We start from the raw sequence: 135,306 nt of genomic DNA on the forward strand, positions 1-135,306 counted from the left end.
TACGGCCCGATGATGCCACCGACCCATAATCCTCACCAAACAGTGACTTTTTTGGGATGCATCGGTAGCTCTTGCAATGCTTGTGGCTGGTCTTCATTCCAGATGTGGCAATTCACCAAATGTATCTTTTAAGGTTTTACACATAAACCCTTCCGCAAAATTTTCCACATAATGGAGTAAAAGAGGCCCATTTTCTGCGAACGGCGGCAAATCGACATTTCACGGTCATCACGAACACTGGCGGATTCAGCCGCAATATTTTCTTCGGTCCTCATTCTACGTGTGCATGTTGGTGGTTTAATGTCCAATAATGTGAATTGGGTTCGAAATTTAGTCACAAGCTTCCAAATAGCTCCCTCATTGGGCCGACGAAAGTGCCCATAAATTGGAAGAAGTGCATGATGCACTTTCTTCACCGAGCATGAATTTTGATAATAAAATTCAATAATTTGCAAGCGTTGTTCATTCGTAAGTCGATGCCTGGTTGAATCATAGACCAAACTGAACAAGTTTGACACCAGACACGATTCACGCGTGATCTGTCAAAAACAGTGTTGCCAAAAAGATACCAGCACAAAAATCACTCATAATATGTATCTGTTCTGAGTGGATTGTTAGTGTGGATTGTTTGAAAAAGATGTGAAACAGATAATATTTGTCTTCTAGACAATAGTATCTGATTATTAATTGAATACATATTTCAATGATTCCCCTCTTACAAGATATTAGTTTACGAACTGTAGTGAGTTATGAACAATCAATAAGAAATTGTATAATGCAAGATGACCTCGAGATTACCCTAGGACGTGATAAAGGGAAGAAAATATAGGACATACTGTATGAAAAAGTAATGATTTTGACCTGGATATTTCCGAATTAGATCTTTTTCTGAAATTTCCAAACCAGAAACTGAAAAACGTTACAAAGTATTGAGGAAGTTAATTGAGTTTATGCAAGTGTAGAAAAGATCCAAATATACATTGACAGCTTAGTACCGTATATTCATTCACATATCTGGAGAGAACTGTATTTCGAATAGCTCCGTAGAAATGGATCATACTTGGCTACCCGTCGTTAAGATAACTATGGATACTGGTGAAATAGCAACAGACTGATATCGGAAAACACCTTGTACTACATCGAAAGTTTCACGAGGCAATCAACAACATTGACATAATTTTAATTTTAAAACTCCTTTGATATCTGTCGAAGAAGTTGGAAAATAAAAATAATCAGCAAAGGAATAACTGCGTAGATACTTGAATGCTGTCCATTTCTGAAGACTGAGGCAGATTTTGGCCTCCGAAACGTTAAGATAAGTATTGTATGAATTCGTAGCTATTTTTATGATAGGGCAATATTATTGAATAAATAAAACATTTTTCTTTGTGAAAAATACCTTGAATTTACGCAGTTACTTATCGGGGCAAACTGAAAAGTTTACCCTTTCTACACTTGTATAAAGTTCTTCATTAAAATAATTATATTTTTCAGATTATGTAAGGTGAAAATATCCAAAGAAGGTCGATAAATTTTTTTCCACAAAAAATGACTTATCGTTCAATATGAAGATTATTCAAAATGAATAATATAGATCTGAAATACAAATCAATACATTTTCAAATTGTTTAATATAAATATTTCAAATACGGAAGATTTTGTACATGATTACTTGAATATTTTAGAAAGCATGGACTTCGTATCAACAATAAATAAATATACGAGGATATGTGGTGAATCCTAAACATGTATAGACCATATATTCATTAAATCAAACCTATCTGATAATAACATTTTGGCAGGTGTCATACAAACAGGATTGACTCACTGATCATTTGAACATAATGATATGAGAAACACAAAATGGTGCTGAATAAAAACAAATTGATATCATTTCTTTCTACATAATTTTGGGAAAATATATCCACTCCAAGTATTAATGCCGAACAGGCTGCTGAAAATTTTGTGGACACGATGCTATCAATGATTTCAAAAGCTACCAAAAAAAGTCAGAATGAAGAAAACGAACAAAAACAACAGATTTGCATCACCAAAGGATTAGTGAAATCGGTAAATGAAAAAAATAATTTGTCTAAGAATATGGGACTAAATCCTACAGAAAAAAAACATCACAAAATTAAAAAGTTTTAGGAACAAACTAAACGAACTCCTGAAAAAGGCTAAAAAAACTACTATCAACATAAAATAAATAAAAATAAAATGCAAACTCAAAATCTTTCAAATGAAATTACCGCTGGTAATAAAAAAAATGACATTCTACAGATCAAAAGTAAAGACGGATACATCACAAGTGATAAAAAAGATATGGCCAACACTTGCCATTCCCACACTAATGTGGGTGAACAATTAGCGGAGAAAATTATTACAAATGGAAAATATTTCTCTAAATATAAACAAAAAGAAAAAAATTTTGGAAAACTCTTTTTTTCTGGAACAAACATGTATAAAGGAAGTGAAAGAGGTGATTAGTAGTATTAAAAATAACAATGCTCCCGGATACGACAATATCAGAGTAGAGACATTGAGTTGCTCAAGTTTGAAAAAAATGATAAATCTTCATTGGAATCGATAGAACGATCAATATAATTAATGTTTGAAGATAATTTTATACAAATGTTGTCCGCGGCTTCGCTTTAGAAGGCCCATGCGCAAGTTCCAATTTTGGCACACTCTCTCTAACATATCGACCGGTATTTCACGTATAAATGCTTCAATATTGGTTTCCAGAGCGTCAGTCATTGCTGGTTTATCCCTGTAGACATGAGCCTTAACATGACCCCATAAGAAATAATTCAAAGGCGTTAAATCACACGATCTAGGCGGCCAATTGACGGGCCCCAAACATGAGATAAATTCTCTTAATTGGGCCATTGTTTCGCGTGCCGTGTGGCATGTGGCATCGTCTTGTTGAAATCACATGTCAGACATGTCCAATTCTTCCATTTTGGGCAACAAAAATTTTCAATCATCACACGGTAGCGCTCGCCATCCACAGTAACGTTCCGGCCTTGTCGTCTTAAAAGAAGTACGGCCCGATGATGCCACCGACCCATAATCCTCACCAAACAGTGACTTTTTTGGGATGCATCGGTAGCTCTTGCAATGCTTGTGGCTGGTCTTCATTCCAGATGTGGCAATTTTGCTTGTTAACGTATCCATTCAACTAGAAATGAGCCACGGTGCTGAACACAGTTTTTCGATAAAAATACGGATCTTCCTCCAACTTTTCCAGCGCCCATTCACCAAATGTTAGACGTTGTGGGAGGTCGTGTGGCTTCAATTCTTGCACCAACTGTATCTTTTAAGGTTTTACACATAAACCCTTCCGCAAAATTTTCCACATAATAGAGTAACAGAGGCCCATTTTCTGCGAACGGCGGCAAATCGACATTTCACGGTCATCACGAACACTGGCGGATACAGCCGCAATATTTTCTTCGGTCCTCACTCTACGTGTGCATGTTGGTGGTTTAATGTCCAATAATGTGAATTGGGTTCGAAATTTAGTCACAAGCTTCCAAATAGCTCCCTCATTGGGCCGACGAAAGTGCCCATAAATTGGAAGAAGTACATGATGCACTTTCTTCACCGAGCATGAATTTTGATAATAAAATTCAATAATTTGCAAGCGTTGTTCATTCGTAAGTCGATGCCTGGTTGAATCATTGACCAAACTGAACAAGTTTGACACCAGACACGATTCACGCGTGATCTGTCAAAAACAGTGTTGCCAAAAAGATACCAGCACAAAAATCACTCATAATATGTATCTGTTCTGAGTGGATTGTTAGTGTGGATTGTTTGAAAAAGATGTGAAACAGATAATATTTGTCTTCTAGACAATAGTATCTGATTATTAATTGAATACATATTTCAATGATTCCCCTCTTACAAGATATTAGTTTACGAACTGTAGTGAGTTATGAACAATCAATAAGAAATTGTATAATGCAAGATGACCTCGAGATTACCCTAGGACGTGATAAAGGGAAGAAAATATAGGACATACTGTATGAAAAAGTAATGATTTTGACCTGGATATTTCCGAATTAGATCTTTTTCTGAAATTTCCAAACCAGAAACTGAAAAACGTTACAAAGTATTGAGGAAGTTAATTGAGTTTATGCAAGTGTAGAAAAGATCCAAATATACATTGACAGCTTAGTACCGTATATTCATTCACATATCTGGAGAGAACTGTATTTCGAATAGCTCCGTAGAAATGGATCATACTTGGCTACCCGTCGTTAAGATAACTATGGATACTGGTGAAATAGCAACAGACTGATATCGGAAAACACCTTGTACTACATCGAAAGTTTCACGAGGCAATCAACAACATTGACATAATTTTAATTTTAAAACTCCTTTGATATCTGTCGAAGAAGTTGGAAAATAAAAATAATCAGCAAAGGAATAACTGCGTAGATACTTGAATGCTGTCCATTTCTGAAGACTGAGGCAGATTTTGGCCTCCGAAACGTTAAGATAAGTATTGTATGAATTCGTAGCTATTTTTATGATAGGGCAATATTATTGAATAAATAAAACATTTTTCTTTGTGAAAAATACCTTGAATTTACGCAGTTACTTATCGGGGCAAACTGAAAAGTTTACCCTTTCTACACTTGTATAAAGTTCTTCATTACAATGTTTATATTTTTCAGATTATGTAAGGTGAAAATATCCAAAGAAGGTCGATAAATTTTTTTCCACAAAAAATGACTTATCGTTCAATATGAAGATTATTTAAAATGAATAATATAGATCTGAAATACAAATCAATACATTTTCAAATTGTTTTATATAAATATTTTAAATACGGAAGATTTTGTACATACTTGAATATTTCAGAAAGCATGGACTTCGTATCAACAATAAATGAATATACGAGGATATGTGGTGAATCGTAAACATGTATAGACCATATATTCATTAAATCAAACCTATCTGATAATAACATTTTGGCAGATGTCATACAAACAGGATTGACTCACTGATCATTTTTCCGTAGCCACTCATGTCAATTTACAAGAAAAAAAATTTGAACATAATGATTATGAGAAACACAAAACGGTGCTGAATAAAAACAAATTGATATCATTTTTTTCTACATAATCTTGGGAAAATATATTCACTCCAAATATTGATGCCGAACAGGCTGCTGAAAATTTTGTGGACACGATGCTATCAATGATTTCAAAAGCTACCAAAAAAAGTCAGAATGAAGAAAACGAACAAAAACAACAGATTTGCATCACCAAAGGATTAGTGAAATCGGTAAATGAAAAAAATAATTTGTCTAAGAATATGGGACTAAATCCTACAGAAAAAAAACATCACAAAATTAAAAAGTTTTAGGAACAAACTAAACGAACTCCTGAAAACTGCTAAAAAACTACTATCAACATAAAATAAATAAAAATAAAATGCAAACTCAAAATCTTTCAAATGAAATTACCGCTGGTAATAAAAAAAATGACATTCTACAGATCAAAAGTAAAGACGGATACATCACAAGTGATAAAAAAGATATGGCCAACACTTGCCATTCCCACACTAATGTGGGTGAACAATTAGCGGAGAAAACTATAACAAATGAAAAATATTTCTCTAAATATAAACAAAAAGAAAAAATTTTGGAAAACTCTTTTTTTCTGGAACAAACACGTATAAAGGAAGTGAAAGAGGTGATTAGTAGTATTAAAAATAACAATGCTCCTGGATACGACAATATCAGATTAGAGACATTGAAAGATATTTCAGCTCCCTTGGCTTGTGTCATCAATAGGTTGTTCAGAGAAGGTAAATGTCCAACAGTGTTTAATAAAGCTATCATTAGACCACTGTTCAAAAAAGGAGATAAGATGGAAGTTAATTTTAGACCGGTATCATTGACCACAAACCTTGCCAAAATATTCGAAAAACTTTTGAAAAATAGAATAATGAAATACTTAACTAAATATAGGGTATTATCAGATAAATAATTCTGGTTTCGGGACAATAGATCTACAAATAATGCGATATCTGAAACCATCACTACCTATGTACCTATCAAATAGGTAGAATGTGTGAAAACCATACAAGTATACCAACCTAAATGAATTTTTTTTATAATATATGTTTATATAAAACCAATTTTCAGCTATATAAAAATTAATTTCACAATATTGCCTATCCAAATGAACGAAATCTCGACTTTCAGGAAGGACAAAAACCAAGATAAATACATCTCAGTTCCATACCACCAATATACGAGGAACTTTGGAAAGATTTTCAAGGAACTAGGTATGAAGGTTTTTAAAACAAGTCATACACTACAGAGCCTTTTGGGAAGTCCAAAAGTCAAAGTCGAGAATTCGGAAAAGTCTGGAATTTACGAAGTTGAATGTAGGGACTGCGATGCAAAATATTATGGACAGACAAAAAGATCTATTAAAGTAAGATATAAGGAACACATAGCACACTAAAAATATGGAAGACCTCAAAAATCAGCAGTCGCCCATCATATTTTGCAACAAAACCATTCCATAGACTTCAGTTCATTAAGATTAATTAGACAAGTTAACAACAACAGGCAACTAGATGCCTATGAGAGTGTAGAAATAAGTAAACACAATAATATTATGAATAACGATGACGGACATATACCAAAGAGCATACTATATAGCTTGTTAAAATAAAATAAAATAATGTTGTTGGGTTTACTGATTACTACATAAGGACACATTGCAAAAATAAATTTGGATAGGCAATATTGTGAAATTGATTTTTATATAGCTGAAAATTGTTTTATATAAACATATATTGTAAAATAATAGATAAGGCAAAATTGTAAAATTAATTTAGGTTGGTATACCAGTATGGTTGGTACGCCTGGATGGTTTACCTGTATGGGTTACCTTTATAGCATAAATAGGGTTAGCTCGCACTAGTTTTAATCTTCCTCTTTGAAGATGATCACTTGGTGATCGAAACACGTGTCGAGGTGTTAAAAATAACGATTTGGTGTTGGGAAAAAACTCCAGTAATATTTACGTTTTTGTTTAATCTGCAACTGCATCTTATTATTAAGACTAACTTGACTCATGAAATAATCATCAAATATATCATAATTGTAGAGTACTGCTGAATGATATAAGCCGGTTTATGTTCAAATTTGAGATTTTTCAAGCCCGATCTATGATTGTCGGTACATAAACATTGTTAGTCATGATCACGTGAGTAAACGACTGATATGCATTGATATTGACTAAAGACTGTTAGTATATATCATTGATGTATATAAAGTGATAACTTTCATTCTTTTTTTTTCAAATCCGTTCCCCTTTTTTCTATTTTCTCTCAACCACTATACAAAGCAATGCTTTATGTGGCTAACTCTTTATTTATTTGTAATATTGACATTGGTTACTGTAGATTACTGCTAAGATTTCTGCCTTAGTGCGGCAAGCCGGTATGATTTTAAGATATGAGAGTAGACAGGGCATCATTCCACCAAGGACTCCAATAATTAGAACAACCATTTTGATAGAGTGGTCTGGATAGTCTCCGGAGTTCGAAGAGAAAATCTCGATGTTTCAACCGTTTTCCCTCCTCTTTCCGGACGATATTCGTCTCGTCAGGAGCTGAAAATTCCATGACAAATATTGTCTTGCTCTGATGGTCGAAAGGACTACATCAGGCTCATTAGCTTGTATGAGCCTGAGGGTGGGGAACAAATAGTTCCAATAAATTCGGCACTTCTCATTCCCCACAACGGATTCAATACCCCCCGGAGCGTAGGGCAACACCGGTATCTCGTCAATACCGTAAGAGGGCCGTAGATGGTAATATAGCACTCTTAGAGCCGCGTTATGTCGATGGATATAGGCCGAGACCGCATATGCTGGACATGCTGATAGCAAGTGCATTAGGGTCTCGGGCGCCTCGCGGCAGGCCCTGCACCTTGTGTCAGGAACCTATAAACCCATTATAAACATTATTATTATTATATTACAATTACTTTTTGTAATACTAATCGATGCGATTCTCGAATATATCCTTGCATAGTGAGATTCCAGAAAGTATGTACAAAAATACATTGAAGGGTTAGTACCAAAATGGTAAATTATTCAGAGGGCAAGAAATGTGGCCATTACTTGTGAGAATGAAGTTTGTGAGAGTCGAAGGTATAAGTCGTATTCATGATCATTTTTTGCGAATAGATTACTTTTTCTATGACTTCTAAAGATTCATTTCTGAAGGATGTCTCGAATCAGAGTAACACCATTGAATTTCATCACTAGAAATATTCAATTTCAAAAATCTGTTCGAGGTGTTACTTGACCTGAGATTAAACTCGCACAGAGTTCTAACCATTAACCCAAGAAGCTACCCACTCGTTAGTATAAAATAACGCTATTTGAGTTCCTAATCGCTTTAATGTTGTTAAGTGACGAATTTTTGACAATTATAAAATTTTTCGACACATCACAAATTTCTAGTGGGGATACTCGTTTTCACTTTCCGAGTCCATGTTTTTATTCTTGTATTCCGTTAGAAACTATATCTTCAAAAACGAACTGTCAGTTCATTATTCATTTTGATATTTGAGAGGAATGCTTAGTTTGAAATTCTTAAGGCTCATTTGCGATAAAAAATTCATTGAAAGGCAACTGTGAAGTTATGAATTTGCTCATCTGTGATTGGCTTCAAGGTAGTGACTTATGGGTCTTTTTGGCTACTTTCTGAACAAGAAGTTGAAAAATAATTGATTTTTTCTCAATAATCATAGAAAAATAATTTTTGTGACTGATGTTGATGTGATAAATTGTATATTAAGGGTAAGTGTTCTACAAATCATTGTATTTGTAGTTGTTGTACATGAACATGAAATGGGTACTATAATTTTAAAATGTTTCTAATATAGAAACTACAAAGACAATCATCTTACGTTTATCATAAATGTGAATACAATTATTGAGTAGCTCAAAAATATTATACCGGGAGAAAAGTATGAATATTAATATGGGCAGTTTATTTGATATATGATTCAAATCACTGTTGATAAAGCTACACAAAGAAAGCTCCACAAATAAAGTTTGTGGAGATCAAATCGTGAGGTGTAGTTTATGAAATCACTATGGATCTTCATCAAGTAACGGCCGAATCAATCAGAAAAAAAAAGATATATGATGGAATTGGCCTATACTTGATGAAAATCCATAAATAACGTATTCAAAAAACACTTTATTGTGAGATTATCACTAAACAGTTTTACAAAAACGCAACACTTGTTTTGTCATACAATGGCTTTTACTGTAAAGACACGTACGAATAGGGGATTATAGGGAAGAGAGAAATAACACACTAAAAGGATAGAATAAAGAAAATGGAAAAACATAAACCCCTCATGTGACAATAAGAATGATCTTGAAGAATTGTATTTGAGGAAACTTGAGAACATGTGGAATGAACGATGCATATGAAAAATGAAACTTTCTATGTTTTTTACCACTTTTATTTGGTACCAATGTTACTGCAGTTTCGTCCAATAAGAACATTTTCAAACAATTAAATTAAACTTTTGTTGAAAATGTCCTTATAGGAGGAAACTGCAGTAATATTAGTTACAAATAAAAGTGCTGAGAAAGAATAGAAAGTTTTATTTCTTATTTTTCATGATAATCTCCTACCATGTAGTAACAGCTATATACATCCAGCAATTTACTGAATGATAAACATTTTTCTGAGTCGATAAATTTGAATATTTTCCCAATGACAAAACCGTAATGTATCAGTTGGGTAAACCAGAGGCATATCAAAGAGGTAAGAATATTGCTGGAGTTTTTTCCCAACAACAAACCGTTATTTTAACACTTCGACACATGTTTCGATCACCAAGTGATTATCTTCAAGAGGACGATCTTCCTTTGGTGTAGTAATATTCATTACTATACCAAAGGTTCCAAACAGTACATCACAAGTATATAAAAGAGTTGATAAAAAATTCCATATCATACAACGTACATACTTTTCGGAATTAATAGCGTTTGTATTTACCGAACAAGACCGGTAGTCTTGAATTTCCAGGAGTAGAAATGTTGAGATAAACGAACAAAACTATTTTCTTGGAGAAGTTATATCAAAAAGTGAAATGAATTCTCGCGCTGAAGTAATAGACAAACGAGTAGAAAGAAAAGGATTAAGGGTTTCTACTGAAATCATGAATGGCGATTTTGTAGTCATGATTGGAGAAATTATGCAGGAAAGACTCGATGTTCGGAATAGTTCAAAATAAAGTATAAAATATTAAAATAAATAATTTATCAAATTGAAAATCACAACAATGTATTTATAAAGATTCAGTTGTTTATATTCAAATTCTTACATCTCACCTACTTTCATTAGACTTATCTTCAAAAGATTGCTCGATATGCCTCAAAATTCATTATTTTGTTACATGAACAGCGGAACACCTGTTGTTTAATAAGATTTTTGTAATAATTCACTTATTAATTTCAGACAACTACAAACAGTTTGGCCAAACTTCTGGTATAAAAGATACCAAAAATAGTAAAAAAACTCAATGATGTTATTAGTACATATTTGTCAGAAACATAGTTTGGGTATTGGGTATTTTAAACTTCCACAATCTGAAATCAGAGTGCTCTTTCTACGTTCGTGTATAAAGTTTCCCATTATAATTTTTGTGTAAGGTGAAAATGCCCAAAGAATGTCGATGAAAAACATTGATTTCCTTCACAAAAAATTACTTTTGTTCAATATTGGTTGAGAATATTACGTTCTGTTCATCAGTAGTAATCATGCATAATGGATTTATTCAAATGATTATTATATTGCTATTGATATTTATTGTATGCCTTTGAAGTGTGCTGATGTTACGTCTTTGTATAGAATTTTTTTCTCAGAGACTATAAAAACTAATGAAATTTTTCTTTGTTCTAGGATCCATTGAACTAATCTCCAAACATCCCACGATGGATCAAACTCTACCATCCTTGCAGCAGGTAATGCCTTGCCGAAATATTCAAATCGAACAACTTTATAATCTGTTTGCATACAAAGACGAACCCTACGTAGAAGCGGTCTTCGTTTACGGCGGACCGAGCACGGGAAAATCAATGGCGGTTACATCACTGCTGGAAAAGCTCGAAATAAAGTACGCCGTCGTGAACTTGATAGAATGCTACTCGTCGAAAATCTTATTCGAGTCCATTCTCAACAAGCTATCCGCTCACAAAATGGACCCTAACAATCCACATCCCTATGCACGATGTGACAACATGATGGACTTTATATCACAATTGCAGAAATGCTCCAGGGAGAATAGCCTCGAACGATCCGTACTTGTACTGGACAAAGCAGAAGAACTCAGGAATATGGAATTCAACTTATTAGCGGGATTTTTGAGACTCAGAGAACTGTGTGGTATTTCCGTCAGCGTAGTTTTCATATCGGAGATTGTTTTCGAAAAATATTATGCGAAAAGCAACATTGTCGAACCTTTGAAAATTTATTTTCCACAGTATAAAAAGAATGAATTATTAGAAATCCTCTCTATGGACATTGAAAACGCTAGAGAAATGATTGCTCGTTACTCAAACGAGTTCTTAGACTTCGATTTGAGTTTCTACCAGAATTACTTGAACGCTTTCTTGTCGGTATTCTACCGCGCTTGTCGGGACTTATCGGAACTTCGACACATGTCCAGAGTTAACTTTGTGAAATATTGTCAACCTATCATTAATAAAGAGTACACCATTAACGATAATATGGCCTTGTGGAGGAACATTTCTGGCGTGCTGAAAGCTTCGTTGGAAGTTTTGTACTTAAGAGTAGATCCAACAACTGACATCGAGGACTCTCCGAAAACTTCATTACCCAAAGATAACGCCGCACAGACTTTGGAACTTCCTTTTTACGCAAAATATCTTTTGATAGCAGCCTATTTAGCTAGTTACAATTCCGCCAAAGATGATAAGAGGCTTTTCATGAAGTATCATGGAAAGAAGACTAAAAAGATGAAGGATATTAAGTTGAAAAGTAAAGTGAGTGAGCGGTTGAATACTCAGCTTGGACCGAAACCTTTCACATTCGATAGATTGCTAGCAATTTTCTACTCAATTTTGGATGAAAATGTTGGCTTCAATAACAACTTATTAGTACAAGTTTCCAGCTTAGTTGAATTGAGGCTTTTGTCTTGTGTCTCCGATTCTTGTTTTCTGGACGGTCAAAAATACAAGTGTAATGTGAACTTCGATTTCATACAGAATATATCGAAAATGGTGGGATTTCAAATCAGAAAATATTTGAGTGACTTCAGTCATATTTGAATAGAAATTTCGATTTTGTAAAGGGTTAATAAAATTATTTTCATATAAAATATTATTGAATGAAACTCAATTGATACCGAAAAGCGTCATAGACAGTATGAAAGTTTTATCAAATGATCTCTATCAAATGATTTAGGATCGGACCAAAAGTTATCAAGTAACACGATTATATCAACATGTCATTAAATCGACTCGTAGACATGAGTGGTTGGACTCAATTTTCCGATGTGCCATATCCCAATACCGATAAATATCCTAATGTGTTACTGATCAGAAAACAACATAGAAATCTGTTCTGATCATTTGTATATCTGTTATATTGAAAAATGATTAATATTAATGAGAGTTTTGCAACCACGAAGTGTATAAATACAGGGCTATTCAAATTCGTTTCTGTACATGGGGATCTCTTGAACGAAAGAGGTAGAGTGTCGAATATAGCTCTTTTGGTTTTGGAGATATACAAGAAAAACCAAAAAATCTCAAATTATTTTTTTGCCTATATCTTCTTTGTTCGCAGACATATTGACAATCTGTCCACATATTGCTATTAGCACTTGATGTGGGCTCTCAGAATATATCCATGAATCTTTTATACAGGGTGTCATCTGACTTGGACCACCCCTATCTTTGAATTTTTAAATACGGATCTGTATTTTTTGTTGTAGTTTTTGGATCGTAGACGTTTACTTCATACTGAGAAATTAAATTCAATTTTATATTTCGGGATGTTTCGATAATATTCGAATATAATTGTGTGGATTATTTCCTTTTAAATTACGGCCCTGGATATTGGTTGACTGAGTTGAATAAAAACATAATAGCAACTTCTACGTCTCCCTATGTATCGTAGAGTTTTTTTCATTTTTAGGTACCTATTCATATTTTTTCCATTTCTCTGAGCGTTTTCTACAATGAACTTCGAATAAGAAAACCTTTTATGATTATTTGAAACATATCTACATAAAAAATATATTATATGTGTTTTAATAAGCAGAAAAAGAAATGATAGCAATAATAACATCCGAAACGAACACTATAATTATAATGAAAATTAAAATGAAGTAATTTATATAGGTACCCAAAAAATTATTGGCGCAATAAATGTTCGAATTGGAGTCCTTCCATTTCGAGACATTTTTAAACTCGGTTTTTCATATTATTTATTGCCCTTAATACACTTATTTGTTGCATTGTTGCGAAATCATTCAAAATCATCAATCTCGAGTTTTCCATTTCTGGGCTTTTGTAGCATTGAATCTGGTTACTTTCAGCCCAATTCGAAATCACTTCTATATCCTGGTTAAGATATGCAACCTCTTGCTGCCGGTGAAGATGTGCCGTAGCCGATGTCCTGGAATCCAAATGCCAAAAGTGTGCTGTCGTCAGGAAAGCAATATATTGGATTCTTGGCTTTTTTTCAATAAGTCGTTGATATACAATAAAAAAAAGGTTGGAGACAATATGGATCCCTGTGAAACACCAGCGTTGATGGTGAAAGTATTCGAGAGATATCCATCGACGGTCACCTGCAGAAAACGTTCTTTCAGGAAGCTGAAGAGCCATACCTAGAAATGATCCGACAAGACATAGCATCGAAGTTTGGCCAGCAAACCCTCATGCCACATACGGTCAAAGGTCTTAGAAATATGAAGCGTAACAGTTTTCAGTTTTAGACATCGTAATGTATGAAATAAGTAATGAGCGAAGCAAGTACATACTTGAAGTAGCTGTTGAAATAACTAAGCGAATATGAACATCGTCGTCTGGGTCAGATGTCGTCACACTCCGGATGAAAATATTCTTGCAGGTGTAACTTAACTGCCCATTTTGTCTTCAGGTAGACAGTTACTCACCTATTTTCTGATACCCGTACGAAGACGTATCAGATCGCTAGTGAAAAATAAAAATGAAACTAAACATCAAACATGTTTGTGTAAGTATTCTTAGAAAAAAAAAATGTTTGGGACGAAAAACGTGGATACCCCTCTCCCGTGGAGGCCCCGGGGTAGTGGCCCCGCTTGCCCTTTTTAAATCCGGCCCTGTTTACCACAAGTTATATTACCCTTTGAACAACGTAATACTGATTTAATAATGTGCGATATTTGGCGTATAGATTTCTTTTTCTACTCCCTCCGTTTTAAACTAATCATTACGCGTTTGACAGCAGGTAGGTAGTGGCTCATTTAGAATACCTACACGTGTATTCTGAATTAATAACGGCCACTTCCTCAAGAAATTTAAAAAAATGATGAAATATGTAAAATTGTGGTTGGTAATGAATCTAGTTATATCCGTGAATTAACAACCACTTGTTTGAATTATAAGCTGTGATTCCATATCTCGTAAAAATTCAAAATGACTGATGATGATCAAGAAATTTGTGCTACCCCACCAAATATTATCGAGCAAGCAATAATTTGCTACTAGCAAAATCAAGACGAAAATACGAATATAATTTCGAAAATTTTATTAATTGGAGAGAGAAGAAAAACACAACTTTGTTAGCAAGAGTTAGCAAAAACTTTGAAACCATCGTTATTATGGGTAATTTACTCAATGCTGAGAAGTTTCGTGAATATCAACAAAAATGTGGATATCAGCAAATATTCCAAATTATGTGTCTCTTCAAAAAACGCATATCTGACGGTTATGAACCGAAGAAATCGTCGATGCTCACCAGTGAACAAATTAATCAATTCATTGAGGAAGCTCCAGAAGATAAATATTTGATTTCGAAGGTAACACAACTCCGCTTTTTCCTTCTATTAATTTTTTATGAAATTTTTGCAAAAATTTTTGAATTACTAAGACAATATAAAGGGTAAAACTGTCACCAGTCAACTGCCAATCATATTTCATTTGCCAAACGCCTCTAGAGCAAAGCCTACTTCCGTTAATTCTATGAACTATAACAGCCAAGAAAAATTATTTGAAAATATTTTACAGACCAAAAGAATACCTTTTGTATTTGACATTATTATATTATTTAAAACACATCAAATGCACTCATCAATAGTATTGAAAACATTTGTATTCCCACTGTTTCAAATTCTCAACAAAACGAAATAATACCGTCTTCCTCCCACATCGAAGGCGGAATATCATTAAATAGTTGTAATAACGTAACTATAAATGTACATAATTATAACAAAAATGAACCCTAATAATGTAATTTGTAGGAAATATTTTCACCAATTTTTAAATCATTCAATTGTGTTCTGACTGACTGACTGGATGAGTTTATTATCCAAAGCCATAATCCCAAACAAACATATTTTACCATTTCTTTCTACGGTCAGTCGTAGAAGTACACACCTCGAGGATAAGGCCAATTAGGACCACGTAATGTACTATTTTGTTTAAAGTCTATTTTCAACAGTAGCCTTGAAAGTCAGTTAATATAAATCATTGTCAATCAAGTTCAATAAAAGAAAGTGAATCACTTTTAACAGTGATATTTGTTTGTGTTGGTTAAAACGGAAATTTGTGCAAATATCTATTTGCTCTGTATGTCTCAGGAGTCTGTAACTTCACAACAATGCCAAGTCCTGAGTAGTGCATGTACAGCAATTCTGTACTTGTTCGCTCATGCTTGTGTTTCAGTTACGAGACACTGCACACCCTTGGGCAAACAGAACGTTCATTGTAATAATATAATACAGTTGTTACACGATACTATGCCGAACAGGTTGAACTATCGAAATATCTGGCCAACATTAGCTCGTATGTATATGGGTCAATTATCCACCTGATGGAATCAAGAACTTGGATACTTATACTTGGATACGATATACCTAATCTGAAGTAAGATACACCATGCATTGTGAATTATATCTTTCTGTTTAGATGTGAATATTGGTTCACATATATATGAATACTAGAGTATTTATTGAGAGGGCATTGAAAATTTATCTCAAGACGAAATAAATTCGGAGATGTTTTGATTATTTCCGGAACACTGTCTTCATTCACTCATTGAAGTGTATTATCAGGAGATCCATGAATTATGAAATGGTGTTTTTCATTACGTAAACCTACCCATCACCTATATTGGAATAAACAGTAATATGGTGAGAGAATCACCATATTAGTGCATTTTCAAAGTAGTACTTTAATTTTGCTTACTTGACTGATGCAACTAATTTTCCTTCATTTTCAGTATTTACTGCATAGCACTGTACTTCTTATATCTGAATTGGGCTTGCCCGTGTATATACATAAATAAATAAAACCTAAATGGAGTGTACAGCATACAATGCAACAAATTCTATATCGGCCAAACCACGAAAAAACTGATACAAAGGTACGACGAGAACAAAAAAGCAAACATAAACCCAATAACATATAAATCAAACCTCGCAACACACGCCATACATAACAAACATAACTTTCTCCCATCATAAAACATCCATAAATTCAAATGCCATAAGTCACTTATCGAAAAACAAATACAAATCAAAACACAAAAAGACCTAACATTCAATATACTACACAATACAATACACACTACTAGAAACAATGAAACTAGAGAAGATGATAGTACATCCTGCTATCGAAAGCGCTCGCATATTATAAATAGAAGTTATTAAAGCTTCAAATCCTTTTTGTAAACAAGTGTTAATATTAAAATATTGGAATATATGTATGTATGTTACAATTAGATCAAGATGATTCGATAGGAGCAGATTGAAAAAAAAATCTGGGTGATAGATTTCCCCTAACAAAGTGAAAAAATAGTGATGATTCTATAATTCACAAGTGAAGTAAGTCTTCTTCATATTATCCGTTTTCAAACTCTTTGACACATTCAAAAATACTATATGCAGAATGGCCCATCGTCAGTCTTTTATTTTCCCATATTGATCATGTTCACTTATCTACCTTCCCATTAATATGCTGCTTGTCCATCCCATTTTTCTCGACGCCTGCTATCGTAGAATACTAGACAGGGCTAATTGTCGTTTGGACACGTCACATTGTGAACAGCGTCTTTTTTCAAACAATTTGAAAAAAATCGAAGTTATACAATAAGATCAACTTCTCACCTAATGAATCGATTCTCTAACGTTTCTGTAGAAAATGCACCTTAGGCTAGCCGAAAACTACTATTGGAGGCGAAGGTCCTACAACCATAGTAAAAAATGTGATGGCCGATACTTGATGAAAAGCCAAAACGTATTCGAGAGACACTTTATTGTGAGATGTTCACTACGCAGTTTACTAAACTGAAACCCGTATTTCGCTTCGAAGAAGCTTTTGTATAGCGAAACACGTGTTGCGGTTTTGTAAACTGTGTAGTGAAAATCTCACAAAAAAGTGTTTCTTGAATAAACTATGGTAAAGTTACCGATGGGAAGAAACATGAAATCGGCAGTGTTGGGTTTAAAACTGCTTGTATATTAGCTGAGAGACAAATTTCACTCACGAGATGAAGTGCTGCCAATGTAATTGACATAATCATTGATCATTAAAAAATGTGACCATAGAGTCATGGAACTGAAATCCCTCAAAAGTGTGAATTTGCAGCAGAAGCTAAACACATAATTGTCATTTCGGTTAGAAGATAACATTTGGGATAGAAAGTTTTTGGCCTTCTACTTCTCCATCTTGATACCAAACTTGTAAAATTTCACTTACATGAAACACTGTCATCCTCACCGCTAGAAATCCGATGTTTCGTCGTAAGACACTTGCCTTATCACCTCTTCAGTAGGAAATACGTACAACATCATTCATTCGCTCATTTGATTAAATCGCAGCTATAGGGATTTTGTTTTAATTGAAAGGGTATATTTTTAGGGGAGATGAATTTTTGGGAAAGAAAATTTTTGGCCTTCCACTTTTCCATCTTGATACAAAAATGTGGGAATCTTCCAAAGAAAGAAAGCAAGGAATCAATTTCAAAAATTAACTCTATACAAAGATGTCTACCTATATCATGCATAGAAGTAACTGGAAGAAAAAGCCCTCCCGAAACAGCTATTTTCATATAATCACGAAATAAAAATACTTTCGAAACAAATATTTTCATATGAATGCTGAATTATATGAAAAACACTTTTCTCTATTCCGTTTGTATCCAAACATTCGTATGGAATCAGATAAAATATCATTCACAGGATTCCTACACAATATAATTGATGAAAGAACTGACATTTTACTCACATGGGACATTGTCATCCTAACTGCTAGACATCCGATGTTTCGCCGTAAGACACTTGTCTCATCGGCTCTTTAGTAGCAAATTCCTAAAAATATACCCTTTCAATCTAAATAAGATAAAAGTGTTTACTAGGAGGCTTTTGTGTAATTTATTAACTTCTTGAGTACTTTATTCGCGTATTATCACGATAATATCACAATAAAAAACCAAAAAATGATGCTAGACCAAGTGACCATCTTCAAGAGGAAGATCTTTCTCTTGAAGATGATCACTTGTTGATTGAGGGGAAGATCTTCCTCTTGAAGATAATCACTTGGTGATCGAGAGGAAGATCTTCCTCGTGAAGATGATCACTTGGTGATCGAAACATGTGTCGAGGTGTTGAAATAACGGTTTGGGAAAAACTCCAGTAATATTCATTACTACACCAAAGATTCCATACAGTGTATCACAAGTATCTGAATACACTCCATGACATTCCAGAACATTCTGAAATGTTGTGGAACATCCGGGAGTAATTTGAAATGTTCAAAAATATTCTGGAAATATCTCAGAACTGTCTTGAATGCTATGGAATGTTTCAGAATATTGTAGAGAATTCGATGCCTTTTTTGTATGATTGTGGCTACCCAGTGATAGGGGTACATAAAGCACGACCATCGAAGCTCAGTTTTAAATTCAAACAACACAATCTAGGTACAACTGTTAGTAACTAATAAAAATGATATTTGATGGAATTCACTCAAACGAAAGTATACGAACCCAGAATTCAAAAACAAAATATTTTAAATCCAACACCGTAGGTCTTATATAGGTGCCAGGCTGAACTATTGAACCAAGTGAAGGCGATGGAACCGCCATACATAGGATCAATAGAAAACTCAATCTTTGAATATCTAAAATAAGCGAGGCTTATGCTCATTTTTAGGAATACACATTCGTAGTTCAGCCTTGTATTATTGATGAACCTATGGCGGGTCGCTGTGGATTACGAATGTTTTAAATTTGAGTTGTGGTTACATCTAGTTGCCTGCAGTGAAATACAGAACACGATTCTAGTTTGGCTGTAAATGTCGCAACTTGGCTTTGCAACGAACCGCCTTTGGGAGCCACGTTTATCTTTGATATTCGTGAATTGATACTTCTGTCAATCCCATATTATGGTGCCTCCATTAAGGAAAATGTCGTCTTTACTAACTTACGCTTGTCTTTTGGGTTTCAATTTGGCGATAATTCCTGAGATATTAAGTATCTCCTGAGATATTTGAATTGTATGGTGTAAAAAATAATTGTAACGTGTATGAATTGCTCAAGGTAACTATCTTATTTATTTGATATATGTAGTAAATAGTTATGTTGTCTCAAAAGAATTAAGCCGCGAATTCTTATGAGTAATTATCCTCATATTTCAATCAGTTCATACAATACATTGATAAATTTTACACATAAACCATTTTGAATCGCGCTGTTCATTGATGAACACCGTAAAAAATCCATTTGATAGTTTTTGAATTTATCGAGTTCGAATAGTCAGACACAGCAGGGGACTTTAATTTTTTATAATATGTATCGATTTCTTGTTCAAAATCCTGCGGAAAATAGAGTAGTGAAATGAATTCATTATATGCCTCTGTTTTGAGTAGGATTACTCAAAAAACCGAGACTGGGATATGTCGGCCATTCAATTGAAGAGTTTTCTGCTACAAAAATAATCAATTTGTATGGAAATTACATTAAAATTGTAGAATCAATCGTCATCAATTAATGGTGTATCATTTTAAGGCTAACTGAGCTGAGCTTTCATTAATATCACTATAAAAATTGGTTTGGTGAAAGTAAACTGAATCAACAGCAAAATTACAATATTCTTACCTTACATCAGTACTGGATAAATTAGGGAAAGTCAAACGATTTGAGAAATCTCATTTACTAATCATATATACTTTAACACAATACTGATGGCTTCTGTATTCGTTAGTTCACAGCTTCGACGCCAGATTGGAGAAGTATCAGGTGAGTATGAACCAATATAGTCACTCATGTCTTCTAAAGGTGAGTTTATACTTAAAATGCAAAAGATGAGGACGAAACAAGCCATCAAAACCAATTTTCTCTAGATTTCATTTTTCTCAGCTGTAAATTTGTCAGTCTAACGAAATTATCCAGATGTTTCGTTCGCGTTTTACTAAATCCAATTGAAAACCACTATAAAAGGGATAAAAAGTATCATAGCAAATATTGCAAGAAATATTTCATCATATTGGTATATTTGTTTACATCTAAAATCAAGTTAATGTTAATCATATTGTCAAAGTGAATAATCGATGATGTTTCAAAACACATCAGGATGAGAAATGAACGTGTGCAGAACCTCGTGCACTGATGATATATTACTGGAATTGAAGCCTGTGTAACAAAGCAAAACGAATGATGTAAGAGTGATAAATAGCACGAATTAACAGTTCAGCAAAGCTTCCTGATAAATATTTTCAATATATGTTGTTGCTCGAAATTGAATTTGGTTTATACAGTTAAGTTAAATGTACTTTCTCTGCGGTGGATAAGAAAATTATTATGTTGCGAAAAATGTATAAATGAGAAAGAATATTGTGTAGAAAAATTGAATCATTAACCCGCGTTCAATCAGAGATTTCGTTATACTTCGCATGAAGATCATTGCAGAGTTGATAACAAAATCAAAACAAAAGGATCAATAATTAGGCAAACAAATCAAAATATCGAAAGTGCACATGACATTTATTGAGAAAAACACGTCACTGAATATTAGATCTAGATCAATAAATATAATTCTGAAGCAATATTTTCAAGAAACCCAACATCTATGTGAGCAATGAAATGCGGAGAGACTTGCTCGAATGAGTACATCTCCTTTGAAGTTTCTACAAATGGAACAAAGTGGGCTGGAGTTTCTTACAAGTTTATTTGAAGATGAGAGCAGTTGTCGGGTATCTGTTAGATACTTACACAAAACTTTCGAGAAATACGACCACACAGTGTTCGAACTTCGAAGTGTCTTTTGAACAATTCAGAATGTACCACTATTTAATACCTTTGATCTATTCGTATAAAACCAAATTAGATAATATATTCTCAGTTGACTTTTCTTCAGAAGTCATGATACGCAACTGAACATAGTTCATGATTTATATTCAAATAATTTTCCATATTCTATTCAATATTTTGTTAAATATTTATGAAAATGCTAATGTTACCTTATAACATATTACCATGCTATGTTCCAAATTTTTTATGTGAGAATCAGTGGAACACAAAAATTGATAATTTAGCTTTGTGTGTCGTGGAAAAATATACATCAAATGCAGTTTTGTAGGACTGACACTTCATATTTTCTGCTAATTTTGTTAAATTCATCTCTAAATATTGGCGGCTTCGATATAAAGTTTCACACATAAATGTTATTTAGCTTAGAATGAATATCTGATTTTTCTCGTCTGCATTAAAGGAAATCGAATGTCAGAAACCAAAAAGTATTCGTTTCATAACGCTCTTTTTTCTTTCCGTTTCATAATTTATACATTTATACAATGAGGAAGATGAAGTCTGTTTTTCCAGATAGCTGGTAAGGAAAATAAACTAATCCCGAGAAATGATATTTTCACATCGTGTACAAAAAACTGAAAGCCATACCCCATGAAAATCCATGTGATTAACATGAGATTTGGAAAAGTAAAAGGAGATAATTCATACAAATATCCTCTCTCGAAATGAGATCTTGTCTTTAAATACTTATACGACAATATGAATGTTACATATATCATCACGTTAGCTCTACCAGTGAAAATGCAGACTGTACATGAAATACCTAATAGACGGAAATTTAGTGACAGAAGTACATATGATTCAAATCTAATTCATATCGCAATATATTGTTCATTTCAAGCGGATGAAAGAATAGTCTAATTGCATAAAAATGGAAGAAACTGAAATTCAGTAAAAAAAGATTTGTTTTGGGTATTTACTCATTTCTCCAAGATTTGGGCCTGAAAGTGGATAAATTAAAACGCTAATTCCCAGATTTATTTTCCAGAGCGAATCTTGAAATGTACCTTGGAGATTACTTCCTGAAAGAGAATGCTTTTAATCCAATTGAATTTATTTGCATCTGTTGGGATGAAATTGAAAGTTAGTAAGGAAACAGTGGAAAATTTGTAACGATTTTATAGAAACTCAGTTATGTGATAGATTTTCCCGCTATTTCATTGTGAAAATTTCACCCAAGCCACGAAATGTTCGGGTTTGTAAACTGTTGAGTGAACATTTTGCATTGAAGTATTTTTCGGGTAATGACCCGAAGATGATCGTGGATATCAACAAGCGAAACGTCGTAAAGAAACTTGGTTTGAAAAATTTTTTTTTAATTTTTAAATTTATTTTAAAATTTCTACTTATTTTTATTCTTTTTATTTCTTTTTACTCTGTAGTCATTTTCAGTTTGTATCTTGATTATTTTATTTTTTTTATTGTGTTTTCATTCCTTAATATAATTGATATTTTAGCTTTTCATTCTAATTTCATTTGTTTTTTTATCGATTTCGAATCATGGTATAATCATATTAGACCAGCGTTTCCCAAACTATTTTGCCTGGGGACCCATCTTCATTGTTGATATTAAATAATATCAAGTATAATTATTTTACTAATAATATTTTTATTATTATTATCGTGAAAATTCACTATTGAGAAAGACCCCGCTAAAAGAAAACGGTAAAGATGATATAATTGAAGATAAAATACAGTACGAAAAAAGACTTTCAATTCAGAATCTTAAAATTAAACAAATACAAAAAATGAGACATGTAATTGATGTGACTTGTGGAGCTGGTGCTTACGATTTACAAAAAATTATATATCAGCTCTTTTAAGGCCATGTTCGAAATAACTGTATACTCTCTCCTAGCCTTTATCCAAAATGGGAAAATCAACTCAAAAGTATTAAGTGTTTTTAATATATTTCCGCGACCCACCCTAATTGCTCTCGCGACCATCTGGTGGGTCGCGACCCATAGTTTGGAAGCCACTGTATTAGATAAGTCCGAACTATTTAAAATTCTTCGTTATTCTTCTGTGATGAATTATGATTTTGAAATGAGTTTTATTAATGTTTGCAGTGGAATATGTCAAATTTTAAATTCAAATTAATAAATTATTTATTGTTTGTAAGGGTAGTAAAGAATACATTCCTCTTGATTTGAAAATTGATTGAAAATGCAAGACAAACACATTTCAGAACCAATACTTTGACAGAACGGTTTTATTGAAATGAAGCTATTTGGAGAAATAAACGTAATTGAAACGAATAAATCACTGTCTTCGAATATAATGTTATCATAATATATCCGTCTTTTGCTCAATATGATTTTTTAAAGTGTGTTTTATGCTGCTTAGTCGGCCTACATGGAAATTCCCTTCACTTTCCCATCCCAGGCTACTGTCCCGATTTTGACTTCCTATCATTTAACCCATGTTAGGAATCACACGTTAAAAGAGAAGATCTCGTTAGTCCCTAGCTCGCACAAGTTTCGACTTTCAAGAGTTGTCGTTCGTAGAAGGGCGACAGCTGGTTAACGGAAAAGCAAATTTTAACAGATTCACAGTAGAATAAATCATAGTCTGCTATGGACGTTTCACAATTTCAGATAGACGTTTCAACTAAATCACATCTTAGATGATGATCGATCATAATATTTAGGAATCACACGTTAAAAGGTAAGACCTCGTTAATCCTTAGCTCGCACAAGTTTCGACTTCTGAGGGTTGTCGTTCGTAGGGGTGCGACAGCTGGTTAACGGAAAAACAGATTTTAAACAGATTTTTTTAAACAGATTTCACTTTTTTCCCTAACGTGATTACGTTAGGGAAAAAGTGTTTATTTCAGAGCGTATTCAAATGACATTTCAAAACTTAGAAAATTCGATCAGTTCCTTAGATATTTGCAAAGAACCAAAATTTGTCATTTTGGTTTAAATTTTTTCTGATAATATTTGGGGAGATATAAAAAATTAAAACAATTGCCACTATTCAAGCTGTACAAGAAAGAGTTTACAAATTGCCAATGCGACGTTTCGTATCCGAGAAACCATGACCAGTTTTACTTCCTTATATGAAACGGAAAAATATCATCCAGGTCTGCAAAAAAACTTTTCAAAAAATTGTTTTGATTTCGTTAACTGATCTTTATGTAGTTTTTAGCGCTGATTTCGGAAATGAAATTTGTTTTTATCTATCATGTAAAGTTTGCCTACAAAATAAGGATAAAATAATTGAAAAAGTACAAAAAAACGAGGAATTGTGGATTCATTTTTATTATTTTAACATGAATTAAAGGCAAAAAAACAATGCTACATAGCTAAACTAAGCATAACAGTGATACACAAGTGTTTGCAAAATGATTATAAGTCTTTGTAAAAACGTTTTCTTTTTCCGTTAAAGCTTCTTTTGGTACTTTTTCGGCTGTGTTGTTGTGAATTTTCCCTTTTTAACATCCAACAGTAGTCTGCCATCATGTTAACATTCCACCGACCTTGGTATCTGCATTCCATTTCTTTTATATCTTGATGGAACCGTTCTCCTTGTTCCTCACTTAGAGCCCCTAGATTTTCGGGAAAGTAGTCCAGATGTTAGTGAAGGAAATGAACTGTGACATTCATGTTGCAGCCCAACATTTTGTAGTTTTGTATCAATTCAGCAACCAAAGTTTTGTAGTTTGGGTCTTTTATGTTTCCAAGAAAGCATGTTATAACAAGTTTGAATGAATTTCAGGCATTTTTTCTTTCATTTCCATTTTAGTGACAAAGCTTTCATCTTTTAAAAGTTTTTCATGTCAGGCCCAATGAAGTCTCCATCTCTCACTTCAGCATCGGATAGACCAGGAAACTTTTCAGAAAGATACTTGAAACAATCTCCTTCCTTGTCTAATGCTTTCACAAACTGTTTCATTATCCCCAATTTGATATGGAGTGGTGGAAGTAATATTTTTTTAGGATCCACTAAACTTTGTTTCTCACATTTTTGACTCCAGGAATAAGACCCTTTCTTATTGGCCACACCTGCTTGACATAGTGTTGTTTCCTTTCACGGCTATCCCATTCACATATGAAACATGGAAACTTAGTGTAACCACTTTGTTGACCTAGTAACATTGTCTCCACAAATGGTCCACTTATGATCAGAGAAGGTGAGCTTATTAAGAACAAATTCAAGATTTTCGTAGCATTCATTCAAATGGAATGAGTGTCCAACAGGCACAGAAGCATATTGGTTCCCATTGTGAAGAAGTACAGCTTTCAAACTTCTTTTTGATGAATCGATGAAAAGTCTCCATTTCTCTGGTTTATACGTTGTGTTGAATATTACCATGACGCCCAGTACATTGTTGCAGAAAACTAGGTTACCCTCTTGTGTAAAAAAAGGGACAAATTTCCTTTCTCTAAATCGGTACCATGAAAATGAAACACCGGCGGCTAACGTATGTCTTTCTTTAAGTCTAGGCCCTAAAACTTCTGCTGAGTCCTTTGGGAGGCCCAGATCTCGTACTAAATCGTTGAAGTCTGATTGATAGAAAAGTTAAGGGGCATTGGTAACTGGATCGTAGCTGTCATCACTGTCCCTGCTACTATGTGTTTTTGCGTCTAAATCGTCTAAAATGTTGTCCAAGGTATACGGAGGTGAAGGAATAGGCAAGTTAGGTCCATGAGAAACAGAGCGAACAGCTGGATGTATGTTGGTGGGGTATGAAATATCCTTTCTGTTTTTTTATATTGAAACCTTGCACTGAACAAGAACAAAAATAACAGTCATCACTGTGATTTCTAGGCTCTCTCCAAACCATGGATACTCCAAAACGAAATGATTTTTTCTTACCTTGAAACCATTGTATAAGTTCTTCAACACACGCTGAACACACTATATGGGGAGCCCAAGATTTATCTTGGTCCCCTAATTTAATACCAAAATATGCAAAATACACATTCTGAACAAAATTAGAAATATTCCTTTGTTGCTTCTTGATGGTATAAGACCCACAAGTATAACAGAAACTATTAGGAGAGTTAAAAAATCCTCTAGTAGTTTCTTCTCAAAACTGTGGCACAAAACTGTTTGATGTGTACACCACAGTGGTTAGCTCCACACTGATCGAGTCACTGCCTGCAACTGTCACGCCCGGTGCCCAGCAGACAGTAGGTTTAGGGAGGGGGCAGACAGACTGACACATACATGCCTTGTTCCAGTAGGAACTGGATTTTCCCAGTTTAGGTTCGTTTTGTTATTGAAATAAATAGAAACAGCTAAAAACTTAGGAGTGATGCTTGACATTGATCTTAGATTCACTAGTCATGTTGAAAATTTAATATAATAATTATATAATTCAGATAAAAAAAAAAAAACAAAGTACAAAGAGTACAAAATTCTTGTTGCCACCTAATTTATGGACTTCGTAAGTATGATTCAATTTCTGAATCCTTCAAAAAATCCCTCTATCTCAATATAAAAAACCGTATGATTCATCATTTGGGTTGTTTTGATCATAAATTGATTACCCTTCCCCATTCTTCCCGTTTAATAAAAAATTAATTCTGCGTGAAAATATTCACTTAAGAAACATTAGACATTAAAACAAATCAACTATGCCACAATACCACACTGCACAGTTTCATTGCCCGAGCAATTGAAAAGATTCAATATCAGAAAATTCAAATACAAATATAAAAGTCAGTACAAATATAATATAGTCAGTAATGTCAATTTTTGCTCATTGGTCATAATAATAAACAACAGATCAATTAAATTTAATTATTCATCAACTCTCTATATATGTAATCACAAATTATTATTTTTATTTACGTTTCTCAATTCGTGATACCATCATTGATGATTGTCTTATTTTTGTATGTTCGCGTGCATTTTGGAGTGGTACTTGTTGGTTGAGTTTGAGTAGCTTTGAGCTAGACTTCGCCAAGGAGTACCAGAATCTCCTGTAACCTGTTTTCATTTTCAAATGTTTCTTTGTATTGTTTTTTTTTATTATCAAAAATTTATTTTTTTTTCACCGTAGTGTGCGCTGGTCAGGCCCTATCCCCCGAAGCCCCGATACATTCGGGAGGGCGCGCCAGCATAATCAACCAATGACCACTCCCCACACCGTGGGGTAAGTGATCATTGGGTATTATTATAATTATTATTATTATTAAAACCGTATTTTATCTTAGATATACAATCACATTGTGTAGTAACTTGTTCATCATAAAAGCTCCATAATTCAGGTGAAAATTGTGACTTATCTATAGGTGATAGAATTTTTTTACTATTTTTTCCGTAATCTACACACAAAATACTGTTAAAATCACTAGTTAAATATCCTACAATTTTTTCATCGCAGACATGTGTTATGATTTAACCTTTTTGATGACTTCACTAATGTGACTTATAAATGTGAAAGTCACTCACTTAACACTCTATGTTTCTCCGTACTGGTAAGTCCTAGGAAGCTAGAATTTGGTAGATGCTTCTTAGGTCTAAGACGTGCACTAAGAAATCATTATCAAATATTACAATTGGAGTACCCTCCATGGGGGTGAAAGGGGCGCGTGTACATATGAAAATTACCTTTCGTTTGTTTTGTATGTAGGTTTGTTTCATATTGTAGATGTGTAATAAGAATACATTTTTAAATATTCCAACCCGCCAACCGCGGGGGAAAAAGCACGTTCAATAAATAAAGTTATCTTTTCATCACTGTTTCTCCGTACCGGTATATGTTCGGAGGCGGAAATTTTATATATAGGTTCGTTTTATGTTGAAGGTGTGCATTAAAAGAGGATTTTCAAATATTCCAATCGGGGCGTCCCTCTGGGAATAAAAGGGACGCGTTTACATAAAAAAATTACTTTTTTGAACACTGTTTCTCTGTACGGCTATATTTTCGCCAGTCGCGGGGAAAATGGCGCGTTCATAAAATAAAGTTACCTTTTCATCACTGTTCCGCCGTACCGGTATATTTTAGGACGCTGAAAGTTTGTTAGTAGGTTCGTTTTACATTCTAGATGCGTGATTAGAAAGGATTTTCAAGTAATCCAACTAGGGGCGCCAACCGCGGGGGAAATAGCGCGCCCGTCAAACAAAAATGATCTTTTCATCACTTTTCTTTCATGCCCTTGATTTTCCGGTGGGTGAATTTATATTTGGTATCTCCATTGCACTTTAGCGAAGCCGGGGCGGGTCGCTAGTCACATATAATCGGAGTTTTTCAAATTTCACATTTTTGCAGACATTGACGTCAAATGCCGTCATCTGTCTATTTTCTATTAGGACACGGTGAAATCATGAAATACAGAGTAAAGCAATTCATATAATTTGAAACCATTCGTTACTGATAGTATCCCTGACAAATTCAGTGTTGGGCAGATAAATTATTGTAGGTCTTTCCGTTCTTTCCAGATACATGCATAATCGGGGCCCTTGAGAAATTTGCAGTATATCATCACCTCTGGCTCATCCCACGCTTAGGACTGTTCACTATTATGCTCTTATTTTACAGACCTTTCAAAATACAATCTAGAAAAGGTATTTTTTCGCGACTATTCTTTAGCCTTAAGAATAATCAAGTTTACCACCTCAAGCACCAATTAGAATTTTTCCTGTTTTACACTTCCCAGTGTATTTTTCAAATAAAATTCTTTATCAGATTCATATGTCAAACAGTTTCTGAAATACAACTTTCCTAAAGTTGAAGATTTTCAAATATTTCAGGAATATTCAGCACTCTGACACTAGGGAGGAAAACGTCTTTCAATTTTAAATCAACGACACGAAAGTTTATGGATATGAAAATGTCCTGGACTACAATAAAAATAAAAAAATAGAGTTTCAGTATGGATAGACTTATTTATACTGACAGATCAAATAATAACTGCAAATTTACATTTCATTGGTTTGTATACTTCTACTTGAATTGAAGGGGTTATATTTTTAGGAGTGATTAATTTTTGGGAAAGAAAGTTTTTGGCTTTCTACTACTACTTCTACTTATTCTTTCATAAGTCCCATTTATCAAAACGAACTCAACGTATTAAAATATGATATTAAATATCGAATAGCACCGTGGTTCACCAGTCGATACTTCAAATCCTGTGCTGCATTATTTGAAATCGATGTGCAAAAATTTAAAGCTTCGAATGAAATGTGTACAATCGGATAGCTGCAAAAACTTGATCCAATGGTGGATTCCAAATCATGTCCCAAAACACATGTTACAAGAAACAAGGCATCGTTATATATGTTCAAATTATGTTTTTCCGTTAACTAACTGTCGCAACCCTACGAACGACCACCCTCAGAAGTAATAACTTGAGCGAGCTAAGGACTAAAAAGATCTTATTAACGTATGATTCCTAACAGGGGTTGGACGATAGCAAGTGAAAATTGATCATTTATCCTGAATATCAGCATATGATGTTTGTGAGTTCGGAAAAAAAAAATGTTGAGCTATACTCTTGATATTTTGGCATTATCATCATGCTAGGAAAAAAATCCGCATGAACTGTAGAAGGCAGGATGGTTGAGTTTGAATAACAGAACAAATGACACGCTGTCACTTCCTTTTATAGAATATTCACATAGGAAAGTCAAAATAAAACAGATGTGCATAACTTGAATATTCATAAAAATAGATCGATAATCCTGCACACAATCGAGAAATTTATAAAAGGTCATTCATCTATCACATATCTTTTCTTAAGTTTTCTCAATCAATTGGCACTTTTGAAAAGTATACCAAAAATATGTGTGTCTTATGCAATGAAATCTCAATAATTTTCTCAAGAATATTTCATTATTGTACTCAAGTTCATATTTGTCCCCAGTATTGTTACGTTAAGCGCGAATATTGAATCTGTATACTTGGTTACTTTAGGAGAAAAATTACCTGCAGTATCAGTATCTTAACAGCGAAGAACTGTAATTATTTCCATATTCACTTGGTTCTTTTCTTAAATTCTCTTCACAATGGCTCGTGAAAAAAATTTCAGATTTTATTTCAGGATTTACTCATAAAGCGTAATTTCATGTGGCTTTTACCAGAGATTCTCCATACAAGCAAATAATTTTAACTATTCTAATCTGCAGGTTTAAGGTGAAATAGTATATTGTTAAAACATGATACAAAACAGCGATATGAGTATACGTGAGTATTTTGTCACAGTTTTGAACTTTTCATTCAGAATGAGTAATAAAAATTTCAGAATGATTCACTTATCAAAATTTTATAAGGTTTCCTTACTCTTTTTTTGATCGAGAGCAAAAAAGCGTTATATGTGTCCTGTTGAAACGACTAGCTCTTGATTTGCGAAGGCAAGGGCGCAGGTCGGTTCTTGGCCTTTTATAAAAGTTCAATTATAAGTGCTGAAAAGCGTTACCAAATTGAAAGCTCTTATTGGGACAGCATTTACAGAAGTTTCCATAAATACTGTACCCCTTTTTTCACGCTTGTCTCTGTAGACCTACTTTGTTACACTGGGATAGAGGAGACACTTCCAGAATACCAATAAAACAAGGAATACGGTTTACTTCAGAGTTTTAATAGGGTTTTGCATCCCCAACTTTGAAACGATTAGATTAACAAAACAAACTTTTAATTAATGATGAAGGTATGGTCACTGAATGAAGGCATCAGAGTGTCAATGTTGAAAAAATTCTACTCTTTCCAATGATAGCCTTGATAGGAATACTAACTTAGGATTTAATGCACTACTATACCTTGAAATTCTGATGGAAATCCTATTTCCAGAAACCATCGGAGAACCTCAAGGTTGTTGATTTACAATTCTCCAAATAGACTCCTCTGATTCTTGAGATCCGGGATCTCGGCAGTTTCCAACAGTAGCTATCTCAAACCTTTTTTATTTGCAGTTAGACACGTTTAAGACGATCTCCTTGTTTCCAATTTATTTCTGTTTTTACGCTATTAGTGGTTTTGGTGCTTTTTAAGATTGTATGTCTTTTACGATTTTTATATTTTTTATGCTATGTTTATGCTATTTTATGATTTACGATCTACGATTCATCAATTTTGCCTAGCAATACTATTATCAAAAAAACCTGTAATAAAAAATCCTAATGATTCTTTGGTTCGTTACAAGTTACAACCAACATATTCAGAATATGATTTCATGCAATTCTCTATTGAATTCATATTCGTAAATATCTCAAAAGTTGGAATATATTTTAATGAATTATTTCCACAAATTTCATTTGAATCACCACTAATGTTATCTATACCAAGCCAGGCACAGAAAAGACCCTTTCAAAACTTCATTCCTCGTATATAGAATCGGTATCGGTTCAAACAATTCTCTCACCTGTTCAAATAGACATATAAACAGAGCACACCGATTCTATGAATGATATAAGTAAAAGTAGATATCTCTCTCTCTGTACCCTACTTCTGACTTACTCTACAACTACACTATGAAAATAAAGTCTATGACTGACCAGAACTAGTTGACATCTATATGTATACCTAACCATATATAATATGAATGTTATATTAAGTTTATATTTGAAACCTAAATATAACATGAATGAAAATAAAAAAATAAACAATAGGGAATAGATGTCAGCATCGGTGAATCACCAGGACGAATAGACCTCTAAAGAAGGCAGCCACTCGTGCTGGCGAAACGTTAGGATACAGTTCCAAACCACGACGGCATTCAAACCCGAACGAAGATCGTAGCACTCAGCTGTTACTGTAGACTGCTCAGAAGAATCCCAGATCAGTGAAAATATAAAATAGAAATTGAAAGGGTTATATTTTTAGGAGTGATTCATTTTTTGAAAAGCCAGTTACAAATAGAATAAAGTTACTTCTTTTGTAATTATTTGCTCCCTTCCTTTCTTTGAAAGAGTACCATATTTTTTGTATCAAGATGGAGTAGTAGAAAGTCAAAAACTTTCTTTCCCATAAAATAGAAATTTGAATAATTGGTAAAGTTCAAATCGACAAAAATGCTTTCTTTGTGTTCAGATTGTGTTGCGTACAATATAAAATAAGAAGTAGAAAAATGGAATGTTAAAACTCATTACAAAACAATTATATGTTTCATGTATATCTTCACAAGAAATTGAAGATTTCTTCATGATATTCAAATTGTAATTGCAACTTCTATAATCTTACTGATTCAGCTTGAAATATCTTGTGTTTTATAAAACCCAATCATGAAAAACAATTCATTTCCATTTCAATTTAAACTACTGTCCGCATCACTATCGCATCTCTGCGTCGACCAAAACCTCGGTTTTCGTTATTCCAGAAAACATCACATACACTGTAATTTTACGAACAAAACTATCAATAGAATCATTAATTAAAACGCCTCTATGGCCATTGTAAGTGTCCGATTATGGACCTGCAAAAATAGAAGGCAAGAAGTTTGGAGCAGGCGCAGTTGCAAGTATCGATTTGCAACCCTCAGCTTGCAGACTGCTGGCAAAGCAGCCGTTTGTGACCTCGGATCGCCGCAGTTGAGATTTGAGTCGCTCTCGGGGTTGTTCTCGTGTGTTCGAAATTGCACTGCCACGAATCACGTTGTCGTAAAATCATCGCTATTTTTTCTTCGTTCCCGTCAATGTCGATCACCGTACTTAGAAACCTAATGTGAATGAATTCTGGACCTGGTGACTCTTCACTTTAAAATCAGGTTTCGCAGGCATGGAATATTGCATTAATTAGCCAGAGACTGGATTGCTTGTTCTGAGCGATGTTGAAAACTACCTTTCTATTTCTCTAGGTATATATATTTTTTTTATTCATATGCAGACAAACGAATTCAAAATAACATATGGGCTTCCAAACCCTCACCTATATTTTTATATTGAGGAAAATCATTGGCGAAATTAAGATTGAATGTAGCTATGCAAGTCCATTTTACGTTTTGGATCATTGTAATTTGACTTATAAGGAAGTTTCTATTTTCGTACTTTCAATACATCGAAATATCTACTGAGAGTTTTGTTTGTTTTTTATAGTGATTTCGAAAACGTACGTCAACGCTTTCAGATAAATTGCTTCCCACTATCTTTTCAAAAGGGTCAAATGGGTAACTAACTAACTAATTGTTTAATACTCGAAATTAGTAAAGATAATATTGAAGGTGGGTACAATACGTACAATAAGAAATAATGTATTAAATCGTACAGAAAGGGCTATTGAAAACGTATATCGCAAGGTAAAGAACTTTATGTAACCATTCAAAAATAAGTTTTATCGTGAGGGGGATGAGTGTTTCCCAGATTTCGAAAAAACTTTCGACTTTCTATCCGCTGCTTTTTTGCTTCGGAAACTTCGTTTACTAGTCTATAAGAAATGAGCATCAAAATACCAAACATATATTTTTTGATAAATTCGACCGTATCAATCAAATGAATACTGAGAAATATCCTGCAACTTCCATACAATAATTCAGGTTACTAATCTCTAACCATTTTTGTTTAACATGGAGCAAGTCGATCAATTAGTCAGATGGAGTACGATACAATTCGTTTTTCATATATTGTAAAAAATCTTTGACCTACATAGTAACCTCGAAACCTGACGTTTGAATGATTAGATAATTAGGCAACATATGTTGAATCAGTCTCACTTCACTTCACTCAAAGTTCTTGGCCTTTGCTTCCAGATAGACGCATTTAGCCAGCTCGATTCGGGGGGGCGCAGCTGTCTTGCACGCAGCAATGCTGCCACCCATTTTTTGTCAAAATTTTTTATTATATAAAAAAACACTTAATATTTTTGGTTGACTTCAAGACTTTTTACACATAAATAACACATTTATTTGGTAAAATCCTGTCTCCACGTGGACATCCGGTCCACCCCGGCCTCCAACCGGCGTGAATGGGGACAGGAGTTATGTACATCCACTATAACACTCCCACGTGGACATCCGGTCCACCCCGGCCTCTAACCGGCGTGAATGGGAGTGCTGTTTCTCTTCAACACTTATAGGCTGTTCACAAAAATATTTAATTTAATGATGGCACGTTCTATGACGGCAGACATTCACAACACAAACTGAGTTTCGTCCCCAACAATGGCGTCCGCGTGCCTTCTTTGTGGACGGTCGCTGTCAACACGTCCATCCACCACCACATCTGGAACGAAACTTAATCAGTCTCTATTATAATAGTGAAGCCTAATCCGGACATATTCAATTTTCACGAAAAAAAAATATATTTTCTAAAAATAATAACCCAACTGAGTTTTGTGTATACTGCCTATGTAACCCCAGGCTTGCTCTCGCAAAAAACCGCATATATCATAAAAAATTACCATTTTCCGTTGACGTTTACTCATAATTCAAGATAAGTGATGGATGTAACTTGCGAGCTTGCACATTATAAATATTTGCTGGGCACTTGTATGACTAAAACCTGTCTCTTGTACTGATATATTAATTTTTTATGGATAAAACCTAAGCACTACAGGAAGATCTTTAAGGTGCTCTTAGAGCACCTTTAGAGACAAATCCCCATTCTTTCTTCGATATTCCAGACTATCAAGGTTGCGAGTGATGTTCGCGTCTCCAATCAGGCGGATGTTTTTTTTAGTGGAATCCAGCAGCTTCAGGGTATGCGTAGATGCGGAGCTTCTCACACGAGAACAATACTCCAAAGAAGGTCTGATCTGAGTTTTATAAAGGATCAAAATTTGCTGAGGTGTGTACAGTTTTCTGGTTCGAAACAATGTTCCAAGGTTTTGAGAAGCAGCCTATGCAATTCTAGCGACATGATTGTGCCAAGACATATTGATGTCCATTTTAACCTCCAACAAACTTATCGAAGCAGAAAGAGGAATTGTCTGTCCTGACATCATTACGTCCGGTTCGGAGACATTTATCTTTTTGGAGGAAACCGATGCCTGGGTTTTTGTAACATTGAATTGAACCTGGTTAGTTTCCTCCAATTGAAATCACCTTTAGATCCTCATTAAGATATGCAAACTCCTGCTGCCGGTGAAGTGTGCTGTTGTCAGCAAGGCAATATACCGGATTATCCGTTTTTTTCAATAAGTTGTTGATATACAATGAAAATATGATATAATATTCTTCTTCTTTTTTGGGTATGTTGCCACTAGCGCTTTAAAGCAAACCATACGATTGAAAGGACAACAAAAACAATAAGTCAGATTTAATTGATACTCAATACATATGCATACTTTGGAATATATTCGACTGCGTATATTTCAAATACATCATAAAATTTTTAAATTCGGTTTTATGGATATGAGAAAACCCTATCATAGTGAATATAGGATACTGAAATCTTTCATATGAGCTAACACATGCAATCTCGTTTCATATAAAAATTTCTGAGTGGTTGAATAGCGAGATATAAAGTTATGATTCACAAAAGTAATTTTGAAAAGCTGAATATGCACTGAAATTCGATTTGTTTTAGTTTTAAAATCAATTAGACACTTCTTCACACATTGAACTATCTTAACTTATTGAGGTCATTCGAATACTGATTAATTTGGAAACTGAGAACATTACGGAATCACTGAAAGTAGATTTTTTCTATATTCACATCATACAGAATATTCCTTGGAGTAACCTAAAATCCGTAGCAAATTTCTTATTCGAGCAAGTAGTGGCTGATATCAATTACGAGAATAAAATCATTTTATCTTCTTGTCAAATGATTCCAACCAATTCGAGGAAATCGGATGAACTGTTTCAGTCAAGAAAGCGAGTTTCCTAAGTAAATTACATTTGGAGATGATACTTCATCTTCTTGAGTTAGAAAATTTTGATTTATTAGATTTGGAACGTTCTACATTCATCCTGAAGAACGAAATTAAATTATGTAATTTCATGACATTCATGAAATATTTGAAATTTATTCAAGTACCAGGAAATAATATCTAGGGAAACATTCAAAATGTGTTCAAAATGGGTTTTCCGTTACCAAACTAATGGGATCCACCCAACGTTTTCATACCAGTTGATAGCAGTAAAACGAAGCATTCACGCTAAGCAAGCAGCTACTGTCTGATATCACCAGATATACCTGGAGTTAACAATTAAAAAAAAATTATTTTCTCAGTCGAGCTTAACAGCGTTTGAAATATTAAGTAACTTCGGACAAATTTTTATGTTCTTTCACGATACATATCAAACAGGTTGGCAAACGAATCCTTTTTGCTGTAAGAACATTATGATAGCCCCCGCATATTCCACAGTTCCACTTCCGTCAAATTTTCGAAAGCTGTATTTTTTGTAATAAAGAATCCACCATTATAGCTGTAGTGATTTTGGACATTCGCTAAATACCATGTTTAAAGGTTTGTTCACTAGTACTCGAACTACTACTACACGACGAAATTTTCGAAACAGATAACAATTTTAATTTAGAGAAATTGTAATTCATTCATAAAACTTCTACATAATGTTAATAATATTGATGAAAATCATAAAAAAAACTAAATGCAATGGAGTTCATCCTAAATTTTACGCGCTTCCTAAAATACATAAAGGAGTCTTATATCGCTGTTTGAGAAATAACGATTCGAGTGCGCTTGGAATGATATGAGAACAATAATAATTGGGTATACAGTGTATCAAAATACATCAATCAAATGGTATACAGGGTGTGTGCAGCGTTGAAGAAAAAAACATGGCTACCTGCGTTAAAGAAAGAAACCTGGCTGTCATCGAGATAAACAAGGTGTGTGCAGCGTTAAAAAAACATGGCTGCCAACATTGAAGAAAAATACATGGCTGCCATGGAGGAATACAGGGTGTGTTTGCAAGTAAAGTTGTTATGTAGGTATATAGGGCGTGCAGCGTTAAAGAAAACTAACATGCCTGCCTGCGTTGAAGAAAAAACATGGCTACCATCGCGATATACAAAGTGTGTATGTAGCTTTGGCATGGAGGTATAAAGGGTGTGGAGCGTTGAAGAAAAAAAATGGCTGCTAACTATAGAAATAAGGGTACGACAATAATGACAAATGAAGAATCGGTTAGAGAAACATGGCGGCGTACATTGAGCGAAATATTGAGGGTGCGTCAAAATACATCATTTAAAAAAATCATGGCATAAATGTGTACAAGGTGATACAGGGTGTACAGCGTTAAAGAAAAAAACATCGCGGCTGCTTGTCGAAAAATCATAAGGTATACAGGGTGTTGTTTCAAAACACACACGCGCAATCTATGATTTTTGTGAGTAACTAGTTTATTCTACACAAACATTGTGTACGTAACTTTTGTAATATGTATTTGTATATTTCTTCAGTGTAAATAAACGTTATTATATTATAATAATAATAGTAATAATGAGTTTATTTACCATAATGATCACAACAAAAATATTATAAAATAGCAGGGTAAACAAACAAAGGCATCACAAAAGAAAAATTTTCGAAAAAATGTTTCTTGTGCGTGATATCGCCTAGTACAAAGTAATAACATGAATAAATATACAATACATAGATAAATACACGAATATCGTAAAAACATGAATAAATACACAATACATGAATAAATACACAATACATAAATAAATCCACAATATATAGATAAATAAATGAATAAATAAGTTGACAATATATATATATATATATACATATATATATATATATATATATATATATATATATATATATATATATATATATATATATATATATATATATAAATATATATATATATACATATGATAATGAACAAAATAATATAATATATAATCAACCGGGAGTTGATCATGATGATTTTGATACAGAAAGTAGGAGGCATGATTTAGGTAAATTCAGACCGACTGTATTATTCATCTAACAATTCACTCATCACATTTCTCGGGTTGCTATTAATAAAGTATTTCAGTCGTTTTTTGAACATATTATTATTATAAATGCTATACATGGCGTGCCGCGTTGAAGATTTCTTCCATAAGTAATCTGACAGAAGCTTAAGCAAGTTTTTTGACAGACATTCAAACAATAGTATAAAAATATACCCCCCTCAGTAGCAGACGAAATGGTTGGTATTTCAGATTCCATTGAACCACGGCCTACTATTTTCTTTAATCGTGACTCCGGCCGCGAAAGTCACTCACTTAACACTCATTGCACGCCAAAAGGGTGAGGGAGCCAGGCTCCAACCTATTTGAAATCAAGACGAGCAATCGGTTCAACACACATTCATCCCCGTGTCTCCGTATTGGTAAGTCATAGGAAGCTTGAATTTGGCATGTAGATGATTCTTGGGACTTAGCTGCTCTAACTGGGGCGTCCGCCGTGGGGGTAAAAAAGTCGCGTTCACATATGAAAGTTGCATTTTCTTCGTAACGCTTCATTTTTGAGGGATGAACTTTGTATGTAGGTTAGTTTTATGTTGTACATGTGTAATGAGAAAGGAGTTTTAAATATTCCATCTGGGGCGCCAGCCGCGGAGGAAAAGACGCTACAATTTCGTAGGCTGAAATTCTGTATTCAGGTTCGTTTTATGATGTAGAAGTGAGATGGGACGGGATTTTTTAATTAATTTATATTTAGTATCAGCATTGCAGGGCGAGTCGCTAGTGTTCTTATATTGCCTTGAGTGTTTTACTGTATTGAGTTTTCTCCAAAAAGAAAAATGTCTCAGAACCGGATATAGTGATATCAGGAGAGACAATTCCTGCAATTCTGCTTCGATAAGATTGTTGGGGGTTGAATTGGAAACTGGACACCAATATGTCTTGGCACAATTATGTCACTGGAATTGCAAAGGCGGCTTCTCAAAAGCTTGAAACACTGTTCCTAAACATACCCTGAAGCTGTTGGATTCTAGAAAAGAGTCATCCGCCTGATTGGAGCTTTGAACATCACTTGCAACATTGATAGTCTGGAACATCGAAGAAAGGTTACAGATTTGTCTCTCTTTTGTAGATACTTTCACGGGAGGTGTTCAAGTGACTTGGCACAGTTGATTTCACTAAGAATAGTACGCTTCGGAAATAGGCAACGGACTGTGGACTCAGTACACCTCAAACTTTACTGCTTAAGAACTTTTCATTTGGAAAACTGTGTGTATGTGGGAATAAACTCCCTGATAACGTATTTTCCAAATGAATTCAATCTCCAGCGATTCAAATCCAACGTAAATCACAACTATCGCACAGGCACCGCTTTTAGAGCACCTTAAGGATGTTATTGTAGTGGTTGTGTTCTGTCCTCAAAAAAAATGTTTAACAGTTCATGTTTCAAATTCACCACCGAATTTGAGAATGGTTGACATAGCGTCCGTTTTTTGGACACTAGAGTTTGTCATATAGTTGAAAATGCCATTTAATAGATTGTCACAGATTGGTTATGGTAGATTTATGAATTTCTATGCCTACCGTAAGTTTGTATGTAGGTTCGTTTTATGTTGTGGATGTGCAATGTGAATAGATTTTCAAAAAAGGAGCGTTCACTGTTACTCGGTACCGCTATATTTTCGGAGACTGAAATTTTGAATGTAGATTTGTTTTATGTTAGGCGGATCGCTAATATGTTTATAATACGAAATTATGAGCGCAATTACTGAAAAAATGTTCATGCAATAATATTCTGTGCACTTTTATTGTCAAGTTGTTCATTTATTTTAATTTTTCAAACCATTATTGAAAACAGTTTGTAAATAGTAACTTTGAAACATTTTTGTTCAAACAAAACTGAAATATGTTTAGTATAAATGATCTGTTGAAACATATTCTAGTCAGCCATGAATTATTATCATATTATGAAACTTGTTTATAATACTAAATTATGAGCGCAATTAATGACAAGCACGTACTGGCAATAATCCTCGTATTCTCTGAACTTTTACTTTTGAGAGTCGTAATGCGACAATACTGAATTTTTGATTTATATCTAATATTGATTACAGCTGTCTTTCCGTTGTGGAAAGTTTCCCAAGTAAAACTAATTACCTCGGCTATCGTTCAACCAAGACACACAAACCGAAAAGGAATTCATTGAGCTTGTAAAACATCACAAATAATTAAGCAAGTTGGATGAGTTCTCTTTGTCAGACTGCGACAAATTTTAGCATGCTGGTATTTGATACGAATGACCATTTTTGAAATGAAAAGATTCCTTTCATTTAAAAAGTGCTATCCATGAAAAATAATTTTGATGTGCGTTCAAATATCTTATGAGTATGAGAACTAGTGATAGCATTGAATACAATATCGGTAATGGTTTGAAACAAAGTATGCCACAGAAAATGAGTGCAAAGTAAGTTGAAGTGCGAAAAGGACTAAGTGAACTTGGAAAAATAGTAGTCACGTTAGATATTGAAATGATGAAATTTGAAAATATTCAGAGTATTATATTATAACACTGATGATATGATTAATCGAAACATTTACCTTCACCAAAGGTCCTACATAATAAAATTTGGCAAATGTTTGCCTGAAAACAATTACTTCCCTAGCTACTAGCTAATACCACGATAGACAATGGATTTCATCCAAAAATTTGCTCGTGTAGAAAATTCTTGCAGATGCTTTTTGTTTATGCGGCAGCAGGACAGACTTACAGTATTACTCCTCATTAGTATAGTACATATCGACTTGTTGCACTGGATTGCAAGATGGAAAATAAATTTGTCTTATTTTTTTAGCTTGCACAAACCTAGAGACTTCTAAGGTTGCTCCCATGAGATTCATTGATTGGCGATCAAACAAATGTTTACTGCTACCATTATTATTTCAATCCAATTATACAGGGTGGGGCACCCTATACGAAACGGTCGCTGTAAATCAAACCATTAATTTTTTCGGGAATTTCTTCATTTCATTTTATGTATATTGATTAGGGCTGCAGAAAAAAATTTGTTGAAGTCCACAGGGTAGCTTAAAAAAAGTGTGACATCCAAGTTGTGTTTTTTTTAATGGAAAGCTTTGTATTTCGTTACACTTTTGAGAAGGTCAGGAAAATAATATGATTTCATATGAGGTATAATGCAACTCACCTTCCAACAGTTCCCCTAACTACTTTTGTTATTCAACAGTCATTTCTAATTCTATAAGAATGACAATAACTATATTCTATATATATATATATATATATATATATATATATATATAAATTAAAAATTAAACAATTTGTGGACACAACACTCAAAAAAGGGGGGCAAACCGCGGACACGTGTTTCTGGCTATTGGCCTCATCAGCGCGGTGCAGCCAAGTGGTCATGTTAGATGTAGCCTGGGAATTCTAGTCTTCTAACTGGAACCACAAATGTGCGGTTGGCTCCTGTTGTTGACTCCGTGCGTTTGTGTTATTTCTTGATTTCGGCAAACAAGTGTTTCCCATCTTTACACTTGGCTGCACCGCGCTGGCCATTAGCCAGAAACACGTGTCCGCGGTTTGCCCCCCTTTTTTGAGTGTTGTGTCCACAAATTGTTTAATTTTTGTTTATATCATGCACACTCGATAAAATCTCTATTTATATATATATATATATATATATATATATATATATATATTTATATATATATATATATATTTATATATATATATATATATATATATATATATATATATATATATATATATATATATATATATATATATTAAAAGGTCAAATTTAGTTGAGTGGTTATTATATAACTATAGATTATTTTTGAGTTGGGTATTTCAGTCAATATCTGCGGGCTATGGAAACACTATTTTTTGTTATTCAAGCTTCCGGAAATATTTTTTTTCCTTTATCAAGAATATCTACAAAATAAAGATCATGCAAGTATTATACAGTAATGGATATGTTACAAAAGACTCACCAAAGTTAGTATAAAATATAAAAAAAGGCATATAAATCCAAACTTCACGTAGTATCAGGTATGAAATTTCCGAAACAGATAATCCTCCTTCTTCTAATGAGAATAATCAAATTATATATAATTATTCTATAAGACATATTCCAAATTTAACCCTTAAATTACCCAATATATTTCGTGACATAAAAAGTATTAGAATTTCTACCAATATTTATAAAACAATTTCAACCCTATATTCTAGAATCAAAACCCCTTTCAGCAACAAAGAAAAATCTAATGTTATATATAGTATTCCATGTTCTTCTTGTAATTCATTTATATTGGTGAGACTAGTCGTAATCTATCTGGAAAAATCACTTCACATAAAAGTGACTGCAGACTCAACAAACGTTCCTGAGGACTAGCTGAACATGTTATCTCTTCAGATCATGTTATGGATTATCAAAATGCTAAAATTTTAACAGTTGAAAATAATAAATTCAAAAGGCTTTTTCTAGAAATGGTTCACATAAGTGAACATAATAATAATTTGAACAAAAAATCTGAAATACAAAATTTAAGTCAAATTTACAACATGGAAAACAGTTGCTCATTGATATTTAGTGTCAATCTGACAATATTGTTGAAAGATCTTGTTGTATTAACCCCCAGATCAGTTTTTATTGCATTTGTTGTTTCTAGTATTGTTGTTCTTTGAATCACCGTTGTTCCTGTTGTTTCTGCCGTGTTTTTGTTCACATTGTGTTTATTGTTCCTGTATTTGTGTTGGATATTGTTCCTGTGTTCCAGTTGTTTTCTGTTCGTGAGTTTCTGTTCATATTTCAATATTTCTATAGTTCCCATTTTAACTGATATCAGCTCCTTTTGATTGACAAAGTTCAACATGGCACGTCTGTCACTTCAAGCAAAAATTGAAATTGTTTTAATTGTTGGTGAAGGGGTGAGGTCTTATCGTGAAGCGGCTGCTGAATTTAATAGAAGACACCCACTAGAGGTAGCTGTACACCCTGGAACTGTACATAAAATATATAATCTATTCGTGAGCACCGGCCAAGTAACAAAGGACAGAAAAATTGTAAAAAATCATATTGATGATGATACGATATTGGCGGCTCATCAAGTTGATCCTAGAATTAGTTTGAGAAACTTATTGCTTCAACTCAATATGAGCCGCAGTAAAATATGGAGGTGTTTAAAGAGGCATAAAATGCATGCGTTCAAACCCAAATTTTTACATACTTTGCACGAAGGAGATGAAATCCGCCGTATGGAGTATTGTTTATGGATACAGGGAAATTATATTAATGACAGGAATTTTTTAAAGTCGAGTTTCTCTTAAACAATTTCGTTCATGTTTTGATGTCAAAACCAAAAAAACATCTACTTCAATTATTACGGAAGATACGGGGGTGTTTCCATGAGAAGTGAAACAAATTCGGATTTTTCAGGATTGAATTTTTTTCAGGAAAAAAGTGTAATCGTAGTGATGTTTTACCGTAAAAATGGGGTGTTCCATCGCGAGTGGCGGACAGTGTATATCACTTTGGCCAAACCCATTCAGGTGGTAGGTGCGTTTTGAGCATTCCCATCAGTCTTTAGAGTTTCATCGTTCCACCTCGAATATTACAGAAGATACGGGGGTGTTTCCATAAGAAGTGAGACAAATTCGGATTTTTAAGGACTGAAATTTTTTCAGGAAAAAAGTATAATCATGGTAAGTTGGTAGTCCTGATCACGAATCTGAAAGAATTTTGAGCCTATTTTGCCCCCTAATATGTTTTACCGTAAAAATTGGGTGTTCCATCACGAGTGGCGGACAGTGTATATCACTTTGGCCAACCCCATACCGGTGGTAGGTGCATTTTGAGCATTTCCATCAGTCCAGAGAGTTTCATCGTTCTACCTCGAATATTACGTACGGAAGATACTGGGGTGTTTCCATGAGAAGTGATACAAATATGTATATATATATATATATATATATATACAAAATCTAGAAAGGTTAATGCAGTCAAGCTGCTGGAAAATAATTCCATGAAAATCAAAAAATAAATAGATAAGTACTCTTTGATCATTCCAATATTGATTTCAATTTGAGAGCCACCAGTAGACAGCTGTTTCAGCCTATTGGGCAAGTACTTTCTTGGTTTTTTCTCATTTTGTCTTCAATCGAGGACCGCCTGTCCGGTACTGACGATGCCCGATAGGCTGAAACAGCTGTCTACCGGTGGCTCTCAAATTGAAATCAATATGGGAATGATCAAAGAGTACTTATCTATTTATATATACACTGTGTCCGTGAAGTATGGAGCAAATTCATTTTTACCTAAACAGGTCATTTTAAGAAATAATCCTGAAACACGTCGATTTTTGATGTTAATTTACCGTATTTTAAAATAATAATCCACTATACAGGGTGAATTACATTCGAGTAATGACGTCACCGTCATTTTTTTTAAATGGAACACCCCCATTTTGTCTCAATTTTCGGATTTCTCTAGCTGAGCTGATTCCAAAAATGTATCACATGTTGAATCCAATTAGTACAGGGTGGACAAAAATACAGTAGTTGTGTGTGTGCTAATAAAGTAACGCGTAACATTCTTTATTAGGTAAATTAACAATATTATCAAAAATACTTATTGTCTAGCGGACAGAATATGCTGGAATACATGACTTTATATTATATGTTCGAACTGCAGCCCTTGCTGTGTTTGACAGTAACCCAAACGGTGTACAAATTCTTATTGAGCCTTTTGTATGTTTTCTTGCGTAATATTGTTTATTTCTGTTCGAATTTTCACTTGTACATCTTCAATATTTGCTGGTTTCGTTTTATAAATAACATTCTTCAGATGGCCCCACAGAAAATAATCCAAAGGATTTAAATCTGGTGACCTCGCTGGCCATTCAGTGGGTCCACGTCTACCAATCCACCTGTTCGGAAAAATTTCATCTACGTACCTTTTAACATCTACAGCATAATGTGGAGGTGCACCATCCTGTTGAAACCATAAACTTTCATCAAAACCTCCAGGATTACGTCTGCTGGGAAATAAATTACGTATAGTAGCTACGAGATACCCCCTTAAAAACTCAAGGTACTTTGCCCCGTTTAAATTACCTTCGATAAAGTAGGGTCCAATGATTCGATTTCGTACAATTCTAGCCCATACATTTACCTTTTGAGGGTATTGTGTATGATGCTCACTCATCCAGTGGGGGTTTTCTTCTGCCCAGTATCTACAATTCTGACGGTTAACTTCACCATTCAACGTGAAAGTGGACTCATCAGAAAAAATAATGTTTTGTATCAAGAGAGGGTCTCGGTGAGGGTCTTCGCAAAATTGGAGTCGTCTATCGAGATCATCTTCGTTTAATTCTTGCACAAGTTTGATTTTATAAGGATGCCATTTTTCAAGCTTCAATAGTTTGTGTACCGTTGTTTTGCCAACACCAATTTCGCGACTAACTTTACGAACAGAAGTGTGCGCATCTTCTTCAAAACTCAGTAAAACATCTAATGCTGTATCAGCATTTGCAGGGGAACGACCTGATTTGCGTACATTTGCAACTGTACCCGTTTCTCGAAATTTCGTTTTCAGCTTACTGACTGTTGAACGCCTCATAGGTCTTTCTGGATATTTATCATTAAACAAATTGCACACTTCCATCTGAGTTCGCGATCTGTCTCCATACCCAATCATCATAAGTATTTCAATTTTTTGTTTTACTCTTAACTCCATTTCTACTTCCAATTAAATCTAAGCAATCATTCGAATATTCACGAATACCAAAAATATTGTGCTACTAAACTGTCACTGAACATCAATAAATTACTAAACAAATAATGATATTTCATAAAAAACTAGACGACTATGTTTTCTATAAATGTAGATAAGAAATAATTTCTTTCATATTCTGTCTGCTAGACCACAAGTACCATTTTAAAATACGGTAAATTAACATCAAAAATCGACGTGTTTCAGGATTATTTCTTAAAATGACCTGTTTAGCTAAAAATGAATTTGTTCCATATTTTACGGACACAGTGTATATATATATATATATATATATATATATATATATATATATATATATATATATATATATGTATAGAATAGTAGTTTTACGGGGTTTCGGTCTGATTAGAATAAATATTTACTCTTTTTAGCTGCCCGAGCTTTCGCTAATGTTTATTAGCTTTATCGAGGGCTGTAATATAAAAAGGACATAATAAATATATATATATATATATATATATATATATATATATATATATAAAACATAATAACGGATAAAACAGAATACCTGTGCTATGTGAGAATATTCAATTTGGAAATTTCAATTTTGAAAGAAGTCTTCAACATCAAAATGACAACTTTTTGACATTGAATAATGTGAAATACTTTTTCAAATTTTTATTATCGTTCATTATGGGGATTTATACTGTGTTAATATTACAGGATGTATTCAGATTTATATTTTTTGTTAGTAAAAATGAATAAATTTTGCTGAGGTTGTCGATGTCTGTCTTTTTGTTGATATTTCAATCATCATTTCACAACAACATATTTGATATACATCCTGTAATATTAACACAGTATAAATCCCCATAATGAACGATAATAAAAATTTGAAAAAGTATTTCACATTATTCAATGTCAAAAAGTTGTCATTTTGATGTTGAAGACTTCTTTCAAAATTGAAATTTCCAAATTGAATATTCTCACATAGCACAGGTATTCTGTTTTATCCGTTATTATGTTATATATATATATATATATATATATATATATATATATATATATATATATATATATATATATTTATTATGTCCTTTTTACATCCCTCGATAAAGCTAATAAACATTAGCGAAAGCTCGGGCAGCTAGAAAGAGTAAATATTTATTCTAATCAGACCGAATCCCCGAAAAACTACTATTCTATACTTACATACGGTCGTTACACTATCAATTATATATATATATATATATATATATATATATATATATATATATATATATATATATATATATATATATATATATATATATCGATCGCTTCAAAAACACTTCACTTTCTTCGGAAGCTTTTGATAATTCCTCTTCCATATTATCTGTTTCACCATTAATATGGAAGTGTCCAATCCCCCTATAGTATTTTTCAACTAAAATTACTTTTTCAATCCTTTTCTGCCAGTCTTCTTCGTTAATATTAGATACTTCTTCTTTAACTAGCTCTATTACCTTCTTATCAAATTTTGGAAACATATATTTTCACACCTGAAGCGTGAAATGTGTTTTCAAACCATTCCTCAATAATATTATCTTCCATGTTCTTATGATATTCAACATTGCAGTCCTCAAGTTTTCTTCCACATAACTTCAAAGAATTCGGAACCCATCTTTTACTTACTCCGCAATGCACAATAATTAATCGCGATCCTTTGTTTGCAGGCAAATTAGGCGTACAAATTCTGGAACCATAAGTCCACCCTTTCGTAACTGTGTCGTGAGTGTCATACCAAGTTTCGTCCAAATAAAAAATTTACCGTTGTTCTTGTCTATATTCAGTTATTTATTTTACTAAGTATTTGCTATGCAATTCCACTATTCTTCTGCTTTCTATAACTGCTTGACGTTTGTTTATTATTTTGAATCTAAATCCTAGTTTCTTTATCCAATTCTAAAGAGTTTTGTCACAGCAGCTCACGTGATGGCTGGAAGTATTCAATTTCTTCCCTATGAGTTCAGTTGTAGGAATCTCATTGCTTTTGTAACAGTCGTAGGGGAGACATGCCTGAGATGGCATATTTTGTTTCCATACTTAATCACTAGTAGCACTTTGATATTACAGAATTGGTAAGGAGTGAAATGAATACTTGAGACACTTATTTATTGAAACATAACTTTATTACTCCGAAAAACTTCATACTTTTTTTTGTACAAATTAAAAAGAAAAACTCTTCATATGACATCTCATCGACACAATTGTTGGTGAGATGACATAGTGTAATACTGCTCACTAACGTTGGCATATATCGCAAACAAATACTTTTGTTGCTTTAGAAACGCCGGCGCATTCGGTCTCGGCCCATTTCAAACATCTCTGTTGTGACTTTCAATCTCCGAATCGATACTATCCTTTTCAGAGTCTTCTTCAGGTATTAAGACCTTTTTTGGAGCTTGGGTCGATTTTCTTCTCTGTCAGCAACTAGCTGCTTGGTTAAGTCAATATCTGGGGTGGTATTATTAACTCCATATTTTCCTTTTCTTCTATTAACATGTCTTCTCTGTAACGCTGACACTTCAGGTAATGGTGATATTTCTGCCACAGAAATACTTCCAACTTCTCTATTTTCATCAAAATCAGCCTTATTACTCATTACACTTGATGGTTCTGGAGCAATAGAAACAACTTCTTCCGACCGTTCTCTGGATACTTTCATCATTAGATAAATCAGTAACATCGGCAGGGCAAAACATCCAGTCTGGAAAGACATTTGCATTAAAGGGGAAAATGCCTGTTGAAGAAAAACCATTTGTTGCGTTCTTTACAATGACTGCTTTCATATATGTTGGGCTGAAATTTTCTACAACTTGGAAATGTGTTACAGTCCGGCCTGGGTGATTCTTCAACCATGTGATTAGCTCTTGATTATAGTATGAACGAAGAGCCGAATAAAAACTCACGTCCAGAGGCTACACCCAATAGGTACATTGTGGCGGGAAGCAAAACACCCTACACCATTTTCTTTTGCGTATGATATAACTTTCAAACTCTTGTGGCTGGAATGACCATCGACGAGTAGCAACACCTTTTTTTCCATTGTTGGTTCAGCGAATTCTGTGAAATGTTTAATCCATTTCAAAAATACATTGCTATTCATCCAGCCTTTCTCTTGAGTCAGTCCAATCGCTCCTAGTGGCGCATGATCCAATAACTCGTTTTTTATATTTTTACGGGGGTAAATAAAAGCGGGCGGCACAAACGACCCAGTGGCATTCGTACAGCATACTACTGTTATATGTAGCCCCCTTTCGGCACTACTCAAAACACCCACTTGTTTTCGCCCTTTAGACGCGAAGATTTTTACATTTTTAGAAGGAACAGTTGACAACCCAGATTCACCGACATTCCAAATATCTCCTGGTTCAAACGAGTACTGATGGATGACATCTGATAAACGTTGAAAATAATTTCCAATTTGCACTTTGTTAAAGGAACGGGCACGAGCAGCAGAAGTTGATTCTGGTGTCCTGAGCGATATAGATGGATTCCATTGCCTGAACCCTCTAAGCCAGTCCCAGCCAGCCAGTTGTTTCTCTTGTGAAAACCTATGTGGGATATTTTTTGCTTCTGCTATCTGAAATGCTAGTTTTCATACATCAAAAGTTGACATCCCGAAAAAGCCAGTTTCCAAAGTTTTGATATGCTCTACTAGCTCAGTTTCTAATTCTTTGAAGAAAGTAATTTTGTGGCCTCCTAGATAACCTTTGCTGGCACTTTTTGAGTTACCAGCTTGACGTCTCAACGTAGAAAAAGGAACACTGTATGTTTTTGATGCCATCAGCCATCCCATTCTTTTTTGTTTAACAGCATCGATGGCTTGCTGCATATTTTGCTCGGGCTAGTTTTGTCTGGATGACTTTCTCTCGTACCGACCCATCACTGTAATAATAAATAACTATGTTTGGAAATAAGCCGTCAAATTAACAAAATAAATATGATTGTATGAGATGGCATACATACTTGTATGAGACGGCATACCCTGCCATTTCGTCCACACGAATAGTATGCCATCTCAGACACAAATACGGAAAGATCCTCTTACCAACCTATATTTTATTAGCTTTGTTTTAACGACACCATAATGTAGCATATACTAATTAAGCCACCAGAGAACATATGTATGGGACTTACCTTAATCTCAAATAACAATCAATAAGGAGGCAACTTCCAATCAGTTCATTAAAACTTTTATGAGGCAAAAATCGACTTACTAGTCTACTGCCGCCAAGACGAATCTGACGCATGGCTTTTGCACGCTAATGCCAAATGTTCGAGCATTGATGATAGTTTTCGGTCAGAACAGCACCAAATTCAAATAGGTTTAGATAAAACACGTGTTATGCCGTCTCAGCCAGTATGGCATCTCAGGCAGATCTCCCCTATATTGTTTTTTTTTTCAATGATTTTATTAGATGAACATCAAAAGGTTTTGGTAATCCGTATCACATCGCGTCTTGCGTTCATAAAGTTTGTTTTTGACTATTTTACGTACAGTTGAGAAAGGAATTTTGGTCAAATCTGATGTTGCTTGTAACAGTTTGTTTCCCTCGAGACCAAACTTGAGATGTAGATTCTTATATACATTGAAACATAGTATATGTGTTTCAATATTCAAATGCATACGAATGTTATTCACTGGTATCTCTTTTTCGCATTGGTTACCATCGCTATTGGAATCACTACATAGGAGAAAGTTTGCGTTGTTATCACACTCGTTATTACTATCTGTAATATTAGTACAGATATCAAAAATTAATTATAACAAAAAGTAATTATTACTGCACCAATATCGAATTTCAAGAGTCAAATCGCGATCACTTTCTGAACTAAACATTGACAACACGACTGCTTGCATTCTATTCGTCACCGTAACATGACTTCAAATTTAATTTTATGACTCTTCAGCCAATCATAAAAACTAGGTTAGTAAAAATTATCCAATGCCAGCCGCCAATTCTTCAGACCACGTGGACTAGTTCGCAGCGGCATTATTTATTTGTATTAGTTTGTTTGGCCTTTGAGATGCCGATAGTTTCAAGTATTCACAATAAAGGTTACTTCGACTATACCATGTACCTAACTATAACCGTTCTCAAGTCATTGATTTTTTATGAAAATGCTAGGTACAATTGGAAACTAAATAACATCGAAATGTATAGAAATTATCCCCCCGAATTGTGACCAAATATTAGAGAAGTTTTGTGTTTTATCTGAGCAATATACAATTGAATTATCTTCCATTTCATTTTTGGGTTTCCTACACCTAACCTAAATAGTTTTTCAGGTATTGGCTCATACTTTGGATCAAGATAGCTTTGAAACGACATTTATTCAACTTATTGAAAGGATTCTTGTCAGTTATTATGTTTTACGTTATTCGAAACATTCACTGTATTATTACCGTTGAAAATGAAAACTTATCTCTTTCAAGAGCGGATTTATATGATATTAGCGATTGGTGAGGGTTTAGAGAATTGCCTTTCGGCGTCGAAGGTGTACACCTAAAAATATCCAGACCGAAATCATTTGAACAAGTTGGTTTTCAAACGACCGTTACATGAATTTCGTAGGACTGGAAGTCTAGCCTATGAAAAGGCAAATAGACCCAAAACCTATCATTGGAAATGAGAAAAATGAGTGTCTTATTTTGGAATAAATCATAGATTTAACGGAAAACCAGTTTTTTTTAAACCCTCATACGAGTTAACGTAATATCGATAAAGATACAGGGATAAGCAGACGGAGCATTTCTAGGGTAATAATTATATTTCATGTGATTCCACCAGAAATCGACTTTTGTCTATGAGTTCTGGACAAGTTTAGTGAGGATAAGCATTTTATTTTCTGATGAATCTACTTTTCATAACAATGGCTTAGTGAACAGATGCAACTTTCCTTATTATTGTGATATGAATCCTCAATTTTTTCGCATTCTGGATCACCAGAAAAGATGGTCTGTTAACGTGTGGAGAGAAATTATAGGTACACAAGTTATAGGACCGTACTTTTTTATGGAAACTTGAATAGTCAATTTTTTTACAATTTCTAAATATCAAACACAAGATGTGAATACAATTGGATGGAACTCGTGCACCACACTGGAAAATATGAAGGGGAGAATAAGGGCTGCTTCTCGAAGAGTGACACCTCAAATGTTATCAAATGTTGAGCAGTCTTCTATAGAGAGAGTGGATCTTTGTATTCAACAGGATGGTCATCATTTCGAACACTTACTTTGAATTTAATACATTTGTATTCCATTATTTGTTGTTGTTTCAGTTTAATCATTCAAAAAAATGTATAATCTTTTTAATGAACTACTGCCAGAATATGAATGTAAATGATAGCCAGGCGGTCGGTCGGTAGCCAGGCGGTTCGACGTGGGTGCTTTGTTCACTCACTCGAATTCACGTCCGTGTTGGTCGGTGGTTCAAGCCCTAGTCTGAACGATCCATTTTCAATTGCTATCGTCCAACCCGTGTTAGTAATCACACGTTAAAAGGGAAGACCTCGTTAATACTTAGCTCGCACGAATTTCTACTTCTGAGGGTTGTCGTTTGTAGGGTTGCGACAGCTGGTCAACGGAAAAACAGATTTTGTTTAAACAGATTTTTTAGTGAACAGTAAATATTTCAGATGAAGTGAAGTATAAGAACTGTCAATGAAAAGTCTGTGTGCAAATCAAATGAATGTCATTTCAAAGCTTTCTCATTTCAAAGAATGCATTGAAATAAGAACTACAACTTGAAAACGCCAATATCTGAAAAAATATTTAGGTTAAGCATAGGGAACCCCGAAAGGAAATGAAAGATAATTGAATTTTATATTGCTCAAACCAAAAAAAAAATACACGATAACAAAGTTATCTTTGTCCGAAATTATAAAAAAATGACAATGATTTTTGAACATTCTGTATATTATTGAGAAACGGGTTTTATAAGTTGGTGTACTATCTATAATTTGAAAAAATATAAATTCCGTTCAAAAATATTGTACTCTCATAATAATACAAAATTATCTTTCTCTTGAATCTTCAAACACAATTTACTCGGAAAACACGCATTCTTGATTGAAAAAGTTCATCAAATTTTCTCGAATAAGTTTAAATTATTTGACAAGAAGATGAAATAACTTTGTTATTAATATTTGACACTGATCGCTTAAAGAGAATGTTCAGCATGAATTTTCTCGAACTTGGTTTGATTTTCGGGATGATATGAATAGTACTAAAATTTCAAACTTCCATCGATTCAAAAAAAAAGTTAAGTATTCAAGTCAGAAAGTATATGCAAAACGTTAATTTATATTAACCTAACACGGAATTCGTCTCAAATACGTATGGGAAAAATCGTGTATTTTCAAATCGCTATTAAGTAGCATCTCATTATTCACAGATACCCCAAAATTTTCGGAATGATCATGTGACTTGTGAAACTGGAGAATACAGAGACATCAAATTCCAAATAAATCATTTATTGAAAAATTACATTTCTTAAACTTTACTAATAGTGAATAACTATTAAAACATTTGAAAAATCAAGACAAAAATTTTGAAGCAAAGTCGTGTATAAACCGGATGTTTCCGCTCAGCATGTTCACTGAATGACTGTTTCTACTCCACTGTTATAATTTAGCACTTTGGCCGCAAAATTTGAGTCTGACATGCCCGGAAGTCGTAGTAACTCGTATATTACAAGAATCAATAACAGCGGTGACAAACTTTCCCCTGAGGACATTCCTTTGCTTTCCATGCTACTACGGTTTCTTCCATAATGGTTGTGTATACCAATCTTCCTATAAACATAATGTCTATCCACCTGCAGTTTATGTTATCGATCACTCCTCTCTTCGACACCTAGATGATTGATTCTGGGGACGTATCATCACATGCGCCCTCAAAATCCAGGGAAGAAGCTTGAAAAATTTCTTATTCTTCTCAGCATTTCTGTAGTGACCCGTCATAGAGCAATTTCCATTGACATATCAGATCTGTAGGCACATTGTGGTCTCGATATGCAAAGTTTTGATAGTCAGTGAAATGTTCCTAATATACCTGTCGAGTAATTATTCTGTTCGTAATGCAATAGAAATGAGATTGTTTAGTCTCAAGGTTTCCCAGGTTTTGGAATGAAGGTAGATCTAATCAGTCTCCATGTTTTTGGTATGTATCCCAGGGCCAAACTAGTCCTAAGCTTGGAATGAGTTTATGATACATTTGATCTTTTCGAAATCTTTCTTTACCAAGCCAATCCTTTCTTGAATTTGTCAAGAACTCGAGTGTGTAATTTGTGTTTTCTGACTCAGGATGTGCTCCCAGAGAAGCTATGTCATAGTCTCTTCTCCTAGTTTCAGATTATTCATTGAGCTCTGAGTTTGTTCAACATCCTTGTATTACCTCCTCCACAAGACTCACCACTTCGAATTTTTCAGATAAGGACCTTTGGTATTCATCTCACACACCTGACTGCCTTTCCTTTTTGAAGTTTTTTAGAGTCTGTTATGCCATCCGTTCTATATTTTCATTCCGCCAGAAAATATTCCCCTTTGATCTCTGGTGGACTATGATACACAATTCGTTGTAAGTAGAGATAATATCTCCCAGAGGCAGCAAGTAAAGGCTCATTCAGAAATGGATTTATAAAATCTACGAATATGGCTTAATCACGTACGTGGAAAGGACAAAATGAAAATTGATGAAAAAATTAATATTTTTAGAGAAAAATGAAAATTGATTTTATTTTGTGAACATCCATTTCCCAGTCTGCCAAAAATTCGCTTTTGTGTCATTGTTTCTCAAAAGCGAAACTTGTGCGACTTGAAGATGAACGAGATATTACTTTCTGACATGCGATTCTCAGCACGGGTTGAACGATAGACAGTGAAAATATATCGTACGGCCTGTAGGCTCGAACCACCGTTTAATCTAGCGATCGATTGTCAACTCAACCGGTTACCGTTTCGAAGATTCCGGTACCCCCACTGCTGGTTCAGACCCATTATATGGAGTTGAGGATCCGTGTCTGCCACAGTCTTTGGCTTTTTCGTTGTCCATGACAATGGCACCCATAATAATATACTGAAGGTATTCCAATGGATCGTTCGATATTGAAGTTGTTGGATGTTCAAGTTACAAGATTCATTAATTTAATTAATGCCGGTAGCAACCTCCCCATATGAGTGTATCTGAAACTCAGCTATACCTGATGATACATAAGATTCAACTATGCATGGATTTTTTGCCTTTGTTTTCGACAAATCTCCTTTTGAGCTATAGCCTTTGTTGATTTACTCAGGAGAAACTTGTTTCCACTGCGGATGCAGATTCTGCTTCTGCTGCTTAAGAATTTGGTGCAAGTCAGAGGTAAGAGATATTTTGTTCATGAAGAGACTATAGGTTGCGTCCTTGAAATGAGAAGCTCTTGCTCTCGATCCAGTGTTACAGAGAAGACAGTTTGGGTAGTTTAGTCGAACTTTATCTCCTCTATGGATTCAAGGTCAGATTCTGCATGGTACATAATGAGCTCCTCGAGTTCTTCCTGTGAAGATCCTCCACAGTGGAGCCCTGCATTTGTGAAAAGGTTTTCTTCGACTACAGGACGTCCGGTATCTTGGGGGTTCCGTTTGTGGTACTAACTGCACTCGGAATTATACATCCTTTTGGCACACCTCAAAGCTGTAATTATGCGACTTACCGTTAGTAAAATATACTGAAACAGATAGATAACTATATATAACTGACTAATCAAGTTAATTATTCACATATGTCCGGTTCCAAATGTTTTATAAATTTTCTTTTATCAATAATGAATCTCCGAATTACACCACTGAGGCGTTGATTCCATGAAATTCTCATAATTTCTGGTCCCAAATCCTCTTAAAAATATTTGATGGGCGCCTTTGCTTTATGCTATTATTCACACCCATATCCACCTATCCTGAAAATCCTTCACAACTAGTCATTTCGAAAATCTTCTGATTATACTCATGTATAAAGAGCCGTGACTGCTCTTACGAATGAATATCGCTAGAAGGTGTAATTGTATAAATAAATTATGCAGTGTGGTGATTACCGTTAATGGCGAGTTAATTAGAATGTCCCTTGTGCGAGGGCGGAATATTCGCAAGGGAGAGAAAATAACAATTTTGCGTCAAATCCCCCTGGTTAACATAAAAGCTACAGAGAATCCGGAGGGTGGGGTTATTGATTAGCAAACCGAACAAGTTGAAGCTGAAAGGATGACACGTAAATCACTCTATCAATGCTTCTGAGCCAATTGAAATGGTTCCAGAACCAGTCACTTTCAGTAAATTCTGCAGGATATTAAAACTTACGAAAGCGTTTCTTCAATAAAAATATTTCGGCATTTCATGAGGTATAATATATTTTAGACAAAATATCTATTTACGATATGAGTGTTAGAAGTAAGGTTTTATTTTAGGAGTGAAAAAGTAAAACTTACTTTTAATACCAATATCATACAAAGTTTTTTGTACAACTGTCCTATTTTCATAATAAAATGGGTACATTTATTATTTCTATGAAACACATTTTGACATCTCTTGTCAGTTAACTATTTCCATGTTATGACATTTGCTGTGAAGTGGCCGTGTCAGGTGACGCCGAATTATCAGGTTACCAACAAACAGTATTGTTTATAGCTCACGCGTTATATTTAAAGTCATATTTAAAGGTCTTGCTGGTGTTTATAATACGCTTGTAACAGAATTTAATTGTATCTATATGTATTGTTCATGATAAATCTTTCTAGACAATTGAATAATTATGTTTTGTTTATTGCTATTTGGCCGAAAAAAGTTCTTGTTCAATGTCTTACATAATGAAGAGTAATAGTGGGGAATTGTGTGTTCCTGACGATATTGAAGAGGCTGCAAAAAGAGCTTCGATTGAATTGTTACCAAAAAATCGGGTCAGCGGTACAACATCGCATATTCTATTTTTCTTAGCTGGTGAACACTTGAAAACGTCTAAGGAAATTTCAGTGAAACCATCCTCTTAGTCTAGTAGAGAAATCAAAAAGATGGAATTCAACTTTGTGGAGCAAGTTTTCAATGATAAAGTCGTGTGCGGTCGTTAAAAATTGTTTTGAAACAAGCAAATATTTCAAGGTAATAGCATTCTTAAAGGGAAAAAATAAAGTTATAGGCCCAAAAAATCAAAAACTCTCACGTTTGAACAAGTCCAGAGGTTTATAAATGAGGCGCCAGATAAAAAATATTTTTTGATGAAAGTTGCTACCATTTTCGGAATATATGGAGCCTGCCGGCATGAAAAGCTGTGCCATTCATCAATAAAAGACATTGAATTAATGGATAAATCATTAATTGTTCAAATTCCAAATACAAAAACGAAAATAGGTCGTTCTGTTTGCATTATTGGAAAAACATTTACTATTTTAATAAAACCGTTGCATTACGCACTTCTCTTATCAATCGTCAGCGTTTCTTTCTGAAATACTCAAATTATAAATGCAGTGCTAACCCAGTTGGTATAAACACGTTTGGAAAAATGCCCTCTATCATTACTGAGTTTCCGAACCTCCCGGAACAGGTCACTGTTTCAGAAGGTCTTCTGATTCTTTGCTAGCAGAATCAGGAGCAAATGTAACATATAGTAAGTAAAGTATAGTATTGTTCATAAATAATAATAATGTAATGAATGCATATAATATATTTGTAACACAATTGAATTGTATCTATATCTATTGTTCATCATAACACTTCCTTGAAAATTGAATAATTTTGTTTTGTTTATTGCTATTTGGTACAAAAAATCTTTTAACACTAGTGTAAAAAATATTTTCAACACGCTACTTTGTAAACATCATCTTTCAATATTTTTGACAACCATTAAAAATGTCACTTTTAATGACAGTTGTACAAAAAATATATTTCCTTTGAAAAAAATTATTACATCAATTGTTTCTCAACTGTTGCCAAAAGTTATAGTAAAATTCGAACAGTCACAGTGATGAGTGTGGAATGAAAGTATGTAGATTTGTAGACACTGTAAAACCATTTCAGAGTAACTGTGAAACTCCAACGTGAATATATTCATTGCTTTGAACAATATGTTCTTATTCAGCATCAACTTCATGTGCAACACTTTGAATGTAGAAATTGCATGATGCTGATATTGATATCAATAAATCATCAAAAAATTATTTGATGAAGTTTCTGTATTCCAGGGTGAAATTGTGGCTTATATTTTGCTTTAGACTTCATCTCACCATATAGGATGGCTTTGCCCCAGCATAAGTCACAATTACATTACAGTGTCACTAATAAAATTGTCATCACGTGGATATTTTCTTTTTAATAACCTCATTGAAAATGAGGTTATTAAAAAGAAGTATTGGTGGTGCTTCCACCACCAATACTTCTAGGTGAGAAAAAATCACCCACTAAATGGTCACGAAATATATTTACTTGAACACTTGAATTTTAATGGTATGTACAGCGTGACTAATTCTGGGGTTCTTATCGCACCAATTTCGTTAGTTATAATCATTCACAACATAATTTAGGAAAGAAAACTTTAAAAAAGGTAATATTGGATGAAACATTTCATTGAGAATTATATACTCACTCAGAAGCTCACAAAATTGTAAACAGCAATATAAATCGTCTTCATCCAGCTCTAGATGTAATTTCACTTTTTTAGGGATCAAAATTATGTTCTTTCAGTATTTTTCTCTTTTTAGTTAAAAACTGTACATTCAATTTGTGAAATTATAAAACAACAATAAAAATTTATTGGCGCCTTGGGGCGACTTCATTGATTGTAGTGGCGCATTTGCTTTTTCAGCTGCAGGAAAACCCTGAAAAACCTGCACATAATCTGAAGATCTTGATTTGCCAATGTCTCTCTCTCATAAAAAAAATGTAGGGTGTCTCCAGAGGCTCCAATAGATTTGATACATCGCCAGAAAACTTCATGACACGACTAACGTCAAAGTTAAACCAGTCCGTTTCTTCTTTGACCAAGGCGTAATAATGACCAAATTCAACGCCAGATCCACAGTGAACAATGACTGCATGAATAATATGATAGTGGTCTGCTAAATTGAAGTGTTCATCTATTTCGAACCTTCGAAAGAGTTTGCTGCTTTCGTCAGAGGTTGAGTCTTGTTTCAAGATTGACTGGTGCCTCAGCTATAATTGTTTCCTTATAACAGCCACTTAGTTTGGCGCATGTTTGGCAATACAGTCGATCATCACTTTTCAAAAATTCCATTTTCAGATGATTTAACAATAAGCTTTGCACGGACTGGTTATTAGTCATATTAAGGTGCGTATTCACCATAAAAGCGAGCATGAGCGAGCATTCGTGTATGTTTGCTCGTGTTCGCCCATGTTCGCTAGTGTTTGCTCGACATATTGATGTCTCGTCCACACCAGAGCGAATATCTTCAAGTTCATAGTCGTAGTTGATCCATCTACTTTGTGCGAGCAGTGCGTGCGCGGTAAATATGTCTGAAGGTGCGTATTCACCAAAAAGGCCAGCATGAGCGAGCATTCGTGTATGTTTGCTCGTGTTCGCTCATGTTCGCTCGTGTTTGCCTGATAAATTGATGTCTCGTCCACACAAGAGCGAATATCTTCAAGTTCGTAGTCGTAGTTGATACATCTACTTTGTGCGAGCACCTTTTGATGTACCGCCTCTTCTCGATCTTTTCTAAACGCGAACAAGCATACGTTCGCTCGCTCGCTAGCCCGTACTCACCAGACGATTATTGATGCAGAATGCTCGTTCACTCTTGTTTGCTCTTGTTCGCTCGTGCTCGCTTTTTTGGTGAATACGCACCTTTAGGAAACGCTAGATGAAATTCCAGAAATTCACATACGTTTTCGCTACCTTGAATACTGCATCAAGAAACGCGAGGAAACAGTGACGAGTACTCATTGACGGGGTATTATTAGATATAGATCACATTTTGACTGAAATTACCTTTGTTGTTTTTCACTTCATTGAATTATGAATTCATTATAAGAAATCGTTTTCACTTACTATTTGGAAAATTAATTTTGAACATATACAAAATGTAAAAGATGTAAAATTGTTAATATTAAAATAGACGTCAGTTTTGAATTTAATCTCTAATAATAGGGTAGACTGGGTACGATTGTAACAATTTTTCCTAACCAGATTCTGATTGCTTACGTAAAATAACATGTATGCTTTCAGATTCAGAGTAATAGCTTGCGATTCTTTGTAAGCTTCTAGAATTGCATGTCTGGGTCACGTTTTTGTTCGTACGTCGATTTCAAGTGATGTTGGCATTTGCCTGGTAATTAATGCTCCGTTTTTAGAATTGGGTGGACGTACTTTGCTGTTTGAATTTGTGTTAGTTAGTATGGGCTTTGAAGCATCTTATTTAGGACAACCTGTACTTTCGGGCTCAGGCTCAGTATACTGAATGAAGGTGCATCGTTATTTAGAAACGAAGGCGATAGTTGTGAGGGTTCATCATCAGGTTCGTCTGATACTACGTTGATTAGGAGTGGTCACCTCTTTAGTAGCATTCGGATCAGATCTGTCTGTCACGAACGATGGTGCGAAATCAATTTCTTGAAACAAATCGCAGTTGAATGGAAAGATACGTGTCTTTCGAAACCCGGCCGAATTTTTTTGAGTAAGAGCAAGTGACATTGCTGTCACATGCATCACAGGCATGACTTTTTTGAAAGGCCCACAAACGGATCTAATAAACCGCTGTGGTTTATGCGGAAATAAAAGTAAAGCACTACCTTTTCACAATCTGATAAACTAAGTTATACTCACTCACATATTCAAAAAACACTTTATCGTAAGATTTTCACTAAACAGTTTTACAAAAGCGCAACACGTGTTTTGCCATACAATGGCTTCTTCGGGCGTGTCTTCTCTAACTATATACCTAACTATATAACCTACACCTCAAGTCTACGACCATAGAAAGTTCAAGTATAGAAACGGAGCTCTGGTGCTGGGAACATGTCGCGAAAAATTTTTTGCAACCTGAACCTGTTGATCCAATGCAGTCTAATGGAGAAATGAAAATCGCAAAATTAATTAAACAAAAAGCTGAGGATAATAAAGTGATTTTCACGAGAGCAGATGAAGGTCGAACGATTATTGCATTATATGAAAATGACTACGTAGGCAAAACTCTGGATTTCCTTAATTCAGGGAGCTACGAGATTCTGAGGGATGATCCTACAACTATTTGCCAGAAAAAGGTTAAGAAAATCCTTAAGACAATAGAATTGGTTGTGAATGGACAGGATAAATGTAGAGCATTGATGATAAAACCATAACCACCCAAACTGTATTCTTCTATTGAATTTCACAAAACCAACTTCCCGATTGTAACGGTACTTACCGTAAAAATCTCAGATATCCTTTAAAAATTTATTCACATGTATACCAATTTCAAACCGCGATTTAGTATGAATAATTCTTATTATTTAGTGAATAATATTCAAAACGTAATTCTTCCTGATAACGCAAAAATAATATCGTTTGACGTCCAAACTTTATTTCCCAGTATTCCGCCAGAACAGGAAATTTTAGATTTACTTTCTATTTGTCTATCCCAAAATTATTTACACTTTGATGAAAAATTTTATTAATGCAGTGAAAGACTAATAATGGGGTATCCGTGGATAATACAGAGTACCTATGAAATCCATAATACTCGGTTAACTAACTGTTTCTTGTACTGGTATTTGTACGTAGATGATATCTTTAATGGTTTCAGTCAGGGAAGCTATAGATTACGCTGTAGACGACCCCTCCCGATATAGAAGGCCCCGACACTCTGTCGAATGAGGCCCCTATGTCCTCCGTTAACAGATGAATAATATCTTCATCCATCTCACCCCAGCCAGGGGTATACCGCGAAGGGCGGTATGGATGTCTGAGGACTTTCATGCCACCATCAAACATCAGTCATGACCCGTTTGTCTCTCTGGCAAACATCAGTTCAAAGGGGAAGGGAGCCAGACTTCAACCTGAATAAAATCAATGGATTACGTCTTTACTGGTACAGATAGGCAATTAGGCAAGTTCGTTGAATATGTCAATTCCATCCATCCGTTAATAAAATTCACCACTGAAAGGGAGGTAAATAATTCAATAAATCACCTCGACCTGACCATTACGAAAATATTAAACATTATTTTGCAATTTTTTACAAACCATCTTACACGGACATTATCATACATAATTCCTCCACACACCTTCACCAGTATAAAGTAGCTGCATTCAATAGTATGCTTTATAGACTATTGAATATTCCACTGTCTGAGAGAGCTGAGTTTGATCAAATAAATCGCGATCAACAACGGTTATAAAGTAGATATTATCGACTCCATCCTTTCCAGAAAACTGCAAAAGCAAGCCATGGAGCAGAGCTACCAAATTCAAGATGAGATAACGTCAGCTATAGAACATTGTCATATTTTGGTGAACCCTCCAATAATATTGCCCTTTATTTGAAAAAAGAAAGCGTAATCGTAGCTTACAGAAATAATAATAGTCTAAGTGGAATCATTATAAATAATAAACACATATCTTCGGTGTCGGATATATCCATAGTATGTAAGCTAACTTGTGGCTTCTGCCCAAAACTATATATTGGCCAAGCAGGAAGAACATTTTTCCAAAGAAATAAAGACCATTGGCTTAGTTTCGTAAATAGAAAAACCAATTTCACATTTGCAAACCACCTTTGAGCATAAGGACATGAGTTCAATCATGAATACAACGTGTCACATTTACAAGAGAAAAGTTTGAAACTCAATCTTCTAGAATGTTAAGAAATCAATTGATTCAAGAATTCGGGTAATTTACTGAATAACAAATTGAAATTAAATAACTCCGTTAATAAATAGTTTTTCAAATGTGGAGACTGGTACATATAATCTCAAGTAATTTAATTTATCACAAACTCAGATGAGTACACATAAAAAATATTAAATGAGCAGGTAAACTCAGGTATTTGAAATGTAGGAACTTCAAATCGTAAAATTAGGTAGGTAAAGCATTGAATATGTAGAATATAGTTAGAAAAGACACGTACTAATAAGCCATTGTATGGCGAAACACGTGTTGTGTTTTTGTACAATTGTTTATTTTTGAATACGTTAGTTATGGATTTTCATCAAGTATCGGCCAATTCCATCATACATCTTATGTTCACTGTTTATTCAAAATGAATACTCTAAATAGCAAGTGATTTTTGAAAATATTCACATCATTTCAACTGCAGTTATGAGGTTTTTACCCAACTGGTTTTGAATCATTCGAAATTGAATCTCTTTCACCGTTAACCAACTGTCACCCTCTCACTACGAATGACAACCTTTGAAAGTCGAAACTTGTGCAAGCTAAAGATTAACGAGGTTTCATCTCCCAACGTGTAATTCATATCACGAAGTAGATAACATACCAAAGGATCATAGAACGTACCTTTACAAGATATAACATTTTCTCAGAAGTAAGTAAACTAGGTTATTGAAGATTGTTTATTATTATTGCATTCATTTTATGATTCTAAGTGCATTTTTGAGTGTTCGAAGGGAAAAGTCTAATAGTCTAAGTCATTCATTGGAAATATTTTGTCATATACTTTGATAATTAGCATAGCATGTTAATCAATACATTCAAGGATTTTCATAATAAAATAGCTATTTCATGCAAAACCTCTAAGGCGATCTTTCGATTGTTGTTCCCGAAGTTTTAATGACTGTGAAGATCAAAGTTACCAATGATGCATACTTGATTTGTTACAGCCCTAATTTATATAAAGAAACTTTTTATTTTTACTAAATTTTCAGAATTCGAAAATGATACATATATGTGAGAAAGAATATTGATAAGATGAATATATACAGGCTGATTCACGGTGGATGGCACATTAGACGTTTCTGGTGAACCAGACAACGGATCACTTTGAAAATTTAATGGAGGGCATATTCGGACATTCTCTAGCCAACTAAAATATTTTCGACAATGCGGTGTTGCCGCTTCTATTAGAAAGCAGTAGCAACTTTGATTTTTCAAATGGAATACTCTGTATATAATATTATTTTTGGAATCTCCAACAATTGTCCGACAACTTTTCTTGATATTTCCCTATACCTATCTGTTACCGTTTTCGAAATAAAAATTAATTTCAATTTTTTTCTTCGAAAATCATGACTTCTAAAAATGCCGATATCTTTTAGTTAAGAAGTACTATGATATCGAAATTTGGTTTGGAGTTAGGTGATACTTGGACACTTCCCACACGTCAGCCTAATCTCCGTTACTTCAATACAGGGTGGTAAAAAAATACAGTTTTTTCGTTTGCTTGAAAAAGTTGCTGAAATTTGATTATTTTAAATAGAACACCCTGTATATTATTGAAAATTCGGAAAGCTGCTGAAATTTGCTTTCTTTCTATGTATATCATACCTATACCTAACTAGTCAAGTTTCGGACTTATGAACATTTATTTGTGAAAATGTCCCTCCAGAATGGTATTTCCATTCGGTATTTGGTAAGCAGGCCATGATTACTATTTGACAGTAGCGTTGTGACATTCTCCTAATAATATCGACATTTTCGTCACTTCAGAAGTTGCAAATACCTTCAAAACGATGGAACAAAACTATTCAAACGAAGTTCTTATGAATTTTTTTATTATTTTTGGACAGTGTGACAAAATTATCAGCAGAACATGTAGAAAGTTCAATGAAATGTATCCGAATCTACCGCCAATGAACCTCAAGAAATTTATACGAATTCAGAACAATTTCAATATGTTTGGATAAACTTTAAAAAAGCACCAAGAAACTTGAAATTGGAAATATTGATATGAATAATTATAAAAAAGTAAAACAATCATGTGGAATATTTCAAAATATGTTCGAATCGCTGGCCGTTCACTTCATCCAAGCACTTTAAAATGCGGGTGTTGACTGCTTTCGTGGTGGCAGATCTGATTTCATTGGGATCCAAATCTTCAAATGTTTGGGCAATCCTTTCTAACAATTCATCTCTCGAACGCACGGGTATTTTGTAAACTTTTTCTTTAAACATTCCCCACAAATAAAAATCTAATGGATTAAGATCGGGTGATCTCGCTGGCCAATTCCATGGTCCCAAGCGCCTCATCCACCGATCGTCAAATAGTCTATCCGGTTCTGCGCTCAATTCTCTTGTGCAATGTGCAGGAGCTCCGTCTAGTTGGTACCAACAGTTTCGATAATCTTCGAGTGGCAGATTATCCACGAAACTGTCTACAGTATTCTACAAAATATTCAGGTAGCTTCTGGTTGTTAATGACTCCTCGTATATCACGTACCTCAATTTGTTGTCCATCAACATGCAGAAGACATTAAAACTAAATTTTTCTTGAAATCCGGCTTCTTTTGTGACGTGAGGATTTTCACTGGACCAATAATGACGATTTCTTCTATTGAAAATCCCTTCTCTCGAAAATTTCGATTCATCAGTTCAAATAATTTTATTTAAAAAAAGTGGATCTTCTTGAATGCGTGTCAACAATATTTCACAAAATTCTACTCTCTGTTGAGGATCTTGAGGCTTCATTGCTTGAATTTTGGTGAATTTATAATAATGCATTTTATGTCTTCGCAAGATTCTTTGAACCGATGAATATTTTATACCCAAATCTTCTTCAGCACTTCTTATCGATGACTCGGGAAATGCGTGAAAATATGCTAAGACATTAATCTGGTTGTCTTCGAAAGTTACGGGTCGAGGCAAGTTTCTTGGTGGTTTTAAAGTTGATCCAAATGCATTGAAATTGTTCTGAATTCGTATAAATTTCTTGAGGTTCATTGGCGGTAGATTCGGATACATTTCATTGAACTTTCTACATGTTCTGCTGATAATTTTGTCACACTGTCCAAAAATAATAAACAAATTCATAAGAACTTCGTTTGAATAGTTTTGTTCCATCGTTTTGAAGGTATTTGCAACTTCTGAAGTGACGGAAATGTCGATATTATTAGGAGAATGTCACAACGCTACTGTCAAATAGTAATCATGGCCTGCTTACCAAATACCGAATGGAAATACCATTCTGAAGGGACATTTTCACAAATAAATGTTCATAAGTCCGAAACTTGACTAGTTATTTATAGGTATGATATACATAGAAAGAAAGCAAATTTCAGCAGCTTTCCGAATTTTCAATAATATACAGGGTGTTCCATTTAAAATAATCAAATTTCAGCAACTTTTTCAAGCAAACGAAAAAACTGTATTTTTTTACCACCCTGTATTGAAGTAACGGAGATTAGGCTGACGTGTGGGAAGTGTCCAAGTATCACCTAACTCCAAACCAAATTTCGATATCATAGTACTTCTTAACTAAAAGATATCGGCATTTTAAAAGTCATGATTTTCGAAGAAAAAAATTGAAATTAATTTTTATTTCGAAAACGGTAACAGATAGGTATAGGGAAATATCAAAAAAAGTTGTCGGGCAATTGTTGGAGATTCCAAAAATAATATTATACAGGGTCCTGCAACAGTGGCGCGGTGTTCCATATCTCTATATAGGAAGCAGATAGGAATCTAATTTTCTATAATATTACCTTATTGCTCGAGCTCGACAAAATAAAAATATTGGCGGTCACACAGGGTGTTCGATTTTTTCTGGGCGGATCCCAACTGTGTCTTTTTAAATGGCAACCTATATTTTTTATCGCTTTTTCGGTTTCTTCATAGAAAATAAAATGAACTTTATGTATATCTGCACTTCGAAAATATTGATGGTTTTCGAGATATCTAGCATGACAGGTTTTATTTTCCAATATTCGTCACTCAGAATATTTGAAATTATAAAGTGGTGCCAAGTCCAGTTGAAATTTTTTTTTGGTCGAATATTCTACATTGGTAACTCTCTCAAACGATATATCTGAAATCGACCTGTGGTATACAGGGTATGAAAAACCGCTTGCCAAATATTGTAAATGAAAATTTGCAAAATCTTCCTTATATTAAATGGAACACCCTGTATATTATTGATCCATAAGAAGCGCCAACGAAACCTCTACAAATTTCATTGAGTATTCCCTATGGCTAAGTTCAATAGTTTTTCTTAAATGAGCATTTCTTTCGAAAAATGGTCATTTTTTCAAAGCGAAATCCATTTGACGACTGATAAGAATATACAAAAAATACCCTTTCCTTAAAATATCGCCCATTCCTAAAATTACCTGTTGCTAGATAAACAAGTTGCGAATTACACCACAAAATGGACGTTCTTGAATAGTTACAATAATTTTAAAAATCTCGGAATTTGTGCCATATTCTTTCGGTCTAAAACAACCTTTCAGCGAATGAAATATTTATTGGAAATCAAGTAGTCTGGCAAATGACAGAACAAAATATTTGGCTGCAAATGAATATTGAAATTTTTAGTCAATCGTGAAGTTGAACTGTCGGTATAATTTCATCAGAATGTTGTTATCAAAAAGTGATTTGATTGATATGATTTTCATATTAGGTGAATCAGACAGGAATTGTTTATTGGCAAGTAGAATTTATTCTCAACGGTATCCAGATAGAAGGCATCCAGATGAAAGATCTTTCCGAAAGGTCTTGGGACGATTCGTTGAAACTGGATCTATTAATTATTCCAAACATGAGCGCATCAAGCCAGCTACTAATGAAGATAATGAATTGCAAGTTCTTCTTGCTGTTGAAGAATATCCTAGTAGGAGTCAACGACAAATTGGGGAAATAGTGGATATAAGTGAGAGATCAGTGCAACGAGTATTGAAGAAACATCGCTTGCATCCATACCACGTTCAGTTACACCAAGAACTACTGTATGCTGATTTCGAGAAAAGAGTGAGATTTTGCAATTGGGCCATGAACAAAATTCGTCGAAACGAATATTTTTTCAATAATATTTTATGGTCGGATCCATAAAAATGGATTTGTAAATCGACATAATTACCATTATTATGCGACAGAAAATCCTCACTTATTGAGACAGGTGGATTATCAACATAGGTGGTCGATAAATGTCTGGGGAGGCATCATTGGAGAATATGTAATTGGTCCATACTTTTTTGAGGGACATATGAATGGTGCAATGTATCTCAATTTCTTACGAAATGATTTACCAGGTTTATTAGATGATATTCCTCTTGACCTCCGCAATAGAATGTGGTTACAACATGATGGTGCTCCTGCTCACTATTCGGCAGAAGTGAGAGATCATCTAAATGAAGTATTTCCCAATAAATGGATAGGACGGAATGGGCCTGTACGGTGGCCCGCTAGATCACCAGATTTGACGAAACTAGATTTTTTCTTATGGGGATACATAAAAAATATGGTTTACGTTGAGCCACCAACTTCTCCCGAAAATATGCGACTTAGAATAACGAATGCTTTTCGCAGCATTACACCAGCTGTCTTGCGCAGGGTAGAACTGTCTTTCAAACATAGACTTCAGCTCTGCATTCAAGAAAATGGAAGACATGTTCAACATATTTTATAAAAGTTTCATTATCAACCTTAATTAAACTCTCCCTTTTGTAGTTTTGTAATTTGCCAGTTGACAAATTTGAATATCTAGAACTCAAGCTCTGAATGAATATAATAACATGAAAAAAATAGTTATTTATAATGTTTCTGTTTTTTAACTTGTTTGGTTTGATATTGCACGATTTATGAGTGAAATTCTGCATCCAATGAAAAAATAATTTTCCATTTAGCAAAAAGTGATAGGTACATACATTTATTTCGTTAAAAAATATTTGTTTGGACACCTTCTAATGTACAAAATTGAAACAAGATATCTTTCGTATATTTTTATCAGTCGTCAAATGGATTTCGCTTTGAAAAAATGACCATTTTTCGAAAGAAATGCTCATTTAAGAAAAACTATTGAACTTAGCCATAGGAAATACTTAATGAAATTTGTAGAGGTTTCGTTGGCGCTTCTTATGGATCAATAATATACAGGGTGTTCCATTTAATCTAAGGAAGATTTTGCAAATTTTCATTTACAATATTTGGCAAGCGGTTTTTCATACCCTGTATATCACAGGTCGATTTCAGATATATCGTTTGAGAGAGTTACCAATGTAGAATATTCGACCAAAAAAAAATTTCAACTGGACTTGGCACCACTTTATAATTTCAAATATTCTGAGTGACGAATATTGGAAAAAAAACCTGTCATGCTAGATATCTCGAAAACCGTCAATATTTTCGAAGTGCAGATATACATAAAGTTTATTTTATTTTCTATGAAGAAACCGAAAAAGCGATAAAAAATATAGGTTGCCATTTAAAAAGACACAGTTGGGATCCGCCCAGAAAAAATCGAACACCCTGTGTGACCGCCAATATTTTTATTTTGTCGAGCTCGAGCAATAAGGAAATATTATAGAAAATTAGATTCCTATCTGCTTCCTATATAGAGATATGGAACACCGCGCCACTGTTGCAGGACCCTGTATACAGAGTGTTCCATTCGAAAAATCAAAGTTGCTACTGCTTTCTAATAGAAGCGGCAACACCGCATTGTCGAAAATATTTTAGTTGGCTAGAGAATGTTCGAATATGCCCTCCATTAAATTTTCAAAGTGATCCGTTGTCTGGTTCACCAGAAACGTCTAATGTGCCATCCACCGTGAATCAGCCCGTATATATATATATATATATATATGTATATATATATATATATATATATATATATATATATATATATAAATATATATCCATTATTATATCGATATAAAGAAATTTATATTATTACAATATGTGATATAATTGTAATGTGATCACATTCAATTCCTTCATTGAATGTGATGAAAAATAAAATTCAAATTATCAGTAACAAAAATATGATTTTAGCAATCAGTAAGTTAGAGAATCATCTGATTTTTTCCAAAATGAAATTTAGATGAAACTGTTTTGACTTTGTAATTTCGAACATCGATGATAAAAATTCAATAAAGTGATCAAAATGGCGAATTGCGATATGCAAATTTGCTGATGAGGGTGACTGGGCGGAGGGTGAAGCTCATATAGAGTTAACGGATTATGCACAAACAGAATTATCCGATTAGACCAGTGGTTTCCTTTGTCACTGCACCATTAGTGAAATTATCAGAAAGGCTAATCAGTATCATCTTAAACCATTGTAACTTCCAACCAAACTTCAGTCTACGCAATCATATGACTTAATCAATAAAATAGAGAACATACCTCTACCAGACAACGCACCCTTGATGTGCAGAATCTATTTCCCAGCATACCTTCTGATGATACTATTACTTTAGTAATATAATTATTAGATAAAAATAGAGTGAACCCAGTCATAACAGAAATCATTAACCTTCTGTCATTATGTCTCAAATAAAATTATTTTCAATTTAACAAAAATATTCATTCCTCCTCAAAATGTTTAATTATGGAAAATCCATTAGGCCTCTTACTTGTGGAAATTTTCATGGATAATCTAGAGGAGTCGATCTTAAAATATCCTTTGATTTAGAATTTCTTGTATTGGCATAGATATGTGGATGACGTTTTGGTATGTTTTACAGGTATTAAGAGACAATTAGAAACTTTTCATAAGGATATTAACAAAATTCATGAAAACATCAAATTCACTATTGAAATGGAAGCAGATAACTCAATCAATTTTTGGGACTCAACAATTAGTAGAATGAACAACAATTTATAACAAACCGTCCTACACGGATATTACTATACATTACGATTCTACCCATTCTTATCAACACAAAGTAGCAGCTTATAATAGCATGATTCACAGTTAGTCAATGTTCCTCTTTCAATAGATAATTTCAATAAAGAACTTAATATCATCAAGCAAATTGCGGATAACAATGGATTTGAAGCCGAATTAATAAACAAAATACTTGCCAAGAAAGTATACGCAAAAGCAATTCGAGACTTTTTTTCTGTTGATGAGGTAGATAATTATAGAGCTTTACTGTATTTTGGACAAACAACGGAAAAAATGGCTTCATTTTTGAGGAAACGAGATATTAAAATTCCAAATAGAACAAGTAATACTTTGTGAAATTCAGTTAAAAATAATAAAGACAAAACATGCAAATTCGAGAGATCATGAGTATATGAATTAAAGTGTGGAACGTGTCCTAAGGTATATATTGGTCAAACCGGCAGAACATTTAGGAATCGAATCCGGGAACATCATACGAGATATGTAAATAAGAAAACAAACATATTCAAATCATCTTCTAGATGAAGAAATTTTGCACATAGTAAATAAAGGTTTGAAACTAAATCATTTGGAAGCAATGGAAATTATTAAACTAAAAAATTCAAATATTGTAATGAATGACCAACTGGATTTGAATAGAACACCATTATTGAACGTGTTCTCTTAAAAACCGAGGAAGAATTATTATTGACGTAGATGGAAGGTAATATGCTTCAGGTGATCATAACTGAACAGGTACCTTAGGTAGATGGTAGTATATAAATATTAGTGTAAGAAACAACTTCAAGTATTCAAATCACTTGATAAAGCTACTGTGTTAGTGAAACATGTTGTGATATATTTTTTAAAATAAAGTTTGTGGAGATCAAATCGTGAGGTGCAGTTTTTGGAATTACTGTGGGTCTTCATCAGGTAATGGCCAAATCAATCAGAAGATTATGTAATATTGATTAGTCAACCGATATAATTGAATAAATTTGTCATTATGGTTTGAAATTGTCGTGATACTCAAATCATCAACATAAATTCGATGATTCAATTAACCTAATGAAAATTTGGAGAACTGAAAAGTAAAAAAAGTTGGATGATTGAGTACTCAACACACCCTGTGCGCCTCCTTCCAGTTTATTTTACCCTAGAGACTACGACGAAACTCAATCTGAGCACTATGCTGTAACGGATGTTATATTTCAGTGTATATTTGAGAAATATTCATGAATGTTTTCTTTCCTAATTGTTGTAGCAGGTACACGTCACTCTTATTTCAATGTTTTCTTATATGATGGGATTTGCGTGAAAAGCTTCGCTGAATATTATATTTCTTGAGTAAAATGAATGTATGGAGAATATGAATTTTGAAATATTTGCTAAACCTTCAAATTGAAAAAACCCTACGATGACAATATTCAACCAATACTTTTAGAAAGAGTTGAAGATGATCGTACAATAGGCGTATCAGTATAACTCCCATGAATTTAAAATAGGAGTTTCACACTAGATAATTTGTAGACTTTGCGTCGGAAAGTCATTTATCAAGAACCGAAAGTTTTTGAAAATATCATCAACATTACCAGGGTTATATTATATAGACATAAGTGGTCATCTGTGGAAATTTTCGGAAATTTTCGACTTGTTTCATTTGTATATTGATTAGTTAGTGTGAGAAAAATTAGTTCATTTCTACCAATGAGGCAGAAGCCATCTAGCCTTCCACGTGGTCATTGTTGGTTCTTCGAGATATAACCTTAGTTCTAAATCAACGCATATACCACTGATGATATCTGCCGCAGTAGCAGACACTTCACTTTAAAGTGAAGTTATTTTAAATAAATCTAATATGGCGACTGCATCCTCATTGAGGAGTTAGATAGCTCAAAACTCACAGTAAGCTAATGTTCTACAACAAATAATACACGCTTGGCTAAGAAAAAGGAAATAATTTTAGTAAAATTAAATTATACCTACTTATTCACAAACATATATATATATATATATATATATATATATATATATATATATATATATATATATATATATATATATATATATATACAGGGTGTCCCTGGACTTCCTCTTTTCCTCTCGGGAATGTATAGATGGGGTCAAAATATCACCAGTACTTCATATAACTTTTTTTCCTTAAAATCTTCGTAACCAAGTTACGGGCCCTCGAAGTTACAAAATGAAAAATGTTTTTCTTTGATAACTTTTCAAGTGAATATTCAAAATCATCCAAATTTTGGTAATTGACTAAACAAATGAATTCCGTCGATGAGCTTTCATGCAGGAGTCAGTTGTTTTGCTACAAAGTCAGGAACGGACTACCCCCGATGGTCCACACCCCAAAACTTTGAAATGACAGATATTTTTCAATATTTTTCAACAAAATAAGGTTACTTGGACAATTTTATGAATAAAAGTACTCGTGTGGAAAGTCGATCGGAGCAAAATGTAGTTCTACTCGACGACATCAAACCCGCTCGTCCACCATTATTTGAAATGAATAATTAAAGCAGAAATAATAATGATAACGTTAATTCAACAACATTTATAATAGGAATAATACAAAGTATGCTGAAATGAAGTCGTAAACAAAAAGTACAGTACCTATATGGAAGTTTAAGTCACAATTGTGATAGCAGATATTTTTTCAAAAGAAATATCAAGTTCTGTAGATTCGTGGTGTTTTTAAACTAACAAGCTACTCTACTATGAAATATCGAATTCATTCCATATTTTGTATGTACATAATACGTGTGGAATAATCACGTTTCGTGTTGATCAGTTATCTGAATCTCATGAAATTCAACATTCGAATGTTTCAAATTCTTCTTCACAGCTAAACTGTTGAGGAGTTTCACTGATAATTATAATTTTATGGGAGAAATTCTTTAACACGAATCTAAATTTAGCTGAAAAAACGCACATCGGAAAAAATATTTACTATACTAATAAAAAGCAAACGAATGAACTACAAAAACGGCTGCACATGATCAGGTGAAAAATATCCAGGGAATAATTATGTTCCATTTCTTTCACAGATGTTGACAAAAAAAACCTTTTAGAAAGTTTTGATAAAAAATGAGAAACTGGAATGCGATTTTGTTTTGTTGAGTGGTGCGTTGTCATATGACTATCATTGTATTGTCAATATTCTATAGGATATTTTGAATTTTTTTGATATGGCCGAACAGTTTAAATTCAATGAATATGCAGATATGCATGTATTTTATGGACGAGCATTTTGTAATGCTGCAGAAGCTCGTCGTCTGTATTCCGAGCATTTTCCCAATCGAACGGTACCGTCAAGAGAAACATTCGAGCGTGTCGATCGCAGCTTGAGGGAGACAGATATGTAATAATTGATAATTAATTTGAGCACGTTGTTTTATTTCGATATTATTGTAGGTACAGTTTTGCCAAAACGAGGTGGTGAGGGCGCTCCTAGGACTGTACGTACCGTTGTATTGGAGGAAAATATTTTGGAAGCCGTCGCTGATGATCCTTCAATGAGCATCAGAAATCTATCAGAACAGTTCCATACATCCAAGTCCACTATTCATAGAATAATTAGGGAACAACTGCTCCACTCATTTCACATCCAGAAGGTACATGCCATGACACCTCAAGATTTTCCAGCACGACTGGAATATGCCAATTGGTTCATGGATAGGCAAAGAGAGGATATGACTTTTATTAATCGAGTTTTATTCACTGATGAAGCAGGTTTCAGTAGAGATGGAGTTATCAACTCTCATAATCTCCATATATGGGCCGAAGAAAATCCCCATGGGATATTGCAAACCAAACACCAACGGAAATTCAACGTGAATGTTTGGGCTGGTATCATAGGAAACCATCTTATAGGACTATTCGTTCTACAGGACCGATTGAATGGAGAACGTTATTTGGAGTTCATTCAGAACGATTTGAATGGACTTTTGGAACATGTTCCATTGCAAACCCAAAGAGATATGTGGTTTATGCATGATGGCGCTCCTCCTCATTTTAGTTTGATTGTGCGTGACCATCTGAACCATATTTTCCACAATAGATGGATTGGTAGAGGTGGGCCATATTCATGGCCATCGCGGTCTCTGGATTTAAATCCATTGGATTTCTTTCTGTGGGGGCATCTAAAAAGCCTTGTTTACGCTACACCTATTCACACAAGAGATGCATTGTTGAATAGAATAACATTACATTGTGAAGCCATACGAAACGACCCTGGAATGCTATTTCAAGTACAGAGAGGGTGTCTTCGCAGACTAAGAAAATGTATAGAGAGAGAAGGTGGTCATATCGAGCAGTTTCTGTGCGGATTTTTCATTTCTGTTTGCTCTTGAGGCTCTTGAGTTTCGTTAGTTAAACGTGTTTGCCTTATAAAAATTCGTTATGAACATTTTACCTATCATTTCCATTTTCCTTGAAAACTAATATTTTCGAATAATGGTAGACATCTCAGGATAAATGTTGTTGAATTAACGTTATCATTATTATTTCTGCTTTGATAATTATTCATTTCAGATAATGGTGGACGAGCGGGTTTGATGTCGTCGAGTGAAACTACATTTTTATCAAGACTCGTTGCTCCGATCGACTTTCCACACGAGTACTTTTATTCATAAAATTGTCCAAGTAACCTTAATTTGTTGAAAAATATTGAAAAATATCTGTCATTTCAAAGTTTTGGGGTGTGGACCACCGGGGGTAGTCCGTTCCTGACTTTGTAGCAAAACAACTGACTCCTGCATGAAAGCTCATCGAAGGAATTCATTTGTTTAGTCAATTACCAAAATTTGGATGATTTTGAATATTCACTTGAAAAGTTATCAAAGAAAAACATTTTTCATTTTGTAACTTCGAGGGCCCGTTACTTGGTAACGAAGGATTTTAGGAAAAAAAGTTATATGAAGTACTGGTGATATTTTGACCCCATCTATACATTCCCGAGAGGAAAAGAGGAAGTCCAGGGACACCCTGTATATATATATATATATATATATATATATATATATATATATATATGATGTGTTGTTTTTCCGGCTGTTCATCCGTTGTGTACTATTCGATAGTCGACGTTTCGCCATCATCTCAGATGGCATTATCAAGACGAGTTACTGCTTCGCTTCGAGAGGTGTAACTGATGTCAGGTTCTTCTTGTGGTGTTTTTATATGGTTTCGCTTGCGTAAGTTGTATGGATTTGTTACCTGTTTTTCTACCTGAGGGTTGTTAATGGCTTCTGGCGGTTCTCCTACCTGCGATGGTTCATTATCAATTTGTGGATGTCTTTGGTGGTTGTTTTTAATTATTGTTTTCCAAATCCTTGGGATGTTTAGTGAGTCATCCCTTTTGTTGATGAGACCTTGCTTTTCGATTTCGATAGCTTCCCTGATTTGTCGAATTCTTGGGTTTTGCACCTGTGCTATCTGTTTTGTGGACTCAAAATTAATCTTGTGACCTGTTTGTAGATGGTGTTGAAAGAGGGCAGAGGAGATTTGTTTAGTTCTTATCGAGTTTTTGTGCTCCTGGGTTCTGGCAGATATACGTCTGTTGGTCTGACCGATATATTGTTGTCCACAGTCCTCGCGTGTGATGCTATATACTCCTTGGTTTTCTAGGGAAATTCTCTCTTTCGGTCTGGGCAGCCAATTGGATATCGTTTTGTGTGGTTTGTAGGTTGTCCGAATGTTTTTACGTCTTAGTATTCTCCCGATTTTGTCGGTCACACCTTTGATATAAGGTAGTGTCACAGATTGTCTGTCGTGTGGAGAGTCTTCTGTCGATCTAGTGGATGTTTTGTTGGTTCTTCTTTGTCTATCGATGGCCTTTTGAATGATCTTTGGTCCGTAGCCATTTTGTCGCAGAGCCTTTGTTGTCTCCCCCAATTCTGTTGCCCTGTTTGTTGGTTCTGTTAGGCGGAAACTGCGGGATATTAACGTGTTGGCTACGGATTGTAGCTGGGTAGGGTGGTGGTGTGATGTTGCTTGTAGGTAGCGGTTGGTGTGTGTGGGTTTTCGGTAAACTGTATAACCCAAGTTGCCAGTTGGTTTTCGTGTTATGAGTAGGTCTAGGAAAGGTAGCTGCCTGTTCTCCTCTCTTTCGGTAGTGAACTGGATGCGGGGATGGATGTTGTTCAGGTAGGTCACAAACCGGTCTAGTTCTTGTTTTCCGTGGGGCCAGATGATGAATATGTCGTCTACATATTTTTTCCACAGGGTTGGTTTGAGGCGGGCGTTGTTAAGTGCTTCTTTCTCGAAGTGCATCATGAACAGGTTTGCGATCACGGGCGATAGGGAGGAACCCATCGGAGCTCCCTCTACCTGTTTATAGATCTGGTTGTCAAATATGAAATAGGTGTTTTTAAGGCAGTGCTCTGCTAGATTCGTGATATGTTGCGGAAAACTATGATCAGTTCTAATGGTGGCTAGGGCTTCGTTTATGGGTATACTCGGGTAGAGGGATTTTATGTCTAGGCTGGCAAGGATGTCGGTGTCGTTTAGTTTGATGTTTTTAATGATATCCACCAAGTGCTCTGAGTTTCTCACATAAGATTCTGCCAGCTCCGTCTTTGGTTGCATGATTTTGGATAAGTATTTCTCTAGCTTTTGTGTCGGTGAGTTGATGGCACTCACTATTGGTCTTAGTGGAACGTCCGTCTTGTGAATTTTTGGAAGACCATACAACTTCGGGCATTTGCTGGATTTTTCCCGAGGTATGGTTTTCTGCTCGATTTCCCGACCTAGCTTGAAAGACTGGATTTTGGCCTTTGTGGTTTTCTCTAAATATGTCGTCGGGTCTCTGGCTGATGGTTTATAAGAACCGTCTTGGAGGATGTTCATCATCTTTTTCTGATAGTCCGTGGTATTCATGACTACTGTCGCATTGCCTTTGTCTGCCGGTGTTATTATGATGTTCTTGTTATTTTTCAAGTTCTGAAGGGTATCTCTTTCTTTCCTTGGTAAGTTGGATTTGGGTGGTTTTTGTGTTTTTAGGACATGTGCAACTTCATGTCGTATATCCTCTGCGGTCTCTGGTGGTATGTCTTGTAAGGTGGCTTCCAAACTGGAGATTATTTCCTCATTTGGGACTGTTTTTGGTGTGATGGCAAAATTGAAACCTCTACTGAGTACGTGTGTTTCGTCGTCGGTGAGAGTGTGATCCGAAATATTATACACTACCGTTTTGGTTTCGGAAGTCGTGTGGGACTTGGTGGTGTGTCCGAGATGCTCGAACTTTTTCTTAAGTTTTTCTGTTTTTATTTGTGTGTTTGTCTCTGTTCTCCAGGCGGTGATTTTGTCAATTTCGGTCCAGATGTAAGGGTGCAGGGTCTGGCTCAGTTGTATATGTAGTTGATATGTTTCCTTCTCTGTAGCTGCTAAAATTTTGCGCTTCTCTCTTATGTGTTCTCTTAGAAGTGACAAGCTTGCCTTTTTCAGGATCTCGCTACTTCTTCTTGTTTTCAGGTGGTAGGATAGTCTCGTGCATGTTGGTGTTATATGGTTGTCCCTGCATCGTATCAAAAAGATGATGTCGCAAGTGAGTGTTGATGTTTTTGATCGGAGCTTTTCAAAATGTTTATATATATATATATATGTATATATATATATATATATATATATATATATATATATATATATATATATATATATATATATATATATATATATATATATATATATATATATATATATATATATATATATATATATATATATATACATATATATATATATATATATATATATATATATATATATATGTATATATATATATATATATATATATATATATATATATATATATATATTATAGGTATTTTAGGTACCTTTAGGGCCGTATAAAGAGACAGACAACAAGATGACCCGTTCAGTTTGAGGAGGGCCAGAAGATGATAGTACCAACTGTCGACCAACTTTCGAAAGCGCTCGCAGATAATTAATAGAAGATATAAAGCTTCAAATCCTTTTTGTAGAACTTAATATTGAAATACTCAAAATAAAGGAAAATTAGTTGCATCAATCAAATATATATATATATATATATATATATATATATATTTATACTGAAATTTTAACAGTTAAAAATAATAAATTCAAAAGGCTTTTTCTAGAAATGGTTCACATAATAATAATTTAAACAAAAAATCAGAAATACAAAATTAAAGTCAAATTTATAATTATATTTTAACTTTTGATAAATAAAATTGAACAAATAATTTCAATATCATATTACTAGCTAGCTATCTTACTTTAGGATATAATCGACCGTTTCAATACATATCAGCGCCCCTGTATATGGAAGCAAAAAACACTTCGGAATACCAGCGATACCCTTGCATTGGTTGAGTAACCAAACCAGTACAAAAGCATCGACATAACTATCATGGAAACAGATTTTTGAGTTTCCCCACATATTCCATGAACTCTATTTCCAGAGATACGACTATTCGTGCCACCTGATATTACAACCAAGAATAATCAAGCTGCTCCTATTCTGCTATATATTGCAGTCGTATTTCAAGTACGAGTGATTCAGAATAGACAATGCAATGTTTCGAAATGAAAGTCTGAATGAATTGAGTTTTTGCAGAGTTCACTCGAGATGAATAATCTTGACAGTTGAATTTTTTATAGCCTAAAAGTAAATGTGACATATTCATATAGTAAAAAACTGATTCAATCAACGTTTGATAGATTAGTTGACCTTCTCGCTTTCTAACAAGGTTTACCACTGTATTTTTACCGACATTTCACAGTAGTTCATAATAGTGATTCTTCATTGGTATTGCGTAAATTCTTCCAGACACTTGGTAATCATACGATTTTGAACTTGTGTGCGAATGATCGAAAAAATGAAATGGGACACATTTTCATTTATTGGTAGTTCGGACTTTTATTGTTGAAGGTTGAAATACTCGAGTCAGTTAGTTGAAAAACGATAATGAAAGACCATGAAATGTAGAAGTGAAACAATGGTATGAAATAAATGAATAATAAAATAAATTATTGTGATCTGGTATCATTCAAAATGAGTTAGACAAATCTAATAAGCGATAAGTTAAATGTATTGAAACGTTTTCTGGGTTTATTGGTCATGCAAGTTTTTTACCATATCGTTTTGTCTACCACTGCGAAAGAGGCAACGTACGTAGTGGACCAGTTGTTCCCACGGCAAATTCTACAGGTAGTATGAAGATTTGTAGACAATAGTTCCAATAAAGAAGATATTATAATTTTATTTGTTGTAGATGAAAAATAATCATTGATTATTTTTATGGGGTGGGGCTCCAAATTTCTACAAATTACTTTGCAGAATTTTATTCCATCGAAGGCACATTCGGTTATAGTATACCTACATTCTGCTCATATATGTTTGCCCACTTACTTTGGTGTAACCAGCATTATTTCCAATAATGCATTTCTATTTTATAAAATACTTCAAAGACATTCGTGTTCAAGAACATTCGTGTAAACGAGTAATCTTCATGGTCGGTTTTTTTTTATATTTTTTTTCTTCTTTCATTAGTACACTGCTGGATTCATATTTCATAAACATTTTCAATATTTACCGCATCTCACCATATTATACTACTTCGTAATTTCACTTTTTCGAAAACATTCCCCAACTCATTTAAATCATTTCAAATTATTTTTTTTACAAATCACTCATCATAGTGTTCTTGACTCTTCTCTTATAAATGTCATATTGCTAGCAAACCGAAATGAGATGAGATGTAAAATAATGGAATTGAATATACTTAATGCTAATTAATCCAAGACTTTGTTCACATTTGAAAGTGTAACTGAGCGCTATTTATTTATCTGTTAATGTGTGCGTTTGTGAGCAGTAATATCGAAAACGATTGATCCGATTTGAATACGGTTTTCATTAATTAAGCTTCACTTACTTAACATTTAGTGTTTTGGTTTGTTGGAATCGGTTCATTAATAAATAGTGTTTGCGTATTAAAAGAATCAAGTGAAACAATCGTTTGAAAAAATATAAAATACTATTCATTTGATTTGGCCAACTAAATAGTCATAGGTCATAGACCAAGCTGAGTAAATACATAAGAACTTTTTTGTCTGTTAGAAAATAAGGAAAACCCCAAAAACTGAATTTCTCGCAATTGTAAACGCAGGCTTCAACTACTAAAATAACATTTTCCACTATCACTAGAAGGTCGTTAAGGATCACGAAACAAGAGGGTTTGTTAATTGTATCATAAATCTACTAATATTGATAAATATTATGAAGACACTGTTTTGAAAAACAGTATATCTATCAATATCAAACGCCAGTACGTTGCAACGGCTGTTCAGACGGTGCTCCTCTTGATGTCATTACTACGGACTAATTGAGAATACTAAACTCGAGAAAAAAAAATAGTTTCTCTTGTAATAAATTAAAATATGAAATGAAGTTTCGCTGTGAAAAGGAAATAAATGCGACTCAACTGTTGATTAATTATGTGTACCTGAAAATATATTCGTATCGTTTTCAACCCTATACCCTTTTTATCTATTCTCATCCTACACTTACCCTGTTGAAAATTCTAACAACGATGTATTACTCATGAGATATATCATGTGGAAAAAATTCACTAGGCGTGAACAACAACCATTTGTCAATGTCTTTTTACGAAGGTCTCTGTGGTGTATAAATCTTGAAAGTTTCCAGACGTTTTTTACGTTTCCTCATTCTCCAATATCAAAGAAGAGTGAATTTTTTGTTCTGATGTTTTCAATGAATCCATAAGTAAAAATTGTGATAAATTGAATGAGATTGTCAACGTAATCAGAGAGCCAGTTTGTTGTTGTTACCTAATTCGCTTGTAAAAGGTTATATCAGTGGCTTCATGGAGGAGGGTCAGTGCTACCCAAGAAGTCACTGGTCGTTGCAGTTAGTCTCATTATTTTCAACTTGTACTTTCAATGTCATACTCAAGATGTTACAAACAACTTGTTGTCTTAAATGGAAATTGAAGAACAACTCAGTAGCACTCGTGCCGAGTTGAACTTCGCGTTTTGTTATATCAGCAACTAGCTTTGTAATTTATCTGAATATTTGTATGTAACTACAGCTGAGAAACAATTAGGACGATTATTATTATTGTCATGAATGTAGTTATTTCTGCTACTTACTGTACCTAGATGCTTTGTCCATGGATTGTACTCGTATGTAAAAAGTTATAACGAAAATGTGTGAAAAGGAAATTAAAGCCAGTCTATCTCCAGCTGTTGTTTCTATTCAAGGAACCTTAACAATTATTATTATAAATAAATCACGATAGTTATAATGACTTGATGAAACTTTTTGATAATAATTTTGAAATGAAGTACATTGATTAGGGCAGCAAACTGAAATATACCCATCGAAAATAAATGACAAGCACAGGAAGGACCGACAAAATCTTGTATTTGAACACTTCGACAAAATATTTCAGAACAATGAATTCAATTAATGAATAGAAAAATCAGCGAAATCGTTTCGCACTAAACTCGGAAATTTCACCTGTCCTCAAACGATGAAAAGTCACAAGCTCATCTTTTGCATCTTTCACTCTAATGGAGATATTCGCCCAAATAGTTAGTTTTTGAAATCTTGGATTCAAATATTTCAAAGAGTGAAACTGGCCTAAGTATTTCAAATGAACTTTTTATCATTATAGCGTGGTATTAGCCGATAAATAGTTGTTTTCCGTCAGACATTTCACATAACCTAATATGTAGATACGTTGTTAGGGATGGATGATTAGAGATTTTATTAGGAAATATTCATGTTCTTATATTTTTAATTAATTAAACATCAACGTTAATGTCAAATATTCCCGACTCTCATGAAACAATGTATGACAAAAAATAAATCGATCAGACTGAGCGAGCCATAAAAAATCGTTTCAAAGAACACGCAGCCCATATCCGATTTCGGGAACCAGAAAAATGTATTGAAATGAAATTTGTCTGAAATTGTTGAGATCGGTACATGACACCAAATTTCAGGATCAGCGGACACTTTCACGGAAAAAAATTCCGCAAACTTTTATCCGATAGTGAAAGTGTACCCTTAGATAGAAAGAGAGATCAGTTTGAAAGTTAGAAATTGGTTTTCTTCATATCTTGAAAACACCAACTTGATTGGTGAAACAGGCTACGAGAAGAGTATTGCAGTTCTGGTATTTAAAAAAAGTGCTAGTGCTTGTTTTGGATGGAATAATGAAATTATAATAGAAATAAACAAACAGCTGATATTCATGAATATTATGTGTTGATTATGAGAATATAATGTAATTATACCGGGTGATTCTCTAAGGTGGCTCACCCCTTCAACTTTTTTATTATTAGAGGTAGAAAAACGAAAATTGGGTGTTGTGTATTATATTTCAATTTACATTTTTTGACATATTTATTTGCTTTACTGTACTTCGGGTTTGATCGGAAATGACTCCAATTTTCGATTTTTAAATGGGACATCCTATATATTTTTACTTATTTTGATCGAGAATGACATTCTGAATCAAACAATACTTCACTTGTCAGTATGTGACAAATGAAATAATTTTTATTCCAACTTTTATTTTTTGATCTAGAATGCCTTGGAACTTGTAAATCGCTTCATTCTTGATCAAGTAACATGGGAAAACTACAACTTTGAGGCTTATGACTTGCAGTTAACTTAATTTTTTCAAATGGAAAAGGGGTGGCTTGTCGGCTTTTTGTGAAAGATCATTTTCTTACGAATAATTTGATGCCATATACTTTCACTTTATTTTCTCTATTTTTCTGAATAATTGCAAGAAACGATCATATCTAATAACAAATAATACGTATTCGGTATACTTATGATGCACTGTTTGGAACCTTTGGTGTAGTAATGAATATTACTGGAGTTTTTTTCCAACACCAAATCGTTATTTTTAACACATCGACACGTGTTTCGATCACCAGGTGATCATCTTCAAAGAGGAAGATTAAAACTCAGTTTTAATCGGTATACTTATGCACTAAGTACTGTTATTCCAGACATCTGTGACAAACAATTGAAGCTGTTGCTAGGACTACATAAACAAATAGGCTAATGAATATATGCTGTCACTTTTAAAAATTTATTTGCTGTGAAGTTTAAAATTAGATATGGCGAGAAAATTGACATTGCTAATTTACGGAGAAACAAATAAGAATGCAACTGATGCAGCTCGAATTTATGCTCAGAGGTTCCCTCATCGTCGCCATCCCACTCGGCATTATTTTCTAAAACTAAAAAGAAAAATGTGAAATTAACCAGACAAAAATGCCAATAATTTCATCGTCAGTGAAGAAAAAGAAGTAGACGTGTTGGCCTATGTTGAAGTGAATTGTACGGCGTCAATTCGCCTAATTGTTTCTGAGTGTGATATTGAGTTATTTGTCCGTTTGGAGAATCATTCACAAATATAATTATCGATCATTCAAGTACCAACTACACCAACATCTTCACGATAACAATCACAACCGAAGATTGACTTATTGCAACTGGTTTTTGACTAAGTACAAAGAAGATGTACGTTTAAAAATTATTTATTCAGATGAAACCCGATTCACCAACTTGAGTATGTTCAATAGGAATAATAAATGGTACTGGTCTCAAACAAATTTACATCTGATGAGTTGTCATATTTCTTTTCCATATTCTAGATCACCAGATCTTACTTCACTAGATTTTTTTATCTGGGGAACAATTAAAAATCAGGTTTACAATAGAACATCAGCTACTCGTGAAGAACTAAAGCATAAAGAGGGTGGAATTCCAGAACATCACTGAGGAACAGCTAATTAATGTGATGCGCGCAACAATCGGAAAAGTTGAACTTTGCCGTAATCAAGGAGGAGGCCATTTTGAAAATTTATTACCTCAATGGAATGACTAATTTGTGACTTTCTTGCAATTATTCAGAAAAATAGAGAAAATAAATTGAAAGTGTGTGGCATCACATTATTCGTAAGAAAATGATCTTTTACAAAAAGCCGTAGTTTTTTCATGTTAGTTTGATAAAGAATGAAGCGATTTACACGATCCATGGCATTCTAGAACGAAAAATAAAAACTGGAATAAAAATGATTTTATCAGTCAAATATGGACAAGTGAAGTATTGTTGGATTCAGAATGTCATTCTCGATCGAAATAAGTAAAAATATATAGGATGTTCCACTTGAAAATCTAAAGTTGGGTCATTTCCGGTCAAACAGGACGTATGGCAAAGCAAGTCAATATGTCAAAAAATGTAAATGTAACAATAATACACAAACTCCAAATTTCGTTTTTCTATCTCCAATAATAAAAAAGTTATAGGGGTGAGCCACCGTAGAGAATCACCCGGTATACTAATAATAATTATGAGTTTGGTAATTTCAACTGTAATGAAACGGTTTTTCACTAGGTAAGTAGTGACGTGAAGACTCCGTTATGTTTTTCTGTTATGTTAAATTTGAATTACAGAACATTTCATTTTCTGAGTGTCCTGTATATAATGTTTGGATATTTCATATGACACTTACACAAGCAGAATATATTTCCTCATTTCCTCCATTTCAAACTAATCATTACGTGTTTGACAGCAGGTAGGTAATGATTCATATAGAATACACGCGTATTCCAAATTAATGGCGGCTACTTCCTTTAGAAATTTAAAAAAATGATGAGATATGTAATATATTTACTGATGATTATGATCTCATGAATACATTCAATTAACCAAAATCCAAAATCAGGGCATTTTCTCTTCAAATTCTCTGTAAAATCGAAATAAAAATCATATTTTCAGGAAATTTATTGTTCAACAGTTTGTGGGTTGATAATGAATCTAGTTGAATCTGTAAATCAATAACCACCTGTTTTAATTATAAGCTGTCATTCAGTATCTCGTAAAAATTCAAAACCAGACATTACTGAGCAAGCAAATATTGCGATAAATAATATGCTACCAGCAAAATCAAGAGGAAAATACAAATATAATTTCGAAAATTTTATGAATTGAAAAGAGACCGCCCCACTAACCCCGTGCATCGTCCCCCGTCGTCTTATAGTACACGCGTATAGTACTGCGTACCGTCAAGTTAATCTCACCATGTCTCACCGATTTGTCCAAATTACTCAGTGTAAAAAAAGTTTATCTATAATAAATACAAAACAAAAATTGTATCAATTTTTATAAGAATTTGATAAATATTCTGAAATGTACATTTTAAAAAAGGTATCCAATTTAATTGTATTTATGGCTTACCGTTATATTTCATATTATGACGGAAATTACCCGAAAACTTTGTAAATTGTAGCCTATATGTTATTCTGATGCATAAGCTGTATTTATGTAAACTTTCATCTGAATCTGTTCAGTCGTTCAGGCGGGAAAGAGCCACAAACTAATATACATACATACATTTATCCTACTCACAAACTTTCACATTTATAATATTAGTATAGATTTCTCCTGCCGTAAACTGAAGAAGCATATTGATTTCAATTGAGTAATCATTTCTGCAGTTTGTATTGCCATATGCTTTTTTGTGATATGCATTTTTCTGTATGGGTATATGGATTTTTTTTGGAAAGCGCAAAAAAGCGTCACTTCATGTTCTTACTTCCAGAAATTGATATATAAAAAAAAACATTGATTGTTATTATCATTATAACTACATTATGTTGCATTTTTAAAAAATGCAACACTATTTCACTGTAGTTAACTGAATTCTTAGTATTTCTCGTATATAACAATAGTTAATTGAAATCAATATGAACTTCCCTAAATAGTTGATGGCTGATAATTTTACCCATATAAAGAACAATTATAAAACTCCTTCAACTGATTAGCATTTCCATCTCTGTAGAACAATTCTACTTGATCATTGAGCAAATGTTCCAAAATATGGAATATGATATTTTCTGAGAATTTCAAATTATTAAATTGCAAATGTCTTTTTCCCAATGTCATACATCGTATTCATGATTGAACAAATTTCAAATTGGTCTTTTTGTTCATATCAAGATAATATGTGAATATGAAATGTAGAAATAGAGGAATATTAATATAATATTGTTGTGATTCGAGATGAGATTCAAAATGGATTTGAAAATGTTACAAGCAACAAGTTAACACCGTTGGAACTATTTTTCGAGTTTATTGGTCATGATCTGCAAATCTTATGCCTACTGTTCCATCTACCATTGCGGTATATATCATGATGGGCTATGAGACAACGTACAAACTGCCCCACTTGTCATCACGGTGAATACTACAGGTAGTAGGACAAAAATTCAGGCATAAAAATCTGTAGACAATGATTCGAATAAAGAATATGTTACATTCTGAGAGTTGGTGTGAAGCTTCAAGTTACTTTTGAAAAATTCACTCCGTTGATAACACCTTCGGTTATCGAATACTTATCTTCTGGTGATTCTTACATAATCATACATAATACATAACACCGCTGGATTTATGAGTATCTTCCAAAACTTCCAAAACGGTCATGGACTTTTCAATATACCATTTGAATCACATTGAGTTATAATTTTTTTACAAATCATTTATAGTATTATTGGGCTCTTCTGATATAAGTGTCACGCAGCATTTTCTTTTTCAGAATTTGAGTCTTTCATATAGACACTCATTTGGGATATCATATGTCAATAAGTTTGTTTGTTATCATATCAAAATCAGAAGAAATACACAAATATAGTTTAAAAACTAAAAAAACATGCTTTTTAAGAACATCGAACTGAAAAGTTAAAAATATTTTTTTAAATAAGCTTAAAATAATAATGAACGAAGAATACTAGTATTATTGTGGAAAAAACGTGGGCGCATTGTGCCATTTTTTTTGTATACAGGGCTTTTCATGATGAGCGTTAATTAGCCGTTTCTGGCAAACTATTCAACGGATCAACCTGAAAATTCCACAGTATGCATGAGTCAATATGACCTACATGCCTAAAATATTTTAGACAAAGCGGCGTTGTCGCTTCTACTATAAAGTAGCGGCTTCTTTGATTTTTCAAATGGAACACCCCGTATATAATATCATATTATGATTCATTATCACTTTATACTATTTCCCTATACCTATCTATTACCGTTTAGAAGATATAAATTAATTTCGATGTTTTTTTTACCAAACATGAACTTTTAAAAATGCTGATAATATTGAACTCTCTTGCACTAAAACGATCAAATTTGAAATGGAGTGGAGTGATACTAGGAGGATCTTCACTCCGAGTCATATTTTCATTTGCCTCATACAGGATTTTCAAAAAATGCAGATACTTTGATCTCATGAAAAAATGAGTGGAACTCAATTTTTTCAAATGGAACACCCTGTATATTTCAACATTTTTGAGCTCTACATACAATTTTACATTAACTTTGTTCAGATAATACTATTCTATTTTGAACCGTTTTCGAGATAAACTGTTTCAAACGGAAATTGATATGGTTTCCTTGTTCATCACTCATTTTTGTAAAACAGATTTCGTTTGATGTTTCTCAATTAGTCACAGATAATACAATGGAAAGATAATTATTAAAATACTCCTCAACCATCGAATGAAACTTCTCTTCAAACAATAGTTTTATTAACGCTGAAACACGAACTGAAAATAATAAACCCATAAATTAATGAGTTAATTCAATCGTCAGTGTATTTCAGAATATGTTCAAACATATCTCCACCTCTACTTAAACGAACATGTAATCTCTTCAAAAGATTGTCATATATTCCATTGTTGTTATTGGAGTAGAGTAAACCATATCTTTAATGAAACCCCACACGAAATAATCTAATGGATTGCCATCTGATGTGATGGAGCACCATCCATTTGGTACCATACACGTTCTCTTCCTGGTCTATTATTTAAAATCATTTAAATTCCATTCCTCAGTAAATCTTCATATTTCGATGCATTCAAATCATAAAACTCGATATAAAAAATTGACTCATTCTTTATGGCACAAAATACATTGAATTGCCATCTTTCTTGAAAACCCCTTTGGCGCACAACATGGGGATTTTCTGGCGCCCAATAATGACTGTTGTGTCTATTGAAAACTTCATTTTTTGTGAACTTGGCCTCATCTGTCCATATGATATTGTCAAGGAAATGTTCATCCTCTTGAGTCTTGACAAGTAACCATTCAAAGAATTCCACTCTACGAGGTAAATCAGTCTCTTTCAAATGTTGGACACAGTAGAACTTATAGGGATGCCATTTATGCTTATTAAGAATTCGACAAATTGTCACGTAGGGTAATACCTATCTCCCTTTCAGCCTCGTGCAGAGAAGCATTTGGAAATGCATGAAAGTCCCAAAACTGTTATACCATTGTCATCATCATCCACTTTAGTCTTCTTACGAATGATTTTTGGACGGAAGGTTCCATTCAACCTAGTTTTTTAGTAGTCGATTTATCACATTATTATTCGGCTTCGGAAGTTGTGGATATCTTTCATGAAATACTCGGCATGTTCTACTTGCAATTCTATTGCACTCACCATAAATTATTAATAAATTCAAGAAATCTTCATTACTGTAACCTAATCTATTATAATTGGTAGCTATCACAATCAGTCAAAACCACCAACGAAATTCTGACGTTAAATAATTGGTTTATTTATTTTTCCAAAGCACACTATTAAAAAATATTAATCTGTACTGTTGTACGTTAGAGACCAATACCTCAATGTATACAAATTGTAACTTTTTCTAAGGTAGGTACATACCAATTTCGAATTGACTGATCTGAGACAGTTAAAAAACTGGATCAGAAAGAAATATTACAAAGCATAAAAAAAATGTTGAATATCCATAATAAGTGATGAATTCAAAAAAACGAGCAAGAAAACCACGTCAGTTTCCGTTTGAAACAGTTTATCTCGAAAACGGTTCAAAATAGAAATAGTATTATCTGAACAAAGTCAATCTAAAATTGGATGTAGAGCTCAAAAATGTTGAAACATACAGGTTGTTCCATTTGAAAAAATTGAGTTCCACTCATTTTTTCATGAGATCAAAGTATCTGCATTTTTTGAAGACCCTGTATGAGGTAAATGAAAATATGACTCGAAGTGAAGATCCTCCTAGTATCACTCCACTGCATTTCAAATTTGATCGTTTTAGTGCAAAAGAGTTCAAGATTATCCGCATTTTTAAAAGTTCATGTTTGGTAAAAAAAATATCGAAATTAATTTATATCTTCTAAACGGTAATAGATAGGTATAGAGAAATAGTACATGAATTTGTTTACAAAGTGATAATGAATCATAGTATGATATTATATATGGGGTGTTCCATTTGAAAAATCAAAGAAGCCGCTACTTTATAGTAGAAGCGACAACGCCGCTTGGTCTAAAATATTTTAGGCGTGTAGGTCATATTGATTTATGCATACTGTGAAATTTTCAGGTTGATCCGTTGAATAGTTTGTCAGAAATGGCTAATTAACGCTCATCATGAAAAGCCCTGTATATAGCGCTCGTAGCTTTTTTCACAATAATAGTAGAATTTTTTGTTAGTTATTGTTTTATGCTTGTTTTTAAAAAAATATTTTTATCTTTTTAGTTCGATTTTCTTCAAAAGCGTGTTTTCTAGTTTTTTAAACTATATTTATTTTTCATTTTTTAGTTTCGTATGCTATAAAAACGTGTTTTTTAGCCTTTTTGAACTATATTTATTCAATCTAAACTTTGGGATCAATCAGCCGTATATTGTTTAGAAAAATGACCATTGATATTTTAGGATTCCGGAGGGGGATCCTGAAAATCAGCTACCAAGCCCAAGGCAGCAGGCGCGCAAGGGAGGGTTATAAATAAGGCAGCAGAGGCGCGTGTTAATGAAAAAAATACTTTTTCAAATGAAGAAATACATGTAAAGTGAGTTCGAATTATATCATGGAGGTTACGTACAGCGCCATCTGCCCGCGAATAGATCAAGCAATAATCTCGATAACTCTGTCAAATACAGATCCCGAGCTTGAGAGTTACAAACAAACTGATATACAAAAAAACATACATACATACAGATGAAGCTAATATAAAACGGATAATAATAGTTTAAAAACACACTTTAATAGCACACAAACTAAGAAAGTATTCGAAACTAATTTGAGATTGTGTTCAACATCGATAATAGGCCCTATGGTTTGATGTAACTGATGACTTTAGCTAGATAGGCACCCCACGCTTTTTAAGAATATTTTTTTTGTAAATATGTATTATCATTCTGATTTCAGACTCATCAAAAGTCATTAGTTATTACAAGCCATAGGACATTAACGATGTTGATCAAACTCTTAAATTAGTTTCGAATTATTCTTTATTTTTTAGTTTGTGTTGCTATTAAAGCGTATTTTTATTTTAGTTTTTCAAACTATTATTTATTTCCCACTTTTCAGTTTGGCTTACTATTTCAAGCCCATTTGTTTTGATATAAAATATATATACGCAAGCACAGACAGTGTAGTTGTCTCAGTTGCTCTTACACAGAGACTGTGTGTAGAAATTATTCAATCCTGGCGATCCTGATCAGAAAAATGATTTAAGCTCATGAAATTATTGTATTGTCACCGATTCTTGATAAGTGTACAAAGTTTGAAATACATCTGTTTAATGTTAAATCGAGTCCAAAGAAGTCGGTTTCAAGCGAACAAACATACAAGTCAAGCTAATATAAGCGTTTTGATAAAAGAAATGAGGTTGTTGCTAATTACTTCACGGTTTTATCAATTTTCATTCAATGTATTTTGCTTCAGTTGTTGTTAGTCACATTTTTTGGCGAAAGTTGAAGGATAAAATTATCAAAATTGGTGAAGGAACACAGTTAATACATAAAATGAAAGTGCAACTATCTATTGTCCGGCCATCGGCTCGAAATACTGGTCACAGCTGTCAATTCTGCAGAATGTCTACTTCAATAATCAACCATTCTTAATCATGATATAACATTAAGATTCATGAAGTATTCAATTTTGAATCAATGTTAAATTGGTTCTTTAATCCAAAAAATTGTTCTGGGATGGTCTATATAAAATCACAGGAACAATCTATTATTTTTTCATACTCCTAATCTTTGTGACAACGAATTTTTGTTTTCAATGTATTTGATAAATTTTCAAAATCAAAGTTTATATTTGTGGAACAGTGGATTTTGGAAACGGGATCTTGAGAGTTTTCATTTTGTGATTAATGAAATAATTGATGAAGAAAAAAATAATCGAAACTGAACATCATTAAAAAATTCACATACATTTGAAGTAATAATGAATTTTCTTGAAATACTCCTGCACAATTTTCAGATTTTATTCATGTATTGTTTTCATATTGGCAGGATGTAAGATCAAAAATTATTTTGACTTGTGATCGTGAATCTGTGAATACACTATTGAAATCTACTTTTCGCTTAGTTACAATATCTTCGTTTCATTCATAAGAACTTTCACCACTATTATCGCGAAATTATATAAGAAACTTCGTGAAATATACCAGTATTCTATACGCACAGCCATTGGAGTCTTTGTGGACATTTTTCACTGCCATTTCGTCTCAATATCAAGATACATCTGGAGTCAATCTTGAGAATTTTCGGTTGGAACTAATAGCCACTTGAATTGCCAGCCTGCTAATGGCACACTGAAAGAAACTGAAAATAATACCTACAGAGGCACAAAAAGCTCTTATCCCAAGAACATTTCTTTTTCACGCAAGAGGTTTTCAGTGGCGGCACTTCTACAAAAGATTTTTTCTACATTGAGTAACTCTACAAAAAAAGTGATAAACTAGGTTTTCAATATTAAATTATTATTATTTCTACACTTCAGTCACATAAAATTGTGTATGCGATTTCTATAAAAGTGAACTCAGGGTTATTAAATTCAAGAAGACATATTTAGATACATTCACACAAAACATTTTGAAGTTGAAAATAGTAAATCCCATTGAACGGATGTCACGGTTGAAAAAAATATTTAATACCTAAAATTCACAACTGATATGATTATAATAATGATAATTATAATAATATTTTTGGGGAGAAAAGGAAGGTTTTGGCGTTCTTCTTCCCCATGTTTATACAAAAAATATGGGGGTGTTTCGAAGAAAGGATAACTCTATACAAAGACATGTAAATCATGCAAAGAAGTAACTTTCAGACACAAACTGAAAATGAAACCCTCTTGAACCAACTATTTTCATGTAAGTGATTTTTGGAACAAAAGCTTAATTGAGAAAAGTGTTTTTTCTGTATAATTCAGTATAAGTAATTCGATGTTTTTATGAAAGTAGTTATTTCGAAAAGACTCTACTTTCAGTTTGTGACTGGAAGTTACTTTTCTGCATTATTTTCCAGTTTTCTCTATATCTACCTACTCTTCAGGCATACTACTTTATTTTGAAAATATTAACAAAGCCCCGCTAAAATATGATATGAAAATATTGATAACCTTCGGTGAGAATGTCAGAAATAATGAGGTAGCGTAATTGAACCAAGCTGAAAGGCACCCCATTTGCCTCCTACTGTTCAGCTTCATGGGGTTTTATCAATTTCGAAGCGAGTTTCTGTTGCGAGGGAACGATATTTCTGATAATTTGGTGTTGATTAGTTCGAAATGTTCCATTTGTTTACGCAATGTTTGAAACGTACTTTTATGTTTGAAAGGTGTGCATGAATTGTTTCCAGCAACAATCGAAGAAATATTAGAAATAACTTACAATGTATGTATTTGATTTTGCTCGATTGATCGTATTTTCATTTTTCAAAAACTTCACTTTCATTTTCTATAATGAATGTGTGGTGAAAAGAAAATTTATTGCCTCCCATCCATGGATAATTTCTTCATGAAATTCAAGGCCTTCTTGGATAACCCTGGTTCATTCATCATTATTGCGCCACAGTGAGTTCAAATTTCGCGAAAGGAGTTTTCTGATTCATTAATATACTCTGAATCACGACTTTCCGAGTATGAGTCTTCTAAACTTGAAAATATACACTTTGCGTACACATTGGATGATATTATTCAGCTGCCTTTCTATACTAGCCAGGGTTAGCTGTTCTCTCATTCTCAGATGGTTTGTTAACCAAAATCGATATCGATTTTTCGGCATGTACGTATGCAGGAATTGAATATATATATATATATATATATATTTATATATATATATATATATATATATATATATATATATATATATATATATATATATATATATATATAATTCTAACTAGCGGACTCGGCCAACGTCGTTCCGCCTAACAGTCAATGAATGAGCAGATTTAGGACTTCAAAACTGATGGAAAATCATTAAGTTTAATAAAATGAATGAAATTGGTATATAATAAAATAACTGGGAATTGTTAATGAGAGTGCAGTTTTCAGTGAAGCACCCTGTGATAAACATGTTAGCTGTCAGTTGCGTTTTATTATAACATGTCACTATTTTCACTGACTTTCTGCCTCTTTTATTATTATTATTATTATTATTATTATCATTGATGAAATATCATATTTCAATTCTCACTATTCTATTCCTGGTTCCAAAAAGACAAAAATCATAAGAATTGGTTCAGCTGTTCTTGAGTTCTTTTATTATTATTATTGATGAAAAATCATATTTTCATACGGCTTAACATATTCCCAACGAAAACAAATCCGAAAACAAAAAAATTATGAACATTGGTCCAGCCGTTTTTGAGTTCTGTTATTATTATTATCATCATCATTGGTCTGACACCTCTAGACCCGTACGTTAAGGAGGTTGCGTTGATGCGTTGATGCTGCAAGCAACCAGTATCAAATTGAACCCAGAACTGGCTGGTATCTTAATCGCCACAAAAGAAATAATCAGGAAAAGAATTTCTGCAAAACATAACAATCTGCACTGATATCATACAATCCCTATCAATCATAAGAGTAGGTCCAGCCGTTTTTGAGTTCTTTTATTATCATTACTATTATTTTGCTTTCCCTTTTTTCATATTTACTAATTTTTTGAACCTTTTCTGTATTTCGAATAAGACACAATTTATTTTTATAAAAGCTGTCTTAGGTACAGTCGCACAGCGATCCAAACTACCACGTTGTTATGTAATCTTGAGAAAGGATTGTATAGTATAATCTCAAAAGAGCTTCATAAGTGATTTTTGAGGGAAAACACTCCACCTGTGACTTTACTATCGCCATTGCTCCAGTAGTGCCGGTGTAACAGAAATAAACCTGTCTAATTCGCATAAACGTTATACAGTGTCACCAATAAAGTGCACACCATATGGGAAACTTTTTTTTTCGAAAAGTTTCAATGAAGTTTAACCTCGACACTTGTTTGTGCTTTAAATTTAACTTAAAATGATGCGGCCAACTGTGACCCACTGATGTTTAGTGTTTGTCAAATTCAGCTTTTTTTTTTTGAAAAAAATTGAAAACGTGCATTTCCAAATCGAATGTAACAAAAAGTTCCTTGAAAGAGTTGTGTCAACAGCAATTTTATATCCATATGCCAAATTTTATGCAACTAGGATAAAGTTAACGTTTTGCTTATTTTTGACAGATATCCCCTTTATTTTAAAAAACAAGTTCGGTTAATTGTCATCAATTCATGTATACATAACAAACTCATCATGGAGTTTACCTTTTCTGATAAATTTTTACTTATACGGACATTTTTAGAGAGAAATTGAAAATTTGCTATAAAAATTTTAACATGACTGGTGCAAAGTTTCAATCACTTGGCTATTTTCTTAAACAAACCTTTGATTTCGGAAAAGCAGAGGCAACTAAAAAAAATGCAAATAATTTCGATAGAACCATTATTATTATTATAAATTTTAAACAACAATAATATTATAGAAAATACAAATGGGTACAAAAAATTACTTATTGATCTGAATGAGGTTGTCAAACACTTATAGCCTACATTTCAGTATGTCGTCCTCCACGATCGATACAAATTATGTTCGTTCTACTGACATCTGTAACTGCATTTTTAATAAATCGGGGATTTATATTTGCACAGCACTCGCGAATGGTATTTTCCAGATGTTGTATGTCAGTAAATGATCTACTTCGATACCCTTTTTGTTTCAGGTAACCCCACAAGAAAAAGTCTAAAAGCGTCAAGTCGGGTGATCCAGGTGGCCAATAATGTTCCCAGTTACGTCTAACTGTTTTACAGCAACCGTGTGATGTATTGGTGCGCCATCAAGCTGATACCATAGGTCGTATTTAATATTTAAAGGCATATCATCTAAAACTTCACTAACCTCATTATTTAAAAGGTTGAGATAACCGACGGATGATGAATTTTTCCTAAAGAAAAATGGCCCAATCATTTGGTCGTTAAGTATCCCACACCATACATTAGTTTTAAAGGAATACTGATCATCACATTCAACTGTGAAATTGGGATTTTTTTGGGCCCGCCAGAGGCAATTTTGAGAACTTACCGTTCCATTTGAAGAGAACGTTGCCTCATCTGTCCATAAAATTTTATACGGAAACTTTACATTTTCTTCTATCTCTCCTTGAAACCAGAATGAAAACCCCAAACGGACATCAAAATCTCGTTCTTTCGATGTGTTAATGAATTTTGGGTTGTAAGGTTAAAATTTATTCTTTAATAAAAATTTTCTAACACTTTCTCTCTTGTGATCGGCATTTTTCATAATATCGGTTATGCTTGTTTGCCCGTGTTCGATAATTCTGAAACAAATGTTAAGTTGGGCCTCTCCATCATATTTACTTGGAGTGTGCTTTTTCTTAAATTGATTTTTTTCAAAAAAAAAGTTGAATTTGACAAACACTGAACGTCAGTGGGTCGCAGTAGGCCGCATCATTTTAAGTTAAATTTAAAGCACAAACAAGTGCCGAAGTTAAACTTCATTGAAACTTTTCGAAAAAAAAGTTTCCCATATGGTGCGCACTTTAATGGTGACACTGTGTATACTTGTTTTTCTTGTCGTTTTTGGTGAGTTTCGCATTCTTCGCAATCATCGCATTATAGTATTGAATTGTGATTATACTCAGTTTTGATATGAATGTCAGTTTTTATAGACATTATCAATTATTTATTGTTTCAATATCCTGTTCTGTTCAATAATTGACTAGAACTGGCCGATACTTGATGAAAATCCATATTGAGAAACTAATTGATAAAGTTCATTGCATGATTTTTACTATAAAGGGTTTTATCCTTTCCGTTGAGGAAGCTATTGTATAGCGAAACACGTGTCGCGGTTTTTGTGAAACCCTTTTTAGTGAAGATAGTACAATAAACTGTATTAATTAGTTTATTTTTCTGTTGTGTTCATGTTGTGATTTTTTTATTCTTATATTGTTGCTATACTCCAGAGCCTAACTCGTGTCAGTAGAGCTCCATCCAACTCTGTATATCGCCAAGCTAGTCTTCTTATGATGATTTCATTTGATTTTTCTTTTTAGCTCATATGCCTCGTTACTGTAAAAGAAAAACCTCAGACCACACCAAATTTATAATATAGACGAATCTGGTCTGAGAACCTGAATGGAGATCTAATGTGACAGTGGTATGGTGCACTAATGCAATTGGTTCTTTCATCTCACCATATATGACATTTTCCCGAAAAAATATGAAAAAAGAATTGATATATGAAACTCCGACTGGCACTATAGAGTTGACTCAAGAATCGGGATGGATGACTGCTGACGTATTTGTAAATTGGTTAAAATTTTTCGAACACATACAAAACCTAGTGTACTAGATCCAGTGTACTGTTATGTGATGCAAGGGCATGCAAGTTATAAAAGCCCTGGAGCTGAAGATGATGACATTAATTTATTATGCCTGCCTCCTTACTGCATTTACCAGATGCAGTAAGAAGGCCTTACTGCACCATACTGCATTCACCGCTTGACTATTAAAAGACATGAAATAAATCCCAAAGTTCTCAAAAAGTCACCCAGATCGTGTGTTAACGCTTTCGCAAATGAGATTTTCATTCACATTGGCTTATGGAAAGACTGTGGCAGCACAAAATGCAAGCGAAGGCTTTGAAAATAGGGTATCTGGTCGATTGATCCCAATATTTTTTCTGATTTTATGTTTGAACTTGCAAAGATACTAACATTCTTTCGAACCAAGAAGATGATATAGAAAAATCTCTTGGAGACAAAACAATTGGATCAACTAACAATAATTTTATAAGATCTAATTCTCCTACGGACCAAAACGTCACAAAAAATTTCTGGTCATGATAATAATGTAAGACCTGGTTCTTCTACGGAACAAAACGATTTTTCTAACGCCAAAGAGCGACTGTAGCAATTTTCAATGATGATGCAAGTCCCAGTACTTGATTAACTTTTTTTATCTCATATCTCTCATCGACACTATAATGGCAATTTATTCAGGACCAAGGCAAAAGAGAACGAAAAGCCACTACAGCAGTCTAGCACTTGACTTCACCTTGTAACGTGAAAGAATGACGAGCCAAAAGTGCACCTAAAACCCCGCGAAAAAAAAACAGCAAGCCACAAAAACTGTTCTCAATGAAGATATACTGAAAGTCGACAATGTACCACCAAAAGGAAAAAATTTGTCTAAAGTCCCGGAAAGTCCTCTGCAAAAATAGCTCAAATAACTCTAACTCGAAGATTTTCCCGGCACGGTATCAATGATAACGATGATTGCGCGTGTATCTATTGTAATGATCTCGTCTCTCGATCGAAGGCCGGAAAAGTTGGTTAAGATGTGTTACTTGTTCTCTTCGGGCTCATGATTCATGTGCTTATGCCTCGAAGAATACAAAACAGTTCTTTTATGAACAGTGTATCTAATTTTCTGATATGTCATTATATCCGCACTTCATATGTCATTTTGGGATTATTTGTGATTTCTTATTCATGGTTTCTAAATAATACTCAGCTTTCATATATGTAAGTCAATGAACCAAAGAATATTATAGAAAATATCAACTAATGTATTTGCTTTAATTGAAAATTTTGTAATAAAAAAATAAAACTTTGTCGTTTTGTCCGTACTTACCCTATGTTAATTTAAAGGATATCAATTAGGGAAATGAAATATAATTGGAAAGATAAATTATTATCACTTCCATTGTATTTACTTTTGGAATTGCACTTTTGTTGTTTGTTTTTGTGGTACCAAAGAACGAGCGGCTCATTATAGAGTTCAAGAATGCTAAATGCATTTGTCGAAAAGTTGTTCTGTTCTACTTCTCCTCTTATGTTTTCTCTCGAATGATTGACTTTGATATTTCCCCCTACCTTATAATTGATAATTCATTTTTAATTTCGTTTCTATATGTTTGTCGCGGTTTCATTCAATTGTACCTCCTTCTCTATTTATCATATTTTGAGTTTCAAATCTTCACCTGTAATGAATAACCAAATCATTTACCATTCAATAACAATAATATTGCTGAAATTCTGAAGGATCATCCGTTCGACTGAAAAACAAACGTTTGACCCAATGAAAATATTCATCAATGAATCGTCCGAATGCTCTTCACTAACAGCTGCAAACAATCAAAACTTTCAAATGCCAAGCTCTCAGGAGTTGAATAACTGGCAATGATGAAAATATATGACAAATACAGCAATTGGTATCTATCTGATAGTCATTTATTACACAAACTTCAAAGCCACCCGTGGATTTCTATCGGAAAAATGCCTCCTGCAAGGATTATTCGAATCCTTTCCAAAGAAATTTATTGTGCTCTTTAGATGAGGTCTCAGTGAGAGGCCGAGAGCGAACATTTTCATTCAATAGATTTCCAATTTGAAAGACAATGTCGTCAGGAGGGATAATTATTTCTTGATTGAGTTTGGCGTTGATTGATTTATATGTTATTAGACAATTTCCATGAAAGCGTTATTAGTGTTGATATATAACTACGAAGTTAGGATTCAGTTTGAAACACATTAGTATTCATTGCATTTCACTAAGGATTTTATCCAGTCTACCACATAAAGAACATCTAATACTCATTCCTTCGAATCATAAATCAGCACTATTTTAACCAAATTTGCCGAAAGGGGATAATGATTTTCCAAGTGGCATCACTTGAATATGTTGAAATGAGTAATATTTCAAAAAAGCAACTGTATTTTAACGATTTGAATTATTCATAAGAAAGTAATTGGGCTAGTAGATCAGTATTCACATATACTTTGATAAAAATTGAAGTGAAAGAAAAAACGAATGATAGGACTTTATGCCTGACTGAATTTCATTCCTTCTCATCACATTTTTTTTTTAATCATTCGAATGGAGATGAACTACGAGGTGTCGCTAGAAAATGAAATGACTGGTTTTTTGTGAGACGACCAAAGCAAGTCTTAAAGTCAAACGCCGAGTCGTGTAATATTCACCCTTCACATTCCGGTTGAACGACACCAGCTTGCTCAATCGAATCACAGATTTTGTTCTTCTTAGACCGTGCTACTCGTCAGAAAAATGGAAGGCATTTCAACTGAGGAGATTTTTAGTAAATCCACAACAGAAACTTATTCTCTCTTACAAGTGTTTTGAGTGGTTTAACGTTTCAAAAACGGTAGAAGACATAGAAGATGAATCACGGCTAGAGTGTCCTTGAACATAGATGAAAACATCGATAATTATAAGTAAACTCATCCATCAACATCGCCGTTAGAGATTCCGTGCCGAAATTGTAGGAATCTACAAAGAATCAGGGAAATGTAATACCAATGAAAATTCATTCTGACATCTTGAAAAACATCAAGGAAGATTCTGAACTTATGAGAAGGGTAATTATATGTGATGGATCAAGTGCCAATCAATGCACTAGAAGGGTCCACATTCATCACGACCAAAGAAAACTTGAATGTCCAAATCAAAATTTAAAGTCCTGATGATTGTTTTTTTTACATCAATGGAATTTTAAATGTGAATTGGAACAAACAGTATCCAAAAAATATTATTGTGAGTTCACCCACGCAGAGCGGTTAGAAGCAACCAAAGTTTTGGGAGAACAGGTCAAAAAAGTTTCATTAGACCAAGCATGAGATTGATATGTTGGAACTACCATTCTACTCAACAGATATAAAACCGTGATACTTTTTTATGTTCTCAAAAGGGGGGAAGGAAAAGGTTTGATACAGTGAAAGTTGCGAAGGGGAAAGCGATGAAGACTATGAACATGCTTTCCAGAAAATGACCCGAAACACTGTTTTACATGGTGGAAAATTCGAATGGATATGCGTACAGATGGTGGAGATGGAAATATTGATAGAAATGGGGTGAACGTGACGAATAAAAAAAGTAACACTGAATATCTTGTTATTTTCTAGTCAAAACTCATATATGACACCTAGAATTTCTCTCGAATGGTGAATGGTGAATTATATTATCAATTCGAACCGAATGTTACTCATCATTTTTTTTATCGATCAAGGAAATAATATAGAACTAGTTTGTTCTCTTCTGCTTTCGTTTGTTTGGAGTTGGATGTGCTCTAATTATTTGCAACTATTCGAGCGCAGTCCAAGACAACGTAAAAATGCCACCCCCACCTTCAACCTCCTTCGCATGGCAGGTACAACCCCCAATTTTTTAAATGGGAAAGTATATGTTTGTGATATAACGTTTGAAATGTCTCCCTATTCTCTATTCAAAAATATTATCGTTTTCAAGTTCATTGCGAAAATTGAGATTAAATAAAATTGATACCATGTGGTTACCGAAATTCGATGAAATACACTCAAAACCTAAAATGTAATGCAAAACGTAATGAAATGTAGAATATGGAAAATAACTATGGATGTTAACGATGCAGATGTTCAAAATGTTCACCGCAAACATCTTGGCAACATCCTCATCTCAAATAAAACTGTATTCTAATATTATTTAACATATCAGGAGTGACCGACCTAATCGCAAACGTTATTCGTTCGTTTAAGGTTTAAGTCATTGAAATCTGAAGGTTTAGTTTTGTATACATTGCTCTTTACATATCTTCATAAAAAGAAATCTAATCATGAAAGATTAGGTGATCGCGCTGGACATTCAATCGATCCTCGCCTCCCTATCCACCGATTGGGAAATGTATCGAGGTATTGCCGGACATTAACTTGGTAATGTGGTGGTGTTCCATTCTGCTGAAACCATATCGTATTCACTGGAACTTAGGGTTTTCTAGATCAGGATATAAATTTGCTAAACTTGCAATGATATCATTTTGAAGTAGTGCCAAATAATTATCGCTCAATAAAAAAGGGACCAATGATATGGTTTCCAACAATCCTTTGAAGGTTAATGTTTGGGCAGGCATGTTTCTTCCCTCATCCAGTGAGGATTTTCCGTTGACCAGTAGCGGCAGTTTTGCCAATTAGCATACCCGTTGAGAGAAAAATAAGTTCTTCTAACATTATCGTCTTCCATGGGCTCCTGAGCAGGTATCATTTTATGAAGATGCATTTTTTTTTAATATGTTTACTATCGATGTATGGATAACATTGAATGTAGTAGATGTAGTAGACTTCATCACTCATTGCATTGGCAGCTGCTTTTTTTATCTGCCCCACATGACCAAGCTCGCGAAACTGCTCCTCTATTTTGCCTATTGTTCCTTGAGATATGCCCGAAACTGCTCCTCTATTTTGCCTATTGTTCCTTGAGATATGGGCGATAAATTGGGAAATTTCTCATGAAATAGGTGAGCTACTTCCTGTTGTGTTCGGGTTTTATCTCCGTAACCAATCATTTGTAAAACTGTTGATCTAACCATTTGTCAGACTTCAAGTTTAAACTTAAAACTTTAAACTTAAATTAAAACACTGATAACAGATGTAACATACAAAAAAATTGGTAATTATTTACAGTTTTTAAAGGATACCATCTAAAAAGAACATTGCTTTGGTTTTCGCTTACTATCTTATTATCAATACCTCAATATGAAATAAGTTTTGAGTATATTGTAATGAGTTTTGAGTATATTGTAATAAGTTTTGAGTGTATTTAATCGAATTTCGGTAACTACATGATTTTAATTTATTGTATCTTAATTGTTGCAACAAACTTGAGAGTGATAACATTTTTAAATAGAGAATAAAGAGGCCTTTCAAAAGAAATATCACAAGTCTATACTTCCCATACAAAGAATTGGGGGTTGTACCTGTCATCCGACAGGGGTTGAAGGTAGGGGTAGCATTTTTCCCTTGAATTATTTCAAATTATAATTCAAATTCAACGTGTCTCGGGATTTTGTTGAAATATGTACCGTGACCGAAATAATGAATTTATTCCATTTGGCTTTTACACACGTATATTGGCAAATCATGTCTGTCTATGAGCGATATCTTTCATGGCGACCTATCTTCGTGCAATATTATGACTGTATTTTGCCATATATAAAAATTTGGAAATGATAATTTCAGTTGAGATAGCATATTTGTTCGAAGTCATATAACTGAATAATTAGTTTCTGTAGGTAATTGAATAAATAACCACAAAGCGTTTCAAATCAATCCGCATCCAATTAGTTGCAGGGAAATATTCGGATAATTAATTTATCGAGGTATATGCATTTAATAGATTTCATTTATTACAAATGTCCAATCGTAATTTGGGGTCATTAATTGGTAATTATATTTCACTTTAGTGAGTTTGTGTATGAACGACTAACAAGAGTGTTTGTTCACTAAAGAACACATTCCGTTTTGAAAATACGAATATCAATAACAAACCCCATTTTTTTCAGGAAAAGGAACAAAAGTGTTCCATTCAACACATTCTGAGATGAATTCAAATGGTTTGATTAATAATGATAATGATAATTTATTCACACACACAAGTTTCACACTTATACAAAATTAGTATGAAAAATAATGCGTTGCAAATAAATTAAGATAACTCACAAAAGGTAAACCTTGAGCGTGACATGTTTAACTATAAGCTATATATTTATAGACATATACCCAAATAACACATAATCACAAGAGAAATAATACATTTCTATGTCTGATTCAAACTTATGTATCAGAGTGAAACGTCTTTAAAAAAGAAAAAAATTAATAAGTTTTATAAGTAATACATATATTTTACATCAACATATTTATGTATTTGGAGGCGGGGGATTCGGAGAACCCATAACTTGGTTTTTCGTTTGAAAACTCTTAAGTTCTGTATATTTTTCAAAGTTTGTGGTAACTCATTGTAAAGTTTTGGACCTAAGTAAAAAAAACTTCTTTGTAGCATGTTTTTGATGGTCTTGCTACATGCGACATGTTCGATTTTTGCCGTGTTAGGTATGGATGACTGATGGCTTGTAGACTTGCATTGTATTTGGGTTGGCGGGCTACAGTGCTCACAAACTATAATTGTCTAATATCCAAGATTTTCGATTCATCAAAAAGTTGTTCGGTAGGATAAGTATACGGTTTTTTAAATTGACTTTGAGAATCATTTGTTCCAGGTTTATGAGAAACATTTTATTGGCTGCACCCCAAGCAATGACTCCATAATTGAGGTGGCTCCTGATCAGCGCTTAGTATAATATTTTCATTCAACTTGTGGCGAGTATATTCGAATAGTGTTTCATCCTGTATAGAATACTCCTCAATTTCTTCACTATATAATTCACATGTACGTTCCATTTCCAGTTACAATCAAGATAGATTCCTAAGTATTTATAAGTGTCTGCTTTTTTAATTCTCACAACTTCATTCGGTCGTTTGATCTGTATGGTGTCAAAATTGGGCAAATGTTTGCAGTAAGAACTGATGGGAATGAAGTATGTTTCATCTTTATTGACTGTCAGTAGTTACCCATCAAACCATTCAAGGATAACTCCGAAATCTCGTTCTACTACAATTTTCAAATCGTCCCAAGTTTTGGCTTTGTAGAATACAGCGGTATCATCAGCAAAGTTCATCACATTTCCTTCTGAATTCAATTTGAATAGATCGTTCAAATATATATTGAAGAGTATAGAACCAAGGACGGTGTCTTGTGAAACACCAAATTCAATGACTGGGGTAGAACTTATGCAGTCATTGATTTCGGTACATTGTTCTCGGTTACTTAGGTAACTCTTGAATAACTTGAACGCAGTACATCTAAAACCTATACTTTCCAGAGTATTCAGAAGCAATTCATGGCAGACAGTATAGAATGCCTTTTTAAGATCCACCAGGATGCATAAAGCAGGTTGTTTATTGTCTATAGCTTGACTTATTTCAGTAGTTAGTAGGTAGATAGCATCTTCTGTCGATCTGTTCCCCCGACACCCGAACTGCTTATCCGACATCATTTCATATTTTTTAAGGAATGTTGTGATTTTCTGTTTCAAAAGTTTCTCATAGACTTTTGATATATTCGAGATTAGTGATATTGGTCTATAATTTGAAACTTTTCGTTTTGATCCTGTTTTGAAAAGAGACTTCACAATTGCCGTTTTGAGGGCTTTTGGAAAATTACCAGTCTTCAGTGAAAGTTTCATGTGTGCGTCAATGGTATGTATATATGATTTGCTATGAGTTGTAAAGTTTCGGCCATTATTCCATCCTTCCCAGGTGCTTTATTTCTTTTCAAACTTCTGATTGTTTTCAATGTTTCCTCTTCAGTAATATCTTCTGAGTAAAATTAATTTAATCGCCATGTTTGAGGTTTTTCAGGTGAGAATCTGGCTTTACTTTCTATTTTTTCTGATAGTTCTCTTCCGATGTTTGTGAAGTATTCGTTGAATCTATTGGCGATATCTAATATTCTCCTTGAAATTTTTCTATTTTCTGTCTCAATTTCAAGAATTTCATTTTGATGTTTATTTTTGTTCGACATGTCATTCAAGCATCGCCAAAGATTTGAAGAGTTATGTTGATTGAGAGTAATTTTATTTTGGTAATATTTTCTTTTGGTTTCTTTTATGAGCTCATTCAGTTCATCACGATGTTTTTTGAAGTTATTTACGTTCTCTTGGGTGGGGTTATGTTTCATAAGAATAAACAATCGGTATTTTTGATTAATGGAGGCTACTATACCTTTTGTTATCCACTCTTTCTTTTTAATATCAGATCTCTTTTATTTGATTGTTGAAGTACATTCTTGTATATATTTTTGCATTGAATTTATGAAACAATTCACGGCACGTTCAGGATCATTGTGTTCATAAATTTCGGACCAATTTTCAGCTTGAATGTGAGAAACTAATTTCATTTGATTGAGATATCGTTTTGTTGAAAGTGTATTTTGAATTTGTCTTTTTATTTCAGGCAAACAGATTCGTAATACTATAGGATAACGATCGGTAACACCCATCTCTATCACAACTGGTATACAGAAACTTTCATTGATAGTATTTTTCAAAAAATATATAATCAATACATGTTCTCGAGTTTTTAATATTTTTGTGTACGCATTAATTGTTGACAAATATCCATGTGCCCCCATATTATGTTGATAGAATTAACGATTGCTTGCGTATCATAGTTAAATAGATAGGAGTGTATTTAACCACGTTATGCAAAATATACATTAATAGCAGAATATTTCCAATGAACACTTCTCTGAGCTGACTTATACATATTATCAACGATTTACGAAACACCAGATATAATTATACAGAATGGAATTTTTGTTAACTTAATAAACGAAATGAACTCCAACATTCTCCTCTTCAGTAATTGTCCCATCAACAATTACTCTTTTCTGGTTCTGGTCGTGTACTGGCAACACACATAACCTGGAGACTGGTCTTCAGAAAATTATTTTCTTGGCTGTCATAACGTCAGCAATACGTATTTTTCCATCCTTTGCTGAATGAAGATGAACTTTTTTCCTTTGAGCCAACAATTCCGAGGTACATAATGTTCACAAATTAGAATAATATCATCTTTTTTGGAAGGATTCTGTTCAGTGTGCCATTTGCTTCTTTTAATTAGTGATGGCACATACTCATGTGACCAAGGTTGCTAGAATATATCGGCAATCTTCTGAGCTTTCATTTCTTCAGGAGATGTGAATTTGTTTCTTCAATCCGGGAACAAGATAATGTCGAATATAATGGTCCAATCAAAAAATGGTTTTGAGTCAGTGCATGATACTCATTTGGATCAGTTGATACGTGCGTCAGTGGGCGAGAGTTCAAAATGTTCCCTTTTTCTGAAAGGCTGTCCTCAAGACATATTCTTGGGGATATCTTTACCTTTTTTCGGAGCTAACGGTGGGTTAAATGTCCATTTAGCTTTTTTCAGTGTGCAATATTTATGAATTTTCTCTTGGTCCACATTCTGAAGATTTTCTGCCAGTTCCGCTTCGCTTCCGCTCCTTTGAAGTTGGTTTCATTATCGCTAAAAATTTCTTCTGGGCAACCTATTCTGTAACCAAATTGTCTGAATACATGAATGAATCCATTGGTAGTCATATCTTGGGCTATTTCTAAGTGGAAAGCTCTTGTAACCATACAAGTAAATATTACATCATATCATTTCCCGTGTGATCTTTTCACAATTATTTCAATTGGTCCAAAATAGTCCACTCCGGTTTTGATAAATGGTCTCACAGTGGGCTCGAGTCGACAAATTGGCGATTGTCCCATTAGAGGTATTTTTGGAGAACTTCTTCTGTTTTGGCAAATTTGACAATTTACCCAAGAGCTTGGAACTGTTTGGCGAACGATATCCTGAGCAGCAACAAACAATTTGGATTTCAGTGCCGCCAGAACACAAATGATGCAATATTTTTACTGTTATATGAACTGTATACTGGGATCAATGATGGTGGAGTTGCCGCGGCTGTATTTCTGGCCGAAAACAAGTAGTTGAAACAAAATCAATCTCAAGTTTAGGTAATATACAATTTCGTGTTCCGCAAGGATCAGTCTTGGGTCCAATTTTGTTAACGACCTGACGACGCTTGACATTACAGGAAATGTTACTTTGTTCTCCCATGATACCACCATACTATGGCATAATGATAAGCAAGCTGATCTTTATATCATTAATTCAGATATAATAAAGGTCAAAGAGTGGTACAACTCAAACCTTTTATCCATATTGAAAACTAAGATAGTGTCCTTCAAATGTGCAGTTGCTGATTTTTTTTCAAACCACCAGATTGTTGAAAACAGTGTTTTTTCTAAATTTCTACGACTATACATCGACAACGGTCTCAAATTCAATGAACATGTGTCAAAAACTTTAATGAAAAATTGTCCTCTGGTTGTTATGCTGTGAAAATTGCTGCAAACGAACTAGGATACCCAACCGCAAAGACAGTGTACTACTCCTTGATAGAGTCACATTTGGATACGGTATCCCATTCTGGGGAGTGTGCAGTGGTAATGTTCTTCAAAGTGTTTGTCCTACAAAAAAGAGCCCTGAGATACCTCTGTGAACTAAAATGTCGGGATTCGTGCAGTATTCACTTCAAGCAACACAACATACTCTCGGTAGTGTCAATATTTATACTTGAAACAGTGTGTCTCATAAATAAACACAAAGAAAATTTCATTACAGGGAATAGATACCCCATCCGTCAAAGTAACCATCCCAAACTACCATTACCATTGTGAAACTTTTCTACCACATTCCATACGCAAATTGGGGTTAAGTTTTTTAACAATGTCATTTAAGAGTTGTGGATTAGATAAGTAATCGTACCAGTTCAAACTCTTAATAATAACAGCCATATTTTGTATTTTATTTGAGAAGTCCAAAATGATGTCAAGCTTGTTCTCCTTCATGTCAGGAATTTTTTTCACAGAATCAATCAAATCTTGAAGGATGCCATATCTTCTCTCGAAGATATCGATGATTTTGTCTACTTCTTGAGTGAAAATCAGTAACACATTTATGCAGTCTTTTGCTTTGCCTTTTATGCACTTTTGTGAAAGCACAATGTTTTTAGCGTCGAAAAATCCGCAGAGTTTTGTCGTTTCTCGGAAATGATGTATAAATTTCATCCATTCTCCGGGCTCACCGGAAAATACTGGAAGTTCTTTACTGAATGATTGCCTAGCCATAAACTGATACATTTTATGTTCTTCCGACATATTTTCCTAAATATTGGCCTCAGTAGATTCTTGTTCCTGTTTATTGTTTACATTTAGTGAATTCTCTCCTTCTAGAGTATTTACCCAGTTTTGAATGAAGTATGATTTATCTGTCGCTGTTTTTTCTTCTTCAAATGAAAACTCGCTTGAATTCAGACTGTACAATTCTGATATTTTCATTTCTGCTTCTCGTTCAATCAGCCTTTTTTCAATTTCTGCCAAATTTTTTCCTTCTCAAATTCGATTTCCAACTGCATTCTTTTCCTGCATTGACTACTCGAAACTATGGTGGTTTTATGCGTTTTTGATGAACTTTGGTGAAGGCTTCCGTTCATTTGCCTTTGGGTTTTTCGAGAAACTTCATCTTCATTCATTGCTGCCTGTTTGCATTTTCCCAAGTCTTGAGTGACGTTGACATATCTTGCAGGTGGCATTCATTTCGTTTTTCTTTCACTTTTTCTCAGGGGTAGAGATTTACTTTCCGTCATCTTCCACAGGGAGATTATTTGATGGATCGAATGACCACTAATGTTTCTGACTCCGGTTTGTTTTGGTTTTGAAATTGCCTTTGGTTTCAATTTGCCGGAAATTTATGGATGAAATATTTTCAGAAGGAACATTTTCAAGACGAAATTGAGGACCTGCAAAATGATAGAAAAATTGAATCCTCCAACAAGCTCTTCAGATTATCACCTTTTTTAGATGATGAAGGAATAAATCGACTCAAGAATAGAATTTTGTATTCAAATGATTTACCTGATCACACAAAATTTCAAATAATTCTCGAACTAACAAATTATTTTATGAAATTGCTGATTTTTCACTATCACTTTTAAGCAGCGCTTAACGGTCAAGAGTATGTAAATGACCTGAGACAACGTTACTGGATTCTGAACATAAGATCAGCAGTGAGAACCAAAGCTACCAGAGATGGCAGCATTACTGAATTCTCGTCTAACAGTCTCTTTCGCCGTAGTCGAAATGGACTACTTTGGGCCTATGAATGTTTATGTTGGCCGAAGACATGAAAAAAAGATACGAAGTACTGTTAACATGCATGATCACCCGTGCAGTTCATCTTGAAATGGCATACTCTTTGAGTATATATTCGACAATAATGACAATCAGAAGACTCATTGGTCGTAGAGGGTATCCCAAAAAATATTTTCCGATAATGGTACGAACCTGAGAGGAGCAGCAAATGAACTTAAGGAAGCCTTGAAAGATTTGGACCAGCATACGTTAATTTCGAACTCAACCACTGACAACATTGAATTCAATTTCATACTCCCTTCATACTCCACGAGACGAAGTTCTGCAGACTTTATTAATAGAAGCCGAATCCATTGTCAACAGCCATCCACTGATTCACGTGTCAGTGTCACTTGATCAAGCAGACAGTGAAGCCCTGACACTAAATCACTTTTTAATGGGAACATCAAATGTAACTCAGATCCCAGGTTATTTCGGAGAAACTGATTTATTTACTAGAAAACAGTGGCGAATATCTTCTCTCGTTCTCTCGGATCATTTTTGGAGACGATGGATAAATGAATATCTACCTGTTTTAACCAAGAGAACTAAGTGGTTTTCTTCGTCCCTAAGAAAAGTCAATCAAGTGGTAGATGTTAAAACGTCCATGGGCACATTTAGGAGACTTTTGACTGAGTTGTGCATTCTCAACGTTGACGAACCACATAGGAGTTCTTCACCAGAAAGAAGTGTTCTTACGGATTATTATTTATTAGTTGAAGAATAGGAACTCTTCATCAGGAGAGAGTGTTCCTACGGATTATTTATCTGAAATGTTTGTTATATTTATTTTGCTCATGTACTATTAATTCATGAATGAGTTTTTGAATGGTTGGCAAAAATAAACAGAATTTAAATACTTGTCAAACATAAAAACCACGTCTTTTCATTCATAGTATTTTCATTAAAAAAACTATTAAAACCAAAGGTAATTTCAAAACCAAAAGTAACCGGAGTGAGAAACTGCCATCTTCCACTCTCGTTAAGGATTCAATTATATCTAACAGCTGCAAAATGTACAATCACCTTCCAATTAGTATTGAAGATATACCGTCCAACGCCAGCTTCAGAAAAGCAGTAAAAAGAGTTCTTTCCGATAGAACCTATTATAGTTTGAAAGAATGTTATTTGGATAGAATAGAATGATGAGTAGTCTAAAACCATACATATCTATACACTTTCTATACACTATACATCTTCTATTGTTTGTTATATTTTGAATTTCAAATTGAGTGACTGATTGTTTTTATCTATATTAATTTTATATGGTAGTGACTATTTTTATACATTTATCAAATGTTATTATTTTAATTACATTTACATTTATATATACACGCTTTGTCAATAAGATGTTATTATTTGACAATAAAGCATATTTTTATTGATTGACTGAAATGCATATTCAACTATTCCATAACATTATATTAGTCCCACGGTTTGATCAAATGAACATCGTTGTGCAACGAACATTTTGAATCCTCTTGCTTCTGAACGTATCAAATGGAGTGTAGTTTGTGAATCAGTCCAATAGAACGTTCTTGAAATATTGAGTTACAGAGATTTGGTCAAATAAGAACCCGATCTAGCTCCCATCAATGCAGCCTGCAATTTCAGGCTGGGTATTGATAAAGGTTTTAGAGGTGATACTCGAGTTTTGGCATTCACGAAGCAAACTTTCACATTTTCGTTTTGTTCCAAACGAATGTAACCTACAACAACGTAGGTGTCGTCAGATGAATTACAAAAATATGAAGTTGAAGAGTACTTTTTTTCCTTTCCATCATGCAAAATTTTCGTGGAAGTCTGAAATGATGAATATTTTTTAGATCGTCAATCCATTTTGTCCATTTCATGTACGTTCAAGTTATCGGGAATATCATCATCACAGTCGATTTTACTTTTTCACATATCTTGGAGAAGTATTTCACCTTGCACCATGAAATTTGCTAGGAATCCACTTTCAAAACTCCTCTTATAGATGGTTTTCGTCCAGTATCTGACAAAGTTTTATCTATTTTATGAAAATTGGTTTTGAAAGTGAATGTGTCGTCTTTCGGATCCCACCAGACATCTAATATTCTTTCGTTTGTCGATTTGTTTTCATCGAAACTTTTTTGGCAATCAGCTAATAACCTATCATCTACATCCTTCAATATATTTGAATCATTAGCTATCCAATTGAGAATTTCAAAATTTTCTTTATTGTGTACATATATTACATCACTTATAATATGTGCTCCTTCTTCTGCTGTATTAGCTTCTCCAAGATAGTCGTCCACGTAGTGAGCGTCGATTATATTCCTTGTTGCTTTCGGATAGTACTGGCTGAAGTCTTGAAAGTTTCTATTTTTTTGGTTCTTGTACCAAGCAGGGACCACAACTTAAGAAGAAGAAAACAACGTTCATTTCACAAATATCTGGTTATTTTGCCCTCTTCATTCCTCTGTATAAAATCCGTTGAGAGATTCGATCTTCTTTTCTTGACCCTTGACCCTAAGAAACATTTGCATGATGTTAGAAGTGAAAGCAAATTTTTGCAATTAATTATAAAGGTCAGGTCCAGTTAACAAAAAATCATTTAAGCTCACCCCAACAAAATTAAAATCCAAAGTTTTGTCTGTCAAAATACCTCTAATCTATTTTTTTCAACAACGACACAGCTAACTTATACATATTATCAAAGATTTACAATACATCAAATATAATTATACAGAATGTAAAAATTTCAAATCTGAATAAACGAAATAAACTCCCAACAACTAGTCTGTGAAGTGTAGTATCACGTGTTATCTCCACATCATGCACCAGAAGTTTTTGAGAACGTATAGTGGATGGTGTTTCGTACCATTGTATTTGAGGTTGAATACTCAAATATATGACCACCTCGTAAGAAATCATATCGTAGGTTATTATCACTCTCATCATCATCATCATCAGAGTTGAGTTCTACATCCAGTAATGATAGGTATAACCCATATAAAATCAGAGAGAGGCCAAAAACTAGCGCGTGAGTTAGACTCTTTCAATTTAACATCTAAAAATGAAAGAGTTTTCTCAATCGATAGCTACAACTTTTAGCATATCTTCAATAAATCCAGATTTTGATCCAAAACAACGAAAAATAATGATTGCATCGAAGTAATTTAATATATAGCAAACATCTATAATTTTTTATAATTTTGCCACACATTCTCATCGCGAAAAACTTTTTTTTAAGAATTGATTACTTAATGATTCAGTTAGGACATCACTGATAATAATTAAAATGAAGTTTTATTTTTCAATTTTTGTAACTCACCATTCACATTCGATATCAACTCGATGGCCATTTCACTATTACATCATAAGCTCTGCTACATTAGAGAACAACTTCCAGAAATGTATTTCTCTGCTTTGTTTGCGAGGTGGGGAACGTGATTATGTTGTGTACTTGAGAGCAGAAAACGTTGTTAGAAAATGGTGGCTTTTACCTCTCTGTCAGGAGTGGGCACGTGACTCCATGCCCTTATCGACAAATCTGGTGCGTGTCTTTCTGCGAGAAAGTTCAGTAGGATGTTTGAGTTACTGAATATCAATCATTGTTCTTTGATAAACGGCGTATTTATTATAAATCATTGACCGTCCCATCTTGGAAAATCTTGCTGTGTCTCTGAGATGCGTGAGAGATGGTAAGGCCTCTTTGACACGGGGAGCTTCACGTCTTCTGCTCACGAGAGAGAGAGGCTCTTAGCGCCAAAATCCAACGAGTCCAATGGAGTTTCCAGACGAAGAGAGGGAGACGAGAGTTCTCACGTGATCTGCACTTCGAGCCGGGGAGCCACGTCTCCTCCTCGAAATGCAAAAGGATGGGTGGGGGCTTCCACAAGAGGAGTGAAGACGGCTCACCCTCCCTTGCCTAGTTGACGCTTTACACTACTCATCATGACAGATTACGATGTGGAGCTATTGCTATCTGCAACAGACCCGCTGTTTGGGAATGAAGTCGGAAAAAGTTGGGTGGAAGTCTGCAAGGTGCTCAACGTAGATTTCACAACTTCATCCATCCCCGTTTTTGGTTGATTAGATATATCCAAAACACTATTGATCATTGGCGTTTCCGTCGTCGACGACAGAGAAGGTATATGGCAACATCTCGCGTGCGATCCGTTCTACGACTGACCTCAAGGAGCCAGGAACTGAAAAGACTTCCGGTGTGAATGTGCGGTAAGTACGTGTGATCAAGCCCCCGTGTAGGAGCGAGTGACTTCACTTCTTGTATGAAATAGTGCATTATAGAATATTTGATAAACGACGATTCCTTGGTAACTTTTGTGTTTCTTATCCGATTCAGATGTGGTCTCCTTTTCCCATTTGTATTTGAAATACAAATAATAATAATCGGCTTAATAATAATAATCTCTCAAGGTCTCATATTGAAAAGAAATGCATTTGAGAGCTTCACTCCAGACGCATAATTTAGACGTTACTCAATATCACCATTTCAAAAGCCAACAAAAAATTTTTTTGGGAAATGTCACAGTCAGATTCAATTGCCCAAAAGTTTTCAAATTATTCAACCATTAAATACCACATTACTAGACTAGAAACAACTCCGTATATTCTGTTATGATTGGATTAGTACTTTGTACCTAGATATTGCCGAAAATATTTCAGCACAAATCTGTATCGGTAGTAAAAGTGATGACCTGATTCCGAATTCGTTGGAATTTTGAGCCTATATTGTCTCATTATACTTATTTTCGCAAAACTAGGTTATTCCATCGCTCCTAGCAAGCAGTGAATGTTACACCAATAAACCCTATATAAGATTTGGACTAGTCGCCGGTGAATTTACCGATCCTGAAATTCACAGAGTTTCACTTCAATAATTACGAAAGATACGGGAGTGTTTCCATGAGAAGTGAGACAAATCAGTTTTTTCAGAAATGAACATTCTTTAGCGGAAATATGTAATGTTAGTAAAATTGATAATCTGATTCTGAATCCGACTCCTTGAATAGCCATCATTCGCTTAAATGTTTTACTATCCTCGCCTTCGGCTCATGTTGTCGAACTCACGCTAATGAGTACAATTCTCGTTTATCGAATTTAATTGACTCCAATATTGACCACATTTTAGGTTCATACTTTCTGGGTCAAAGTTACGTCAATCCAAAATGACAGATTTCATACTAGTAGTGATTCTCAGAAAACATGTTATCTTTATATAACACCGTCTGTATCTGCTTCAATCGTTAGTTATTTTAAATAGATAATATTTATTAGTTTTATTCATTCTTTCACAATTTTCAAATATAATCTATATCTGATATTCAGTGATGACCTGAAATTTTCATCAAGTGAGTCTTTTATCTCCAGTTGTGAGTTACGACTTTTGGATGTTCAAGAGACCGTAACTTAATAAACGAGCCAGAATTGAGTTCAACACTTCGATATTGAAAATTTATTGGAGAGTCTCTTATAGAAAGCGTGATGGGATGCTTTATTTCATCTTCCGAGAAGAAGTTGATAGACAAGCTAGAATTGAATGAGTTCCATCAAAGTAATATATTTCTTGAAAGTCATATTATGAGGATTTCACCTTTCAATTTATCATGTACAGTGTGTCTCACTTCTCATGGAAACATCCCCGTATCTTCCGTAATATTCGATGTAGAACGATGAAACTCTCAGAACTGATGGAAATGCTCAAAATATACCTACCACCTGAATGGGGTTGATCAAAGTGATATACACTGTACGCCACTCGCGATGGAACACACTATTTTTACAGTAAAACATATTAGGGGGCAAAATAGGCTCAAAATTCCTTCAGATTCGTGATCAAGACCACCAACTTACTACGATTACACTATTTTTCTGAAAAAATTTCAGTCCTGAAAAATCAGAATTTGTCTCATTTCTCATGGAAACACCCCCGTATCTTCAGTAATATTCGAGGTAGAACGATGAAACTCTCAGGACTGATGGAAATGCTCATAATGCACCTACCACCTGAATGGGGTTAGCCAAAGTGATATATATTGTCCGCAACTCGCGATGGAACACCCCATTTTTACGGTAAAACATATTAGGGGGCAAAATAGGCTCAAAATTCCTTCAGATTCATGATCAGGACTACCAACTTACTACGATTACACTTTTTTCCTGAAAAAATTTCAGTTCTGAAAAACCCGAATTTGTCTCACTTCTCATGGAAATACCCTCGAATCTTCCGTAATAATTGAAGTAGATTTTTTTTGGTTTTGACATCAAAACATGAACGACATTGTTTAAGACAAACTCGACTTTTGTTTTCACATAAATAATTTATTTTGTTGTCAGGAAAGTTATTCCTTCTCAATAAGAGAGAAAATGGTAATTTTGTAAGAGTGACGGAAACATTAATCAGTGAGGTTTTAGGATGGTTAATGTTAGTTCATATTCTCATTTTCCCATTATTAAAAAAACAAGGGTATTTTGTGGCGAGAAATGTTATGTAGTTCAAAATTCTTTCAAAGTACTACTACGTTCAAAATGACATTTTCAATTAAAAAACAAAACAATCAATTTCAAATGATTTAACTGTTGACAATTTTATATTTTCGTGCCTTCTATGAAATTTCTCTCCAATCGAACACATTGCCTTCTGTTATTTCCTCCAACTCTTCTCAGTTCTCTAGGTGTGATTTCTCTATACGCTTGTGTATTTCTCACACGGCGATCTTCCTTGTTTATTGGCCTATCCTCATAAACTTTATTTTTCAATTTTCCCCATAAATAAAAATCTGTCATTGTGATAATTTCCCTGCATCCATAAACAATACTCCATACGGCGGATTTCATCTTCTTCGTGCAAAGTATGTAACAATTTGGGTTTGAACGCATGCATTTTATGCCTCTTTAAACACCTCCATATTTTACTGCGGCTCATATTGAGTTGAAGCGATAAGTTTCTCAAACTAATTCTAGGATCAGCTTGATGAGCCGCCAATATCGTATCATCATCAATATGATGTTTTACAATTCTTCTGTCCTTTGCTACTTAGCCGGTGCTCACGAATAGATTATATATTTTATGTACAGTTCCAGGGTGTACAGCTACCTCTAGCGGGTGTCTTTTATTGAATTCAGCGGCCGCTTCACGATAAGACCTCACCCTTTCACCAACAATTAAAACAATTTCAATTTATGCTTGAAGTGACAGAGGTGCCATGTTGAACTTTGTCAATCGAAATGAGCTGATATGAACAGGAACTCACGAACAGAAAACAACTGGAACACAGGAACAATATCCAACACAAATACAGGAACAATAAACACAATGGGAACAAAAACACGGCAGAAACAACAGGAACAAAAAAAAACAACAATACTAGAAACAACAAATGCAATGAAAACTGGTCTGGGGATTAATACAACAAGATCTTTCAAAAATATTGTCAGGTTGACAGTAAATATCAATGAGCAACTGTTTTCCATGGTGATTTCAGGGCACTGCATGATTCAATGACTGATGTAATTCAACCCCTTCAAATGATTTCAGACAACGATTCAGCAAGTAGGTGAAATAATCTAAATTCTACCTGTTCACCGAGTGCGATTTTTTTCTTTAAAAATTAACAGTTGTTTCGGTGTCGCAATGAGTATGAAAATTAATTTTGTTTCGGATGGTAAAATGTTTGCCTTGAATTTTGCCGAAATTTTGATATGTTGTAGTTCTTAATGTGTTGATTGAAAGTGTCCACAGCCAAAGCTTAGAATTGTATAGTTTTCGAGATGTGAACCTTTGAATATAGATTTTTTCCATTTTTTGCAGTTTTTGCTCATCAATCGAGAGCTCTCACTTCTGGTTGGGATATAATTTGGATGTTGAGCAACCAGAATTATTTTTACGAATAATCTTCTTCAGTTATAATAATAGAAGCCGCCATCGATAATTTTTAATACACTGCTTCACACTATCTCGATAATCTGATAATCTGAGAATGTGGTGCTGTTACATTTTCCTCAGATAGGCTCAAAATGGATGATAGCATCTCACAGCATCTGTATCTTTCATACCTGAGAGTACTCTCCAAATAGAAGGAAGGGGTTCAGGTATTGAAAGCGAACTATTTTGCGCCGTAATATATTTTACCTAAGAATGGGGTGTTTCATCGCGAGTGGCGGACAGTGTATATCACTTTGGCCAACCCCATTCAGGTGGTAGGTGCATTTTGAGCATTTCCATCAGTCCTGAGAGTTTCATCGTTCTACCTCGAACATTACGGAAGATACGGGGGTGTTTCCATGAGAAGTGAGACACACTGTTTATGGAAGGGATATTCTTCCATAATCAGAGTATAACTCTTCAAAAATCCAGAGCTCACACTGAGAGCATTTGACAAATATTCAATAAAAATCAACCAGAAATTATGTTCTCAAAATAGCTATACGAGATTTATCATTCTAACGTTATTGAGAAAGATTCAAACTGAGGCTGAGTTACTGATTTCTCTATGTTGATGTAAATCATTTTCAATGTTCAATACACCAAACTGTGTCAGGATTATATCGGTCTAGTTCAGGTATTTGTATCTACTATAGTATCAACACTAACTTCTGGTTTCCACTATCTGATTGAAGTAAGTTTCATCCTGATTTGAACTTTCCTCCTCTAGTCGAAAATCTGGATATATCGTGCTGTACTGATTGCGAATATTATTGACAAACTGTGGATGTGTCCATTGCATTGCTGAAATGCTTCAGAAAGGGAGATGCTCCCGAAATTATTCAACATCACATCTTAATCGAATAAAAAACACAAAAGATACTAAGGAGTCGTCATTTATCAAATCTTCTTTAATGCACATGCTGATTAAAAAAAATCAATTTTTTTTTCAAAAATTTTATGGCCATAAGAATATCATATTATCAATTCAAAAAACCTACACTTTTTTCTGGAATTGTGTGATATTAAAATTATTGACTTGTTACATGGATTGTAGAATCTCGCATGGAAATGCAGGATGAGGATTTCTAAGCCATTTGTAATTGAAATACTATTCATTTTTACCGATAATAGAAAATTGCCATTTTCCTTATTTTTTGAGCTGAATATTGATAAATCGGCTTTTTCCTATAGACAACTTACAAATATAAGATATTGAAGAATGCAGTTAGCTACAATTCAAGCCATTGCGGGTTACCATGGTTTGGTCAAAAATGTCTGAAAAACCCAAAAGTATAGCATACATATTTTAGTTGTTGAAAACATCAATTATTATCACTGTATACATGCTTATTTAGGCTGGACTAGGGATTATATAATTCACTGTAGAAAAGTTTTCAATTCATTATCACCTTCTGAATGTTTTCTACCTATCGACATTATATGACTGGATTATTAAACATAGCCTTGAGAATTCAAATTATATTCATACCAAAATGAGAGGTGTATATTTTCAGAAGAAATTAATTTTTGGAGAAAACAGGTTTCAGTTTTCTACCTCTCCATCTTTAAACAAGAAAATTGTTGGAATCTTCCAAAGGAAGGAAGGAAGTAACCAGTTTCAGAAACTCAACTCTATAAAAAGATGTGTAGATCATGTAAAGAAGTAACTTCATGACAAAACTGGAAGAAAAGTTTTCTCGATACAGACATTGAATTACACGAAAGAGAAATACTTTCGAAACAAATACTTTCACAGGGTCACTGAATTATACAGAAAACACTTTTTTCTATTCAGTTTGTATTTATTTCAGTTGTGGAATTGAATCAGATTTCATTCACAGGATTGCTAAACAATATATGGAAGAGGTAAAATTTCACTTACATAAAAACACTGTCATCTTCACTGGTGGATATTCGATATTTCGGCGTAAGACAGTTGCCTTATTGTCTCTTTAGTACCAAATCTGAATAACATTCTAAAATGAAGCACTCAATTCGCTCATAAAATTACGCCTTCCTCTCTTTCTACGGAAGATTCCTACAATTTTTTTTGTATAAAGATGGAGATGTAGAAAGCCAAAATCTGTCTTTCTCAAATGTTCATATCTTTTTCAAAATAATTTCGAAGAATTAAAGTTTTCCATTTTTCATAATAATCATTTTCTTTTGTTCATTCTTCATTCAGAATTTCAAATTGTTTTTTGCTTATTGTTTGCTCACGTCCATTAATGACAACGCTTTGAAAATGATTTCGTGTAAATATTGTTCGAAACCTCTGATGTACGGATATTTCCGAATCGAGTTTCGGGGTTTTATCAAACACGAACAATAGGGAAGTTATAAGCTTACAAAGGGTTTGATTCCATGTACGGCAGGGAAAGTACAATAGCACATATATGACGCTAATGGAAACCGAATGATTATTTATTGGATATTACTGTTACCGAGTGAACTATAAATTGATTATTCTAATTTGTTTTCATAAATGTAGTACTGGTTTTCACTTGTAGAAACATAGAAAGACGTATCATTCTTATTAAGTGAGAACATAGAAGAAATAATAACTGAATAACCTTGATATCACTTCGTATTTAAAGAATCACCTAGAAACAATCCAGTGAAACACACATTTTTCGAAGATCCTTTTCAAGTTTTTATTTTTACAGGTCTACTTTTGGTCGGAAAACTATCCAAGACTAGGTCTATTTGATCTCACTTATGGAATATGATCTATAACTGATCGAAAGAAAATATTATAACTCCTGACAAAAACTCACTGATGAAAAATGAGAAACCTATAATACTGTCTCGATATTAAAGTTACAAAAAATCAGTAGGTTATTTCGAAAATCGTTAGATTTGAAACATTCGATGCTCATAATAATATTATAAGAAGCCACCCACGTAGAATCATAGGTATCGTGCCGTCAAGAAGCTAAGTTAAAAAAATACGGGGATTTTTTTGAAGCGGTGTAGGTAACTATATAATAGAAGAATATTCTTGTGAACACAGGAGCCGTTGAGGCATGGCATCCGAAAATGGTATTGTTATTGTTGGCGAACATAATTGTTTCACAAACTACACTTAAACGATTTGATCTCCACTAACTTTATTGAAAATAATCATAACATGTTTCGCTAAAACATTAGCTTTTTCAAATGATTAATACCACTATTATTAAAAAAATTATTAAAATTAATTAATCATTTGAAAAAGCTAATGTTTTAGCGAAACATGTTATGATTATTTTCAATAAAGTTAGTGGAGATCAAATCGTTTAAGTGTAGTTTGTGAAATTACTATGGATCTTCATCAAGTAACGGCCGAATCAATCAGAAGAACATAATTGTCACACAAATAGGTTGTTCCACTCATGTCTCGTCTTTGTTGCGAGTCACCGGTGGACAGCTGTTTCAGACTGTTGGGCATCATTTGTACCGGGTAGGCGGTCCTCTATTGAAAACAAAATGTGAAAAGCCTAGAACAATGCTTGATAAAAATAACTGCGTAAAAGCAAGCGAGACGTAAGTGGAACCCCCAATTGGTGTGACTTCCAAGCTAGCATGCCAAGTTTTTATGTCGGCGTTGGTGGTTTGACGAATCAACTGACAACGGTATAAGCAGAAATTTGGGCTTTTCTGGAATGTCATCGAGAAACGAATCCGCATGTTTCTAGGAATGATATAAAATCAAGAAAGGTTAATACAGACAAGTCTATTGCTGTTATGTTTTTCCTGAAATATCTAGGTTTAATCCGGTCTCGAAGAACGAAATATTGAAATTAAATGTCAGTGAAAAAAGTTTTATTTTATTCTCCTTATTTCGGTTACAACAACTGAACATTCCCAATATTCCGCGGAATATTGGGGTCGTAGAATAGGACAATAGGATATTTTTTCTCTGCTGATGCCATTTACCTCGTTTTGCTACAGATGGTAGATATTCTTCAGCTCACCTTTGCCAGAATAAATCTGTTAGCTTTTGTGCTGCCTTCCATTTGTTCAATAAGCACATCTACCTTCCATCTGTTCCAGCACAAGGTAACGCTGAATAATAAGTTCCAATCAAGAAATTATTTTGAGTTAGAGTCCATATCATATGGATCATTGGGTACATGAGTAAGTGGTCTCGAGTTCAAAATATTTTCCACTTCTGCAAATACTGTCCTTAAAACATATTCCTGAGGATATCTTGTTGTAAGAACTTCCGAGACATTTTTCTTGATGGATTTCATCAAACTTTCTCATGATCTACCCATAAAAGGAGCTAATGGAGGGTTGAAAAAGCACTTCACATTTTTACAAAATTACTTTATTTTATTTTGGTCCAATGATTCCAAACCTTTTTCGAGTTCTCTGTCACTTCCTTCAAAATTCCCTCGGTTTTCACTATAAATCTCTTGCGGAAAACTTCATCTACTACCAAATTGTCTGAAAACATGAAAGAAAACATCCATGCTGAGGTAGTGTGCAATCTCTAAGTGAATTGCTGGTGTCACCATACAAGTGAATATCACCCCATATCGCTACTCGCGACTTCTCCTGACCGAAACTAAAAGAGGTCCAAAATAATCAACTTCGGTATTTATAAAAGGTCTCACTGTCCGTTCTATTCTACATGTTGGAAGCTGTCCCATAATCGGAGGTTTCGGCAAAGATTTTCTGTTCATACACTTTTGGCAGTTTGCCCAGCAACTGCGAGTAGCTTGTCGCATTCGTAATATCCAAAATTTTTGTCTCATGCTATTGAATATAGTTTATTGGCCATGATGATTGAACTTCTTGTGATGATAAAATATAAGCAGTTTTGTAGCTTTGTGTTTCGGGTCTATCTAATCTTCCACCCAATCTGATATTGACTTCTTCATCAAGGAAACAATCCAATGTATACAGGCGACTCATATTGTTCACAATGCCATGAATTCACAAAGATTTCGTTTCTTCTTTGAATGTTTCATCTGCTAAGTAGATTTTCTCAGTTTGATTTATGTCTGATACTTCTAATTCACCTGAAGTTTTTGCCCTTGTTTTACAATTTTGTATGAATCTATATATCCAAACGGTTGATCTCAATAATTTTTGCCATTTCGAGAATTTATTTGGATCAGTCGTCACCATCTTTCCTTCATCGTTCATATCTACATGAACCAGTACCTATATTGTTTTCCTCCATGTCTGATTTTTGTCCATTATTATTTGTACTGAATTTTTCTTCAACAGGCGAAAATTCTGAGGTAATATACAAACATTGTTTCAACATATCTCCAATCACAAGTATTCGTGAGCTCTTGAATTTCTCCCAAAAGTTGCGCTACAAACATTTTGAAGCGTCGAGCTTCCGATCGAATTCAATATAATACTGTTTTCGAGTCAGTCCAATATATTATAACATCAATTATCAAGTTCAAAACGCTTTTCAAGCTGGACCCCAGCCGTGATCCAATTAATGCTGCCTGTAGATCAAGTTTTGGTATAGATAGTGGTTTTATTGGTGATACTCTTGTTATTGCATTCAAAAAACAAACTTTAATGCCATCTTTTCCAGACCATCTCAAATATGTGACACTTGCATACGCATTTACAAAAGCATCACAGAAGATATGAAGCTGAATTTCAGAATCGGACCTATTGATAATCAAACTGTCATCGTCCCATCCTACCTGACTTCTCCACGTATTCTGCAATATAATTTTACCTTGTATCAAAAAGTTTGCGAGAAATCCGAGGGGATCGAAAACTGATATGACGATCTTGAGTACTTCTCGTTTTGTCGGTCTTCTGTTACTTTCCAATAAATGTTGGTCAATTTTGTGGAATTTTGTTTTGAATTGAAATATATCTTTTTTGGGGTTTCGCCATATACCCAAAATACTTTCCTCTGAAGAATTCAAATTTTCGTCAAAATTTTTGTGAAGATGGGCCAATAGTGAGTCATCTATGTCTTGAAGTAAAATCGGGTTATTGTAAATTTAATTACATATAGTGAATTTGATGTCTGCTGAAAAAGCATATCTTTTGATTTTAAAATTCAGAAGAATTGTACAAATCCGGTCCTGTCAGCAGAAAGTCATTTAAGGAATTACCATTACTATTCGAAGAGGCATCAAATACGATTTATAATTTATTGGGTTTGTTTGGATTCATGACACCAAAGTGTGGCAAATACCAGATTTTTCCGTCGTTGAGATTATCTTCCGCATTAGAAACTTTCGATATATAATTTTTCTCATGTCTTTGAACTTTTCGCAATACATTCGACCAAACTCTTCATCTTTGTGCATTCTCCTTTCCGTACAAATGAGTTTTCTTAGGGCATTTTTTTTACTTTCCGGTAAATGATGATTATTTTTTTTCCAAAGCACTCCTGTTTCAAACTTGTAGGAATACAAACGGAATAGATAAAAGTGTTTTTCGTATAATTGAGCGTTCATTTGGAAGTATTTGTTTCGAAAGTATTTTTCATTTGTGTAATTCAATGTTTATATGAAAATAGGTGTTTCAAAGGGCTTTTTTTTCTAGTTTGTTTCTGAAAGTTACCACTTTGCATGATCTACACATCTTTGTATAGAGTTACTTTTTTAAATTGATTGCTACCTTCCTTTCTTTGGAAGATTCCCACATTTTTTGTGAAAGGCCAAAAAGGTTAATGCAGTCAAGCTGCTGGAAAATAATTCCATGGAAATCAAAAGATATAAATAGATAAGTAATATTCTGATCATTCCTATATTGACTTCAATTCAAGAGCCACCGGTAGACAGCTGTTTCAACTTATTGGTCATCGTCAGTACCGGGCAGGAGGTCCTTGATTGAAGACAAAATATGACGTACCTATACAGAAAAAAATGTTTACCGAGTTACATAATGATCTTACCAAAATAGATTGATTTCAAACTACTGAAATCTACTATCAGGAAAGTGTCGATTTTCTGTAAGGTTTCTATTCTCTCGTGACCCAATTATTGACGCTTCAACTAATCATCACCTGGAACTGGAATCGCGAAGTAATGAATTTCCGCACATCAATTCTCAATTGGTTTCCTTCATCGTTGATTCATTACTACAGTCAGAGCTGATCGTATCCGAAGTCTCACAAAGGAAATACTGTTTCTTTTATTTTTCAGGATATAACTTCTTACGAGTTCAAAGGGATAGAAAATCCTGATAAAATTGTATCATTGATGTTGTTTTTCTGGCTTCGAAATTGACTATCCCACATAGCAATAGATATTCCAGGAATATTTCATGAATATAGATATCTCCTGGAGAATATTCCCTGGAAGTGCTCCTGGCGAACCTTTGATACATTCTAAGAATATTCTTTGGAGATATTCTTGGAATATCTTGAAATATTCTTAGAATATGTGAGGTATATTCTATTAAGAATATTCCGGGAGTAGAATCCGAGGAATATTCATAAAATATTGGGGATATTCATAACTTATTGTAGGAATATGAAATAGGGAATCACCATAAAAATATATTTTATGAATATCCTAGGAATATTTGGAATATTCCAAGAATGTGACGAGTATATGCTATTAGGCATATATATATATATATATATATATATATATATATATATATATATATATACTTACTTACTTACTTGTATATATATATATATATATATATATATATATATATATACAAGTAATAAAATACATAATATTCATAAATACATTTATTTCAGAAACAATATAGGTACATTGAAATACTTGACGTTTCTACAAATATTGAAAATAAAAAATCTAATTCGAGATATTTATTCACTGAATAAAATATTCCTGAATATTGTCATGTTACAAATATTACAAATGTATTCAAATTAGGATGTTCCTACTCTCAAAAAAATGTACACTAAAAAATATACTAAAATAACAACTCTCTGAATTCATCAGCGCTAATTGAAAAATAATAAATATATCATTTCATTCAAGAAGAAAAAATGTATAACATCAAGAAATGAGCGAGATAAAGGTTTCTCACTTCAAAAAATGAACCAACAAATAAATTATTTTAAATGAGTGGTATGATGGGTTCTTCAATGAATTTCACTTACTCAAAGTTATCCAAACTTTGCTCACCAGAAGAGTTTTCCTGCTATTTGTCCAACATTAACGTTCATTATTACTATTTGAAAGTGGCACAATAAAATTGGAATAAAAATCAAATAGATATTTTTCTCATAGGTTCCTCATGGGCATTTACAACTTTTTATGACTTGGAGAGCAACTTGCATTCCCTAGTTGAAAAGTACTCATTACGTTTTCAGTTTCTTGGCGCACCGTCTTGTACCGGGTACCACTCCGTTTCCTTTTTGGGCATATTACTATCTTAAAAAAAAATGATAAAAATCATGAAAACAAATGATACAAAAGATACACAACTAAAATCACTCTAGTTTATAAACATGTCAAACCAACAAATCCCACACACGAACTTTCCTCGGGCCTGAAATGAGGTATTGTACGTTAAGCATCGTGGCTTCATTATGTCATTTACTTACTTTTCTTAAAGACTGAATATGTAACTCTACTGTTTGAAGATGCAAAAGCAAACTATTCGCTGTGCTGCAAATTGGACAGCCTCAAACTATAAATGGTACACTGAACATGAGAGAATTATACTTTGATACTGACACCAATACACCATACATTACACACGCAAACCTGCCATGTCAACCGCCATGTTAAATCAAATGTCGATTTCAACGCAAAGCTGCCAAGCGATGTCTGTCGCGCGCTGCACTTCAATTGACCAATAAGAAACGTCCAATAGTTCACTTCCCAATTTTTCTGTTGCCAGGATTTGTCGCTTTGTAAATGAATAATTTCAATTACAACAAGACAAATAGGATGAGAATAAACCGATTCATTGATGCATTGGTTCATTTATTGGTCCATTCGAATTTTTTTGTCGTTTCCAACAGTTAGAATCTTCGCGTTAAGTTCCAAAAGTTAGGTTATGCATTCGATTAAAATCTTCAAATATTTTTGTTTTTAATAATATTGAATTATTTCAATACGTTATCATAAGATAATTCAAAATTCCAGTAATACATATAATACAATATTCCAAAATATACCGTGGGGATATATTCTAAGAATATACCATATGGTATATTCGATCGACAATATTCTTTGAATATTCACGGGAGAATAATCCATTTATAGATATTCTATGCACATTCTTTCGGGAACAATCCTGACATATTCATTCAAGCATATTCTATGAATATTCTAAAGGCATGTATATATTCCAAGAATATTCTATGAATATTTGGAATATATACATTCGTTTTATGACATCGTTAAGAAGGAAAAAATGTTTCGAATCGAAAGAAACTTGATCAACAAAATTATGGAATAAATTGTTATACTCCAGAAAAATTCGTACTTTCAGTGTGACCTGAATGAATCACACGAAAATCCATAAACGCTTGATCTATCTGACACCAAACTCTGTTATTTTCAATATGCATTCTCGAAATTAATAGTAACATGAACTTGACTCCTAATTCAAAGTCTATAAGAAGTTCCTGTGAGGAGTTGCATGTGTCACAAACCAATAATACAATTTCCATCAAATTCTTATACTTGATAAATAATCTTAGGTGACTGCTCTTGTTAGAAATCGTTCGCTGAATGAGAAACCGCTGCCTGTTTTTCTGTCTTCCTCTGTAGCTTTCATTTCAAGGCGACTAGATGAAACAAGAGCTGACTGCCGGTGGATATTGAAACGATCGTTGACAGTTCCCACGGTTTGCTGTTTTCATGGAAACATAATCACAGTTTTCGGTTTTTTTCAGGAAATCCTTATCTGGACTTGCGTAGCGATGCATACCGTTCCAACTTATGTTATATTCATCATGTTTGAAACTTGGACGACTTTTGTTGATCGATCTTTGTCTGAACTCACTCATAATTTGCTTGACCTTAATGGATAAGTATTGATTACAATAATGCATTAGTGGTTCAACCTAGCGCTGTCACTGATGAGACATATCGCATGATGAAACAGTGCTATCTAGTGTTGTATCAAAAATACTTCACTTTTGTAAGTTGGTTTCAACCACTGAAAAATATGAAGAATTCAGAACCAGATTCAAGCAAAAAATGTTTACCGAGTTATATAATGATTACTATTATCTTACCACAGTAGATTAATTTTAAACTACTGAAATGTACTATCAGGAAAGTGTCGATTTTCTGTCAGGTTTCTATTCTCTCGTGACCCAATTATTGACGCTTCAACTGATCAGCACGTGAAACTGGAATCGCGAAGTAATGAATTTCCGCACATCAATTCTCAATTGGTTTTGTTCATCGTTGATCCATTACTGCAGTCGGTGCTGATCGTAGCCGAAGTCTCACGAAAGAAATACTGTTTCTTTTATTTTTCAGGATATAACTTCTTACGAGTTCAAAGAGATAGAAAATCCTGATAACCTTGTATCATTTATGTTGTTTTTCTGGCTTCGAAATTGACTATCTTTCCATTTTGATGGTTTGTATTTACGTTTTGAAGGAAACATTTTTCGAATCGAAAGGAACTTGATCAACAAAATTATGGAATGAATTGTTGTACTGCAGAAAAATGCGTTAGTTAATTTCAATATCACTTGTAACCTACCTAGGAAACGACGGAAACCAGAGGAATCGTAGTATCTTTCTTCGAGGCGTTAATCGGTAAAAATCAGTTGAAATCTCTTACTGTCAAAATCGAACATTGCTAAGCCCGACAGTAAGGCTGAAGGTAAAACCCAAATTGGTTTATTTCTTACGAATGACTGAAATGAGCTCAAAGATAAGGGCGAAGTATTTGCTTCTTATTAACAGATATTGGAAAGCTTCATCCAAATAATCAGCAAGCAGCAGAACATAAATACAAGGCAAATCCATTTTCCAATAATTTGAAATCTATGGGGGAATAAATGGAAAGGAAATTAATTAAACGTAAAAATTATAGAAATTCCAAGAATAATAGAACTGAAATATTCAGTTGAGTGAGTTGAAATACATGTGTTGAATCATTAATGCAAATCAAGATGAATGGGGTGGAGAAGAAAGAGAAGGAAGAAAAGGTGGAAAAGACAAAGTAATCTTATCTCAACTATTAGGAATAGTGTGGATACTAATGTTATGGAGTAATTTATTTTGAAATCTTATTCTTATTTCAATTTTGTTTAATCAACTACCAATTTTGGATAAAGTTAACCCTTCTCGAAGAATTTTTGCTCGAAAAAGGTCTGAATTTCGTCATTCCATTGCACTAACATCTGAGCCCACATTGAAGATTATTAGTACAGTGGCATCCACAAGCTCCGTCATTGATCAGACCGAGGACAAATAATTCAGGTGGGAGAACAGAGAACAGCTGCATCAAGAACCGGTGGCATAATCTACTATCAATCATAAAGAATGAAGAGCTCAGAACGGTTCATGAAGAGATAACACCATCAATATCTACCTGCAAACCGTAGAAATGTATCCATTGTGATAAATACTGAACTCTACGAGTAGAAGATCGAAGACGTTCTTCAGAAAATACAATACACGAATACTGTACGCCCTCACTACATAAAATACACATAGATGATGTTCTTCTCAGACCGATAATCAGTTCAAGAAATTCAGCCACTCACAACTTGTCTAAATTTCTACTCCCAAACATTTAAGCACGAGATAGTAAAACCTCATCTTTAGTGAAGAATTCGAAGCATTTTGTCGAATTAATGGAGACAACAGAAATCACAGCATGAGTTTCAACGTTAAAAACCTCTACATCAGCCTTTCTGTCGAAGAAGCACTTCAAATCATACAGAGGAAGTATTCCGAAGATGAGGAGTTACCAACAGGAGTAATCATGGAATGCTGTGATTATCCTGTGATTACAGATTACAGTCAACATTTCATGGTGTGTTTTTGAACGCTGGCATCAGCTTGTTTTTGTTCAGCCACTTTCAGATGAAAAAAATAATGACGTGAACCAGGCTGAAAACGTAACTTGATACTTTGAACGAAATCACTGTCTGCATCAACTTGACTTTCTGGCTCATAACTTATTGGAGAGATTGACGAATTAATTTTTATGTGACCATTGTTCATGCTCGTCTCGGCAATTTTTTTTTACTATTCGGATAAAATTTATCGCTGAAACAAATACACAGATACTCGGAAAAATATTTAGGTGACGTTGATGGTTTCACAAACCTTCATTCTTTTATGAACACCATATTCACATAGCTGTTGATGCGATTGTAATTCACAGAAATCAAATTTATCAAAATTCACAGTTTGGTGTTCTGTTATTATACTGTTATGAAACAAAATCACTTTCTGTATCAACTTTCTAGCTCGTGACTCATTGGAGAGATCATTGATTTGATTTTTGTGTGACCATTGTTTATGCTCTTTTCGGAAATTTTGTAAATTTGTATTGCCATTCGGGCAAAATTAGCAGTTATTGCTGAAACAAATATCCTCAAAAAGATATGGATGATATTGATAATTTTCCAAACCTCTATTCCCATTTGAAATCATTTCCATACAACTTCTGAAGTATTTGCAATCTACAATCTTGATTTTCCTTCCTTACAATTTCGTGCAACACTTTTGTTTATTCTGTTACAGTGATAACATGGTGAGTTCTGAAAAAAATATTCCCAAAACCTCAAACTTGTTTTTTTTCCTATTTGTCACTAAAACAGTTTCGTTGTACTTTACTACCAAAATCGAAAACATATCCCTGATTTACACGGTTTGGATTTTTTCATTGAAGTTGTTTCTGTATAGCAGAACAAGTACAATTGAACAAACTGAAATACTGATTTGATATAAATAGTAAACATTTGTTGAACAAATTTTTCCTTCCGAAAAAAGTAGATTCAAAGGAATTTTCAACTGTTTATTGTCTATACTTGATAAAAATTCATACCGAAACCCACTGATACAGTTTATTTTTGTATTTTCACTATCAGAGTTTCCAACGCCGCGACACGTGTTTCGCTAAACAATATTATCCTTGGGCAGAAACAATTAAGGAATGTTGATTAATTCAAAACCATTTCTGAAAATGAAGAGATTTGAGTTCATAACTGAATTCACGTCTCTCCATGAGTAGGTGAGTAGGATGAGTTGGAATGATTTGTTCATTCTGGAGACCGTTTGTATGTTCTTTTATGCGTGCTTTGAATGTTCGTTCAGTTTGACCTGAATGAATCACACGAAAATCCATTAACGCTTGATCTGACACCAAACTCTGTTATTTTCAATATGCATTCTCTAAACCAATAGTAACTTGAACTTGACTCCTACTTCAAAATCTATAAGAAGTTCCTCTGAGAAGTTGTATGTGTCACAAACCAATAATGAAATTTTCATCAAGTTCTTATATTGGATAAAAACTAATCTTAGGTGACTGCTCTTGTTAGAAATCGTTCGCTGAATGAGAAACCGCTGCCTGTTTTTCTGTCTTCCTCTGTAGCTTTCACTTCAAGGGAACTAGATGAAACAAGAGCTGACTGCCGGTGATATTGGAACGATCGTTGACCGTTCCCACGGTTTGTTGTTCTCGTGGAAACTTAATCTGCTGACACTGTTTTCAGTGTTTTCCAAGAAATCCTTATCTGGACTTGAGTAGCGATGCGTAGCATTCATCCTGTTTGAAACTCGGACGACTTTTGTTCATGAGTCTTATATCGATCTTCGTCTGAATGTTGTGTGTCTGAGTGTTGAATGTTATACGGAAAATTCACCATAATCAATTCAATTCAATTCAATTCATTTATTACCTTTTTTGCCATATGAAATATGTTTGGTTCGTCAATACACAAGTAGATATAGATAGGTCATTTATACAAATTATGCAATGGAGAAGCTATTCATAAATATAAAAATAAAATTTACACACTATACTTATAAATATAAAATTACAAAATATACACACTATATACATTTGTACACAGATACACCTATATGCATATACATACACAAATGTTCAACAAGTTTTAACCAAATCCAGAACTTCATCAATTGCATATGTAGGATTATTGGTCAAGAAAGTTTTCACACTTTTTTAAATTTGTTGATAAAACTGTCTCTTATAGTCCTCGGCAGTAAGTTATAGTAAAAACTTCCAGCCCATTCTGGTGACAGCTTGTAAGACAGATTTCGAAAACTTTTTAAGTGTATGTTATTATGATTTCTTGTCGAATAACTATGAATATCCGAGTTTTTCTCGATGTTTTCAATGGTGTTATGAACGTATACTAATATTTTCAATAAATAAATTCCCAGTACAGTAAGTATTTTATTTTATTTAAAGACTGATCCAAACGATTCTTGATATTCTAGATTGAAAATCAGTCGTATAATTCTTTTTTGATTAATGAATACACGACTACATTCCGTTGTTTGTCCCCATGTGATAATGTTATAACTAATTGCTGAATGAGCGAGAGCATAGTAAACATTGATTAGCGATGCTTTACTTAGGGTATATTTTAACCTGTTGATAGCAAAAAATGCTTGGTTCAGTTTTTGCACACATTGTTGATTTGTTCAGACCAATTGAATTTTTCATCAATCATAGTGCCAAGGAATTTATAGTTCACGCTTATAGGTACCTTAAAATCTTTTATTTCGACAGGAATTTCTTCACTGGCCATCCGTTTCAATGAAAATTGCATGTATTGTGTTTTCTCTGAATTAATAATCAATTGATTGATATTACACCAAAGTACAAAATCTTTAATGACATTGTCTGTTTTTATGCAAACTTCTTGGAAAGTATCCCCTGTAACCACTATTGACACTAATGACACTAATAGTTTATATTCTTTAATATTTTCGGGATAACAGTCATGTCTGAACTTCAATCATTATTCCTGTAATATGCCCTTCTCTCAGAAAAAATAATAAGGAGAGATGAACTCAATTTTTTTTTTTTCAAATGTCGAAAGTTGTACAAAGTAGAATGACACCACTATATATTATAGATTTGTGATAGCGGCCATTTTAAGAATTAGTGAAGTTCTTTCACAATAAGTTGTGGTATATGAAGACTGTAGGAAGTATTTCGAGTGATGATCAGGGACGTAATGACAATAAATAATTCATTTGATGGACATCAAATCAATGAAATTTTGCAGGTCCATATTCAAAATCACAAAGTTGAAAGCACCCCAAATTGTACGACGCCTTATGAAAATCCGTAACTTATTCCAGAAACACAAAACCGGAACACAATACCTTTTCCATGTTCGAGTATGAACACACCTGGTGAACTACACTTTATTTTCAAAAAAATATATCACTACATGCTTCGCTATCACGGTAGCGTTTGTGAAGATCAAATCGTAAGGTGTAGTTTATGAAATTACTATGGATCTTCATCAAGTAACGGCCGATTCAATCAGACAAAACAACACCTGATGAAGCTATTGCACAGTGTGAAACGTATTGCGGTTTTGTAAACTGATCAAGGTAAATCTCACAATGAAGTGTAACTTGAATCTGTAATTATATTTTGATATCTCAGTCGCAGACCCAGGACAAAGAAGGGTGCTGCAAACAGCTTCATTGGACCAAAACCTGTCAGTGGCATCGCTTTGCCAAACAACCATTGAACAACTGGATGGCAAGTAGATTGAACTTCTGGCAGAATCTTCCAGAATTGGCTCACTCCAAGGCGTTTATTCCCCCTTCGAAGTTTGATATCAAACAGTTGTTGGACTACAGTAGGGATGAACTATGATGTCTAACAGGTCTTCTTACAGGTCAATGTCATTTGAATCATCATATGCAGAGACTAGGACTGTCGGAAGACAATGTGTGTCGCCTCTGTTTGGAAAATAATGAAACAGCAGAGCACACACTTTGTGCTACCCCGCTTGGGTCCAAATCAGGTTTTTAGAGTTCAGCAGAGCCGTACTCTCACTATCTGACCTGAAATACCACTCACCTTACAAAATAATCGACTACGTTAAGAAACTGGGTTCATTTGGTCGAGTGTGAATAAGTGTGAGCCACAATAAACCCTTGCGGGTTGAGGTAGAGAGTCGAATAGACCCACTCACTTTGGACCTAATCTAACCTATATTTTGATAATAATACGGTTCCAATTGCAAAAAGTGACATATTTTTGGTATTTCTGCAAAGTCGCATTTTCGTTCAATGGTATTCAGGAACAGACAACTCCGTCAGGATTTAACATTTTCCCAATTTCTTACCGTTCACGAGTTCCTCATGCATGAACGTGAATATGAATAGCCCTTTATATATTAACATGGATTTACAATACATTTATAAAAATAGCAAAGAAACAGTTACCATTTGTTGAGAAAAAATTGGCTACCGTAAAACAAATAATTCGGCAAATTCGAACTATTTGTTGCCACCTAACCACTCTTCATCAAGGGAATCATTTTCAGGTGGAGTATTGAGTAAATTCGGAAAAATTGCATGAACATCACAATAAAATAATGTCAGCCAAAACTATGTACCCTTTGACATCGATAATGTTTGTCATCAAGTTATATCATACACTTTGAAGTCGTATGGAAACTTGAGAGCAATTACACCATTGAATGAAACTAAGCGAGACCACTCACGTTTTCATTCAAATTATATATGTTTCCTGTACTGAACACTTTAAAATGTAAGCTTATGAGTATCTACGATTTACTCAGTATGGTGTTATTTTAACCGATTCGTCATTGTTTCAACAAGAACAAAAATTACACACCACTTTGTTCCAAAGAAAACTCAAGTATCTGATTCAAATGGAACTGGGTTGAAAAAGATCCATTTAATTATACTCAAGGACTGTAGCGCCCTCCACTTGAAACTCAGTCAAACTCTCGAGAAGCTCGAAGGCGTGACAGTGAAAAGAAATTTATTAAAGAAGTTCATCTGGTCCTAGAAGTTTTTTCATTTGTTTTCGATAGAGTAAAAGTTGTCTTTTCTTTTAACTGAATAGAAACATCAGTTTGGAGTAGGGTTTGGTTCAATCGTGAACGCGGACAGTGAAATATAGTCAGATGCAAAAAATTGTTATATCAATAGTTGACGTCTCATGCCTTCTCTGGACTTCAGACGATATACATTTTTCGATTGACTCTTAGAATTAATTCATCACTTCAAGTTCTAGATACGGAGAATGGTGATTTCTATTAATTTGGGAAATTTTCAACAGGGAATTATATATGACCCGATGCTGTTGTTTTTCCGAAAAACATCGATGAATATATCTATTGAGAGCATTTTTCTCACTACCACCTCACCAGAGCCAGATGTTCCAAATTCTACATATTTTGTTGCTATGATAAGGGTTATTATAGCAACGCATTTATCTGGGAAGTAATACCACGGATCAAGCATAGTTTTACCTTCACCTGCATTAAACTGTCTCTAACTA

General features: G+C 33.9%; 2 protein-coding genes across 7 annotated transcripts in view; one reads left to right on the forward strand and one right to left on the reverse strand.

Moving 5' to 3' along the window:
- The window catches only part of Orc5 (Origin recognition complex subunit 5), a 29,042-nt gene extending 16,633 nt beyond the window's left edge, over positions 1 to 12,409 (forward strand). For all 6 annotated transcript variants that reach the window (XM_074175347.1, XM_074175346.1, XM_074175348.1 and 3 more), the window contains exon 2: positions 10,972 to 12,409. In XM_074175347.1, coding sequence (XP_074031448.1) covers positions 11,004 to 12,359 — 1,356 coding nt within the window. In that variant the 5' untranslated portion in view covers positions 10,972 to 11,003 and the 3' untranslated portion in view covers positions 12,360 to 12,409. The remainder of the gene's footprint in view (positions 1 to 10,971) is intronic.
- A 36,128-nt stretch (positions 12,410 to 48,537) lies between these two features.
- Positions 48,538 to 113,302, reverse strand: LOC141482349 (uncharacterized). The gene is made up of 4 exons (XM_074175449.1): positions 113,272 to 113,302; positions 112,193 to 112,353; positions 76,946 to 78,484; positions 48,538 to 48,894 (listed from the first exon to the last, which is right to left on the reverse strand). Exons 1-4 carry the CDS (start codon positions 113,300 to 113,302, stop codon positions 48,538 to 48,540), a joined length of 2,088 nt encoding a protein of 695 aa, XP_074031550.1.
- Between the last annotated feature and the right edge of the window lie 22,004 nt (positions 113,303 to 135,306).

This window comes from Leptinotarsa decemlineata, unplaced genomic scaffold (assembly GCF_025532065.1).
Source record: "Leptinotarsa decemlineata unplaced genomic scaffold, Ldec_3_MD MMD2_tig00001019_RagTag_RagTag, whole genome shotgun sequence".
NCBI lineage: Eukaryota > Metazoa > Arthropoda > Insecta > Coleoptera > Chrysomelidae > Leptinotarsa > Leptinotarsa decemlineata.

What these genes read in the sequence shown, in the direction of transcription:
- LOC141482349 (XM_074175449.1), bottom strand. Translation starts at nt 113,302, where the DNA reads ATGGCCATCGAGTTGATATCGAATGTGAATG. An exon ending in GTTGATATCGAATGTGAATG is followed by an intron (nt 112,354 to 113,271) that starts GTGAGTTACAAA and finishes CTTCTTCTTAAG; the next exon opens with TTGTGGTCCCTGCTTGGTAC. An exon ending in GAGCACATATTATAAGTGAT is followed by an intron (nt 78,485 to 112,192) that starts GTAATATATGTA and finishes CATTTTGAAAAG; the next exon opens with CTCCGATCAAAAACATCAAC.